This window comes from Aricia agestis, chromosome Z (genome assembly GCF_905147365.1).
Source record: "Aricia agestis chromosome Z, ilAriAges1.1, whole genome shotgun sequence".
NCBI classification, from domain to species: Eukaryota; Metazoa; Arthropoda; class Insecta; order Lepidoptera; family Lycaenidae; genus Aricia; species Aricia agestis.
The window spans coordinates 20,412,471-20,556,649 of NC_056428.1; the positions used below are offsets into that span (position 1 = coordinate 20,412,471).

Sequence of the window (144,179 nt, forward strand, 5' to 3'; positions counted from 1 at the left end):
CAAAAAGTAAAAAATTTAATGTGGTACTTTTAATTTAGTTTAAAAAGCTGTACTTAATTTATGTTAAATATCAATAAATTTCAGTAAATAATCGTAATTTTGAATGTTTTACCAAGTTTCGGTTTCGATTTCGGTTTCGGCCGAAACTGCGAGTAAGGCCGAAAGTTCGGTTTCGGTTTCGGTTTCGGCTGAAAAATCGGTTTCGGTCGGACACTAATTATTTTGTTTTTAGTATTTGTTGTTATGGTGCACTTATTCGGGCAACTAAAATTGTTCAACTCCAGTCAACTCTCGTCAACTTTGACGTCACAACTACATCAAGCAATTTGCGGCAACAAGCAGCAATATTGGGCAATACAATATTGAGTGATGTGCCCATCGAATATTTGAGCGATATGAAATAAATTGCTCCATATTGCTCCACTAATTGCTCCAGATCGCTCAATTCGTGACGCTGAGCAATTATTGCCGTAATTATTGCCCGTGTAAGCGGTTCTGTATAGCGGCAACAGATATACACAATCTGTGAATTTTATTGTGTTTGATTTTTAAATTAATTATTTATTGCCATAAACTAAGCGCACAAACACAACTCGAAATGATATTGGGCACGATTTACACGAAAGAGCTGTTTTTAACGCTCGATTTACCTAGCATTATCCATATAGATGAACTTAAAAAAATAACTAGCTATTACTTATATTATACGCAATAATAATATTTCGTGTTATTTTATTACTTAGTGTTAGTTTGTCATAAAAAAAATATTATACAAAAGTGCGCAAATAATTCGAAGAGAGTGAATTTTGCAAGACTGCAACCTTAATGTCAAAAGCCAGGTCTTGAAGTGAAGTGAAAGGGGATAGATGTTTAATTTTTTGTTAATTTTGTTGTTGTGCGACTCGCGTAGGAGTTACATAAACTTTTTCTAAATGTACATATTTGTGTTAACTACCGCCATCTAGTGAAATTACATGTACTTAAGTATAAAATATTAACTTCAAAAATAATAAATTAAGATTTTTCTTATACTTACTCATTGTAAATTATACAGTAAAATGTTTTGTGTTTCTACTAACTGGCAGTCGTAAACTACAATAATATAAAAAACTAGCTGACCCGGCAAACGTTATTTTGCCTTAATATATTTAGTTGTATAAATTATTTCTAGTAAGTACTTATTGACAATATAAAAAGTTGATAAAAACTATTCTCAGGCCTAACGTATAACGTATAACGCTGCGATGACGCAGCGGCCAGCGCCTGTGTGGCCGGCTCACGGAGCTATACAAAGGGCCAGCTATGCGTCCAACGACAGCGCTGCGTCAACGCAACGCACCGTGTATACAGGCTCTTACGTCAAACCCAGCCGACAGATCACAATTATTAACACTGACATGATCCGACCAAATGACGTTGGTCTGTCAACTGCCTAGGAATCAATTTTTTCGATGGTAAGTACATACAAAATTTAATTAAAATCGGTTGAGCCGTTTTGGAGGAGTCCACGCGCAAACACTGTGAGTTGTGACACGCGGATTTTAGATATTACTTATCTGATATTATTATCCAGGCATCGTAACAGCGCCATCAAGCTTGCCAGTGGCGCACAATGGTAACTAAAATAAATAGATGCCATGCAAAGGACGGTTTTCAGGTTCGGTTCGCGACAATGAGGGTTTTTTGATATTCTATTTGCCACCAGGTGCCGCTATGGAAGCCTTAGAGTAGATCGTGTCAATGCTGCTGTCATGTGTCACGATAATATGCTTCATGGGCATACCGAGGGGGGGCAGAGGGGGCTCCCCCCCACCCCCCCACCCCCCTGGATCATGTTGACGTCCGTAGGCACTAAGTATATTATCTAGTACTTTTATCTATAAAAATTAAAATTAGAAAACGAATTTTTGCCATTTGTTTGCAATACACTGGCTACATAGCGTCACCTGGTGGTAAATTGAACATCAAAAACCCTCGTTGAAAGCTGTTTATCACGACAAGAACCCTACAAAGAGCTTCGCCAGGTAGCAGCTGAAAAGATTTTGAAATTTAACCCTGCAGGACTATCAAAAATAGCTTGTCAAAAAAGAGTAGACACTGTAGTTACTTACAGATTTTGAAATCACACAAAAAATATAATACTAGCTATTTGACCGAGCTTTGCTCGGTATTCGATAAGATACGAATGAAATGACATTTTCTATAAATGATTTCTAGCTAGATCGATTTATCGCATCCGAATCTCCCTATATTAGTCTAAGCGATAAGTTGAGAATGGCGAAATATAGAGATAAGGGTCATAAAAATACGTGCGATAGCTCATTAGATTCGGGAAGACGTCTAGAAAAATGTATCGGAAGCGTGTATTAGCACACAAAAAATTACAAAGTTATAAGCAAATTAGGTTGCCAAAAAAAAATGTATTACGTTTTTTGTTAAAAACTCCGAAACTATTAACAATTAAGAAGTTTAAAAAAAGATTCTTAAAGAGGAGGAAATTTCCATAAAGAAACTCCCAACTTCTGGAATTCTATCTCTATTATTTATAATTCTAATTTAACGCTGAAAGCCTCCGCGCGGCATTTTTAGGTAGCGCGCGCGGCTTCAAAACCGAGCACGTCACACTGATTATTTTTTAAAAGGTATTAAATATTAATTTAAAAATTTCAAAAACTTATGGTGTATTCCAAACACTTCAAAGAATTTGCTCCCGTTGGAAATTTAACCTCAAGTTAATTTTTCTACAAATTAGACAAATGTTAACTAACGAAATTTTTTCGAACTTCCGCCCTCATTGTACTTTAAATAAAATCTTAAATAATTTTCGTAAAAGTTTTTCACTTCGTGGAGCCCTTGATATAAACATACTTAACAAGATCACGCCATAAAAGTTAAAAAAAATTAATACTTTGTTTATAATAATTTTTAACTTGAACAAAAAACTAGAAATGCAATTAATATTGTCAAAAAAAAATTGTTTCATTTATTATCACGTAATTGTTTTCATATCAATGAAGGACATGTATTTATTAAAAAAAAAAAAATCCGCCATTTGCTAATAAAAAATTTATAAACCAATGGACTATTTCGATGCTTTTAAAAAATAATCAGTGTGACGTGCTCGGTTTTGTAGCCGCGCGCGCTACCTAAAAATGGCGCGCGGAGGCTTACTTTCAGCGTTAAATAATAAATTAGAATTATGAATAATAGAGATAGAATTCCGGGAGTTGGGAGTTTTCTTATGGAAATTTCCTCCTCTTTAAGAATCTTTTTTTTAAACTTCTTAAATGTTAATAGTTTCGGAGTTTTTAACAACAAACGTAATACATTTTTTTTGGCAACCTAACTTGCTTATAACTTTTGCAATTTTTTGTGTGCTAATACCCGCTTCTGATACATTTTTCTAGACGTCTTCCCGAATCTAATGAGCTATCGCACGTATTTTTATGACCCTTATCTCTATATTTCGCCATTCTCAACTTATCGCTTAGACTAATATTCTAAATTTCATGAAAATCGTGCAAAGAGCAAGTTGTAGCAAATTACAACCACTAGATGGCGTTTTTGAGTCAAATTGACATTTAAAATCTTTACAGACCTACTGTATTTTATCATTTATTTTGGGTTAAACCAAAGTGCAAAACTGACTAAATGCATATATATTGTAAAATGAATCATCAGAGACAGTTCTCTTATACATTTACATTTTAAAGATTATTTTCAGATACAGAGAGTTTGGCTTTCGATGTTATCTCAAGGGGAGCAAGACCGACTGTGATCAAAACTTCAATCGACGTAAGAGAATTTATTCCTGCAGCAATGCTAAATAAAAAAAAACTGTTTCACTCATAACATTTATTGAAATTCTACAATACATTTAATATATTTTAGACAATATTATAATATTAAAAGTCATAAACAGGACACTCAGCGTAATAAATAGATAAAGCAGTCACTTCAGCGTAAACAATTTTAATTTTGCTGGAAAAATGCAGATATAAAACAGTTTTTTCAACAGTGATTGTCACTATGATTCAAACCACAAAGCAAGTCACTTCCATACAAACATTTTTTATGCAGTTTTGTGACTTTCTTCGTCGTTTAGACCATAATGGAAGAGTTTTAATAGCAGGCGCGGTCCGAAGGGGGGGGGACCGGGGACATGACCCCCCCCCCCCCCCCAAATCTAAGGTCAAATAAAAAAATCTCAACCCAGAACCGTCCGAGGGCGCAGATAAAAAAAAATATTAGTGTAGTGATTATTGAGTGACCCCTCCCCCAAAATTTCAGGCTGCGACCGCGCCTGTTTAATAGCATACCTAACAGAATTTTATATCGACGACGAAGCTGCTTTTAATAAGAATTTATCTATACATTTACAATTTGTCTTACATTTAAGAATAATGCGCTGATAAAAGAACAGTGGTTTAAATATTATTGTTTAATGTTAGCTTGTACGTTATGAAGCTTGTCTTTCACACAGTTTATAACAATCGTATATTTCTAAACATTTTATTTATATTTATCTGCATTGACTGTTTTACCCAAGCTATTAGTTCTAACGTTTTCGCTAGATGGCTCTAAATGACAAAAGTAACACTCATGAGAAATACATACTCAAACTATTTCTACAGGATATATTATATCTGACATAATATATAACATATAGTTCACAACACCATATAAATGCGTTTGACTAAAACTACACAGGGTATGTATCTATAGTACTTACTAAATAACGTTCAAGATTCTAAGCATTTGTGCTTACGTCTTATACTAAGAAGAAATGAATTCGGGTAGTTCAAAAATTATCATTTTTTTATATAGAGCACTTTCACAGTTACAATATAAGGGAACACGAGATATCATTAAATTAAAAATATTATGTTCTTTCTCATTCTCATCGTAAAGACACTAGTCACCATTTTTAATTACTAGATATGTGTGATGTTTCAATCCCATAGAAAATATAGTCTAAGTCCTCTGAGTAAACAACATGACTATACTATAGTCTGTCAAGAAAGTCATGACAGGCGGGAAAATTTTTAAATGGAATAAAAAATAAGAGACTTTATTAATAATTCGTGATAAAAATGTGCAAGGCAGGAAATATTTAAAATGTAAAATACAAAGTGTGTGAAAATACAAAGAAAAGAATACACCTTTTAAGCGTGATTACGTTTAGAACATTTTCCCGCCTGTCATGACTTTCTTGATAGACTATAGGCATGTTGTTTACTCAGAGGACTTAGACTATATTTTCTATGGGATTGAAACATCACACATAGTAATTAAAAATTGTGACTAGTATTTATTAGTGTCTTTACAATGAGAAAGAACTTATTATAGGTCTAACTATGATAATACTAAAAAAGTGAAAAATCGGAAACAGGTTAAAAAATTGAAATGTGTGACATATATTATGGCTCCATAATATTACGACACATTATTGCAGAGCAACATAAGGGTTTAAAAGAATCTTACTAGCTAAAAATAAATTAAAAACCGGAACAGTTATATTATTATAACACAAACTTTATATTTTATGCTAATTACAATAAGATTAAGATAATATTCAGTTATTAACTTAATTCTTTTTGTAGTTTAAAAAGCTGCCAATATAAATTAACTAGAGATTCGTCAACAATTAAATAAGATAAAAGTTACAATAAATAACAAAATTATCAATATAAAATAAGAACAAAAAATACTTATAAAGTAATATAGAACAAATAGAACATAAAGCGATTATTGTAGACTACTAGTGATTAACTTCAAAGTAAATCACCAGTAGTCTACAAGTAGTAAGTATGAGAATTAAATTCTTTAATTGGAATTTTTATCAAAAGCCTTATTCAGGGAGATACTTTTATTTTTGTAAAGTGTATTTTTTTATTAAATGAAATAAAATAGTGTTAGGTATTTTTCGTTACGGAATTTCTTAATTCGGTAAAAGTTATGCAAATTGTAATAGCTTAACTAAAGCTACCGAAAACGATGTGACTGTATTTATATTAGAAGGGCACTAAGACAACTTGCATTTGATAATTTTGAGAGCTAAGTTAAAAATCAAAAAGTACATAATAATATAAATACATTTTTTAATTAACGTCGCGGTCGAAATTATTAAGGACAAGTGGTCTAAGTGCCCTGTTTTTTCTGACTTAACAATACCACAGTATAGCAATATTAGTCCCTACAGTAACGAAACGCCTTTGACGTCGCACGATGCCGCCACCGATAACAGGTACCGAGCAGATATGCCAGGGTTGCTACGAAACGGGAAATAAAATAAAAACAAAATATAGTGCTTGTAATGCAAATGTTATCATTTAATCTGTTTAATCAGCGTCTTATATTTACATATTTATTTATTTTAAAAACTTTATGCACATATAGGTACAAAGCAGAGATGTTGCGAATATCCGCATCCGCATCCGCAAATGCGGAGCATCCGCATATATTTGGACATCCGCATCTGCATCCGCATCCGCATTAAATCGAATCGTGGAGTGGACGCAAAATAAAAAGACTTATCCCCGCTTGGTGTGTAAGGAAGATCACATTATTTTTTTTAAAGGCTTTATGTACCATTCTGTCGACACCGTTTATATATATGTGCATTCATGCCTAATTTCGACTTCGTAGGCTATTCTCTGAGCGAAACCGCGGAGAAACAGACAGACGGACAGATAGACCGAAAATATAAGGGTTCCTCGTTGATTACGGAACCCTAAAAACGGTCACAGAATCCGACGCGTTTATTGCGGTGCATTAATTATTGTCTTGTGTACATTAACCACTACATGTTTGTTTGTGCTTCTTACTTAATTAAAAGCGACATTATTACTATTAAATAATTTAAGTATAATGCTTTATGCTCCTATTTCTAAATTCGTGTACTTACTAACAAAAAAGTGGTAGAGGTTAATACAATAATTAATGTAATTTTCATTTACAAATTATTATCTCTTGAATACAAAAGTATTATTATAGTACAGGTTCCCTAGAACAATTTTTTTTATTACTATCAAGGTAATTTTTTGTAAGCAGTTTCATTTAGATAAAAGGAACAACAATTTCCTCTGCGAAAGTGGTAGCTAAAAAAGATAAATATGATTTAATATTTCGTTTGATGGTCTTAAAATATGGATTGTTCTATTCAAAATGCGTTCCAAAATGAAGCTACTCACAAAAAATTAGCTTGATATTAATTAAAAAATTTGTTCTAGCTCTAACCTGTACTATTATTTTTAACACATTAATTAAAAATTAAAATAATACTTTTTCATTTTATAAACTATATTTATGTAGGATCCTAAACATCTGCATCTAAAAATCCGCATCCGCATTCGCATCCGCGGATGTGCAAAAATCGGGATCCGCAACATCCCTGGTACAAAGGTGGACTTAATGCCGTATGGCATTATCTACCAGTCAACCTTTGGGCGATACAAGGACAAAGTTGTATAGGTGTCAGTCGGGTTGAAAGAGGAAAAGACAGAAAAAAATAATAAATGTATATTATACTTATAAAATATATATTGTTTAATATTATACTATACTTATAATATACATATTATCACACATAAAATTATATATAAATAAAACCAATATCCATACGTTATATATTATAATATAATATCTATATTATAATAATATATAGTTGATCAATGATGTTGCTAAAAATATTATAAATATTAATTTATCCCATAAATTATGAAAACTAAGAGTCTGCCAATTGTTTCAAGTAAAACTCACGTACCCTGCGCTTAAAAGTATCTCTGGTTTTTGACATCCTGATTTCCGGAGGAAGAGCGTTCCAGAGGAGAATAGCCTGGATATTAAAAGAAGAGTGGACGGAACTTGACTTGTAAGAAGGGCAACTTAAAAGCTGATTTGAAATGGATCGGAGGTATCGATAAAAATTTCGTGCCTGCTGCAACGATATTGAAAGTGAGTGGCGAGATATTCGGGAGTATGGGGATGATGCAGCAGAGAATATAGCACACATAGCGCTCGCACGGAGCGGCGCTGACGTACTGGTAACCAGTGTAGCTTGGAGCGATACGAAGAAACATGGTCGTATTTTCGAAGGTTGAATATGAATCGGAGGCAATTATTAAACAATCGGTCGAGTTTATCGAGTTTGTCGGCATTAAGATCTAAACAGCACACGTCACCATAGTTAATTATAGGAAAGATAAGGGACTGCACCAGCAAGGTCTTGACCGGAGTGGAAAGGAAATTTTTGAGCCGGTAGATGAATCGTACATATTATGTCGTACTGCCAGATATTTACGTGAAACTTTATTTTTAGATGATTTTAGTTCTCTATTTAAAAAATTAATTAACCTATCAAGCCCCATAAGCTCACCGGTGAGCGAGACACAATAGAATAACAATAGATTTCCAAGGATCCACGAATCACGATCGAAGGATTAAAATAATGTAGACGCATTCGAAATTTCGAATATAGGTATAAAATATCCAATAATTAATCATACGTCAGGTGTAACAGAAGCACTTCAAAACTCTTATTACGTGGGCGGTAAGGGCGCGGTATGTTACACTTGATATGTGTACCTGAGTAGGTAGGTACTAATTAGTATGTAGCAGGGTATTTGACAGACTTTTAATTTATTATATATTGTTTCTCTCCTTGTTACACTTCTTACAACGTAAACAATAAAACAGTGATGCAAATACATGCCGCCAAGACCAACACAATATTAGTGTAAACTGTGAGCCGATATAAATTTATGAAAATTTAAATCCTTTTTGTTTTTTGAATCAGATTTACATCCGTACACTGAACATTTATTATAATATCCCATTGTTTATAAGATAAGTTATCGTTTTACAACACAAAATTCGTAGACAACGCGCCAACGTCACCCCTGTGGGTGCAGGTACATAAACTCCGCGAGTTTGTGTACGCGGGCCCGCGCCGCCCGCTTCCCCGCGGGTACCCCTCCGTTGCTCTGCGCAAGTACATTCGTTTCACTACTGTAGGGATATTATGTCATATTGCTATACTGTGACATTACATTCAACAATTTCGGAAGCTAAATTACAAATCAAAAAATGTGACATAAATCATTGCAAACTTAAAAGGGCGACTAACGTCAAACATCGTTCTTCTCTCTTCACACTCACGCCCGTCTTTCATATGCCAGGTGAAAAGGGAGGACGCGGATTCATCGCCAAATCAATTTTTTCTCAATAACTCGATAAATATACAACATTTTAAAATCTGCTAGGTCGATCAATGATAGAATTTTATACAATGTGTTAAAATATTAACTTAGTTCAATGCACGGTTTGTATGGCAATAAATGAAAAATTCGTGAAAATTAGATGCATCTTTGTGATTTTTTCTATAGAGAAAATTTTAAGATATCGTGTTTTTGCTCAGATTGAATTCTCGGAAATAGAATGTAGTATCTTATTTTAGAAAATGAAACAATTCGGGGCTTATTTTCAAGTATAAAAATGAATTATAAAATCGACACTTTAGGGTTAGTCGCCCCCTTAAGCATGGACGTAGCCACACTGGGGCAAGCGCCCCAGCTTGCCCCAGTGTGGCAAGCTGGGCCGCTTGCCCCACCCTGGGTTCGACCTACAAGGTGCTTAATTTATTAAAAAAAATCCTAGTCCTATACTAAGAACAATCATAATATCCGTGAAAGTTACACAATATAAATAGTTAGCGGCGATTCGTATTGTTTGCTTGTTTTGTTTAATTTTAATTAGTAGTTAATCTAGTTAACTTAATATTTATTTGAATACTGCTGGTTGTTTTTTTGTATATTTAAAAAATTACCGGGCGGGGGTTGACTGCTGCCCCACCCGGAGCCCAAGGCCGGCTACGCCCATGGTCAAAACTCGAATCCAATACATTTCTGATTTCCATCTTTTATATCGAAATGGAATAAAAATTCTTAGTTATAATTAATTATTATACTAAATACATTACTATTATAAATACTATATTATAGTGTCTATAAGTAAGTTATGACTAACCAGACTATTTTGTATTCGAGTAGTGGGTTTGATATACTTTTGATATACTATTATAAGTTACATATAATAGTATATTTAAAGACGACTTATTGGCAGTTTTAAATTAACTCCATAAGCTTAAGACGGAACATTAGTTGATATTTAAAAAAAAATAACTTAGATACTTCTCTTACATAAAATAACAAAACATAATATTATTTTTTTAATTCTGTAAACAGACAGCTAAAATTTATTATACAACATGTTACCATAGATATTACTAAGAACAATTTTGCCTTTTGGCAATGTTTGATTGAAAACAACAGTCGAATTGTAAATCTATTAAGACAAGAAACTTTTGGAACGAAGTTCCTTATCGCGCGTTGCGAAAGGGGGCTAGACGGAAAAAATTAAGACCAAAAGTTGTAACGACACTTTTTGCTACAGTTGTAAGCCGTGAGCGTGTTTCTCTGTCTCTCTATCTCTCCCTCTTATAGAAGCATCTTCGTTCCATCCGGGTTTCCCTTGACACCCCTCAAGTTTTTTTAACCGACTTTTTATAAGGAGGCGGTTTAAATAACCTCCAAAATGTATATGAAAACTTAGCTTAATTGAGTCCATTCCTAAAAGTTTGTGAAGTTAACTTTAAAACGCCGTTTATAGGACGGTAGGGTAAGCCACGGTTAAAGGTCGCGCACAACATTTAGACCGCTGCGCTCGGCAAAGATGGAAGCAGGATGGAAGCAGCATTTGATATTAAATAATCTTTTAAAGCAATATGGGACTCGCTTTTGGTAGATCAGTGATTTGACGTGTCGTTATTGGTAGATATTGAATTAATCCATCAATCCATTTGGCAGATAGCGGACCTACGTAACTTGGTTGAGTTATGTCAAATGCTAGTCTGTCGAATGAGCTTGACACATAGCCCGACCAAGTTACGTTGATCCGCAATCATTATCTACTGTATATGCGCCAATTGCGCTGAGAAATCTTAAAGATTTGCGCGACCTATACATTACGTTCAGAGCATAATAACTCTTATCGCCTTGCTGACAAAATCTATTATACTCTGAACCTTAGAATCACTATTTTACCCCACCGTTCCCTATTATAATTAATTATAACTACATTATAATAACGTTATATTACCGTAATAGTACACGTCTTAATATAGACACTACTTAAACTAATACATATAAAGGTAGTATATATTATTGGGATCACATTAACATAATATGTACTATATTATAGTATCTATCACCCCTTACTAATAAAAATACACAAAATCTACAAAATACTATATTGCCGTCTTAGTCTATCTTGACATTTCCAACATATAAGACAGGGATAGCAATAGTGAATGCAATATGTCCTTTTATCAGTATTGGGTTTACCTTAAATATAATAATAATATAAGTTTCACAACATACTTAATATAATATGCGGTACAATTTTAAATAGGCATACAACGCTATATATTAATAATCTCTACTATTTTAAACAATACAAAGATCTTATAACACTGTGATTTTATTATTGACAACACACAGGTACATTATTATGCGTTTGCAAAACTACGACTAGGGAAAAGGAATAAGAGAACCTCCCTTATCGGAAGTCGGTTAAAAAGCACAAAAAATGTAACTACAACTAAAAGAATAGAACAGAATATTTTAAATATTCATTCATTGGAATACCTAAATACTTATTTCAAACAAAAAAAATATATATACTTTGAGACTGAATCGAAACGATAAGGAAACTATATTGTTATAAGATTATTTAGCTGAATCGAGCTTTTTAAATACGAAAATCAGTCTTCAAGGGAATGGATAGTATGAGGTATGTTTTGTGCGTTAAAATAACTAAACTAAATAATTTAGCAACACAATAATAAAATATTAGAGACATAAAGAGGGAATAAGTCTTGGAATGGATCACTGGATTTGAGATTCAATATAAACACGATATTAATACAAATTTATATCTAAAGTTGACTTTCCGATCCTCGCAGGAAGCGACCGCGACTGACTTTAAAATAAAATGCCACTTTATGACCTAGACTAGGTAACATTAGGGTTCCGACTTCCGTACCCAAAGGGTAAAAACGGGACCCTATTACTGAGACTTCGATGTCTGTCCGTCTGTATGTCTGTCTGTCTCCAGGCTGTATCTCAAGACCCGCTATAGCTAAACTTTTGAAATTTTCACAGATTGTGTATTTCTATTGCCGCTATGACAACAAATACTAAATGTTACAACAAAAACAACAAATAATATTTAAGGGGGGCTCCAATACAACAAACGTATTTTTTTTGGCTTTTTTTGCTCGTTATCAATGATGGCAACTGCTAGGCACTTGAAATTTTCACAGCATCCTTAATTATATTTGTACTTTAATAATTCCCTTCGTACGCGAGTCCAACTCGCACTTGGCCAATTTTTTTTGTCTACACCACTACATAGGATGCTGGTCGCTAAACCAATGTTAGTAGAAAATGAAACCTATAGCCTAGTTCATAAAGTGGCATTTTATTTGAAATTTTTGTCGGGGATCGGAGCACCTAAACATTCAAAGAAAACTCGATTTAGCAAAATATGCTAGCGCCTAGGAAAATTATCATTGAATTATGAAGATTTCCAAAAGGAGGATAACAATCGTATTGTTATTGAAATTTGTTGAAGAAAAGGTTTATGAAATGAATTTGATGTTTTATGCAACCTCCATGATGTTTGAACGTTTGTTTTCGTCCACGATTGACTGGCGTTATAGTTTGTGCTTACTTATAGCTGCGCTAATGTGGCCATCATGGCTCTCTATCGTCATAATATGAAGTCATTAATTGCTTATTATTAAAATTTTGCAATAGCATATAAGCATAGCATACCTATATTATTGTATCATAATTTTATAATATTTTGAACACATAGAACCTTGCTAGATTTAATTATTTAGGTACAAATAGGTAAGTGACTTTTATACATTATATCTCTATAATATTATGACCAGCTTGTTCACGTCTATCGAATTTAATTTTTAAGGTTCCGTTATAACTTTAAGTAAGTCCCGTAAAAGACTATGTACAGAACCCTTATTCTATGATAATTGTCAAAAAACATTAACAACGTATTTTTAGTGTACTAAATATTCTTATATAATATAATGGGAGCATTAACCATTAATCAAATTAAGCAATTGCCAAGGGCATCACGTCTGAGGGGGCACCAGAAGGACAAAAAACATCCGTCCTTAGGGCATCACGTCTCACCACTCTCACTTCACCGAAAACCTCACCAAAAAAAATTCCTAAATTTAAGTCATGTTTTTAGGGGGTAAAAGCTTAAACACAGATTCTTGTTGACATACGGATGGGGGGTACACAGGCATTGCTTAGGGCATCGAGTAGTCTTAATCCGTCACTGAATGGGAGTGCCTCCGCTGCCGGCGCCGTTTTCCGAAGTTTGCCAAATGACAGAATAATGATCAAAAACATCAGTCTTGAGCTAAAGGACAATGAAAATTTGATGAAAAAATCGGGTCGCCCCGCAAAAATCGAGACGTCTGGCAACGTTGTATGTTTTTGATCATTATTCTGTCATTTGACAAGCGATCACGGTTGGGTATCATAAGTCCAGCGTACTTGTTTAATGGAGGTCAGTGATTTTAATAGTAGGTAGTGATGATGATGATAAAATATATGATCTGTATAGTAGCATAATACATATAAGTACCTTTGCTTCTTTAAACAACGCTGAAACTCTTTAACATGTATAAGGAGTCCGAAGTTCTGTTCAGTACCTTCGGAAGTATGTAACCACGGGGTATACTGTGGTGAAAAATTTTTCTTTTTGGTAGCTGAAAAAAGGTAGTAAAGCTTAGGTAGATGAAAATGCATCACAAAAAAACTAAAATATCCACAGCCGAACATATAAATCATATAACCTTCACCTTTGGAAGTCGGTTAAGAAATCGAATCAGTATTTGAGATTATAGTTATTAATTTATTTTTAAAATTTGTTTACGGGCACTAGAACTAGATTTCTCCGGTTCCTATTTTGAGTGCCAGCGCCGGCAGCCGTTGTTTTATATCTCGGCTGCCGGCAGTTAGGGGTATATTAGATTATCATATATATTGGATCCGAGATCATTGAGTCAATGATATTGGATAATGTAATATAGACATATGATTCATTTCTTCCTTGATCATAGATTTTTGACATTTGCTGAGAGATTGGCTCCAATACGGTCATAGAAATAGGTGTTGCCAGTTATTTAATATAAAAAAGAGTTTTTAATTTCTTGTTCGTTTCAAATAATGTAATGTAATTATTTTTCTAATTATATACTTGGATAATCTTGCTGAAATAACAAAAAACAAGCCATATTAAAAATGACGATGTCTTTTGACCAATCGAATTCTCTGAGATCTAGTAACCCTGACGTCAATACCTGTCAGCGTTAGCGCTCTCCATTGGCTATTGAAACCACATATTATGACGTAACATGACGTAAAATAGGATCAATGAAATATGATAATGTAATATGCACATATGATCAAATGATCATATATATTGGATCCTATATATACCCCCCTTACTACCGCCGTCCATTACTGATATTTTTGGTAGCCGGCGCCGGCAGCGGAGGCACTCCCTAATATAATACTAATACACACACAAGTTTTAAATATAATAATATGCTCTATGACCTACGTTCCTCGAAAAAACCTTTTAAATATTAGTTATATCACTATTATCTATTCTGTGGTTATATTATAGTGGAGCAATATATAATAATTAATATTATTAATTTTGAATTATATAGAGAAGTAAATTTTTATAAGTAATCAAAATATATTATAATATTATATTATTATTATTACTTTTGCACTGGGAAAATACTTTTTAATTATTTTGGCAGTCTACAGAAGACATTATCACTGTTGGCAATATATTATGAATGTAATCAATCATTTTCATACTTTTTTCATTACTTAGCATTAAGTATATATAATAAAATTAAGTTATGTGATCTTAGATGTTATGAACTCCTACAGAGATTTTGATGCAGCTTTCAGCAATAAATAAGTGATGTATATTAGAATATTAGAAAACATATATATGGCGATAATTAGTAATTACTAAGAGAAAAAATCGGCCAAGTGCGAGTCGGACTCGCGCACGAAGGGTTCCGTACCATTATAGAGCAAAATTAGGTCAACATTTGTGTTTTTGTATGGGAGCCCCTCTTAAATTTTTATTTAATATTAATATTATTATTAAATATTAAAGTATACATAAAACTAAGTATTGTGTGAAAAACTTACCTGTTGCTATTATTGATATAGAGCAGAAAAGGCCAAAAAAAAATCACGTTTGTTGTATGGGAGCCCCCCTTAAATATTAATTTTATTTTGTTTTTAGTATTTGTTGTTATAGCGGCAACAGATATACACAATCTGTGAAAATTTCATCGCCCTAGATATAACCGTTCTTGAGTTACAGCCTGGAGACATACAGACAGACGGACAGACAGACAGACAATGGAGTCTTAGAAATAGGGTCGCGTTTTTACCCTTTGGGTACGGAACCCTAAAAAATGGTCTTGCTAGTTTAGAACACAATCTTAGACTTTAGATACATAATTTACTTTTTACAAAAGTAGTTTATATAAGAGGCTAAATTTTAAATGAAATGCTACTTAAAAGCTACCTAACAAAGATACTTATATTATACACTGTGTATATTATGACAAAACAAGACATAGGGCATGTGGTTGGGATACATAATAGTGAATAATATTATAATTATTTTATTATATACTTACTTAACTATAAAAATGCCATGGACTGGACATTTATAACTGGAATGTACAAAAATCGAAAGGGCAGATTTTCCTACCAATTTTTTTTTAATAATAGCCTCACCAGGAAAAGAAGAAAGCTTTGTAAAAACTATCTGACGATTCATATTATGTGCGTTTAAAGTTATTTTGCCTTTGACAACACTTTTATACCAACAAAATAAAACTGAATTAGTCATTTCTATACAATCTACAAGGCAATATAACTAAACACTGTATTTATTTAAGTTTTCTATATCCCTGGTCAGGATTATACTAATTATAGACAAATATTAAAAAGAATAGCTACATCGCTAGCTAAAATAAGAGAAATTATTGCTTATTACACGACGACAAAAAAGAGACAACATGTAATCTACAGCTAGAAAGAGATAATAATAATTTTATACTATAATATAATTTAAAGAACTACAGAGTACAGATAAATAGCAAAACTCTTCTAACGCTGGAAAAGGGGTCATCCATAAAGTATGTCACACCTAAAGGGGGAGGGAGGGGGTCGACTAAGTGTGCTGTAGACAAGGAGGGTTCTAAGTTTTTTTTAATGAAATAAGGGGGCAAACGAGCAAACGGGTCACCTGATGGAAAGCAACTTCCGTCGCCCATGGACACTCGCAGCATCAGAAGAGCTGTATGTGCGTTGCCGGCCTTTTAAGAGGGAATAGGATAATATAGAGAATAGGGTAGGGATGGGAAGGGAAGGAAAGGGAATAGGGGAGGGTAGGAAAGGGAATAGGGTAGGGGATTGGGCCTCCGGTAAACTCACTCACTCGGCGAAACACAGCGCAAGCGCTGTTTCACGCCGGTTTTCTGTGAGAACGTGGTATTTCTCCGGTCGAGCCGGCCCATTCATGCCAAAGCATGGCTCTCCTACGTATAAAGTTTTGCGAATAGCAAAATTTTGAATATTTATGTGGTTTTTAGATGTAAAATTGCAAAGTGACGTCAGTAAAGAAGGGCTAGGGGCTCGCAAATATGTGTGACAAGGTGGGGAGAGGGGTCTAAACATCGTGAAAATCGTGTATTACGACTTCATGGATAGTCCCAAAGAGATAGTGTAACATAGTAAAATTATTGCTGAAACATGATAAAAGATACACAGAAAATCCAAAACTGCAATGAGTTAGTGCTTTATACACGGGCAAAACTGACAAAGCATAGAAAGGGACAGATATATCCAGTCCAAAATTAAACTTGTGCTAAAATATAATTAAGGTTTCCTCACGAGTAGGCAGCAAGCGCTAAGTCCAGTTGATACTTTGGCCAGTTCAGAAAAACAAATAGAACGACGAGCGAAGTCAATTTTCTCGCAAAACACCTGAAACATTTCATAAAAATAATCATTTTTAATTTTAAATACGTGTGGCACAGTGGCACTCGGGGAATACCGCGGTAAAGCTTATTGCATAGCAACTTTTCACGGCATAGCAACAGTCGCACGCATACAAACACCCTGCCGAAGTCTGGCAACGCTGCACGCGCCGCGTCTGAGCGGGGGGTTTTACCGTATAGTACCATACCGAATTGTATCAAAAGCTGTTCAACTTAGGAAGAAGCAACAGACAGAAAAGAAGAAACTGTTTCATATGGTATAACCATAAAGTTAATATACCCAGCGGAATAGAGAAACAAAGGCCTGAGCAAGAGAGAGATGTCATTATCAGCAACACTGCGTGATAAAAAGAGACGTGTGATACATGACAGCAGCACTCTTTTTTTAACATCCAGTCGGCACGAGCCGCACGTTGACAATTTAATCTCATAGAAATCATGTTCAATCATGCTTGTGTAAGTGTACACATATTTTTACACACAGATGAAACCAATTTCTTAAATTAACTTTATGGGCGTGACAAACCTTAAAGCTCTCAGGTATCTCCTCTATAGCTCGGTGTATGAGAGTCCCATTAACATAAAGGCAGTTGGCCGCCTCATCCTCTGGAACTGTCAGGGTCTGATAGGAGAAGTTGGCTTCGCGCTCCATCCGTTTGAGCACCTCCTGGGCTTCCTTACTCGCGCCAACGCATAGGACATCCTCACCCGCCACCGTTATGTACCGTTTCAGGTGTTTCGCGCCTTTGGATAGCTGGAAAAAGAGCAAAAGTTGTCATAGAAACATTGTACCATCGAGGAAGTTGATTCCTATGCAATTGACAGGCCAACGTTATTTGGTCGAATATGTCAATTCAATGTTAATTGTGATAAGTCAGCTGGGTTTGATGTAACGCAACCAAACACTTAGGTCCCCGATTTGCATAGGATTTAGGAATCAACTTCTCTGATAGTACTTTATCGACATAAAAATTTATATAAGTATCATAAGATTATGTTCATCCAGAGATAAGATATCACACTTGTTCTATATCAAATGTATAATAGTAGCCAAATGCTTATTTAAAAGCTTTTAATATAATAGTTATAGGTAATACTAATATAATAGCTGTATCATAGTGATGTATAATAGTTGAAAGAGGTAACTAACTAAGAAACACTTACGGATTTAGGGTGGGTTGCACCAGAGGCGTGGTTAAAGTTAAAGTTATGGTTATAGTAAAGCTAACTTTAAAGTATAGTTTACACACAGCCAATAATCTGCCGCCAGTCTTGCAGAAGCCAGTATTCGCCTGGGCAATGTTGTTTAGACGAGGCCATCGCATTCACGGATTTTTTTTCGGGTGTCCATAAGTTTGCAATTGGAAAATAATAATTTTGCGGCAAAGTTTGTTGGAAAAGAAATGTTTAAGGAAAATCTCTGCACTGTTATGAGAAGAGTTAATTATTGCAATATTAGAAGAAAGAAAACAAAACTACTTTGGATAAAACAATGGTTAAGTGATAGACCTATAATAACTAGAGCCTTGTTGCTGAAGCACCTAAGATTAGAATATTCTAATCTTAGTAGTTTCAGAGTTTTTTTGAGTTGATCCTACACGAATGGGTCGTGAATGTTATCCCACAAGTATTCGTGCTCTCTATAAAGTTGTATAAATTTTAAAGTATAAGTAGGTATTTTTTGTTTACTTTTGTCGCAGATATACACCGTACAAACGCAATAATAATATGTCCGCAACGCTGGCGCGGGGGTCGAGAGGTATGGGGCGGAGGCCACTGGCTAGAAAAATAGACAGGAGCTCTATTCTCGCCAGTACTGGCAGCAAGTCTTATTGGCAGCTAGTATTGACTATATATAAACTATACTTTACTTTAACCTTAACTTTGACCACAGAATTTGGCAGATGACAGCTGGTACGACAAGGCTATAAATTAACGTGAGCGGGGGCGCTGCTGGTAAAGGAGAACTGTCAAAAATGGCGTGTTTGTATGATGACAGCGTTAGTTCCTTTTTTCGCCACGTGCATTTAACCTTCAAGCGGGCGCGCGCTATTTTGTAACGGCAGTGGTCGCGCGTAACCTAAAAGACGTCGTAGGTGAATTTGGGATACAAAACACTTTATATTCAACATTATTTATTATTTCATAAATTTAATTATTAGTCTTTTTAAAAGTAAACAGTTAACCCGGAAAATTAAATGTATTTTTAGTAAAATTTAATTATAAAATCCAGTGATCCAAAGAAGCTTATCTTGTGTGAACAGCGGCAGAAAATGTGATCGGAATTTGCTTATCCTAGTTCCAATTTTTTCTTCATCTAGCAATAACACTCGGTGTTATCGGTCCAAGATGACTTAGTTTTATAAATAAACATAGAATTTGCCTGAATTATATGAAAACGACATATAAAATTATAAGAGAGGCGCGCGGAGTCTTTTCGACGCCGGCGCCGAGACCAAAACAATTGAGGTCCTTGCTGCAAACGGGGTGCGGAGAGTAAGTGTAAGCTAGTTATTTTGGAGATAGATAAATTATGAAAAGCTACTGAGAGTATGATACAGATTCAACGAGAAATGTCGATGATATCAACGAAAATGTATTGAGGGGAGTCGATTCGACGCCGCGCGACCGCTTGAAGTTTAAATGCCTTGCCGTTGGCAAGCCTTGTCGAGCTCTATGGTTAATGGTTATGGTTAAATATGGCGTCCATTTTTGACTTTAACCAAAGATTTGACATTTTGCATTGTAGTTATAGTTAAAGTTACAGTGATAGTTAAAGTAAGTTGGTGCAACCCACCCCTAGTAAATAAATATCATATTATATTATGTTATTAACTTCTAATGTATGTATTGTACAGTGTACAGCACAGAAATTCATCGTCCGTAAAAGTTTCAATAACTGTCTACAGTCAAAAGTTTGGACGCTGCCGCCCATAGGCCATGGCCTATACTGCCTATACATAAATCCAGAGCAACTATAGACAGCTGTTGAGTTTTGAGTCAATACCGTGGCACGGAACATCAATTTTTGTAAATCAACAGTGAATAGGTATATTCTCGTTGGCTATCATACAACTACAGCGTATAAAGGGACAGTAAAATCTGCTGCTGCTAACTAAGTTTCACCTTGATGGGGGTACATGGGAATTCCGGGAAAGCCTCTGCTACAGCGCTCGCGCCTGCCTCGTTGCTGCTCTCCGATATACCCACGAAGAACTCACGACCTGACAACATTTATATTTGCATTTCAGACGAGTGTATGTATTTAATAATAATGTGTACTTAGCGCAAATTCCGGTAAATTATAATTTGTACAAATTTAAAAGTTAGTATACCTAGCGGAATAGAGAAAAAAAGGCCTGAGCAAGCGAGATGTCACTATCAGTAACACTCCGTGGTAAAAGAGACGTGAGAATTGTGATACTTGGCAAGTGGCAACAGAACCAATCGGTCCAGTCGGCACTTATCGGCACGTTGACAATTTAATCTCTTAGAAAGATGCTTGTGTATGCGTAAACAAATTTTTACATACCTGAGACGTAAATAAATTTCGGTTTCGTTTGACAGCTCGAGATTGTTGCTCTATTCCTCTAGGTGTAATAACTTTTTGTGCCTCCATTCACAGCTTAGGCTTTAGCACTTGCGTTAAGTCAGAAGGTAAGTGAGGATAGAAACAAGCACACACACATTCGCATTATTAAAAGTACACAGTCTTGAAATAAAAATAGCACAGAAAAAACTTATAGTAACGGAGGAATCTAATTAATATAATATTATGTACTTATTTAACAATACTAGAGATCACCCAATGGTCGAAATTCGACCTTAGTTTCAACGACATTAGGACTACTACCTATATTTTGTAAAAAAAATATTAACTTTATCATATATTTTTTCAACTCTTGTCTCTAGGACTAAGCTGATCTCAGACTGGCCGTGTAAGCATTGTCTAATAGTATCTAAAGCTGGGAACAAATTATCGGATGCATCTATAAGTCGCGGCTGATGGATACGACCTAACAATGTGCACGGTTTATACGGGGACGTCCGCGGACGTAGGAAGATTTGTAGGAAAATGAGTCTTCGGATGTATGGCCAGTCATTTCAGAAAATTGTCCGCCGTCCGCGGATGAGTCCCGCGTCCCGTTCATAATGTCCGCGGATGAAAAACATCAGCTGTTCGGATGTCCGAAAGCTATAGGTCGTCAAGGTCGCGGACGCGACCTTGAGCGTACGGACATCCGAAAACTGATCTGGCTGGCTGGATGCAAAAATATCGCATCTCCGAAGACGTTTCGGGCATAGATTAGTGACCGACCGAAATTTCGGTTTCGGCCAGTTTCGGCCAAAAAATCTAGTTTCGGTTTCGGCCTTAGTTTCGGTATCTGCCAAAATATAGCCGAAACTTTCGGCCCTGCCGAAACTCGAGTGTTCGTAAATTTACGTGCGTCGTTGGGTAAACTGTGCATACTTTAACTCGTGCTTGCTCGTCGGTATTAAGGCCCCGGCTTAGTTCGCAACCGTCCATTTAATCGTGTTTTGAGGTTATGTTTTGCAAATTAGTGCCAAATCACTAAGTATTTATTTTATTCTTATTGAACATTCGTAGGCCTAGGATCATTTCCATACATGACACACAGACAGACAACACAATACCTATCCGAGCGCTTACATGACTAAAGTTAAGGGCCTTCCCTACGGAGATTCCGTAATTTACCGTATTTAGAGCCTTATAAACTGATAATTTTATAACGCTCTAAATACGGTCCAAAAACTTTTCAAGATTTTTTAATAAAAAAATGGTTATTATGCCTCACTCAATATAGATAGGTATAGTTTGTCGCGGACTTTTTTGTAGATATTTAAAAGATCTACAATTACTTAGAACATTTTATGGTTCTATCTTTTATAGTTTAGGCAGCGTACGCGAAAAAAGTAACATTTCTGGTTGATTTTTTACACCTTGCGTCCGAAAATCCCAAATATCTTACGGAACCCTATTTTTTTCCAAAATAAAGTTTAGCCTATGTTCAGCAGAATTAATGTAGGATTCCAATGGTAAAAGAATCTTTCAAATCGGTCCAGTAGTTTCGGAGCCTATTCAAGACAAACAAACAATCAAATCTTTCCTCTTTATAATAGTAGTGTAGATTTTACAATAGCGAGAAGCAGATTATTATTAAAATTTATGGCGCTTGCGAATATTGTTCTATTTATACCTAACATAGCGGCTAGCAAATAAAAGTTACTTGGCATACATTTATACATAATAATATGCGACCTCTAAATATTGGACTATGATGGAAAAATACAGACCATTTAGAAACGTATAAATACTTATATTATATCAGTTTACAGTCTCTTCGGCCAGCTTGAAGCTAAGGATAGTTAAGACTTTTCAAAGTTAATGATATAAATAAAAGAAGATATACTTACTTAAGTTTAATTGTCTGTAATTTTATTGTACTATCAGAGAAGTTGATTTCTATGCAAATCGGGGACCTAAGTAGTTTGGTTGCGTTACATCAAACCCAGCTGACAGATCACAATTAACATTGAATTGACATATTCGACCAAATAACGTTCGTCTGTCAATTGCATAGGAATCAACTTCCTCGATGGTACATAGTTAATAGTTATACCCTATCATGGCCAAAACGTGACCGCCTTTACATTGTAGATCAAATTGGATTGGATTGGCATAATAAACTTAAAGATCTATCTATTGTAAAATATTGAAAATACACTTCAGCGGCAAAATTTGTAGGTTATTCAAGAAATTATTCGCTCGCGATTGCCAATAATAATTTTATTACCTTATTATATACTAAACCTATATTATACACCAATCAATCAAGGCCCAATCCCCTACCCTATTTCCTTACTTACCCTCCCCTATTCCCTTCCCTTCCCATCCCCCTACCCTCCCCTATTATCCTATTCCCTCTTAAAAGGCCGACAATGCACCTGCAGCTCTTCTGATGCTGCGAGTGTCCATGGGCGACGGTAGCTATTGCTTTCTATCAGTTGACCAGTTTGCTCGTTTGCCCCCTTATTTCATTAAAAAACCAATCAAAACATTAAAGGCACGAATAGAATAGCTTTTATCGCGCGCTTTGAGCGCGCCGACCAAATCAAACAATTCCGTAACGAAAATAATCTAACACAGCACAGCAGGCACAGCGGTGCAGCAACGTTGCGGCGTTGCCAGACTTAGACACGGTGTTTGGGTACATGCGACTACATAATTGCTTAAGTTGATAAAAATATTGCTTAACCGCAGCAGTTTTCGAGTGTCAAGCGTATTTTATTGTGATAATTCATTCAAGACCAGATTTCTATGCACGAAAATATAGCTAGCATTCAATGGCGTCAAATTTATAAACTATAAAGTATAAACACGCGATCAATATTCGTGCGAGCAAAAAGAGACAATTAATATTTATAGGTTTATAGGTATTAACAACTTTTTTTTCTTGATTTGTATTGGCCAGCGACCCGCGTCATGAATTTTTCCCTACAAAGGTAGAAAGGTTACTCTTTCAGCGCTGCTTTCACAGCGAACAATAGTGGAACCGTACACACCTTAAAGTATTATCACTTAGTTTTGTTACACCCTGTATACGAATGTTCGATGGCGGTGTTTCCCAACCTGTGGTCCGCGGACCCCTGGGGTCTGCGAGTATATGTATGAGAATACGCGGTGTCATCTCTGTACCATACATAAATCGATTTTTTGCTGTTTATTTTACTAAGTTAAAATCTGTGGTTGATTTTTTTGGAGTCAGTGGCGGAAAAAGGTTGGGAAACACTGCTCTATGCGTTCCGCGGTCAGTGTTTACCTGTGAACAGCACATCGGAGCCTACCAGCTTCGCCTCTGGGTCGTCCACTTCGATGACAGTCTGACCCAACTCCTTCAATGTCCGCTTAATCGCCTTTATCTGAAATACAAAGGTTAATAAAACAGGAAATAGTTGATTACTCATAATATGGTACATCAAGGAAATTGATTTAAAGTCGCATCAATGGCAAATAAAATAAGGATTTTATATTCTTTAAGATTTATTGAAGGTTATTTTAAATTGCTCCAAAACAAACATTCTGACATCCTCAAATTAAATTTTTCTACAATATTTAGGAAGACCTATTAAAACTACAGACCTATTCAGTACTTAATTATTCATTTTAAATGCTATCGGTATAACCACAGCAAACATTGCTTGATGATAAACTCAAATTCAATTAAAAATCGTAGAATATAGACCCTTTGCCTACAAATTTTGAACTGACAAAGAAACTGGTTAAAATACTCATAGAACGGGTGCCCTAGAACATTTTATTACTATCAAGCTAATATATAAAATCAACAAAACTTGGTTGACTACTGAACCCTACAACGGAACCCTAACAAGCAGATTTTTTGTATATTGATAGGTTAATAGTTATATAATTTAAGAGTAACATTGTATTTGTCCTACAAAAATAGAACAATCCATATTTTAGGACCATCAAGTAAAAGTATGAAATCCTTTCTATTTCTGTTAGCTACCACTTTCATGATTTTTTGCAGATAAAAATATTGTTCGTCTTATCAAAATGAAGCTACTCACAATAAATTAGCTTGATAGTAATCAAAAAAAATGTTCTAGGGCTCCCATACTATCAATATTCCTGACCTATAAGATCATATCTATAATATAATAAAATTAAATTAAGAAATTTAAAAAAACCCCCGCCAAAACAACTTTAAAAAATAATGAAATAATATTTACTGCCTTTAAGTTCAAATAATTCCTAACTTGTGTAAAGTAATATTTTAGTCCATAATTGTTGTCACGGTGTGTCGGGGGACCGCCAAGTAAACTACAACCTACAACCGCCAAGTCGCTGGTTATGACGCTGTGAATTGATCCTTAAACTTGTTATGTGAAATCAAACATCTACATTAGCGGTCCCCCGACACACCCTGACAACAATTATGGACTAAAATATTACTTTACACAAGTTAGGAATTATTTGAACTTAAAGGCAGTACTTAAATATTATTTCATTACTTTTTAAAGTTGTTTTGGCGGGGGTTTTTTAAATTTATTAATTTAATTTTATTTCATACTTTTTAAACTTGTGTTGGTTATAGTGCAGAATAATTCCTATCAACAGAATCATATTCTCATGATTACCATCTACTTATCAATGTCCTTTTCGATGAGGCCGTTAATATGAGCCCAAACATAAAACCTCCACTTTGGGTTCATACGAAGCTATATAGAATCCAGGTGATGCTGCAGCAGCAGCATGTAAATATTTACTGTTTATACTTTATCTACTTCTTACTGGTTGTCGCAATTAAAATGAGCCCAAACACGAAACCTCTGCTCTAAGTTGGCAAGGAATTGGATATCCTATCGATTACCAGGTGATGCTGCAGCACTAGGTCAACTTTCCATTATTATGTGTATACTTATATTGTATATTCACAAATGTTACGAACTAGAATGAAATATAAAACCCATCACACAACTACAAGTTGCTAAAGGCCTTTCATGAACCAGATAAACCCTGATTGTCGAGCACTGAGGAGGCTGATGATGATGAATTATAGCTAAGAACACTCTCGATCGTGTCAGCTTTCAAACAAAAAAAACTAGATCAAAATCGGTCCACCCGTTTGGATGCTACGATGCCACGGACAGATACACACACAGACAAACAGACAGACAGACACGTGACACGTCAAATTTATAACACCCCTCTTTTGTCGGGGGTTAAAAATGAGTCGCTGAAAGCGTTGCTAAGCGCATAACTCGAGAACGGTTGGACCGATTTCGCTAATTCTTTTTAAAAAATATTCCTTGAAGTACGAGGATGGTTCTTACGGAGAGAAAAATTAAAAAAAAAATTAAAATTTCCTGAAGTCTAAAAACAACACATTTCTATACTCCCATACAAAGATTTGTGATAATACTTAAAAGTCAAATATATAAAAATGGATTTTCAAATATGTTAGTAACGCTAAAACTCGAAAACGGCTGAACGGGTTGGGCTAATTTTAGTCTTAAAATATTCGTACAAGTCCAGGGAAGGTTTTAAAGTGACACGAAGTATGAGTCAGGCATAGCACCAATGGGACCAACCTTGGATAAATTGAGCTTATTAAGCAAATTATAATAACTAGGTTAATTACTGCAAATGAGAAACGGTTACATGATATCTACGAATAATAAGTAACTCCGTCAAAAAACATGCTCCACAATACTTGTCAAAAAAGTACACCTTAGGTACCGTACACATTTCAATACATTTGCAATATTTAGGTGACCTTGAGCGGTACTAGGCTGACGTTACATGACAGATCAAAAGGAACCAAATTTATAACGGTAATAGTGTGGGAGTCACGATTCCTTAGTTTTTATTATTCGTAGCATGATATATACATTCACTAGCTGTTGCCCGCAACTTCGTCCGCGTGGACTTCAGTTTATAGCGCGCGATGTCAACAAAATTGGTGTCAAATGCTTTTATAAAAAAACCCTGGTACCCCTTAAATCAATACAGCTGTCCAGTGTGCACACAATAAGTATTTCATTTTTTTATATTAAACTTTATATTTTATGCCAAATTTTAAAGCTTATTTAGCCCCCCAATTACACAACTTTACCCATAAACTATTTATCATTGATAGGTTTAAGGTTACGTCACTGCACAGATAAAGTACTGAGTTATTTAATACCTACCGTAGAAAAGATCAACAATCGAAAAAAATCGAAACTTAGATGGAAGATGATACCACCTCTTATAGAAAGACTTTTGAGCAAGCGTCAGCGCGATGTAGAAGACGCACGGCGCCATCTATTATGAATTTTTGGAACTAACTTAATTTGAACAAATTTACTCATTTTCACCTCCTTACAACCCTTTTTTTTCAGTAAAAAAAGTAGCCAATGTGCTTTCTCAGGCTTTAGACTATCTGTATACAAAATTTCATTACAATCAGTTCGGTAGTTTTGGCGCTTGGCGTGAAAGCGAGACTGACAGACAGACAGACAGACAGACAGAGATACTTTCGCATTTATAATATTAGTATAGATTATGTGCACACTGCACAGCTGTTTTTGGGTATTTTGATTAATTAAGGGCCGCGCTACACCGGAATGGCAGCGGCGAGGCGAGCACTTTCAGCGCTGCCATTCCGGTGTAGCGCGGCCCTAAGAGGGGTACCAGTTACCAGGGTTTTAAAAAGTTTTTAAATTTAACACAAATTTTGTTGACACCGCGCACAACAAACTAAAGTCCACGCGGACGAAGTTGCGGGCAACAGCTAGTTATGAATAAAAACAAAATATAATAAAGTAGGTATGATTAGTTCTGTTACAATAATGAAGTAAAAAATAAAACGCCATCTGTTTTCATATATTAGAACTAGCTGTTGCCCGCGACTTCGTCCGCGTGGACTTTAGTTTATAGCGCGCGGTGTCAACAAAATTTGTGTCAAATTTAAAAACTTTTTAAAACCCTGGTAAGTGGTACCCCTCTTAGGGCCGCGCAGCGCGCTACACCGGAATGGCAGCGCTGAAAGTGCTCGCCTCGCCGCTGCCATTCCGGTGTAGCGCGGCCCTTAATTAATCAAAATACCCAAAAACAGCTGTGCAGTGTGCACATAATCTGTACTAATATTATGAATGCGAAAGTATCTCTGTCTGTCAGTCTCGCTTTCACGCCAAACGCCAAAACTACCGAACTGATTGTAATGAAATTTTGTATACTGATAGTCTAAAGCCTGAGAAAGGACATAGGCTACTTTTTTACTGGAAAAAAGGGTTGTAAGGGTCGTAAATTTGTTCAAAAAATTCATAATAGATGGCGCCGTGCGTCTTCTACATCGCGCTGACGCTTGCTCAAAAGTCTTTCTATAAGAGGTGGTATCATCTTACATTTAAGTCTCGATTTTTTTCGATTGTTATATCTATTCTACGGTATTAAATAACTCAGTACTTTATCTGTGCAGGCAGTGACGTAACCTTAAGACCAAATTTCACCAACGACTGTTAAAGTTAATGCTCGAATTAGTATCACGTTAGCTGTTTCGTTTTTCATATGAATGAAAGAGAAGACAGGATATTTTAAAAAGCTGTTAACACTAACAGACGTTGGTGAAATTGGGGCTAAACCTATCAATGATAAATAGTTTATGGGTAAAGTTGTGTAATTGGGGGGCTAAATAAGCTTTAAAATTTGGCATAATATATAAAGTTTAACATACAAAAATGAAGTACTTATTGTTTGCACACTGCACAGCTGTATTGATTTAATGGGTACCAGGGTTTTTTTATAAAAGCTTTTGACACCAATTTTGTTGACATCGCGCGCTATAAACTGAAGTCCACGCGGACGAAGTCACGGGCAACAGCTAGTATATAATAAAGTAGGTATGATTAGTTCTGTTATAATAATGAAGTAAAAAATAAAGCGCCATCTGTTTTCATATATTAGAATTAAAATGTTGACTGCATTGATATATTTTCTGGATGGAATATAGGCCAACACAACACACTCGAACTCCTTAGAAATGCAGTAGGAGTTCTATAAGATAAGATAGATTGATTATTATTATAGCAAGTGATAACATTATTAAACATAATATTCTAACGTATTAAAAACTATAAACAAAAACATAACAACTAATAAGTATGATTAGTTCTATGTTACAACGAAGTAAAAAAAAAAAGCGCCATCTGTTGAATCGTATTAGAACTAAAATGTTCATTGCATCGCGTCGATATATTTCTGGATTTTTTATAATATTATACATAAAATATATTTAAGATTTTTGAAATATTATTTTAATACACATCCAAGACCCAGGAACATTGAAAACTTTTTGTTCCGCCTGCGGGACTCGAACCCAGGACCCCCGGGATGAGCGCTGGCCACGCGCAATGCGAAGTAATTTTCATCGATATTTTCATGGAAATAAGATATTTTCCCACATCAAAATGTAGCCTATGTCCTTTCTCAGACTCTAGAATAACTGTGTACAAAATTTCATTGCAATCTATTCAGTAGTTTTGGCGTGAAAGCGAGACAGACAGGCAGACAGACAGACAGACAGACAGACAGACAGAGATACTTTCGCAGTATATTTCGCAGTATTTATAAGTCGCGGGCAACAGCTAGTTATGAATAAAAACAATAATATATAATAAAGTAGGTATGATTAGTTCTGTTATAATAATGAAGTAAAAAATTAAGCGCCATCTGTTTTCATATATTAGAATTAAAATGTAAAAATATTTTCTGGATGGAATATAGGCCAACACAACACACTCGAACTCCTTAGAAATGCAGTAGGAGTTCTATAAGATAAGATAGATTGATTATCATTATAGCAAGTGATAATATTATTAAACATAATATTCTAACGTATTAAAAACTATAAACAAAAACATAATAACTAATAAGTATGATTAGTTCTATGTTACAACGAAGTAAAAAAAAAAAGCGCCATCTGTTGAATCGTATTAGAACTAAAATGTTCATTGCATCGCGTCGATATATTTCTGGATTTTTTATAATATTATACATAAAATATAATTAAGATTTTTGAAATATTATTTTAATACACATCCAAGACCCAGGAACATTGAAAACTTTTTGTTCCGCCTGCGGGACTCGAACCCAGGACCCCCGGGATGAGCGCTGGCCACGCGCAATGCGAAGTAATTTTCATCGATATTTTCATGGAAATAAGATATTTTCCCACATCAAAATGTAGCCTATGTCCTTTCTCAGACTCTAGAATAACTGTGTACAAAATTTCATTGCAATCGGTTCAGTAGTTTTGGCGTGAAAGCGAGACAGACAGACAGACAGACAGACAGACAGACAGAGATACTTTCGCATTTATAATATTAGTATAGATTAAAATGTTCATTGCATTGATATATTTTCTGGATGGAATACAGGCCAACATGGTACACTCGAACTCCTTTATTTAGCGCCTTCTGTTGTCAACTCTTCATTATAAATGTTCTTTATTTTATGTGTGTGTTTGTAACTGTGATGTGCGCAATAAAGTATATTCATTCATTCATTCATAATGCATGCATTTCTAATATATTATATTAGAAATGCAGTATGAGTTCTATAAGATAAGATAGATTGATTATTATTATACCAAGTGATAATATTACTAAACATATTATTCTAACGTATTAAAAACTATAAACAAAAACATAATAACTAATTATAAGTATGATTAGTTCTATGTTACAATTAAGTAAAAAATAAAACGCCATCTGTTGAGTCGTATTAGAACTAAGATGTTCATTGCATCGATATATTTCTGGATTTTTTATAATATTATACATAAAATATATTTAAGATTTTTGAAATATTATTTTAATACACATCCAAGACCCAGGAACATTGAAAACTTTTTGTTCCGCCTGCGGGACTCGAACCCAGGACCCCCGGGATGAGCGCTGGCCACGCGCAATGCGAATTAATTTTCATCGATAATTTCATGGAAATAAGATATTTTCCCACATCAAAATGTAGCCTATGTCCTTTCTCAGACTCTAGAATAACTATGTACAAAATTTCATTGCAATCGGTTCAGTAGTTTTGGCGTGAAAGCGAGACAGACAGACAGACAGACAGACAGACAGAGATACTTTCGCATTTATAATATTAGTATGGATGAGCCACAAGTCACAACTAAAACACATTATATACCTAGTAACTCCCGCACCGATTTCGGTGACGGTGGCCGGTTACATCGTAATTTTATAGTGTCCAAGTGTGTGTGCAGTACACAAGATCTTGTGTACTGCACACACACTTGGATTGCCAAGCCACTATAATAATTATAAAATAAAGATATCTATTGATACATTTACTGAATGTTGACTTAAATTACAAAATAAGTTGAAGGCTTGGCCTGAATGTGATCTGAAAACTTTTTACGACTTTTATTTACTATTGCATAGCTATGCAATATTTTGCTTGGCTTCATTACATTTCATGTTTTGGTGGGATTTCGTTTCTTTTTTTAAGGTTTTTTTTCTTTTCAGGTCACGTTATAATTTTTCTGTACTTAGCTTAGCACCCATTCTCTATCTTCTTTATATTTTTTCTTTAAGGCTTCGTTAGATCGAAATCTGATTTCTATACCATGATAACTAGACACATGTCAGAAGAAGAAGCCTATGCAAGCTTAATCTGACACGCTCGAGCTACTCCCGAAATCCCCTCTTCCCCTCCCCAACTATTATAAGAAAAGTCTAAAATAATTCTCGGTATTCGGTAAGCGCGTTATAAGTTAACACTACGTGCGAATTCTCTTGTTAGGTGCGCCAAATACGACTCTATAGCGTTCTGTAAGTATGCTGTAAGAGTGTAACCAAATTTTGCTAGTTGGGGAGCACTCTCTCGTTTCCTTTACTCTCATAACCTAGTGGAACGGATGACCGACACGACTGGCGAGTGGGAAAAGATCAGGCTCAGGACCGACTTTTTACATGCTCATTCGACGCATGGATCATCTTACTTGTCAGACAATCTGTGATCAGCCTGCATTTTTCTAACCATGCAGGGCCACGCTCTAAGTCACTGGACCACGGGGCGTTGAAAAAAAAAATACGCACAAACCTTTTCAAGATCACTTAGCGAAACTCTCGAATGTACATGTACGATATCCACCAATAACTTAGCTGGGCTGGGTCCACAAGCACAAGCGTGCAAAGAGAGTATCTGGCTTGGCTTGCGTGAGCTTCGTAAATTCATATTAATATTATAAATGCGAAAGTAAGTCTGTCCGTATGTCTGTCTGTTACCCAATTTTGCTGGGTATGGAGATACTTTGAGGCCCGGGAAAAGAGGACACAGGATATTTTTTGTCTCGGAAAAATGTACGGTTCACGCGCGACAATCGAATTATAGCGCCACTCCGTTGCGAGCGTCGTCTAGTTTTGAATAATTTTGTGGTGTTTTTCTTTCCCTTTCCACTTTGAGAGTCTGTTATTTTAAATAGATCGGAACTTGCGCGGATGTATTGATTTCGCTGTCGCTTATATTTGTTGTTATTATTACATCCATACTTCCATACTAATATTATAAACGCGTACCTCTGTCTGTCTGTCCGTCTGTCTTGCTTTCATGCCAAAACTGTACTGAATCAATTGTAACGAAATTTTGTACACTAGTCTAGAGCCTGAGAAAGGACATAAGCGATGTACTTTTAAACTGAAAAAAAAGGGTTATAGGGGGGGGGGGTTGTAATGGGTCAAAAGGGGGGTTAGGAGGGTCAAAGTTTGTATACGATTTTTTTTAATGGGCTACGGGCTACGGCTTTAAAAATTTGTGACAATTAATGATACTACAAAAAACAATTATTTCATCAAGAATCAATCAAGCACTGGTGATCTAGGTAGTGCCTCCGCAAAGGCGAGCCAAGCGAAGGGCATTACCTAGTACCTACCTTTTCTCGAAACGTTTCGTCGTATTTTTGAACCTTCGCAGGTACCTTTGGTTTAGATTATCTCAGATAGTAGTAACTATCAAATGAAAGGGCTCATTGAGACCTCGGAAACGAATGTAATGTCATTCTACATCCAATATGGCGGCTCATCGCAGATAGGGGAATAGTTATTTTTAATGCACTTCTGCAATATCAGTATCAAATGAAAGGGCTCATCGAGAGCAACTCGAAAACGAATTTAATGTCATTCTACATCCAATATGGCGGCTCATCCAAGATAGGGGAATATTATTTTTAAAGCAATATCATGGGTATCATAATATAAAAGGGCTCAAGTAGGGATAGATCACTACTTTCGTAATGTTTATACGAAATTAAGATTAAAAACAGCGAAATATCATCATCATCATTATTATTACCAGTCCCAAAAGTTTCAGATATTCTGACATTGACTGAACTCACGATTAAATTAGCTGGTACCGACTTCAAAATAATGAAGACTGTAGTATGTACAGAAATAGTTGAGATTTGGACGAATTCTGAAAAAGGCAATATTAAAGAGTAAGAGTTATTTAGTACTTTTTAGTTCATATTATTATTGTTTTTACCTTGGAAGTCGGTTTTAATTTTTTGTTAAAAATAATAATTTCACTCTTTAACCGACTTCCAAAAAGGAGGAGGCTGTGTGTTCGGCTGTGGAGATTTTTTATTTTTTTATTTTTATTTTTGTATGTTCAACGATTACTCGTTTGTGAACCGATTTAAAAAAATTGTTTTGTTGTATTAGGTTTCACTCCAATTTGGTACCATGGTCACAAAAATGGTGACCTGATGATGGGATCCATTACTCGAGGGAACTCCTCAAACTTTATAAGGAAACATATGGTGATTTTGATTTTATGAGAAGTATCCTAAGCATATGCTACCAAAACGCAAGATTTGGCACCAAGGTATACTATGGTTCCGAAGATACTAAGAGAACTACAAATTCCTAATAGATACGAGTTTGGTGGTTTCGGCGTTGTTTTAAGAACTGAAAGCATATGCTCCTATGCAAATTACATCCATCTTCATCATCGTCATCATCATCATCATCATTACCACGTCGCGTCAAGGTCACCACTGTCACATAAATTGAAAATAACAAATTCAACCTTAACTCCAAAGACATAAAATATTTCTCCTGTACCATAAAATTAATCAAAGTTATTTTATACATTATTACAATAAGAAATAATAATTCAAGTTTCGTTTTGCACTGTGCTAGACAAAGACAAGCTAACCATAAATTATAATGTACATAGATTACATTACCGTAATAAATAATAATTGTCTTAACCTTTTCATTTATTAAAATTTTTATAACATAAGCAATAATAATATAATACTAGTTCAAGTTTCGTTTTGCACTGTGCAAAGAAAAAAATAGAAACCTAAACGAAATACACCCAAAAAAAAAATGGCCAAGTGCGAGTCGGACTCGCGCACAAAGGGTTCCGTACTGTTATAGAGCGAAAGTAGGTAAATTTTCGATTCTTTCAATTGTTATACACGTTATTAAATAACTCACCTACCAACAAAGATATCAGAAACAACAGCCTACGAATAATCTATACTAATATTATAATTCTGCAGAGTTTGTTAGTTTGTTTGTTTGTTTGTTTGTTTGAACGCTAATCTCAGAAACTACTGGTCCGATTTGAAAAATTCTTTCAGTGTTAGATAGCCCATTTATCGAGGAAGGCTATAGGCTACATTTTATCACGCTAAGACTAATAGAAACGAAGAAATAGAGGAAAATGTGGAAAAAACGGGGGGAAATTATTTGAAAGGGCTTATTTGAACGCGCTAATCTCAGGAACTACTAGTCCGATTTGAAAAATTCTTTCAGTGTTAGATAGCCCATTGATCGAGGAAGGCTATAAGCTATATTTTATCACGCTAAGACTAATAGGAACGAAGAAATAGAGGAAAGTGTGGAAAAAACAGGGGGAAATTATTTGAAAGGGCTTATTTGAACGCGCTAATCTCAGGAACTGCTAGTCCGATTTGAAAAAATCTTTCAGTGTTAGATAGCCTATTTATCGGGAAAGGCTATAGGCTATATTTTATTATTCTACAACTAATAGGAGCGAATAAATAGAGGAACATGTGGAAAAAACGCGGGAAATTATATGAAATTGCTTATTATCTTAAGATGCTTAAGAACTACTGGCGCAATTTTTATGTTATTTGGCAAACATGAAGAATAGACCACGTTAAGGGACATAGGCTATTTTTTTACGGAAAAATGTACGGTCGCGTGAAATTCCTAAATAATGCACGCGACACCGCGCGGAACATCTATATATAATAAAATCGTAGGAAAGTCAATGGTGTACATTGAATATTTTTGTACAATAAATAATACTTGGGACGTGATCTACTTTACTAACGCGGACGAAGTCGCGGGCAACAGCCAGTAAATCATAAAGTTAATACCTACAGGTATATTAACTTTATGTAATAAATACTAAAAAGTTTATGGGTAAAGCTAAAGTTGTGTAATGCAGCTAAGTTGTGTAAAGATAAATAAGCTTTAAAATTTGTTACTTATAAAAAAGTTTAATTAAAAAATATATATATATTATGTGCACACTGCACGGCTGTTTTGGGTATTTTGATTTAAGGGGTACCAGGGTTTTAAAAAGCTTTTGACACCAATTTTGTTGACACCGCGCGCTACAAACTGAAGTCCACGCGGACGAAGTCGCGGGCAAGAGCTAGTGTAGTTTATATACGTTTTAGGATAAGTACGTTTATTTTAATATGGGAACTAATTTTTTGAGCAGTTATTTAAATATTTGAGATGTTATTATAATCAGTTTAAAAAAATATTGAGCATTTATTTAATTTTATGGCGGTTGATTAATTATTACGACTGTAAAACATGGACAGTAATAAAAAAATAATTGAGCAGTCCAATAACTGAATGAGAGATAAAAATGATGGAGTGAGCGGTTTGATAACGACTTAACAGAAGGCCTACTTAACCACGGATACCGTAGCGGGAAAGGGGGTGCCGGGGGGCGCAGCGCCCCGCTAAAACAAAACCAAACACAATCCAGAAAGTCCAAGAGTAGGTTAGGTTAGAACTTAGACCACAACACAAAGGAAGCCGAGCAAGCGGAGCGAGCGTGCTGCGGCAGCAGCCGGCGACCGTCTTACTTTCGCTTTATAACGGTACGGTACCCTCCATGGGCGAGTTCGACTCGCACTTGGCCGATTTTATTATATTTTACCACCTCATTGTTTAAAAAGCTGCTTAGAATGAGATTTCTTACTGACAATTTCCGATTCGTTACTGCCCACTGCTCGTAACCGCTCATTCATTAATTTTTACCGCTCATTGAATTATTTTACTGTTCAATAATGTTTTCAATGATCCATTTCATTATTTTTCACAACTCATATTTGTTTACTTTACTGCTTAGTTTTAACTGCTAAACTAGTTATTACACGTGCCATTTATAATTTTTAACTTACCAAAACTGTAATTTACAACTGACCCTTTAAATAAGTGTCTTATAATATTAATATTTAGGGCGGATTGACCAAACTGGAGTAAAATTTTACTCGAGTATAACTGTCTCCTAATCTAAGAGTAAGCTGGTTTTGCGTTTTTCCAACTTCTAATCCAAGAATGAGGTAATTACACGGAAGTAAATATTTACAGGGCTATTTTGGTGGAGTAAATATTAAACTGAGAATAGTTGCACAACAGGGTTCAACTGTCACGGTCGGTGTCATTGTGAACTATAATTGACATTTTATTTCATACTCTTTGAGTACCTTGGTAAAATGCTAACGATAATACCCTAGAGTAAATTAAAGGAGTAAAATTATTCTCATGATAGTTATACTTGTGTAACTTCAAGTTTGGTCGAATCGGGCCTTAATACAATAAATAAGTACATCTTCTTATCTTCATAAATTATTTAAAATTCTTGTGTCACAATGTTAGTTACCTTACTCCTCCGAAACGGTTTTTACTGATTATACTCATTTTAATCCTTCGATCGTGGATTCTTGGAAATCTATTGTTATTCTATTGTGTCACCGGTGAGCTTGTAATAAGATACGTAGAATAATATACAGGTGTATTAATTATTCTACGTATAGTACGCAATAGTTTACTAGGTAACTAAAAAGAGTGAAATTATTATTTTTAACAAAAAATTAAAACCGACTTCCAAGGTAAAAACAATAATAACATTCTTATAATATGAACTAAAAAGTATTAAATAATTTTTCCTTTTTCCGTATTCGGCTAAAACTCAACTATTTCTGTACTCAGTCTTCATAATTTTGAAGTCAGTGCCAGTTACAAAAGTTTCAAATATTCTGGCAGACTGAAGATTCAGCTATATCTGGTATATTTATAAACTACTAGCTGTCCCGGTGAACTTCGTGTCACTTAAAAACCTTCCCTGGACTTCTACGAATATTTTAAGACTAAAATTAGCCCAATCCGTTCAGCGGTTCTCGAGTTTTGCGTTTAGCAACACATTCAGCGACTCATTTTTATATAAACTATAAAATAGCAGGTGCAAAGTGTGTGACTGAAAGCGTACCAGCCGAACCTTTGCACCTGCTATTTTATAGTTTTTTGATCCTCGTTTTTTTATACATCAATTAAATCGAGTCAAAAAAACGAATCGCCCTAGATATATTAGATATATTCTTTGTCTTTAATTCAGTGCAAAAATTATCTGAAAATTCCAAATAATTTGGACATAGTATGGAAAATTCGTTAAAAGAAGAGGTAAGTTTGGGATTTTTTTCTATCAAGTGAAGTTCATGATATTGTGTAATGGAATATAAATTCCACTGTGTTAGATCCTTAACTGACACATATATTTTTTTCAGAATTTAAATTACTATATTTTTGTGTCTACTGTCACTTTCAAATGTTGAAAATTAACCGTTTTTGGGAATACAGGGCCTTAATACTTTTTAGTTCATATTATAAGGATGTTATTATTGTTTTTACCTTGGAAGTTGGTTTAAATTTTTTGTTAAAAATAATAATTTTAGTTATCTATAAGAAAAGGCTTTATGCGTAAATAACCACTATGAATGTTAACTATTCACATTATGTTACCATAAGCGAAATTGTGGTAAGTGCTTGCACTTATCTAAGCGATGCTGCAATTTCCAAACTTTTATCTTTAAAGGTTCAGGAGTTCCTAGAGACATAGCAAATAAGCAATAGAGCAATAACAAAAGGGGTTTGCCAAAATGAATTCATTCTTTTCTCACTATTTGTCCAACTACAACACTAGCGTGACAGATGGGATTCATACAGCTTTCTCACCCAATCTTACATATAGAGAAGATCTGGGATAGACAGACTTAACATCTACTACTAATAGCTGTTTTCACTCTACCCATGTAGGTATTTAAAAGATAGACGCGATGAGTAAGTTATCTATGGTCAAAATTATAACTACAACAATCACACTCACCAATTGTCCCTCGGAGTCCGACCTAGGCTTAGGCAGAAGCACGATACCATGGCAGACTATAGCTAAGTCTTCTAGAATAACGTTATCGGGGAAGAAGAGGTTTGTAGCCAGTTCTGTTAGCTCCAAATTTAATTCCGATAGCAAGCGCAAGTAGCAGTCGTATTGGCGTCTAGCATCGTTGCTGTCCGCTTTATCGGTAATAAGTAAAGGTGTAACTTTTCCGACTACAGCGTGAGTGTACTCATGCATTTTAAAATCCATTTTTGTGGCTAGACGACGCCCGAGTAAAACAATTATTTTTCATCCACACTATCGTCCTATGAAATTATACACATTTGCAAAATAATATAAGAACATCAAAAGTATTACATATGAAAACACATATGAAAATCGTTTAGTGTTGCTCAAGTGTTATAAATCCAAAATATTTTTAGAAAAGATCGCTGTTGGATTCGTATAAAAATTTGCTTCAAGTTTCAACTGTTCACTGTTGAGTGTTGACATTTTGACAATTTTGACACTTGTGTTGACACCATTCTTCTTCTTCGTCTCAGTGATACTCAAAAGTTAAACTTGAGTCAAACGCTTCTTGGCTATTTAAAAGCACAATAGGCTATAATAGCCAGTGTGAATGGCCAAAATGGGGGTCTGCTTAGAAAAGTCAAAAACAGAAATTTTGACCTTGGTACTTTGTTTAGACTAGTTAGGAGTTGTGCCTATTTGAAGCGGAATCAGCGCCCCCATTGCGGGGGAAGAAAAAAAGCAGTAGTGAGAATACTTGGAAGTTGGAACTAATAGCGTTTTCGGCATCTGAACTGCCCCGGGGCAGGATGGGCCAACAGGATACGGATACATCCGAAGTTTAAATTAAAACATAATTTTACTACATATTGCACTAGTGCAATATCGTGTGACCGTACATAGTTAATGTTCTTAATTTAAACTTCGGCTGTTTTCGTATCCTGTCGACCCACCCTGCCCCGGGGCCCGGGGCAGTTCAGATGCCAAAAACGATTTAATATTATGCGATGACAACAAGAAGTTTAAAAAAACACGATGACAACCAATATCTATTAAGCGGCCATTTGCAATTTACCTCTGATTTAGTTCTCTTTCTCCGCATTAGGGGCGCTGATTCCGCTTTAAATTAGCACAAAAAGCAAGTGAGTATCATAAGTCCAACTCCAGCATACTGTACTTGTACAATGGAGGTCAGTGAGCGTACTTATATCTATACTAATATTATAAAGCGGAAGAGTTTGTTAGTTTGTTTGTTTGTTTGAACGCGCTTATCTCAGGAACTACTGGTCCGATTTAAAAAAATCTTTCAGTGTTTAATAGCCCATTTATCGAGGAAGGCTATATGCTATATTTTATCACGCTAATACTAATAGCAGCGTAGAAATAGAGGAAAGTGTGGAAAAAACGGGGGGAAATTATTTGAAAGGGCTTATTTGAACGCGCTAATCTCAGGAACTACTGGTTTGATTTGAAAAATTATTTCAGTGTTATATAGCCTATTTATCAAGAAAGGCTATAGGCTATATTTTATTGCGCTAAGACTAATAGGAGCGAAGAAATAGAGGAAAGTGTGGGAAAAACGGGAGAAATTATTTGAAATGGCATAATTGAACGCGGTAATCTCAGGAACTACTGGTCCGATTTGAAAAATTCTTTTAGTGTTAGATAGCCCATTTATCAAGAAAGGCTATAGCCTTTCTTGATAAATGGAATATATAATATATAATATCACGCTAAGACTGATAGGAGCGAACAAATGGAGGAAAATGTGGGAAAAACGGGGGAAATTATTTGAAAGGGCTTATCTCACGAACTACTGGAGCAATTTTTCTGTTATTTGGCACTGATAAGAAGTAGACTACTTGAAGGATCATAGGCTATTTTTTGTGGACTAATTTGTCTGTGAAATATCTAATTTACGCGAGTGAAGCTGCGCGGAACGTTATATTTCGCGTGGTCACGACATCACGCGTAAACGGCTGGACCCATTTTGCTGAAATTTTATATAAAGGTACTTTGAGTCCCGAAAAAGAACATAGAATACATTTTGTCCCGGAAAAATGTACAGTTACTGCCCTATATACTTTTATGATTTGCGCGTAAACTATTCAATCTATTCAGATGGAATTTGGTATGGAGATACTTTGAGTCTCGGGAAAGGACAAGGAATACTAATTTTGTCCCGGAAAATGCGCGGTTCCCGCACAATAAACTTTTATGATTATCACCTAAGCTATTCAATCTATTTTGATGAAATTTGGTATGGCAATACTTTCAGTCTCGGGGGAGGACAAGGGATACTTTTTTTCCCGGAAAATATACGGTTCCCGCACAATAAACTTTTATGATTCTCACCTAAACTATATTTTAATTTATTTTGATGAAATTTGGCATGGAAATTGGGGATACTAATTTGAATCTGGGACAAGGAATGTTTTCGTCCCAGAAAAATGTGCGCTTCCCACACAATATACTTTTCTGATTTGCGCATAAACGACTCAATCGATTATATGGTAACAACTATTATAAACTAAAGTCCACGCGAACGAAGTCGCCGGCAACAGCTAGTTATGTATAATGGACGTCAGTGCGTTTAATGCATTGAGATTTGAGGAAAGCCTTATATCGGTGTAAAAAGCGCTTATTCCACCTTACTAAATTTAGACGTCTAAATGATTCAGTAACTAAATTTAGTCGAGGGGAATAGCATTTAGAAAGTTAGGATCCTAATTAGTGTACTAAATCGCAAAAAATGTGGCTTCCGACTGACTAAATCATTAAGCATCATAGTTAGGAAGCTATTAAGAAAGGTAGAATAATGTAAACATTATTCTACCTTTCTTAATAGCTAACTCTAAAGAGTTAGACGCTTCATTCGCACCAATCGCACCTCACTGCGGGAGCTGTGAAGACGTACGAGTGCTACCTTTATCAATGATGTGGCGCTAATGATTTTTCGATTTTTCGTAAACTACTAGAACGCCTTAACGAACCTCGCCTGCTACCCGGTGGTCCTAAATTTCATAGTCAACAGTACGGTTTCACCGCCGGGAAATCGACTGTTGACGCGGCGTTAGAAGTAAGAAAAATAGTTAATTTATCGGAAACTAAATACAAGATCGCCATTTCATTAGATATATCCGGCGTCTTCGACCATGCTTGGTGGCCGATGGTACTATTGAAACTAAAAAATCGAGGGTGTTATCGTAATATTTATTCCATAATACATTCTTACTTTTCTAACGGTCAAACTAAGCTTCGATTAGGACAGTGTACACACGACAAAGATTTAACGTGAGGCTGCCCTCAAAGATCGGTAATTTCGCCTAAGAGGAACATCGGATTCGACGATTTGTTAAGTCTTCCGACTTCCACTTCCACCGCTCTGTATACTGGTTGGTTACGCCAATGACGGGTTTCTTATCGTGCAAGCAAACTCGCGTTCCAAAATGGAGTCTAAAGCCAACAGTAGTCTTAATTAATATCTGACTGGGGTAAGCATAATCGCCTGAAATTCGCCACGCAAAAAAGTTACCAAATTCTTTTAAAAGGTTCCCTTATATCTTCCCCTAGCATTAAACTTGACAATATTAACGTTAAACGCAACGCTTGGTTTTTTATTTGGAAAATAAATTTACATTTCTGGAACATAATATAATCCAAACCGGTGAGAGAGCCAAACGTAATTTTTACTCGTTCACTAGAATATCTCCTCCTTTAATACTCTCAAATTAATTTACACCGCGACGTATCTCGGCAGCGATGATGTTTTATTAAAGATGGAGTATGCTCATACAAAGCGGTCCTCAGAATTTGTTCCTGTACGACATATAAATACCTACCTCTGGTATATATCTATAAATTACAACAATGAATGCGACAGATACGTTACGATTTACGAATGATATAGAAAAGGATTGCTATATACTTTGAGCCACCTTTGAGCATACTTTGAGTCATAGGCCGTGTTCGTCGGCGTATTTTTGGACAAACCTTTTATTGCGCATGTCCAAAAGATGTCATGGCAACGCCATAACAAGTTGCTGGTCAAGTCGTAAACAACGTCTTAATTGTTTATACATGATTAAAATAATAAAAGCTAAACATAAATACATAAGCCTAAATTGTCTAACAGCCGCACAAATAATTTATTTAACACTATGATAGTGTTTGATTATTTTATTTTGGAAAATATGGATATGGATCACTTGGAAAAATTTAAAAATTTAATTGTTTTTTTTTTTAATGAAATAAGAGGGCAAACGAGCAAACGGGTCACCTGATGGAAAGCAACTTCCGTCACCCATGGACACTCGTAGCATCAGAAGAGATGCAGGTGCGTTGCCGGCCTTTTAAGAGGGAATAGGGTAACAGGGGAGGGTAGGGATGGGAAGGGAAGGGAATAAGGGAAGGTAAGGAAGGGAATAGGGTAGGGGATTGGGCCTCCGGTAAACTCACTCACTCGGTGAAACACAGCGCAAGCGCTGTTTCACGCCGGTTTTCTGTGAGAGCGTGGTATTTCTCCGGTCGAGCCGGCCCATTCGTGCCAAAGCATGGCTCTCCCACTGGTTTGTTCATTGCAACGCCACCAACAAATTGCAATTGAGTTAAATGTCAAGTCGTAAACAGTTGTCGTTGCCATGGCATGACATGATTTGGACGCTGCAGCTGTAATTGTCATCCGTATTTTCTATCCTTTTTTAGTTTAATATTTTGCATTGAATAATTTGTCGATTGGAAAATATCCAAATAAAAATTAATTACTAGATGTTTTCATGTTCTTACTTACTTGTGGTACCTACTGTGGTACGTAACTTTTTCATCCTTTTTTACCTATTTTTGCATTTCCTAAAAACGCAGCTTGGCATTTTAAGTCAAAAACACAATGATATTCTAACGTGACACCTCATCGCTCACTCGCTGCCAACATGCAACTATAATTCAAAATAAGGCACTTACCTTGATTTTGGCCGTACAGACTGTACGCTCTAGTGCGATATCTACCTTTTTTTATGATAGAATATCATATCTCGGCAGTATTTGCTACGGGGCCCCCGTGTAGGCCGATAGAGCAAATATTGGCGCGGCTCGTCGAAAGCTGCTACAAAGCCAAGGTCTTGGGCTTATCTTCTTATGTAAAGCTTACAGGACCACAAGCACCGAAGCTTTACCTGTTTTAGCCGGAGTTTTACCCGTTGACCTTAAGAGCGACAATGTACTAGAGTCTGGCTAGCGAAAGATGAGACTGGAAAAGGCGGCAAATTAAAAAAATCAACGTATAACAACCCTATCTATAGGCGCCATTAAAGTTTTGTTCTACGAACTACGAAAAATAAAAACTAAGAAACCTTATTATTCGTAGTTCGTAGATCAAAACTATAATTCCGGCTATAGACAGGGTTGTTGAACACACAAGGTTGAAAAAATTAAAGGTGAAGTCGGTACTATCATCCTGGATGATAGTACCGACTTCACCTTTAATTCGACATGATATGAAAGCAGATTTGTCCAAATTATTATTCAGTCGCATGATTCAGATAGTTGACAATTAATAACTATTGCTAAAGTGTAACTTAGACCATTTTAAATATCTTAAATAACATTATTTATGAACGTATCCTGCAAACCATCGACTTCGGTTTACACTTTTCGATTTTTTTATTTATTTTTTCTTTGAAACATATAAAATAGTATTTTTTTATAAAAACTAGAAGAGTTTTTTAATAGTACAATACAGAAACCTCATTAAAATATGGAATAATTTTCGAGCTAGATTTTTTTAAAGTAAACGTATAGCCCGCTATTTAGGGTCGAATTAAGGGTTAAACGCTCGCGATAAAATAAAAATCACAAGATTGTTTGAACCCTTAGACTTAGAGGATTCGGTACCTACCGTACGTATAGTCTAATCTCTGAATGGCAAACGCGATGGGACAAATCCACTAAAGGGAGACATCGTTATAACTTTTTCCCTAATATTCGTGATTGGCTGTCCAAACACTAGATAGATATTGATCACAGCGAATCTCAATTCCTGACCGGTCATGGAAATTTTAAAAACAAACTTTACAGACACGGACGTAAAAAAAAGTACGGACGTAACCTTCTCTAATCACGAGTGAAGCCTAGTTATGGCCGCCCGTGTAGGACGTGTGCGTGATATGAGGGTTGCCATACAAATCATAAATTTCCCTACTTTAAAATTTTGTAAACTCAGTAAGTTAAATGTATTTTTTATACTTAAACATATTTTTATGTTTTTTTCACTTCAGAAATGTAAGCGGTTGTTAAAGATGTCATAATTAAAATATTATTTTTATGACACTATAGATAGAAAAAAAACACATATTACGTACAGAGAAGTATATTATTTACATAACATTATTAGTAATAATGATTATGTACAAACATTTACAATAATAAAATTATTACTAGCTATTTGACCGAGCTTTGCTCGGTATTCGATAAAACACGAATAAAATGACATTTTAAAAAAATAATTCCTAGCTAGACAGATTTATCGCCCCCGAAACCTATATAAGAAACCTGTATACGAAAAGATATAAGATACTTAAGTCCCGTAACCCGTTTCATCAAACAGTCAAGTAATGTTAAATAAATAATGGCTTGTTAAATCAGTTAACGGCCTGTTAGAGCTATCGAGAGTTCTACCATGCGCTAACGTCAAATCAAATCACCTAACATGGTGTTAAATTTATTCCTGGTCTAGAGGTCCATTCAATATTTTCATTCCTACTAGGTCTCAATGACGCTCGGGTGACTACACCAATAGCACCTTCCCTCCCCTACTACTGAAGGAAATCTAAGACAACAATTTTATCTATGGACGCTTCACACCACGTCAGTCTGACCCCGTGCTAAGTACCTGAAGGAGTTGTGTTACGGGTACCAGACAACGGAAATATATTTAATACTGTTATACTATACATATATTTAAGATTTTTATTATATGATACACATATTTAATACACACCCATGACCCAGGAACTTTGAAAACTTTTTGTTCCGTCGGCAGGATTCGAACCCGCGACCCCCGGCTTGAGCCACCGACAGCCCACCCACTGAGCCACAGAGGTCGTCAAACAACAGTTATATCCACTTTTGTAAATTAAGAAATTAATAGGGGTGTAGACTATTTTTAGGAAATATATTTATTTTACAGATGTACCATCAAGGAAGTTGATTCCTATGCAACTGACAGACGAACGTTATTTGGTCGAATACTTATGTCAATTCAATGTTAATTGTGATCTGTCGGCTGGGTTTGACGTAACGCAACCAAACTACTTAGGCCCCCGATTTGCATAGGAATCAACTTCTCTGATAGTACATAAGTATTTTGTTACACCTAAAATATGTATAAAAAATAAATACACTCTTATTTCAATTAAAAAAATCACTTATTAAATATAAAAAATATTATAAAGTTATTAAGTAAAATATGTCCATTTTCGGTAATTCTATAATACAAACTCTCAAAAAAAAAACAATAATTTGTATTAGATTTCGTTTACTGTCTACACCCCTATTATTGTATTCCTGCCTAATTACTGGTCAATAGTATGCTAAATACTTACATGACACTAATAAAAGACAATAAAATTAATTATTTGATTATTTAAAAATAATTTAAAATTTTCCCCGGTTTGGGGAAAATTTCCCCACTTTGTTATGGACATTACTGACCTGTTGAAGTTGAATTAATATTTACATTATTTTATCAAAATACTTTAAAAATATGTTATCTTACCTATGAAATATTATTCCTTGATGTTTTTTGTGTAAGGTTGTATTGTTCTTGCACCATTTTACAACACAAGATGGCATATTTATTTTTATTTATGAATGACAAAGATGTGTCACCGCGATGCAGTCTAATTGCGTAATGGCGGTACGATCGGCTTATTACAGTGCGAGTGTTTGTGCAAGATGTGTACATATGATCGCCTGGGCTTATTAAGGGTGCTTCACTCATTTCTTAATGGCGATCCGTCCGTATTTTTTTTACGTCCGTGTTTACAGATTTAAAAAATCTATCAAATATTAAAAAAATCAAACGTAATACCAAGATCATTTCCCATACGAGAATATTTACCATATTAGAGTTATTATTCAGCATAAGATAGTAATAATAATAACCAAGGTTCTTGTACAAAGATTCACTACAAAATATTTACTGTATACCAAAAAATATGATTACAATTTAATATGTAAATAATATTGATCTTGGTAGGTATTTACAGTATGGGGGATATTAGATTATCATAGCGTTAGCGCTCTCCATTGGCTATTGAAACTTTCAATAGGCAATGGAGAGCGCTAACGCTGACAGATATTGTCGTCAGGGTAACTAGATCTCAGAGAATTCGATTTGTCAAAAGACATCGTCATTTTTAATATGGCTTGTTTTTTGTTATTTTAGCAAGATTATCGAAGTATATAATTAGAAAATTAATTACATTACATTATTTGAAACATATTAACGAACAAGAAATTAAAAACTCTTTTTTATATTAAATAACTGGCAACACCTATTTCTATGACCGTATTGGATCCAATCTCTCAGCAAATGTCAAAAATCTATGATCAAGGAAGAAATGAATCATAATTCATATGTCTTAGATATTACATTATCCAATATCATTGACTCAATGATCTCGGATCCAATATATATATTAATCTAATATCCCCCTTAGTGACAAATTGGCTTTCAAACATTTTTTTCTCCAACTTTTCAAAAAAAAGAAATTTCTCTGGCTTCATACTAATATGACCGATATATTATGTATATTTATATATATTACCGACCGATATATTTGGTATATTTAGTAAATTGGCCGAGTGTGTTTTTTAGGGTTTCGTACCCAAAGGGTAAAAATGGGACCCTATACTGAGACTTTAATGTCTGTCCGTCTTCTTGACTGTCTGTCTGTCCGTCTGTTTGTCTGTCTGTCCGTCTGTCTGTCCTTCTGTCTGTCCGTCTGTCTGTCTCCGGCTATAACTCAAGAACAATAATAGCTAGAGAGTTGAAATTTTCAGAGATTATGTATTTCTGTTTCCGCTATAATAATAAATAGTAAAACCTAATAAAAAAAGAAATGAAATATTTTAGGGGAGCTCTCATACAAGAAACTTGATTTTTCTCATACAAAAAACAAGCAGAACAACAGCATCGTTTTTGATGACTAAGCAAAAAACCAAAAAACGGGACCTTCTTTGCCCCCCCCTCGAGCTCACCTCGGAGGGGTCAGGACTTTTAGTATGTTTATCTCCTAACTACTCTAAACAAAGTACCAAAGTTAAAATTTCTGCTTTTTACTTTTCCAAGCAGACCCCCATTTTGGGCATTCGTTTACTAGGCTATTAAAATTTCCATGACCGGTCAGGAATTGAGATACGCTGTGATCAATATCTATCCAGTGTTTGGACAGCCGATCACGAATATTAGGGAAAAAGTTATAAAGATGTCTCCCTTTAGTGGATTTGTCCCATCGCGTTTGCCATTCAGAGATTAGACTATACGTACCGAATCCTCTAAGTCTAAGGGTTCAAACAATCTTGTGATTTTAATTTTTATCGATTCATTGATCGTATTTTACGTCATATTATGTGGTTTCAAATTGAAACCACATAAAATAGGATCAATGAAATATGATAATGTAATATGCAGGTATGATCAAATGATCATATATATTGGATCCTATATATGATCATATAAATGATAATGTAATACCCCCCTATGAGAATTTCGATGGCACCCGGATTCTTAAGGGCTTATTCCACCTTACTAAATTTAGACGTCCTAATTAGGACTAGTCCCAAAGAGAAGACTAATTAATTCCACCAATCAAAAGCCAGTAGCCAGTAGCCACACTCCTTCCAATTTATATAGTATGCTAATTAGGATCCTAACTTTCTAAATGCTATTTCACCTGACTTTTAGTTACTGAAGCAATTTAGGCGTGTAAGTTAGGTGAAATTTAATGAATAAAAATACTTTTACTTTTTAAGAACATCTATTACAAAGAGAACATAATATCTACGTTTTATCTTTTATCACTTTTATCCCCTGAAAATCATACCTTAATAAAATACTAACAATACTAGAATATCGCAAATACCTACTACACATTTCACGAACAGTTATATGAATACCATTGGAATACACAATAATCACAAAATGTTTTATAAGCTTTGAGTGTTACATATACATATGAACACTTACATACTTACTACATTATTTAAGAATAGTCTGTCAAAAAGTTAAGAAATTAAAAAGTGGCAACATCCTAGTGTCAGATCCCTTTCAAGTTTCAAATCAATCTAAGAATAATCGGCCAAGTGCGAGTCAGACTCGCGCACGACTGGTTCCGTACCATTAAAGAGCAAATAAAATTGTGTTTTTTGTATGGGAGCCCCCTTAATTTTATATTTTATTTTAATATTTTTACTAAATAATAATATTATAGTACACATAAAACTAATTACTTTGAGAAAAATTCAAGTACCTATTTGTTGTCATTACTGATATAGAGCAAAAAGGACAAAAAATCATGTTTGTTGTCTGGGAGGCAATATTAATTTTATTTTGTTTTTAGTATATTTTGTTGTTAAAGACAGCAGATATACATAATCTGTGAAAATTTCAACTCTCTAGCTATTACCGTTCTTGAGTTACAGCCTGGAGACAGACAGACAGACGGACAAACAACAAAGTCATAGTAATAGGGTCCCAAAGGGATGACACTATGATGTTGCCACTTTTTAATTTCTTCACTTTTTTGACAGACTACATACTTCGTACAACTATCGGGTACCTTTTATGCAATAATTACAATAAGACAGTTTTCAGGGTATGAGATCAAAATAATAATAACATTATACTTAATACTAAAAGTTTAAAATTTAGGCCAATTTCTAATATACTTTATCTAGTTGTGCCTTAGGACACTACATTTCTTAAATGTAGGTTTTCATAGTTAAAAATGCAGTAAAACATATAATTGCAGATAGAGAAATATTATAGTCAAAACTTACAATAAGTAAGAGTATTGTAATAAAATAGGTAATATTTTTAAAAATAGCTAGCTTAAAATATAATTTAATAAAAAATATATCTTCCAAAATCTTAAAGTAAATAAGTACCTATTATAAAATAAAATATTTAGAATTTAGGCGGACTCCACACATGTTTCTGAGATAAATGTAAAAAGTAAAAAATAATAAGTACAAAGTTACAATTACTATGGCAATAAAATTTACAATAATTGTTAAATCCATCACTATTCCGTCGCACAAACAATTTACTATTATTTTCTATTATTTATTTAACAAATGCACATATCAATATAAAAATTACCCAGTAGCCGATTCTCAGACATACTGTTTGAATTGGGGTGCTGAATATGCATAAATAATTTGGTAAAAATTGGTAAACCGTTTTGAGTGAGGTTTATAACTAACATTGTGACACAAAAATTTTATATTCAAGATTATTCTTGAGGCATAAAAGTGCACTGTTATCTAATCCAAATATGTTCCTCAAATGTCTTCAGAGTTTTGTAAAGTTATCAATCCCTGATATTCCATCTCCTTGTACATGATATCTTGGTTTAGAGTATGCAAAATATCTTTAAACCTTTGCTTCAAAGCCAGATTTTCCATTCCTGCTATCTCGGCTTGCGTTCTTTGCCTTCGTTGTTTGAGCTCTTCCAATTGCTGTCGGACTTGTTCTATTCTTAGCGACATATTGTCCTTGGAGGAATCTCGAGATTGCTCATCCTCTTCTGATGAAAGGTTCGTTCTAGTAGCAGATGTAACTGTACAAGTCGGGGCTTGCTTCCTACTAGACTCACCGAACATTTGCGGCTGAAATTTAATGGGGTATTCATCCCTCCTAGACGAGGACTCACCTGTGCTAAGCATGGAGCTACTATGGGGGAGCCTACTATCGTAAGAAGACAGTCTGCTATCTTCCACCTCAACATTTATGTTAGGCTCCTCATTGTCGCTGTCGCTAACTGCTCCACCAAATATGTCAACCACATTTGATTTGACCGGTTTTGTTTTAGAATGAGCTGATCCTCTTTTGCCGGCAACTTTTGATTTTTTATCCTTACGAGATGGTGTCTTAGCATCCTGTTTAAATTGGGGTTCGTCTTCCTCATTGATAATTTCCCATGTAACTTTCATGGCTTCATTATCGGCTCTAAGCAGCCTCTTCACTTCCTTTTCGATTTCTGGTGCTTCAACATATTTTTTCTTTAAGGTCTTTCTAAATCTTCTTTTGCGCACGTTTTTTGTGGGTGGAGTTATGCCATGAGGCCATAGAAACTTTTTGTCGACTTTATAGGGATCTTTCTTTTTATTTTTTACTGGTAATTCTTCTTCAGCAGGTGTTTGGTCAGGCTCTTCTTTGCATACCATCATTTGACAGATATCAGCAGTTTTGTAGAAACTTTTGGAGTCGATTGTTTTGAGAGATTCAATTATGGTCGGCAAATCGACAATTTTGGCGTGCATCAACCAATGATCGAATTTTACTTCCCCTTTTCTCATGTCGTTATCGATTTGTATATTTAATCTGCTTTTCAGGTTTTCACTTGTTCGAAGGGCTTCTCTTAAGACTTTGGCGGGTTCTTCTGGCAGACGCAGAATAAACTGTGACTCCAATTCCGATGGGTATTCAGGCTCTCGTTTGTCGCGGTTCATTATTGAAACTCACTGCACTTTAATTATTACGAAATTTACGAAAACTCTAGAAACTTTCAAGATCTAAATGGAACTTCTACAAAGATGAATCTAGGTAAGTATAAATAGTAAAGCTGCGATTATACTATGAAGAAAATCAATACCTTCTGTACACACATATATTGTACATACCTAATATTATTATATTTATATGCACAGTGCCAGTAAAATCTTGCTACAAATATATTAAATCTGTGTAGAAAATCAATAGGTATGTAATCAAATCAGTACCTACTATAATATCAATAGAACAACCAGTTTGGCTACAAGTTTTATATTAAATTATAGTAAATTACTTCTAGGAAATAGTTTTCTGGAGACAACAACTACAGTCTACACGAAATATTAAAAATTATGTAAAAATGTATAATAATCTAAAAAATAATGTAAACAAATTACAAAATGATACAGTTCGATAAAGGCCACAGATAAAACCTGTGTTATGGCCCCTCTTCAAGATGGGCCAGCGCTGAGCGATCGAATGGTGCATGCGATGGCTATGCAATGGTCGCAACCATAGACTTAATATAACTATCGTAAAGACCACCACAACCGAAAAATGCGTGACCGTTTTCGATCTGTCAATGTGTGCGTGTGCTAGTGATGTATATTTTACTATCGATAGTATAGTCCGTTCGAGTTATTTTACCTGAGTTTCTATAAGAAATAAATAATATGCAACTTTGACAGATTTGTATTTCAAATTAGGTATCATAAATTTTAATTGGCAAAAAAAGGTGACGATTGAAAAGTAGATACACATTTTCTTTTGGAATGATTTTTCAATCGTCGGATATGTTATGACATGAGGTTCTTATAGGGGTAAATAATATACACATAACACATTATAAAGTTACTTATTTATTACTCAGGTAAAATCTATCTGGTAAATCAGTCCTTACATTGAAAGTAAACATTGAAAGTAAACAACACACATAGTATATTATATTTTATTCTTAAATTAAATACATATCATAAAATATCATAATATTTTTTATTACAATTATTTTTAACCGACTTCCAAACAGGAGGTGTCTAGACGTTCGGCTGTGGATATATTTTTTATGTATGTTCAACGATTACTCCGCCGTTTATGAACCGATTTTCAAATTTTTTCTTTTGTTGTGCATTGTATTGTTCCGAGTAGGTATCATGTTCACAAAAGTGGTGGTCTGGTGATGGAAACCATGAGAAATCGAAGTGACTCCTTGATATTCAAATGGGAACATATGGTCCCAGAAAACGTTCAAAATCTTTCGATTAATAAATTTAAAAAAGTAGTCAAAGAACGTTTTGTGCCAAAGCCTATTATAAGGTCAATGATTTCATAAACGATGGCACATCTTGGGAATGCTGAGTTACTGCTTGCAAGGCTACTTCTACATGACTTACAATTATTATGTACCTATCTATGTTTACATTGTATAATTTTTAGTTAGAGCATTATAAATTTTATTTTAAAAGATTATTTTTTTTCTCACTTTTTTGGTAAAAAGTTTCTTACGCCGAGTAAAGTACCTCGTGCGAGTTTCTTACGCCGGTTCTTCTCGTCGGCTTAGTTCCCGAACCGGTGGTAGGCACCATGTATTCTGAAAATATATTTTATTTTAGATTTGTTCAGAAATAAAGCAATTTTGATTTTGATTTTTTAAAACACCAACTGTAGGTAAAGAAAACCTTAAGGACAGCTAAAAAGAGTAAAATTATCATTTTTTTAAACAAAAAATTAAAACCGTCTTTCAAGGTAATGACAATTCTTATTTAGTACTCAGTATTAATTCTGTTCTCAATCTTCATTATTTTAATACCTAATCGCCAGTTCTCTGACAGAATAGGTATAACTACAACTTATATACTTAGGACTGGTACCGACTTCAAAATTATGAAGATTGAGTACAGAATAAGGATTATTTAATACTTTTTAGTTCATTTAGGTATAATCTTAAATGAACTAAAAAGCAATAATTGCTTATAATTGCTTATTTTTAATAATTGCTTCAGTAACAAGTGCAACAGTATGTCAAACTTACTGGCACAAATAAAGTTGGGATAGCTCCTTTAACCAAAATAGTATTTATTCTGCTTTTTCTTTAAAAATTTTCAATGAAATGTTTGCTACATATTGTTGAATTTTTCTTGGGATTCCAACCAACATGCCTAATTAATTTCAGCCATTTTCCTCTTATTAGAGGATCTTGAGGGAATCTGTAAAACAAATGATTATGATATATAAATATAAACCTTCCTCTAGTTTTAGAGTCACTCTATATAATTATAGTAGTTATATTATATTAGCTATAATTATTATAATATACTATTAGTTAAAATAAGATAATATGTCCTTTTTAGTTCGGCCGCACATTATCCGAATTTCTGATCACAAAAATTCGGACGCCCCCACCCCGCTCATACAAATTCTTTTAGTATGATGGGTCTACAACAAAATATATGAACAGGGTGCGTTCCGCCGGGCGTCCGAATTTTTCTGATCAGAAATTTCGGATATTGTGCGACCGGGCTTAATTAAGGTGATAAATATAAAGGTAAATGATTTTTATTTTAGTTTTATGTTATTGTAAAATATTGATAAGCATATCGATAAATTTGATTCAAGCACTAGCGTATATGTAAAAAATTTTGATGAAAAATTATTCTGCAAAATTTGTGTAATATAAGAACAATAGTACCTTTAGTTACGCAAAATATGAAAGTAAAAGGTAGGATTCACAATATTTTATTTGAAATAGAGAAATAAAGACAGAATATAGCAAAAATAAACACATCGTAGCAATTAGAACATGAAGATTAATTACGGGTGAAATCTATATTTTTCAGGATTATTCCTATGATTTACACAGCAATCACTCACAGCACAAGTTATTATTGTTATATATAATAGTATTTGTTGAAAATAACATACGATTTAAATAATAAATTGCAAATACCAAAAGGGCATAAAAACGATTGACGACTTTTGACGACCTGTCAAATAAAAGTTGTTACAATTTTCATTAGACTGCCTCTCTCTTTTCATCTTGTTATAATTCCATAAAGGATTTTCTTCTCTCTCGCACTCTTTGTTGGTCTTTAGCATTATAGGTTTATGGTCGCAACGCCTCTACATGATGGCCGTGTTCAGTTATGATCTAAACGTCATTCAAGATAGATGTGTAAGCATTAGCCATTGCGGCAATGCAAAACGTGCATTTTTAATAATTTATGACTTCACCAGATGACCCGGTGAACTTCGTAATTCGTATCACCTCCCTCCTAATATGAACCTTCTCTTGAATTCTACGAATAATTATTTCGAGACTAAAATTAAAATAATGGTTTATGGTAGTGATGATGATGACAATGATGAATTTAATAATAGCATAATATGCTTTCCGTTCTTAAAACAACGCCGAAACTCCCAAAATTGTATCTTTACAGAGTCAGGAGTTATGTACATAATATATATAATCCCATCAAAAACATCCTGTAAAAAAACCAAGTCTCGCAACTCATTTTTATACCGTAAAAATTTATGATCGTCCGATTTGAAAAATATAACGTCCGATTTGAAAAATGAGCAAAGAAATAGAGGAAAATGTAATAAAAAACGGAGGGAAATTATTTGAAATTGCTTATTATCTTAAGAACTACTGGAGCAATTTTTATGTTATTTGGCAAACATGAAAATAGACCAAGTGAAGGGACAGAGGCTATTTTTGCGGAAAAATGTACGGTTGCGTGAAATTCCTAAATTACACGCAAGCAAAGCCGCGCGGAATATCTATATATAATAAAATCGTAGGAAAGTCAATTCTGTACATTGAATATTTTTGTATAATAAATAATACTTGGGATGTGATCTACTATGCTAACGCGGACGAAGTCGCGGGCTACAGCTAGTACATGTTATATATGGGATTACAAAGTTGTTCACGAAGTTAGAGAAAGAAGAAGAAAACTGGACAGTAATTATGAAATGTGTATTAGGTTTTCCCTTAATTAAGACACTAAACACTAGCTAGATATCTCTCTACCGACGATAAACCGGAGATATTGATGGTACGGGTAAAATGATTCATAAACCGAAAATATAACTTTGTAATCCTATATATTTATATGGGATTACAAAGTTATTTACGAAGTTAGTGTATCTAGAAAACTAGACAGAAATTTTGAAATATTTGAATTTTCCCTTGATTAAGACACTAAACACTAATTATATTCTAAGTTTGAAGGTTCTATGTCTGCTAGAAGTGCCTTAGACTTTTGGTGATCGGTCAGTCAGTCAGTCAGTCAGTGACAAAATTAAGAAACTTTAACAAGTTACAGCTCTTAAACTACTCCTTCAAATTGAATAAAATTTTAAATATACCGTGTTTATACAATGCTTGCTTAGCAACTGAAAATTTAGGCTTGTTGGTTTATCCGCAATGAAGTTATTGGGGGTCAAAAAGAGCCTGAATTGGTTCGAGAAAAGGATGGTACGGCCGTGCCGCTTTTTTGTAAAGTTCAGTAGTTTTGAGTAAAAGAGTAACAAAAGTAACAAACATCCATACAAACTTTCGGCTTTATCATATTATTTAGTTTCATTCATTATGAAACCACGTACTCGTCATTTTGAATTAAATTCGTAAATTGTAATACGAATTACGACGTCCTCACTCGACCGCGGTCAGGCACCGACTGTCGTATCGCCAACGTGTAGAGGCGTACCGCCATCGCTGGGCCATCATCCTTTGATGTGCGGCCGAAAAACCGACACCGCCGCCATTCCACGGCCAGCGCTGGCGCCATCGGCCATCCTACGCCACTACGTCCTCCCCACGCTGGGCCATCGTGATGGCCCACTACGCTGGCCCATCGTGAAGAGCCGCAATTAGCATTCTTATAGAATCAATGATGAAATACTCAAACCTGTTGATAATATGTTACTACCACGCGCGTTGTGACTTGTGAAGCTTCAAATACGTCCCATTGGGCCGTCTATTGTTTAGTCTGCATTGAGCGCAGTCACTAACGTGCCGCTTCTTGTCTTACCTAAATAAATTGAAATGACGTCGTGCGTGTTTCGAAAATGTACCAATTATGACTCGAAAGTAAACAAAACACATGGAATCTCTTACCACATGTCTTGATTGCAATAAATACCTCGATTTTTTACATTTTCAATAATTATTTTTCGAACAATCTGGAAAAAATCGAATTTTCGTCATAGCTCAGGCGAAGAAAGAGACAGCGATACGATTCGACGTTTAAAAATAGAACTATCTCTTTTATGTAAATGGTTTTTCGTATCTTTTGTTTCACTTATCTGTCAAATTTGTCAATGTCAGCAATTTTGAATTTGAAAATTGTTCGGAAGAGATATGCCGGAAAATAGTATGGATGTAACATATTTGTATAAGTAGAATATCATTGTATAGAATGCTAATTGCTAACCTTTGACTTATAGGGTGTATTGGTCTCTACCAAATCAAAATACTGTGGCCGGGTACATAAACTGTCAAAGTGTGGTACTATAGGGATGTCGAAATTGAAAGAAAATATCGATATATCGATACATCGATATTTGAAAAAATATCAATATCGGTTTCGATGTATCGCGAAAAAAATATCGATATATCGATATATCGGTCAAATTTTTCGACCAATTTGCTTTTTTTTTTTAATTTATTTAAAAAAATAAAAAGTGAAGAAATTAAAAAAAAATGTCCTTGGATCGGTATGTTTTTGTTATTTTACCGATGGCTTGACTTCGTATGTGCTAATTTGGTTAATAATTAGACAATAAATAAGATTTGTGATAGAATAAAATATAACATGGCTTGATTTAAATACATAAAACAAAATAAATTAAATATTTAAGGGAGCCCCAAAATAAACGTGATTATTTTGCTATTTTTTGCTTGATATCAATAATGAAAAAACTTAAAATGTTCACAAAATACTCAGTTGTATTTATACTTTAATAATAATAATAATTGATGGTAAAATTAAAATAAACTGTAAACCCTTCGTGCGCGAGTACAACTCGTATTTTTTCGATTTTTTGGTAATTTTTGCCCGATTTCAGTAATGACAACTTAAATAATAATTAATAAACTTAAAATAAATTAAATAGTTTTATTAAAATTAAAAACCATATTTGCCTATTTTGTCTCTATGGACTATAATACATAGAGACAAAATGATTTTTTATATAATATAAAAAAAATCATTTTTGATATCAATATAATATATAATATAACAGGACGCTCACTTATAACATCTTAGTTTATCGATATCCTCGACAAATATCAACCGAGTGTCCCATGTGCCCGGCCGCACATTATCCGAAATTTCTGATCAGAAAAATTCGGACGCCCGCGGCCCGGCGGAACGCACTCTGTTCATACATTTTGTTGTAGACCCATCATACTAAAAGAATTTGTATGAGCGGGGCGGGGCGTCTGAATTTTTGTGATCAGAAATTCGGATAATGTGCGGCCGGACTAAAAAGGACATATTATCTTATTTTAACTAATATAATATAATATAATATAGTATAATATAGCTAATATAATAGCTAATAATTAATATAACTCTAAAACTCTAAAATAGAGTGACTTTAAAACTAGAGGAATCTTTATATTTATGTATCATAATCATTTGTTTTACAGATTCCCTCAAGATCCTCTTATAAGAGGGAAATGGCTGAAATTAATTGGGAGTGTTGGTTGGAATCCCAAGAAAAATTCAACATTATGTAGCAAATATTTCATTGAAAATTTTTAAAGAAAAAGTAGAATAAATACTATTTTGGTTAAAGGAGCAATCCTAACTTTATTTGTACCAGTAAGTTTGACATACTGTTGCACTTGTTACTGAAGCAATTATTAAAAATAAGTAATCATAAGCAATTATTGCTTTTTAGTTTATTTAAGATTATACTTAAATGAACTAAACAGTATTTTGAAGTCGGTACCAGTCCTAAGTATATAGGTTGCAGCTATACCTATTCTGTCAGAACTGGCGATTAGGTTAGCTGGTACCGATTGCAAAATAATGAAGATTGAGAACAGAATTAATACTGAGTACAGAATAAGAATTATTTACATAATACTTTTTAGTTAATTTAAGTATAATATTACAATTGTCATTATCTTGGAAGTCAGTTTTAATTTTTTGTTTAAAAATAATAATTTTACTCTTTTTAGCTGTCCTTAAGGTTTTTTATACTTACAGTTGGTGTTTTAAAAAATCAAAATCAAAATTGCTTTATTTCTGAACAAATCTAAAATAAAATATATTTTCAGAATACATGGTGCCTACCACCGGTTCGGGAACTAAGCCGACGAGAAGAACCGGCGTAAGAAACTCGCACGGGGTACTTTACTCGGCGTAAGAAACTTTTTACCAAAAAAAGTGAGAAAAAAAATAATCTTTTAAAATAAAATTTACAATGCTGTAACTAAAAATTATACAATGTAAACATAGATAGATACATAATAATTGTAAGTCATGTAGAAGTAGCCTTGCAAGCAGTCACTCAGCATTCTACTCCCAAGATGTGCCATCGTTTATGAAATCATTTTTGCTTTGGCACAAAATGTTCTTTGACTACTTTTTTAAATTTATTAATCGAAAGATTTTGAACGTTTTCTGGGACCATATGTTCCCATTTGAATATCAAGGAGTCACCTCGATTTCTCATGGTTTCCATCACCAGACCAACACTTTTGTGAACATGATACCTACTCGGAAAAATACAATGTACAACAAAAGAAAAAAATTGAAAATCGGTTCATAAACGGTGGAGTAATCGTTGACCATACATAAAGATATATCCACAGCCGAACGTCTAGACTCCTCCTGTTTGGAAGTCGGTTAAAAATAATTGTAATAAAAAATAATATGATATTTTATGATATGTATTTAATTTAAGAATAAAATATAATATACTATGTGTGTTGTTTACTTTCAACGTTTACTTTCAATGTAAGGGCTGATTTACCAGATATATTTACCTGAGTAATAAATAAGTAACTTTATAATGTGTTATGTGTATATTATTTACCCCTATAAGAACCTCATGTCATAACATATCCGACGATTGAAAAATCATTCCAAAAGAAAATGTGTATCTACTTTTCAATCGTCACCTCTTTTTGCCAATTAAAATTTATGATACCTAATTTGAAATACAAATCTGTCAAAGTTGCATATTATTTATTTCTTATAGAAACTGAGGTACTGATAGTAAAATATACATCACTAGCACACGCACACATTGACAGATCGAAAATGGTCATGCATTTTCGGGTTGTCAGGTGGTCTATACGACAGTATATATTAAGTCTATGGTTATGTCACTTCCATTGGAAAAAATGAAACGATCAAACTAACACGGCTTATGACATTCTCTTTGTTATATACTCTGTGCATTATTCAAGAGAGACACGTCATGTCACGGTGCCAAGGTTTTAAAAAATAAAGATCAGCTTTTATTTTAGATCGTAGCAGTAATAAATTTAAATTCAGCTTACTAGAATCTACAATATATACTAGTAATCTGTGATCTAGAATTCTAATTAGTAGTGTCCAAATATATACTAGTAATCTGTGGTAGTGTCATTAATACCGAAACTTCGACAGTACAAAGGTAATATCTACCGCCCATTGAATCCTTACTGAATCAGTAATATTTTTAACTTGATATTCTTGTTTCGTTTACGTTACATGAACCAAACAATTTCGTAATTCACTCAACTAACTAAAAACTACGGAACCCTAATACTATAGTGCTAATTCGTATTTTAGGTCAACCATGAAATTTGTGTTGAGTATACTTAGTCTGTGTATAATTCTACAAGGCGCGTATGCACCACCCGTATCTCCAGACAAGAAGGATGAGGTCGTCGATGGAGATGATCTGGTAATTATGGAAAACTACCCTATCGTTGGCAGCTATCCAATTATTGGCACCTTAGGTTTTGGTTTGAAAATACTGTGAATGCTAACCATACTTTCTGTAGTATGAACTATTAAATTTTAAATTTAAAATTAATTAGGTGCCAATTATTGGTTTTACCTTATTTTCCTTTAACTTATGTACTCTCTTTAGATCTATACTTATACTCTGTTTTAATTTAACACCTCCATCGTGGATATCACAGATACAATAGATTTTCAATTATTACGCGGCAGCCAGCTGCCGCTTGGGGCTTGGTGGGTTAAGTTGTTGCCAACATCATCTAGTATCATAATGAAATATAATAAAGTTATTTTTATATAATAGTATCTATTCATGCTGTGTCTATTACAAATTGTTACATCATAATATTATGACTGTGGTTTAAATCTATACAATTTTAACTAGAGATACATGAATATTTTCCTTATTGTTGTGTAACTGAGGATTTGCTTGAATAATTTGCAGCTATAATTGTTGTGTTCATTGACATGTAACATATTTGAATAATTGTTTCATCCTTTGGATGTTTGTGCTTGATGCTAGCTTAATATATCAAAACAAAATCGTGTTATGCTAAGTACTCACATGCGGTTTTGCTCGATAGTTTTAGTCCAAATAGAGTAATGCAAAACTCACAGCTCAAAGGCTTGCATCAAGCCAGCTCGTTGGAATTAAATATATTGATTTAGAATAAAACTATCGAGCAATGCTGAAGGTGTAGATGAAATCCCGAGCCGCGGTTTTTGCTCGACGTTATAAAACCGTAATTGAGTACTTAGCATTACTGATCATTTTAATGCAACTTATGGTACTTATTCATGTTGCACTATTTTTAATTCTTACTTAGGTAACAAGGTAAAAAATAATAAGGGATGTTGTTGAAATTATTAAATACAATGTGACTATTAAGCACTAAGTTTATTACTCTTATTTCCTCATAGCTTTACCTTCGGCAACATGCTATTAGCCAATGTATATTTTGCAATTTGTACAAGATTTTGCCTTTAATGTTTTTGCGATTTTCAAACCATATTTTGCCCATATTAAAATGTGCTTCCCCAATGTCTATTACTATTAGGGTATAGTAGTAGACAACATACCAATAACACGGTCACATTAACTTGACGCATCGCTGAAATGCAATAACATGGCCGCTCCATAATGATGTCATCAAAATATAATATGTCTATTTTAATGTGACCCTGTTATACATGCAAAAATTACACGAAGTTTGGTTCAGTAGTTGTAAGTAAATGATGCTAACAACAAGCAACCTTATCTTCTATTTAACCCTAGATAGCTAACCTTCTGGGAGACCCTTTTTAAGCTAACCATCCGTTGAAACGACAGGTATTAAAAAATCAGTATTTTTATTGAGATTTTACCACTTTCTGGACCTGGATTTTTTGTTACAGACATATGATGAGCTTAGCAATAAAACAACACTTTGCATGTTTACATTTTTTATTTACTTTTGAAACTAAAAAATTTATTCTTAGACCTCTAAAAAATAGGAACATTTTCAATCAAACTTTTCTTAAACAAAATAAAATAATATTCAAAATAAAACACTCAGTTTTTTTGTCATTATATGGCACATAGAAATAAAAAACGTGATAAGAAATAAAATAAACTACTTTTTTTTAGCACATGTGATACAAAAATTTATTTTATGTTCACCTCATATTGCTACCTTATAATTATAACAAAACTAGCTGTTGCCCGCGACTTCGTCCGCGTGGACTTCAGTTTATAGCGCGCGATGTCAACAAAATTGGTGTCAAAAGCTTGTATAAAAAAAACCCTGGTACCCCTTAAATCAAAACAGCTGTGCAGTGTGCACATAATATTTCATTTTTTAAAATAAAACTTTATATTTTATGCCAAATTTTAAATCTTATTTAGCCCCCCAATTACACAACTTTACCCATAAACTATTTATCATTGATAGGTTTAGGCCCAATTTCACCAACGTCTGTTAGTGTTAACAGCTTGTTAAAATGTAATGTCTTCTCTTTCATTCATATGAAAATCGAAAGAGGTAACGTGATACTAATTCCGGCGTTAACTTTAACAGTCGTTGGTGAAATTGGGACTTAAGGTTACGTCACTGTATATAATATAAAGTACTGACTTATTAAATAACGTAAAAAAGAAATAACAATCGAAAAAAATCCATACTGGGATGTATGATGATACCACCTCTTATAGAAAGACTTTTGAGCAAGCGCCAGCGCGATGTAGAAGACGCACGGCGCCATCTATTATGAATTTTTGGAACTAACTTAATTTGAACAAATTTACGCATTTTTACCCCCTTACAACCCTTTTTTCCAGTAAAAAAGTAGCCTATGTCCTTTCTCAGGCTTTAGACTATCTGTATACAAAATTTCATTACAATCGGTTCGGTAGTTTTGGCGTGAAACTTGAAAGCGAGACAGACAGACAGAGATACTTCCGCATTTATAATATTAGTATAGATATTTGGTATTTTTATATAAATTTGGTCATGCGCTTTTCTTGTCGTAGCATTTCCCACGTGTTTTTCTTTTCCGTTTTTCTCTTGGAAAATTTGGAAAATACTCTTCTTCGTTCTCTATTCCCTTCAAAGAAGCTTGGCCCGACGGCAACTGCTCTGCGCACTATATTCGATGGCTGTTTAGAAAAAACGCTTTTAAATATTTATTTTACTAAGCACTTGGTTTAATAAATTATTTATAGCATCTTAAATAAACGGAAACATGGTAAAAATCTAAAAAAAACACAGTTTACGTCAAAAATTCAGTCACAGTTTACGTCAAAAGTTCAAACACGCATTTCAGAAAAACTAACGGTAAAGCTTAAGAGCCCATATGACCCTAACTTGACTACATACTTTAACCTAGATCTCAAAATCTGTAAGCTCTAGAAAACTGATTTTTTGACACAAGTAACTACAGTTCTTAAATATTAAATGCTCAAGACGAAAACACGATTACTCAAAAAATGCTCGATAGTTTCTTTTTTACAAAAAACCTTGTTTTAGACACATTTTTGCTTGGATCTTCGAAGTTTGCTGTCTTTTCTTTAATATTTTTTAATATCTAAAGAGGTATTGATAAAACCTAAATTTGCTCAAAACACTTTTTTCATAATCATTATAGTTCGTCTTTTATTCAAGTAAAACTAACTCGGCGATGATTCCGCGCCGTCCTTTTTCACCTGGCATATGAAAGACGGGCGTGAGTGTGAAGAGAGAAGGACGATGTTTGATTTTTAGAGTCAGGTGAGCTCTTAAGATAGTCGAAACGACGGGCAAAGTCTGCTTAAACCGAAAAGTATGGCACTAACCTGTACGACGAGTGTGCCACTGTAACGACCTCACCGGCAAATGAGTTAAATAGGCGAAACAAAATATTCGGACGCGACAATAAAAAGATATGGCGATATTAGTTTGCGCCGCCCGTCGATTCGACGGAGGTTAGCTATCTAGGGTTAAATATATAGTGCTCTAGTTAAATATAATATAAAATACAAAAGTTTTTCATCCATTATAACTTTATAAGTTATAACTTATAACAGATACCTAATAACAGTTAGTTATTGAACAAAACTTACATCATTTTTATTGCTTTTTTATTTCTACAAAGTGATAACATTTATTGCACAGTGTACAGACACTGTACACACTCTGAAACAAATTTCAATTTCATGTAAAAATACTTAATATTTTCAATTGTATGCTTTGCAAATTACACTTTATTTTATTTGATCTTTGACGTGCGCATATTGTTTTTATCTGTCTTTGAAAAAGGACTTTAGTGTCTGTTTTAATAGATTCATCCAAAGGATAATAATAAAATTTACTTATAATTATTGTTCTCGTTAACAACAAAATTGTGTTTTTTGCCTGCTTTAAAAATGCTCTATTTGTTTCTATTATTTTATTTTAAAAGCTAACTTTATTTCTTGTATTTCTTGTCATATAGTATGAATATCATGACCTTTTAAGTAAGTACCTTGAATTGTGAACAACTTTGATAATGTTGTAGCAGTTTTATGATGCAATGTACCTGCAAAACTCAGACCAAATAAAAAGTCTTTAAATTATTTGGTCTGAGCTGCAATATTACAAAATATATTAAGTATTGTGTCTTACTTAAAATGTTTTCTATTAGCATTGTTGATTTCCTAGTTCTATAAGTCATAAGTATTAAAATAAAATCGTAATATTATAATCAAAAATCTTTATGTGCTAGCAGCTAGAGTATATAATATGGTTTTGAATTGGTCATCATGTTATGCTTTAAAATGCAAGTTTTTAATGAACTAAGTGCTATTGGTTACAATTTTCAATATAAATGTTACTAGAGTACAATTTATCATTTTGCATGAAAATATAATCTGTGGTATTTATCTGATTGAGCTGGCACTTTGAACTCCCCTTATTCAGGGTGAATTTATATTTTTTAGGAGGCTACTTTAATTTTGTTGCTCCATGTACGAACTTTGCCGCCAATCGCCATCCTAGGATGCCATAGGATGCTGCTGCCCATAGGCCATGGCCTATACTGCCTATACACACTGTATATAAATCCAGAGCTGCCCATATTAAAGTTGTTTACTAAAAGTGGAAACATTTCAGATGCAGTACACAGAGTACCACCGATATCTAAAGGAGGTGGTACAGGCTTTGGAGAGTGATCCAGAATTCCGAGACAGACTGGAAAAGGCTGACGAGGACGATGTCAGGGTGAGTTTCATCTTCAAATTACATAGTTTTCATGAAGCTGTAAGAATTTGTATGAAGCTGGTTTCAGACTACGCTATAATATAATAGCATATGGCTCAAAATCACCAAGGTTGCGAATATCAAGATAAGTTTTATGGAAAAAAATGCAAGCTACAATTATGATTCTTGGCTTATATTGTCGCAAAACTTATTATATTAATAATAAGTTTTGCAACACTTATAATTACTACATACTTATAACTTTAATAGGGCAGCGCATGTTATTCAACATTTTTTGTACCAATTTTTAATAGGCGTGTAGCAGATAACTATCATTTCGGGAACGTTTTTCTAAGTTAAATAAAAGGAACAAAAATAACACATAATTTGAGTATTGTCAAAAAGCATTGGTATAAAATATATCTATACTATATAAATTATATAATCAATAATGAAAACAAAAGATACAAAAATCGACTACTAGCAAAATACGTCAAAAATAAAACAAATTACCTTGCATAAAATTCAAGAAATTTCTTTATGTAAAAAACGTTTACAATGGATTCAATGTTAAATGAAATTCCTCTGACTCTGGGCCAGGGGGGAGGCTAGTTACCCAGGTTCTGGGTCGGGGGGAAATCAGATTTTTTATAAGCTAGGTGTTTATAAGAAATAAAAAATTAATAATTTTTAGTTGTAAAAATATTGTATTGCCAACAAATGGCAAAATTCGTTTTCTTAATTTTTTAATTTTTATACTTAGATGATAGTACTATAGATAATATACTTATTGGGGACGTCAACATGTTTTTTTAATGAAATAAGGGGGCAAACGAGCAAACGGGTCACCTGATGGAAAGCAACTTCCGTCGCCTATGGACACTCGCAGCATCAGAAGAGTAGCAAGTGCGTTGCCGGCCTTTTAAGAGGGAATAGGTTAATAGGGAAGGGAAGGGACCCTCAACCTAACCTTCCCTACCTAAGGGAATACCCTTAGGTAGGGAAGGTTAGGTTGAGGGTAGCCTCCTGTCTCCTTAATATCTCCTGCTTTCTTCATGCTTGCAGAACGCTGTCCTTTATATACTTAATACTCATAAAATAAAATGTTTAAAGCCTAAATTCCCTAATGAAGGAGGAAACAGGACTTTCACTAGAGTATACACTATTGAGTATCTAGTCATTGATTCTATTAAGTATAGACTTAAAAAAGTGCATAACAAATCCATCTAAAAACCTTTTTGATTACTTTGAGAGTAATTGCTCTACAAATAATTTCAATTCTTAAAAAGTATTTGTGATAATAAGTCCATAGAATAACTTAACTACAGCAGCGCTTTTAACAGAGCAAATATAGTCCATATCAATTTGCTCTTAACTCAGTGTAATGAACTAATAAAGGTTTTAAAACAAGGAACACTATATATTTTTTCTATTAGAAACTTAGTTCTTATTCAAAACCATGTATAGAATGCCAATGTCTATGATGTCTATAAAAAAGCCATGATTAGTACTCCTAAATCATAAATAGATTTAAGGCGTCTGAAGTGTGCTACTTCGGTGCCTCACAACTCTCACAAGCCACACACACAGGCAAGAGAGCCTGAGTTCAAGGCAGTATTTGAAGTTGGAGAATCGGGCCCCCGGTCGACAATTCGGTTGTACTATCATTGATGCATAGCCAAATTACATACTAATATTTAAATTTTAAAGTTAGTCGTGAATATTTTGTCTAGGTTTGACATAACCCGGTCAAATAAAGTAGTATATGTGTATATTATTATGAATCAATTTCTTTGATAGTACCTATAGTCTCACTTTAAGGTATAGTACCTTATAGTGAGACTATAGGTACTATCAAATAAATTGATACAATATAGATATTAGATACATAGTAATTATTTACTTATTACTAGGCTAGTCTAGCTATTAATATGTTGTTTTTCAGTCAGGCAAAATAGCGGAACAGTTAGACTTTGTGAACCACAATGTGAGGACTAAACTGGACGAAATCAAGCGTAGAGAGATGGAGAGATTGAGGCACTTGGCCACCAAGGTAAGTTAAATGTCACTTGTTGACTGGGACTTCGATAAACGAGTTTCTTTAACCTTGATTGTGTACTTATATTTTGGTTACCTTATGAGGTCTTTAGGCTGGCCAGACGTTTTCCCTATTCGATTTCCTTATATGAAATTACGATTTGGTATACCGTGAGCAACGTTGTTTCGAGTCAACGATGTCTTGTTGATTACAGAACTCTAAAACGGAACCATAACCAGCTGATTTTTTTGTTTATTAACTTTAATAGTTATACAGGGTTACCTCGTAAGTCGACCTAGATCCTTTAAGGGGCTATAGTTAAGATAATTTCTGACTGATTTGACTATGAAACACCCTATCCTAAATCCAATGGTTTTCGAGATAATCTAATTTTAAGTATTTTTCATAAACAGTCTATTTTTTGCCTTTTGTTGTATCTCCTTTTTTTATTCTGAGGCTCTGGTATGTTTGTTTATACGTTTTATTTTAGAAAATGAATTGCTCTATCCATAACAATAAAAAAAAATACAATTTCAGAATAAAATGAGTCGTAAAAGATGGTGAAAAGTGAAAAATCAAACAAAAATAAAACCTAAGATGTGTCTTTCTTTAAGCGATACTTAAAAAAATCTATGGAAGTCTGTTTGCAGATAAGCTTAAAAACATCTCCATTTTGTCAGCTATCCAAAAAGGTATAACATTATAGGGTAACATCAAAACCTCATAAAAAAAACTTTGTTAAAAGGCCCACAGGTAGCAAAAATTCCGGTCTTTTGTTAAGTATCCTTGTTTGAAATAGGATACGTGCGAGCGAGATGAGATACGTTTTGTGTATGTGGGAGTGAGAAAAAAGATAGTTTGAGTTACTTTGGAGTTTGGATGACTAAACAAAAGATTTAGCTTAGTCTGCTCATGCGATTCGTCCGTGGTAGATGCGATTCTTGCTCTGTGCTCTCTCTGTTTTTTGACTCGGCTTGTATTTCTGGACTGATCCCGTTTTATCTTCGTGACTACCTGTGCTTGCTTTGTGGACTTTGTTTTGTGCTTCTGATTTGGAACTGTTGAAAATGGCGGCCTATACGAACGAGGAATATGCTGACATGTTATTGTGTTACGGATATTGCGATGGTGTATCATCAAGAGCTCGTGCCGAATACACACGACGGTTTCCTAACCGCCGCGCCCCAGATGTCAGTGTGTTTGATGGAGTTTACCGACGAATTAGAGAGACTGGTTCAGTTTCAAGACGACGGTCTGACCTGGGTCGTCCACGTGTTAATGATGACGACGAACAAGATAACGATATAGTACAACGATTTAGATCAGATCCAACTACAACAACGAGTGTTGTTGCCCGAGATCTTGGATGCTCGCAGTGGAAAGTGTGGTCCACCGTCCATACAGCTGGCTTATACCCATACCATTACACGCCCGTACAAGTCATCGAAGAAGGCGATCCTGTGAGGAGATTGGATTTCTGCAGATTTATGCTGCATGCCGATTTAGAAGACCCAAATTTTTTTAAACGCATTTTGTGGACTGATGAGTCCAAATTTGACAAAGATGGTATAACAAATTACCACAATGCTCACTATTGGGCCTCTAAGGCAGACGGAAATCCAAAAAAGAAAAGAGCAAAGGGATCCCAGAGACGATTTAGTTTGAATGTGTGGATGGGTATAGTTTGTAACCATTTAATTGGCCCATATTTTCTACCCGAAAATTTAAATGGAGAAACATATGAAAACTTTTTGACTGAAGAATTACCACAACTATTGCAGGACTTACCGGCGGAAATCACCCAAAATATGTGGTTTCAACACGACGGTTGTCCTGCACATTACCGAAGATCAGTCCGACAATTGCTAGATACGACGTATCCCAATAAGTGGATTGGGAGAGGTGGACCTACACCATGGCCAGCCAGAAGTCCCGACTTAACCCCCATGGACTATTACGTATGGGGACACATGAAGACTTTGGTGTATGACGACCCCAATCCCATAACGAGTGTAGAAGTTTTACGCCAAAAGATTATTGATGCAGCCGATAAAATGCGAACTACACTAACAACTGGAGTAGTTAAAAGTGCTTTGAGAAAAAGAATGCGAATTTGTGTCCGAAACAGAGGCGGACACGTAGAAAATGAACTGTAAAAACAAAATTTAATAAATATTTACTGTTTACATTTTTTTGTTTAATTTTTAGAACTAACTAATATTTTTATTTCAATGCCCGGGGAGGCTATCATCTGAGTTTTTTGTAATAAAAACTGCTATTACCCTATAATGTTATACCTTTTTGGATAGCTGACAAAACGGAGATGTTTTTAAGCTCATCTGCAAACAGACTTCCATAGATTTTTTTTAAGTATCGCTTAAAGAAAGACACATCTTAGGTTTTTTTCTTGTTTGATTTTTCACTTTTCTCCATCTTTTACGACTCATTTTATTCTGCAATTGTATTTTTTTTTTATTGTAATGGATAAAGCAATTTATCTTCTAAAATAAAACGTATAAACAAACATACCAGAGCCTCAGATTACAAAAAGGAGATACAACAAAAGGCAAAAAATGGACTTTTTATGAAAAATACTTAAAATTAGTTTATCTCGAAAACCATTGGATTTAGGATAGGGTGTTTCATAGTCAAATCAGTCAGAAATGATCTAAATTATAGCCCCTTAAAGGATCTAGGTCGACTTACGAGGTAACCCTGTATAATTTAAGAGTTTTTTAAAGAAGGCAGGTCGCTGTAGCCCTGACTCCATCGCACTAGAGTGAAAAAAAAAGAGTAACATAAAATATGGATTGTTCTATTTGTAGGACACAAATAGAACAATCCATATTTTAGCACCATCAAATCGAAATATTAAATCCTTTCTATCTCTGTTGGCTACGACTTTCGAGATTTTTCGCAGAGGAAATAGGGATGATGACAAGGTCAAAGATTAGTGAATATTGTTAATAAAATAAAGAAATCACTGTAAAAAATAAGTGTTCCCAAAATTTCAGCTTGATAGCATTTGTATTTTTTTTTGTTAAGCGCCTTCAAAGTTGGATATTCAAGTCGATTTTTTTTAATTAAATTTCTTAATATTTGTATACAATTCGATAACTTATGCAATTAAAAGCAACTTTTGTTATGAAACTACTTTCATAAACGCAATATTTAATATACCTGTCGAACAAAGTTGTCTCCCGATGCGTACAAACTACGAAAGACTGACGTCATACTTTCGTAGCACTTTATATGGTGCGTTTCGGGCAGGTCTTTTTTATGAGATATTTGAATTGTCATATCTTGGTGAAAGTTTCTTTCAACGATGTTTCTATTTTTTAAGTGTCTTTCAATTACCGATAAGAAAAAAAAAAATAGTCATCATGCCTATTGTTGTTCTTCTTATCAAAATGAAGCTTCTCACGAAAAAATAGATTGATAGTAAGTAATCAAAAGAAACATTGTTCTAGGGAATCTGTACTATTAAGAGCCAATGACAGTACAATAATAATTAGTTAACATTTAAAAAAAAAGCGTGGTTTTTCAGTTTTTTTTTAAATATAGTATTATTATTCACAGAAATTTGAACTAACGAACAATTTGGACCTTGACTCCAAGGTGTCCAGTGAGCACCTGGACCACAACAACCCGCACACCTTCGAGATTGAAGATCTCAAGAAGCTGATACAGAAGACCACAGCTGACCTTGAGGCTGCTGATAAGCAACGAAGGGAGCAGTTCAAGGTACAGTAAATATCTTATACTAATAGACTGGCCGCAAACGTACGTCTTTCGTATTCGATTTCTGACTTTGTTTTCCGCATTCGGAATTCCGTGAGACTAGCGCAAATGTTTGTTACTTTCACGCGCGAACGCACGGGTTTGCACTTGAAACCGTGTACGTGCGGGATTCGTTCCGTACAGAGAAAAACGAACATGGCAGTTAATGATTTTCTATTGATTCGGATTCCATGTATTCGGATTTCCAAATACGGAAACGAAATCACAAATCGAATACGGAAAACGTAATGTATGCGGCCGGCCTTAGGAAAGTCGATACATAGACAGATGAGACCTGCGTAATTTGGCCGCGTTATGTCAAACCTAGCCGACAGATTGCGACTAACATTGAATTGACAAAACCAAATTACTATCTGCCTATGAATTTTATTTGTTGGTTTTAATTTTAATTTTAATTTTACATGTGATAAGTATAGGGCGAGGCTATATTGGTCCGATGGATTGCGGACAGAGTGCCGCTTTTTGCAACAGCGATTCTTTTAAAGACTAACTGCCGCACTCAGAGTCGAACATTAATTACTTAAGGGGGCGACTAACCCTAAAGTGTCGATTTTATAATTCATTTTTATACTTGAAAATAAGCCCCGAATTGTTTCATTTTCGAAAAATTAGATACTACATTATATTTCCGAGAATTCGATCTGAGCAAAAACACGATATCTTAAAATTTTCTCGATAGAAAAAAATCACAAAGATGCATCTAATTTTCACGAATTTTTCATTTATTGCCATAACCGTGCATTGAACTAAGTTAATATTTTAACACATTGTATAAAATTCTATAATTGAGAGATCGACCTAGCGGATTTTTAAAATGTTGTGTATTTATCGAGTTATTGAGGAAAAAAATAATTTGGCGATGAATCCGCGTCGTTATTTTTCATCTGGCATATGAAAAACGAGCGTGAGTGTGAAGAGAGAAGGACGATGTTTGATTTTTGGGGTTAGTCGCCCTCTTAAAATAAGTAATTAATTCAAAATTTTGACATAAACCCCATACATTATCTGTCAAACTCTCCATTAAATTGAAGGCTAATCGTAATTAAATGTCTCTGAGTACGGCGGTAGGGGGTCATCCATAAAGTATATGTCACGTCAAAGGGGGTAGGGGGTGAGTGGTCGACGAAGAGGCTTGGTTTCACACCATATTATGTTGTACTATCGCAGAAATTGATTCTTCTTACGTCATTTGGGTGGGCTTATGTCAATTCAATATTAGTCGGCATCTGACTCCTTACGGATAGGTTTGACGTGACGAGACCAAATTAGTATAATATAGGTCCGCCATCTGACTAGGAATCAACTTCTCTGAATATACGTGCCACTCACATAGTTTCCTCATTTTTTTGACATTACATTGAATTGCAAATTTTATGATGTGATCAAGAACCCCCTTGTTCACAATGGAGTTTTATGGTTGGCCCCGTTCGCCGTGTCGCGGTATTGTAAGGAACGATGGGAATGGGATGGGGACATTTTAATCGACGCTTCTATAAAGAAGCGATAAAGAAAAATATTGGCTAAGCCTCCAGAACTAATATTACAACAAATAAAACTGAGATATTTTATGATATTTAACGAGCACGCGGTAGAGCCATGCTTCGGCACGAATGGGCCGGCTCGACCGGAGAAATACCACGGGCTCACAGAAGCTCACAGAAAACCGGCGTGAAACAGCGCTTGCCCTGTGTTTCGCCGAGTGAGTGAGTTTACCGGAGGCCCAATCCCCTACCCTAATCCTTCCCTACCCTTCCCTATTCCCTTCCCTACCCTCCCCTATTCCCTCTTAAAAGGCCGGCAACGCATCTGCAGCTCTTCTGATGTTGCGAGTGTCCATGGGCGACGGAAGTTGCTTTCCATCAGGTGACCCGTTTGCTCGTTTGCCCCCTTATATCATAAAAAAAGCACAGACTTATAATTATTATTGTCTTACTGTATGAAAATATTACGTTCGTCCTCAAATGCAGATATTTTCTTGTACCAGCTAGGAGATTTTTTAAACTAATAGTCCGGTGGATGATACGTTCTATAATTATTAATTTTTAATATATTTTTAGGGTTCCGTACCCAAAGGGTAAAAACGGGACCCTATTACTGAGACTTCGATGTCTGTCCGTCTGTCCGTCTGTCTCCAGGATGTAAGTCGAAAACGGTAATAGCTAGCGAGTTGAGAGTTGAATTCACAGATTATGTATTTCTGTTGCCGCTATAACAAATACTAAAAACAAAATAAATTGAATATTTAAGGGGGGCTCCCATACAACAAACGTGATTTTTCAAACTTTTTTGCTTGGTATCAATGATGACAACAGGTAAGCACTTGAAATGTACACAAAATACTCAGCTGTATTTATAATTTAATAATTAATAATAAAATTAAAATAAAATAAATAATTAAGGCGGGCTTCCATACAAAAAAACACAATTTTTTACTATTTTTGCTCTATAATGGTACGGAAACCTTCGTGCGCGAGTCCAACTCGTACTTAGACGATTTTTTTAATTACAGGAGTATGAAATGCAAAAGGAGTTTGAGAAACACCAGAAACTAGAAGAATTGGATGATAAACAGAAGAAGGAATATTTGGAGAACGTAAAGAAAGAAGAAGAGGCAAAGAAACATCATCAACCGGTAAATAAAACTAACTTATTATTCATACAAATATTATGAATTACAAAGGGTACGTCCTAGTAAAACAACTCAACTGTAAGTCTATAACCAAATATGGAGATATTTTGAGTTTTCGCAAAAGACATAGAATAGTTTTTATTCCAGAACCTTATTTTAAAAGATTAATTTTTTTCTCGCTTTTTTTTGGTAAAAAAGTGGGCCCCGTGCGAGTTTCTTACGCCGGTTCTTCTCGCCGGGTTAGTTCCCCAAGCGGTGGTAGGCAGGCATCATGTAGACTTTCAGAGAACATTTGCAAACGTGTATTCTGAATAAAAAAAATAAGGTTTTGAGTTTGAGAAAGATCTATGGTTCCCGTGGAATAAATAAACACAACAAATTCATGTGGTCGTTATCTAGTTACTGTTGATATCTCGTTAACAATAACTACATGACGTCCACAGCTCTAAAATACTTTTAATACGCCGGAACAGACCGGTACATATTTACAACCGTACAGTTTCCAGACGCAAAAGTATTAAGGCCCGTATAAATAGTCTGTACTTAAGATGCGACACGGTCTCAAGACGCGGTTCGGCTCTATGATTGGTCCAAATTTTGACAGCCAACCAATCACAGAGCCTGAACCGTATCTTGAGACCGAGATGCATCTTGATTACTATTTATACGGGCCCTAAGTATCTCTAATACCAAATTTCATCTAAATAGGTTCAGACGTTTAGGCCTATAAAACTATAACGTTTAGGCGTATATTCCCTCTGAATAGAAAGATACCCTGTCGCATTTATTATGTATTACTTATTGATCCGTCGCTGGGCAATATTATGTAGGTCGTTATTATACCTACTGTTAAAAAATCAGTCGCAGGCACTTAAACAGCAGGCGTACTTAATAATAAGTCGATAACTCTTATCTGGTGACTAATAGAAATGCGATAATATAATAGAGAATGTTTTCATAGCAGTTGTTATCGATTCTACAATAGGCAACAGCTAAGTACGTTGATTACTAATGATTGCTCAATATTAAATACTATATGACGCCAGCAAATCCGTTGCACCAAAACTCGCTTATCGCGCGAGAACCGTACATTTTTTTGGGATAAAAAGTATCCTATGTTCTTTTCCAAGATTCAAAGTATTCCCATACCAATTTCAGCAGAATCGGTCCAGTGGTTTGGGCGTGAAGAGGTAACAGACAGACAGACACACTTTCGCATTTATAATATTGGTGTGTAGCTAGTAAAATGAATCAATGAACGAAACATCTACATGCCTAGCGACCGATCTCTACTAATCTTCGTATCGTGGGCTGTGGCGGTACCCACAATTTGCCTAACAATCCTGCATCGCGCTATCGAAGTTTCGGAGAGCGGCAAGATATTATATACAACGTCTGAAATTACGTCAGTGGGCTGCGGCCTGGACCGAGCATGCTATCTGGCTCAGTCGGAAGATCTTCCTTTCCGGCCGCCACGCTCATCGTTAAAGTATGACTATAAGTGTCTAAACACACTAGGCTGAATTACGCCGGTGTAATTTCCGCCGCAAATGTCAAACGCATACAAAACGCGACGTAATAGTGTGTCACCCCTCGTATTCGGTCCGTATTTTGTATGCAATTTAAACGCGGCGGAATTTACGCCGTCGTAATTCAGCCTAGTGTGTTTAGAGCCTAAGAAAGTCTGCGGCGCACATACAGTCGGCATGGCTGTATGTGCGCCGCAGACTCGATCACACAAAAAGTATGCCGTCTGCGATCTCCCTAAATGAGATTGCGACCGTGGCGCTATTTAAATAAATCGGTCTTTAATTCTTTACTATACAATAACACACAATGGTTGTGTAGACTAGTATAAATCACGTCGTCCCATGCTGACTTAAACTTTACACGTTACAAGTAGATGTATGTTATTGTTTGCGGTGTACCCGGTAAACCGCGCGTTCGGGCGGGCGCATGTAAATCCAGCCTAAGCCGGCCAATAGACGAGCAATTTTATTGCGCAATATCATGTATTGCGTAATATTATTGACGGGTCGTTAAACATCGCGCACCTTCAATCTAATTGTCAAATAAACTGTTCAATAAAATTGAAGCGTGATATTGCACATTACAATTATTGATCGTCTTGGGGCCGGCCACTGACCTCCATTTTACAAGTACGCTGGACTTATGATACCCACCTGCTCTTTGTGCCTATTTGAAGCGGAATCAGCGCCACCAATGCGGGGGAGAGAAATTAATCTGACGTAAATTGCAAATGGCCGCTTAATCGTTATTGGTTGTCATCACTAATATTAGTTCCAAGTACTGTTACTGCTATCAGCGCCAATATGGCGACATTCTAACGTCATTTTTACTTCAGATTTAGTTCTCTTCCCCCGCATTGGGGGCGCTGATTCCGCTTCAAGTAGGCACAAAAAATAGCTGTAATTTCAAAGGGTATCTTATGTACAGCGTACCTACTTGTATAATAAAGGTCAGTGGGGCCGGCTAAGAGAGCGTTGCGTACCGCAGTATATTATTATCGTCACAGTGGTAGTAGAAATAATGAAAGTAAATTTATGTGTATAAATAAAACGATAAATATAAAAAAACCTCCTTTATCAAGCAGCTCCATCATCCAGGGTCGAAGCAGCAGCTCGAAGAAGTCTGGGACAAGCAAGACCACATGGACCAACAGTTTGACCCTAAAGCCTTCTTCATGATGCACGGTGAGTCAGACAGATGAACTCTATAGCTCTGCTTTCCTCCAAAAGCGGCGTCATGCAGCGGCCGCAATAATAATAATAATATAATGATATCTATGGACGCTTCACAAATCACATCACGTCAGTCTGGCCACGTGCTAAGTACCTACCTAAAGGACTTGTGTTACATGTACCACATAACGGAAATATATTTAATACTTTTATACTGTACATATATTTAAGATTTTTATTATATCACTAGATGTCCCGCGCGGCTTCGCCCGCGTAAATTAGGAATTTTACAGAAACCGTACATTTTCCCATAAAAAATATTTTCCCCGTTTTTCCCGCATTTTCCTGAGTTTCTTCGGTCTTATTAGTCTTAGCGTGATAATATATTATATAATACTAGATGTCCCGCGCGGCTTCGCCCGCGTAAATTAGAAATTTTACAGAATCCGTAGGTACATTTTCCCATAAAAAATATTTCCCCCGTTTTTCCCACATTTTCCTGAGTTTCTTCTGTCGTATTAGTCTTAGAGTAATAATATAATATAACCTTCTCGATAAATAATGAGTCTTACTCGATAAATGATCTATCTAACACTGAGATAAGTTTTTAAATCGGACCTGTAGTTTCTGAGATTGACGCGTTCAAGCAAACATACTCTTCAGGTTTATAATATTAGGTAGATATAGATTTTTTTTAATTATCGCTTGACAAACTCGAGTCTCGATTTAAAAGACTATGAAATGGTATAATATGGTAGTGATGATGATGATGATGATGATGAAGAATGTAATTTGCATAGTAGCATATGCTTTCTGTTCTTAAAACAACGCCGAAACTCCCAAACTTGTATCTATAAAGAATCAGGAATTCTCTCAGCACCTTCCGAACCACGGTATACCAGGTATATCTCGGTGCAAAATCTTACTTGTTGGTAGCATATGCTTAGAATACTTCTCACGAAACCGAAGTCACCATATGTTTCCCTATAAGTTTTGAGGAGTTCCCTCGATTACTTATGGATCCTTCATCAGATCACCACTTTTCTGAATATAATACCAAATTGGGATGATACCCTATATACCAAAAGAAAAATTTTGAAAATCGGTTAACAAACGGCGGAGTAATCGTTGAATATAAGAAAACGAACATAACACCTCCCCCATTTTGAAAGTCGGTTAAAATTGTAGCCTATGTGTTATTTATTTAATGTTTTAATCAGCACATGAATTGAATAACAAAATTTTTTTCAAATTAATCGTAGCACCATCTGTCAGGACAAACTAAAATTGAAATAGAATAATATTGAATGCGATGATAGCGCCGTCCGCCGGATCTAATGTAAAACATTCCAAAATCAACAACTCCTTATAAATAAGAAATTAATTGAAAAAACATTTTCCAGTAGACCAAACTGTAAATCTAAACCATTCTCGAATCTCCACGAACACACACAAAAAATTTCATCAAAATTGGTCCAGTCGTTTAGGAGGAGTTCAGTCACATACACACGCACACAAGAAATATATATATTAAGATAGCCTATAGTCTTACTCGATAAATGATCAATCTAACACTGAGATAAGTTTTTAAATCGGACCTGTAGTTCCTGAGATTGACGCGTTCAAGCAATCATACTCTTCAATGTTGTTATATTAGGTAGGTATAGATTTTTTTTATCTATGGACGCTTCACACCACGTCAGTCTGGCCCCGTGGTAAGTACCTGATGGACTTGTGTTACAGGTACCAGACAACGGAAATATATTTAATACTTTTATACTATACATATATTTAAGATTTTTATTATATGATACACATATTTAATACACATCCATGACCCAGGAACTTTGAAAACTTTTTGTTCCGTCGGCGGGATTTGAACCCGCAACCTCCGGCTTGAGCTACCAACGCGCTCACCACTGAGCCACAGAGGTCGTCAAATTATTTTTAGAAATAAAATAGATTTTTTTTAATTATCGCTTGACAAACTCGAGTCTCGATCTAAAAGACTATGAAATGGTATAATATGGTAGTGATGATGATGATGATGAATGTAATTTGCATAGTAGCATATGGTTCCTGTTCTTAAAACAACGCCGAAACTCCCAAACTTGTATCTATAAAGAATCAGGAGTTCTCTCAGCACCTTCCGAACCACGGTATACCAGGTATATCTCGGTGCAAAATCTTACTTGTTGGTAGCATATGCTTAGAATACTTCTCACGAAACCGAAGTCACCACACGTTTCCCTATAAGTTTTGAGGAGTTCCCTCGATTACTTATGGATCCTTCATCAGATCACCACTTTTGTGAATATAAAAATCGGGTAACATACGGCGGAGTAATCGTTGAATATAAGAAAACGAACATAACACCTCTCCCATTTTGAAAGTCGGTTAAAATTGTAGCCTATGTGTTATTCTGATGTATAAGCTTTATTATTGTAAAGTTTCATTAAAATCCGTTCAATAGTTTTTGCGTGAAAGAGTAACAAACATCCATACATCCACACATCCATACATCCAAACAAACTTTCGCCTTTATAATATTAGTAGGATGTAGCCTATAATATATTATCACGCTAAGACCAATAGAAGCGGAGCACCAATGAAGAATGTTCCAAAATCGGGTGATTTTTCCTATTGTGCTGCGTAAACGATAAAAGTTTCGCAAAAATTGGCAGAATTTTCTTTATTTACCCATGAATTAGTTACTCTCTCGGGTCTGTGGCTGTTTGGTTGTTCGTTTTGTTCGGTGTTGCTATGTGTCTGTGCGGATGATTTTCTTGCTCTCTGTATTCGATGCCTATCCCTATCCTGGCTGAGGCGAGCCTCACGCTCTACAGATGATTCTCTTTCTCTCTGTATTCGATTTCTATCACTATTCTGGCTGAGGCGAGCCTCACGCTCTACAGACGATTCTCTTTCTCTCTGTATTCGATTTCTATCACTATTCTGGCTGAGGCGAGCCTTACGCTCTACAGACGATTCTCTTTCTCTCTGTATCCGAATTCTATCATTTTTCCGACTGAGGCGAGCCTCACGCTCTACAGACGATTCTCTTTCTCTCTGTATCCGAATTCTATCATTTTTCCGACTGAGGCGAGCCTCACGCTCTACAGACGATTCTCTTTCTCTCTGTATCCGATTTCTATCACTATTCTGGCTGAGGCGAGTCTCACGTTCCGTTGACGATTCTTCATCTCTTGCTGAACGTGCTCTTTTGGCATTCACTGTACTACGACCTATGTTCGAAAGACGACGTCTTCCAGGCATGATCGTATAGTAATACCCACAAAGCAACAAATAACCCAATCGCAAAGCAAAAACAAAAGTCCGTTTTTCTAACCAAGTCAAATATATTTTTATCGACAATTCAGAAACCAAAGAACCAGAAACAATGAATATCTGAAAGAAAGCGCTGTGGTTGCTCCTCTGCGTTACCGTCTGCACAACCACACAATGACGAAATACACTATCTACTACAATAACATAAGCCCGAAGCTTATGAGAGCCCCCGGCCGGTTCCGCCGTAACCGCTATGTCCCTCGGCCGCCGCCGCGCGACATATTTTTTGATTCCGCGTAAGTTTATACGTTTGAAAACTTCTAAAGTATTGATCGAAATTGTATAGTGTAAAAGACAATTATAATCTACATTTAATGTCTTAGCTTCCAAACATGTTTATTTGGATAAGGGTTAATGTTGTAAATTGTTAAAATCGCTTCGTAAATAAGCCATTATTTTTCGTAAAAAGTAAAGAACAAAAATGACTATTGTGAGTTATCCCTAAGAAATAGACATATACCATCGCGGACTTTTTTGTTTACCTAATTAAGGTGTACAATACTGTAGTACATTATTTTGATCTATCTCGTAGGGTTTAGCCAGCGTTTGCAATATAAACGCAAAAAAATGAATTTATTTACGACATAACATTAGAAACCTCTAAAATTATCAGTGTTTCTCTACCATATTATGCATATGTTATACATATAAACCTTCCTCTTGAAACACTCAATCTATTAAAAAAAACCGCATCAAAATCCGTTGAGTACTTTTAAAGATCTAAGCATACATACACACATACATACAGACAGCGGAAAGCGACTTTGTTTTATACTATTTAGAGATACACATATTTAATACACATCCAGACCCGGGAACATTGAAATTTTTTTGTTCCGTCGGCGAGATTCGAACCCGCGACCCCCGGCTTGAGCTACCAACGCGCTCACCACTGAGGGTCGTCAAATAGATAGCAGTACAGCTATGACGTCACTAGAACGTTGTCTATGTAGGCAATATATTTATATTTGATAATCTATACTAATATTTAATTTGTTAAACAATTTTAGAAACTGCTGGTCCAATTTTCGGGTTAATAAACAAATGCTTAACAGCGATCAACTCTAATCTCTAAATTAAAAAAAAAAAACTCAAAACTTTAAATTCTAACTTCAAAAGTTGACAGCCAGAGCAGTTCGTTAGTTTGCATCGTTGGAACGATGCACGCTAACTTTAAGATCACTTGATAAAAATGAAGGGAGCATAGCTACTAAATATTGCGCTCAGTCATCTTGCTAGTTGTGTGCGGTCCATAAAGTTAATATACCTAGCGGAATAGAGAAACAAAGGCCTGAGCAAGAGAGATGTCACTATCAGTAACACTGCGTGGTGGTAATAAAATAAATTAATAAAAATCAAAAAACCCGACTGCAAAAAATGTTAACTAAAAAGAACGAAACAAGACCTAATTCTGCCGGAGGCATCGAATCCATGTTTTAATTGATACGACTCTTGCTTACGAGTTTCGTGCCAAGATAAATAGAAGGTTACATAGAAAAATGAAGAAGAAGAAAGTGGATTATAAAATGCAGTCGGAGGCATGTCGCACTAAGTTTAATATTAATGCATAAATCATAAAATATTATGCCTATATACATAGGTTTGGTACTGTTTCAATGTATGTTTCTAGTTTTAAGTACCAAATCATTGTTTTTTTTAATACTTTGTCATTGAATTTTCATCTTGTTTCAGTAATGTCAGTTAATTTTTTAATTATATAATACTTAATGCATGCATGAATAAATATTCATGCAGGCGAAATTTGTTTTCTCTTATTTTATTACTAGCGGTTGGCCGCGGCTCCGCTGCAAAAAGTATACTCAGGAAAGACTCGGTCAGCAAAATGATTCCCAGGTCAATTCACAGACTCCAACACCAACATCGACGACGCAGTCATTAATCATTATACGCGGGCTGCACCCTGCACAGATTGTCTTCCTCCCGCACGCGCACTATCGTAATATTTTAATTTCGCCATAATTTCAAAATCAAATGTCCAATTTTATTCATTCAAAGACCAAATATTATCTACATAAACTATACTTAGTAATGAAATAATTTATTTTGGTAAGAATTAAAAGAATGAGTAAAATAAACGCGTTTAAATGTAGTCAAAAAAAAAAATCAAGATTTTTAAATAAAAAAATGGTTATTGTGCCTCACTCGACATAGATACGTATAGTGTGTCGCGGACTTTTTTGTAGATATTTATAAGTTCTACAAATACTTAGAACATTTTAGGGTTCTATCTTTGATAGTTTAGGCAGCGTACGTAAAATAAGTAACTTTTCTGGTTGATATTTTACACCTTGCGTCCGAAGAACCCAAATATCTTACGGAACCCTATTTTTTACGAAAATAAAATTCATCCAATGTTCAGCAAAAATAATGTAGAATTCCAATCGTAAAAGAACTTTTCAAATCGGTCCAGTAGTTTTGGAGCCAAGCAAACAAAAAATCAAATCTTTCCACTTTATAATACTAGTGTACCTAGATTTATCGTTCCATTTAATATTAAAACTGCAAGTTATATACATATTTAGAATCAGTATTCCTTTATTTTGATACCCCACTCGATATGCTTGGTAGAATTTTTATTTTTTTTACCTCACAATATGGCGTCAAAAATCTGCCATTTTGTTTTTTTTTTAATGTCACTTATCTAAGAACACTTGGGTCATTAAGACATATCTAACGATACCTCAAATGTGAAAATCCGTTTAGCGGTACTGGAGATAAAAGGTAATAAAGAATATTACAAACATACAAGATACGCGCTAAACACATAACCCTCCTGGCAGTCGGGTAAAAAGGACGTGTGATACATGACAGCAGCACTCTTTTTTGACGTCCACGTGCCGCACGTTGACAATTTAATATCATAGAAATTATGTTCAATCATGCTTGTGTAAGTGTATACGTACACATATTCTTACACACAGATGAAACCAATTTCGGTTACGTCTAACAGCTCGAGATTGTTGCTCTATTCCGCTAGGTATATTAACTTTATGGGTCGATCTATCCTACTACACAAGCGCTCAGGCCTTTTAATCCTTTAAATTACCGTTTGTTTTACTTAAAACTACTTTTTTTCTAGATGTCGACGGCAACGGCGTATGGGACGCGGACGAAGTTAAAGCGTTATTCATCAAGGAGTTAGACAAGATTTACTCTCCTAACGGTCCCAATAAGGACTTGCACGAAAGGGCCGAAGAGATGGAGCGGATGAGAGAGCACGTTTTCAAAGAGAACGATAAAAACAAAGATGGGTTGATCGACTTCCATGAATTCATGATGGAGACTCAGCGAGCTGAGTTCAACCAGGATGAAGGTAAGCTTCGGACGATAAGGGCCCATTACTTCGCAGCTTAAGCGCTCCCACACAAAACTGCGAATTCACATCGCATCGCGAAATTCTGCAACAAAACTCATTCTAAAAATAATATGTAGTTTAAAAAATTAAAAAAAAAAACACGCTTTAGCCAATCCGCCATCTTGGATGTCCGCCATGTTAGATTTAAGTCACGTGACTATATTTTTCGTATTCCTGACAGCAAACCCTTTCATTTGATACCCATATCATGGGGGGTGCATTTCGAATAGCCTTTTCGCCATTTTGGGAAGGCCGCCATATTAGATTTGTAATGACGTTTCTTAGGTAATCAAGTATAGTTATCAGAACTCAGAGCATGTGCAAAATTTCATCCTAATCGAAGACGAAGAGGAAGCGGGTCAAATTAAAATTCCAAGATTTTCTTACATACATAGTGAAGCTAATATTATAAAAGCGTGTAAATGACATTGCGATGCGCTGCTAGTTTTGTATGGGAGCACTAAGGGGAAGCGGTCAAAATACAATAAATATTTAAGGGGGCCCCCCATACAAAAATGTCTGCTCGATATCAATGAGTCCGACTCGCACTTGGCCGATTTTTTCAATAAATTCAATCATGCAAAGTAATGCTTTGAATAAAATAATTGTAAAACCAATCTTGTAAAATTGCGTTTTTGACATTGAAATGATTCAATATTATAGGAGACTTTCAGGCTCCTTTATTTTTTTTACTTTTTAATAACACCACTTTCTGATAAAATGCCTTAGTGTCACCGCAGACTTACAATTTCAAGTTGACAAACTAAATCGTATAGTACTGATAGCTATGGCGGCTTATGAGAGCACGCACATTGCATCCATCTAAAAGTTGTACAATTTAGTTGGATGCAATGTGCGAGCTCTCTGTAAGTCTGCGGTGACACTAATAGGCTATTCACAACTTTTTTGACAGATTCTCCATACTGATCTGTCAAGTTAATTGGTGGAGAGCTTTATCAGGAAGTGGTGAAGCAGGCCCTAAATATTATAAAATTAACACTAAATAATATCTAATAATAATTCCTTAGGACAAATAATAATTCAACAGAGATAAAAAAAAGACAATATTTTGAGTGTTGTTGAGCTTATAGATATAGTCTGTCAAAAAAGTGAAGAAATTAAAAATGGCAACATCGTAGTGTCATCCCTTTTTTCTTAGATCGATTTGAAAGTGACACTACGATGTTGCCACTTTTAAATTTCTTCTCTTTTTTGACAGACCATAAATGGCTTAACTTTGTATGAAAAAAAAAACAGCTTTTTCTTAATCATTTACTAACTCCGAATATTTTGACAGAATATTATTGAACTAATTACTAGAAGATATAAAAACTCATTTTTATCTTTTACAGGCTGGAAATCAATAGATGAGAATCAAATTTACACCCAGGCTGAGTACGAAGCGTATGAAAGGAGACGACAAGATGAGTTGAGATACTTGCAGCAGCGTGGCTTAGTAAGTTTTGTTTTTAGACTATAATATTAATTAGGAATTAAAAAAAAGTATGAAAGTTTTTTATGTCAGGAAAAAGAATACAAAATATTGTACCGATCAAGAAAGTTGCTTATGTCATGTCATGAAATAGAGTTTTCTGCACTGAGCAGGCTGATAGTGATGAGCTATTGTTAAGAACACTGTCAATCATGTCAGACAGACAGGCACGTAAAACTTATAACACCTTTTCGTCGGGGTTAACCCAAAGCCAGAGTAGACAGAATTATGGAGTATGTCGACTTAGAACTGATGTTGAAATTTTTAAATTTGACGTATTATGACGAAAATCGGCGCTAGGGTTGTTAAATTGTTACCTACGAATTTAAAACAATTCCAATTTTAAAATTTTTATTTTAAATATTTAAAAATAAATTATATCAGCCAGCGCGAGGCACATTCAAGGGAATGTGCCTCGCGCTGGCTGATATAATTTATGGCTGGCTGATACAAATTCGACGGGTTTCACTAGGATTATGAAGGCATAATCCTAGTGAAACCCGTCGAATTTGACAGATATTGAAACTTGTCCGTTTCTTTTCAGTCGAACTACTGGTAGTTATGTCTATTGTGCCAAAGCTTATACAGAAATGTTGCTCATTACTTGCTGCGTTTACTGCGTCGAAATTCATTTATCGCGCAGGAACAGAGCTTTATCATTTATTTTATTGAAAAACTTTTAAGGTACTATCAGAGAAGGAACAGAGCTTTATCATTTATTTTATTGAAAAACTTTTAAGGTACTATCAGAGAAGTAATTATACTACTTGACACTAGATGGCCAAACCTTTGAAAGATAATACAGACGTAAATGCGTATAATTTTGCATAAGTTTATTACAATAATCATACTTGAATACTGAAAACCGCTATACACTTAGTCTTAAACACATTTAAATAGCTACAACCGTGATTATATAGCTTTTATTATGATATTACTTTTAAACCGACATCTGTTGTCATCTATGATAACTATTTGAATCGTAAGTCGTAACAAAATATCCAGGGCATATTACGTCCTATAATATTCAAGACAAAATGACATCTTGTGTAAAATAGTTGAACTACGTAGTAACATCAACATCGACCTAAGCTAGTAGTTTTGCTTTTAGCCGATAGATGAAATATTGAGAAGTGGGCGGAGCTTGCCACCCCCTCACCCCGCAAATTGTCACGCGTCGTTTCATAAGGAAACTTGATTACAACACCTCCTCTTAGTATGAGCTCCGTGGTACATACAGAAGTTATTTGAGAAAATACGATCCGAAATAACATAATTCGATCGTATTTAGAAAAATATTTCCTCGTCTACACTTTGCATACTTACTGTAAATATATATTTTTTCTTTTACAGGTCGACGCTCACGGTCGTCCGATACCAGGGGCTGAGCATCAAATACATTTGGCCCTGCAACAACGACACGCAATGGAACAACAGATATACGCTCAACACCAACAACAGTACCAGTCTCACTATCCTCCAGGCCAGCAACAATTCCAGCAAGTTCCCCAGCAAGGCCAACAATTCCAGCAACCTCCTCAAGGGCAACAATTCCAGCAACCTCCTCAAGGCCAACAATTCCAGCAACCTCCGCAAGGCCAACAATACCAACAACCTCCGCAAGGCCAACAATATCAGCAACCTCTGCAAGGCCAACAATATCAACAACCTCCGCAAGGCCAACAATATCAACAACCTCCGCAAGGCCAACAATATCAACAACCTCCACAAGGCCAACAATATCAGCAACCTCCTCAGCAACAACAGTACCAACAAGTTCCTCAAGGACAAAACCAGCAAGAAGGCCAATTTCAGGTAAACACATTACACAAGTCTCCCAATTTTTTTTATAAAAATGATATAGCCATCCAAGTAAAATAAAAATAAAGTTATATCAAAATAAATTTATTAGATAAGAATTTCACTCTAATAGATCGATATATTTCTCTTTTTTCAGGCGCAGCCACCTCAAGGCCAAAACGTAAATCCAGGACAGACCATACCGGCTCAAGTTCCCATCCAGCAAGCTCAAGGCCAAAATACCCAAGGCCAGGCCCCGAGCTCAAATCAGGGCCAAGTCCCACAACAGGTACAAGGTCAACCTCAGGGACAAGCTCAACCAGAGAACCCATCTCAAGGACAAGCGCCACCTAGTGTAGTGAACCACTAAAATAGGGTTGTATACTACGAAAAAAAACTAAGGAATCGTAACTCCCATACTTCAACCGTTTTGAATTTGGTTCCTTTTGGCAAACTAAAATATGGCAATAGCAACGAAATACCTGACGAAATTAAGACGTTGACATTAATTGTCACTTCTATATTTACACAGAATTGTGTACTTACCGAATACATGCATAAAGTATGCATGTATTTGGGTCACATTTTTTAGACTCGTGGCCAAATTTTTTGACACAGTTATTCTTCCTTAGTTTTTATTATTCGTAGGTTGTATAATACGTCAAAATTTGTGAATAATATGGACGTCTTCATACCTAACTGGTTTAGGTAAAAATAGTTTTATTTATATTTTTTTAAATTATTATCACAGATGCTTATTGTATGATTTGCTGTAGAATTACGCCATCCCCAAACGCGTCTTAAGGTTGAGAAGCTCTTAAAAATCTTAAAATGGCATCGTCAGTGAATCTCTATTCGCTTATATCAAAGTACTAAGTGCATGCTTTACTAATGTAATTGCAGTCTTTCTATACAGGGTGTAACAAAACTAAGTGATAATACTTATGAAGCTCTCGATCTTGAGAGGTATTTGAGAATTCGGTCGTTAAATTACGTGACAACCCTATAGGTTTTGAGGCTATGCGACGTAGATATGTTATAAATTATAATAAATAGATAAACAATGTCTCAATGTTTAATGCTAATCACTACTGTGCCAAATTTTGTCAAAAGTAGTGGCTTCTTTCTACATCGATAAACTGTTAAATAATATACAAATATAGTATAATATGAATTAATATATATTTCATATAAATGTAAATATAACAGTTGATCAGTGTTGTTTAATATATAAATGTGGTATAACCTTCTTATTAATAAATGTATTTACAAACATTCAATGTAAATATTTTTATTAGTACTTGGTTAGCATTATATTATATTTATCACAAAAATATACAGAAATGTTGAATATAACATATTATACACTAAATTGGTGGTTAATCAAACAATAATTTATTAGTAATTCGTTATGGAATGTAATGTTGTTAGTCAAAATTAGGTAGTTTCGAATTGTAACATTAGTATCACATGGTATCACGATAAATTAAACATAGTTATTAGAATATAAAATGTGGCTGCCGATAGGTATAGCGGTAAAATTACTTTAGTAAAATTCGGTGATATACGATACTAGCTGTTGCCCGCGACTCCACCCGCGTGGACTTCAGTTTATAGCGCGCGGTAGTTCCCGTTTCCGTGGGAATGCCGGGATAAAATGTAGCCTACATTACTGCAAAGTTTCTTCCAATTCCATCTTATTAACAAAATTGCTGTAAAACCTTCTGTTTTCAGTAAAATTACTTACGTAATTTTGCAACCCTACTGCCAATAAACGTATTTGTTACAGTACTGACTTTATGTAATTATTTTTTTGCTATATTTTAGCTATCATTTATCAAAACGTATTTATAATATAAAAGTGAAAAGCTAATCTTATCACACCGATGCACACATAGCGCCAACTCGTAAGGCGTAGTTTTATTACATGTGTGCGTGAAACTTTCATCTGGCATTGTTACTAGAAATCTACTGTGTAATTATTATTCTGATCATGTTTGGCTTAACCGTTTTTTCAAATGTGAAATAAATCGTACAAAATAATCCTGACGTGTTGGTAATACTAATGTGTAATATATAATTACTATTTAGTACTCATACAAAATGTCCATGGAAATTTATTCAACGTCTTTTATTAGTTTTTTTTAGTTTAAACCACGCGGGTAAATGATATTTTGTATGAGTTTAGTACTCATTTGCCTTCCTATGGTTTAGGTCAGCTATTTTCAAGGCAATTGTTTTAACGTCCGTCAAAAAAGTATCTTCATTGAAGGTTCTGCCACCAAAAAAGTTTGAGAAACACATGTAGGCACTGTATTTTTCGGTTCAAATCATTTAAATCTAAATGTAAAATAATGTGCAGTATTGGCGGCTATTACATTCCTACCGATTCAAATGTCTAAACTCTATTTCTTTTCTAGTATATATAGTAGTCGCACCGTAAATACTATAAATTCTATTTATAGTATTTACGGTGCGACCAAATAAGTATGTCACTGTTGTATATTTTACTACTTATATAATAATATTTTCTTTAAAAGAGTAATATAATATTATCTCGGTCAAAATCGGTCCAGTAGTTTCAGAGCTTATTTCAATAAAAAAATCCAATGTATCCTCTTTATAATAATGTTTATCTTCCATTATAAATTGTATACAAATAAAATTATAATATTGCTGCCTCATTGAGTACAATATATAATATGACGTCGATGTATAAAGGCGCCTATACAATGCAATCTTTGCAATGTATACGCAGTATACTTACTGAGATTTTACTAATTATAAGAGCGATTGCACATCTGTGTTTGATTTATATGTCTCGTGTTTTTGTTAGTTTATATAAATTATTTCGGAATTAAATTCTTCATTTGGCCAATACATTGGTTTTTTTTTCTTCATAATTTTGTATGTTTGACCTTTAAATAATTATTAAGCTCAATAAATTGTATAGACAGCTAGATTATATTATACAGTTATAATAATAATTCGGCATGGCTTTTTAAATTTACTACTATACATTTTTATACGCTTTTCATTAGCTTCACCTGTATGTTTGTTTGTAACCGACTTCTTTGGGCGCGATTTTGACCCACTTTAAACGGCCAGATTTCGTTCAAACTTTGTAGATTTATCGAGGACCGATGACAATACATTAATTTGATAAAATTAAATAATAAAATTCATAATATTTATAGATGATATAACCAAGCTAAAAATTAAAAAATAAGTAATAGTTAAAAAAACTAAAATCACGCTTTTTATAGAAAACCAAACTAAAAAATTGAAAATAAATTTTAATAAATTTAAATTAAGAAGTGTTAAAAAAATTCAATAAATATAAATTAATAATAGTGTGAATAAAATAAATATTTTATTTAAAAAAAAAAGCGTGGGGTGCTTTTTAAGATGTTATCAAAACGATAATCATTCCACTCATATCTGTCAATAAAATATTTATAACTATTGATAGCATGCACCCCAGGTTTTTTTTTTAAATCAAATATTTTTTTAATTCACATTTTAATTTATATTTATTGATATTTCTAACACTTCTTAATTTAAATTTATTTTCAATTTTTAAGTTTGGTTTTCTATAAAAAGCGTGTTTTTAGTTTTTTTAACTATTATTTATTACATAGAAATGTAGATATAAAATTATGTGAAAATTTCAACCGAAATATTATATCGTAGTGTACTGTACTAATCTCGTATCTCTCTTACTATATTATCAGGGCGAGCGAAGAGGACATATTAATTTTGATTTATACAGTGTGTCCCGACACCGCCATATTTTATTGACAAATTGGCTCTCAAATTTTTTTTCTCCAACTTTTGAAAAAAATATGTTTCTCTGGATCTCATACCAATCAAAATCAAAATCAATATCAAAATTGTTTTATTTCTGAATAAATTTAAAATAAATGTTTTCAGAAAGTCCTACATGATGCCTACCACCGATTCGGGAACTAACCCGGCGAGAAGAACCGGCGTAAGAAACTCGCACGGGGCCCACTTTTTTACCAAAAAAAGTGAGAAAAAAATTAATCTTTTAAAATAAAGTTTACAATTTTGTAACTAAATATTATATACAATATCCACATACATAATTGTAAGTCCTATAATAATGAAGAAGTAGCCTTGCAAGAAGCCATCCTACTCCCAAGGTGTGCCATCGTTTATGAAATCATTGACCTTATAATAGGCTTTGGCACACAAACGTTCTTTAAACTACTTTTTTAAATTTATTAATGGAAAGATTTTGAACGTTTTCTGGGATTTTGTTGTAAAGGCGTATACATTGACCTTTAAAAGATTTACTGACTTTACTAAGTCTGATCACCGGCATATCGTCTATCGGAGACAGTACTGGAACATCTCCAAAATTTGATGTTTTGAGTTAATTATAGGATTTGACGTGAAATTGAATTACCTTTCCGATACACTATTGGAACAAGTCAGATTACTATTCTTTTTCAAATAAATCGATAAATACCAGTAACGAACTCAATAAAACATCGGAACATCTCTAGTTTATTACTTAGATATTTCGAAATGTTCCAGTAAGGACCGAAATTTGACACATGGATTGTCATTAATATTCATATTTGTTCCAGTCGTGCATGCGGGTTCATTGCGCGCGCTTGTAATATTTTCGTGCTGCAATATTATTGTATTTAAAAATGTCTAACCAGTGTTACAGAGCAAAGAAAATAGTTGAAATGATTACCCGGAATCATAAAAAAGCGGGAAGCAGTGGTAAGTCTTGTTACATATTATTTTTTTTTGTCCTACGCTATAAATATTGTTAAATATTAGTTTTAGATGGAATACCATCTAAAACTAATATTTAACAGTACTTACTTAATATACCTACCTATTACGTCATACTATACTATACTATAGTACTTAATATACCTGATATTAATATTGTTTATACTAGTAAGTAAATAGTATGCGGTCTAGATAAGACAGATTTTCTTAGATTTATCTAAATAATATTTTTTTTATTTCAGATAATGGGATCGTAAGGCAATTATCACCTACTAAATCGACTGCATGTCCGCCTAATACTTTTGTGAATGAGCTTATTGCTATGCCTGCTGTTGCATCAAACCCGTCCTTGGCTGCCAGTGCTGAGCCTAATCCACGTACCTACATACTTTTCACATTTTATTTTCATAATGCTCACTAAAACAGAGTTATTTATTCATACTATTTATTTATTTAGGTGACGAGCAGATTCCTGATTCAATAATTGAAACTTACGAGCATAATGCTGCTGCTACATTTGATATAAACCAGGATCTCTCGGAACCATGTCAAGGTAAGGCTATGAAAGATAAATCCCTATTATTTCTTTAACTTAATTATAATTGCTTATTTATATTCAGGTAATGAGTACTTAAGTCTACAACTAACAGCTGAGCTTTACCAAACCGATGAGGCACCTACTGTTTACCGGGACCAGTCTGAAACTAGTCAAGGTACGTATTCTATTCTCGGCTATTATTAATATTTAATTGAAAGTTTGCCTTTGCATGTTAATTTGAATTGAGTGTGTTTTCTAACAGGTGATGAGCATAGCTCAGATCCAGAAAGAATCATAATCTCTAAAGCTGACTGCGTGGCCGATGTACTAATTTCTGATCTTACTGAGCCTGTTGCTGTGCCTACTCTAGATGGAAATCAGGCTTTATCAAGCCTTGGTAGCTATTTTTGTTAACTCTTTTGTTAGAAGTATGGCTTTGCTTAATAAATTATTAACCAATCTAACTACGCTTATTATGTGCTTTAAAGGTGCAGGGGAAGAAATTGAAGACCAAATATTATTACAGGAAGAAAATAACATGAATGTGCCGAATATAGAACCACAAAGTAGTATCACTGATAATACAAGAGAAGTATCTGTTGATAAAAAATGTAAAAAGCGTATAAGGGAACCTGAAAAATGGAAAAAAAATAAGAAGAAATGTTTGAAAAATGCAGGCAGAGCTTATGAAACAGTGTCAGGTAAACTAGTTCCTGGTAAAGCAGTAAAACCTCCCTGTGGCGACAAATGCCGCCTAAGATGTACTGAAAATATAAATGAAGACCAAAGATTAAGCATTTTTACTAGTTTCTGGAAAATGGGTGACTTATCAAGACAACGAGATTATGTTTACCGGTGCATGGAGCCCTTTAAACCAAAATATTCACTTCATAATGAAAATAGTAAAAGATGTCTTAACATAGCTTACTATTTCACAGTAGACTCAAAGAAAATTAGAGTATGCAAACGATTCTACTCAGCAACATTAGATATTGGACACTCATTTTTAACAACAGTCAGCAAAAAAGCTGATTCCACTGGAGTTATTTCGGGTGATCTCCGAGGCAAGCATGCTATAAATGGAAGAAGACTTCCGGAAGCTGTCAAAGATGGAGTTCGCGATCACATAAATTCCTATCCCAAGAAAGAATCCCATTATTGCCGGGCATCGACTAGCAAAACTTATCTTGATGGTGACCTGAACTTATGTATGATGTACAGGCAGTATAAAGATTGGTGTGTCCATAATGACAAGCTTTTGGCTACACAAGGTACATATGAAAATATTTTTCGTACCGAATTTAATATTTCCTTTTATAAACCAAAAAAAGACATGTGTTCTTTGTGTTTATCGTATACGAACGCTAATGGTGAAGATAAATTAAATATAGAAGATGCCTATTTGACGCATTTAAGAGAGAAGGAGCTATGCAGGCTTGACAAAGAAGCAGATATAGAATCTTGCAAAAATGATAGCAGTAAAATTATATGTTGCTATGACATGCAAGCTATACTACAAACACCTTCAGGCAATGATTCACTATTTTTTTATAAGAGAAGGTTGAACGTTTATAACTGTACCGTGTATGAGATTGTCAGCAAAACTGGTCATTGCTACTTATGGAATGAGTCTTTGGGAGGGAAGGGTTGTGATGAAGTTGGGACTTGCATTCTTAGATTTTTGAAGGACTATTGTATTGGGAAACACGTAATTTTTTACACAGACAACTGCTCTGCTCAAAATAAAAACAAATATTTAATGAGTCTTTACCATTACTCTATTAAAGTTCTAGGAGTTTTATCAATCACACATAAATACCTAATTGTCGGTCATACGCAAAATGAAGGCGATAGCGTTCACTCTACGATAGAGCAGGAAAAGAAGAGAATACTTAAAAATGGATCTATTTTTGTTCCTTCTCAGTGGAGCTCACTTATTCAATGTGCAAAAAAGAAAGGTAATCCGTATCAAGTATACGAACTAGATTACAAAGATATTGTTGATTTAAAAGAGCTAGTAAGTCAGTTTGGAAAAAACTTTACCATTAATACAGATGGTGACCGTGTAATCTGGAACGATATAAAAAAGATTTTCATGCAGGCTTCAAGCCCTTATTCTATTTTCTATTGTGACACATACGGGACCAGTACAATGAAATGTATTAATGTACGTCATAAAATGAGAGGGACAGCTGTAAATGTGGAACTACAAATCAAGAAAAAGTATTATGCGCGTCCAAAAATATCAAATCTGAAGAAAAAGGATTTGCTTGCATTGTGCAACTCTGTAATTCCTAGGGTATACTGGGACTTTTATACAAATTTAGAAGCCACAGACAATTTTGTTGAAAATGAAGAGAATTAGATTTTAATTTTGATAACATACTAAACTACTAAGTGGCATTAATTTTGAATTAAACTTTTCCTATAATTTATATGTATTTTATTCAAAATTCTTCGTTATTCCGAAAAGTTAATGAATAATTTATTAACTTCATCTTTTTTTTACAATAGAATCACAGTTCTTTAGTGGTATATTTTATAGATCTGAAAATAATATTATCTTCAATATTAGAACATTCCGAAATGTTCTATTTTCATAACCAATCAGTATAATTTTCCCGATTCATTACTAGAACATTTCATAAAATTGCCAATATCTAAATAACTAGAAACAATATCTGATATAAAGTTAGACACACTAAAACATATATTAATTTAAGATTGTTTAAGTACTCAGATATACACACATTGTCTATAATTAGATCTTAATTAACATTTAAAATAATCCTTTTTTTTCAAATCTCATTATTCTAAATTTGCTTATTTCTAAATGTTCCAGTACTGTCTCCGATAGACGATATCTAGCTTGTGCTTATTTCTAGTATTCCTAGAGTGAATGTCACTTTTAACTTTAAATTTACTTATATTTTTTCTAACATATATTACATTATCCAAAATGTATTGAGAAGCAACAGTTAGAATACCAATTTCTTTAAATTTATCTCTCAGAGATTCTAAAGCAGACATTTTATAAATAGAACGTATGGCTCGCTTCTGCAGCACAAATATTGTATTAATGTCGGCAGCGTTTCCCCATAAAAGGATTCCATATGACATCCTACTATGAAAATAACTAAAATATACTAATCGTGCCGTATCTTCGTCAGAAATTTCCCTAATTTTTCTGACTGCATATGCTGCAGAACTGAGCCTACCTGCAAGATTAACAATGTGAGGACCCCACTGTAATTTACTATCAAGTGTAATACCTAAGAATACAGTGTTGTCTATCAAATTCATCTTCTCATCATTTAATACTACATTGGTTTGGACTTGCCTAACATTGGGCAAAGTAAACTTTATACATTTTGTTTTACTAGAATTTAAAAGTAAGTTATTAACATTAAACCAATGTACTATTTTTGAGAGAGCACTGTTTACCTCGTCGTAGTTCGACTGTTGTCGCTTCACTTTAAAAATAAGTGAAGTGTCATCAGCAAAAAGCACTATCTCATTATTATTATCCTTAACTAGATAAGGTAAGTCATTTATATAGATGAGAAAAAGAAATGGGCCTAATATAGATCCCTGTGGGACACCTAATTCTATTTTGGTTCCTTTGGACCTTTTACTATTAACCTCAACCCTTTGAGTCCTATTTTTAAGGTAAGAAGTCAAAAGGCTGAGAGCAGAGTCTTTAATTCCGTAGTGGCGCAATTTCCTGATCAATGTAGCATGCTCAACACAATCGAAGGCTTTGGAGAGATCGCAAAAAACACCTAAGGCATCCTGCGACTCCTCCCAAGCCTCAAAAATACTGCAAAGGAGTCCTATACCAGCATCCGTTGTGGATCGACCCTTAGTAAATCCGTATTGATTATCATGTAATAAATTATTAGAATTAAAATGTACTAGTAATTGTTTTAAAATAATTTTTTCAAATATTTTACTAAAGGTCGGTAGAATTGATATAGGCCTGAAATTCGTGGGATCCGATTTAGTTCCGGCTTTGAATAAAGGAACAATCTTGCTATGCTTCATTAAGTCAGGAAAAACACCATTTTTTATACAGTCATTGAAAATCATTGCTAAATGAGGAGCTACGATGTCAATTATTGATTTAATAATTTTTGTGGACATGCCCCAGAGATCAGCAGTATTTTTGATACTCAACAATTTAAAGGTATCAATAATATCTCTGGGGTTAATTTCTCTAAACTTAAAATTGACATCACATTCCTTTACATTGTCTCTGAGTAGCTTTTCGGCAGCTTCAGACGAAGAATTTAAATTTTTTGTCGTTGAGACCGGAATGTCAGCAAAAAACTTTTCAAAGACCGTCGCAACTTCTTGATCATTAGTAATCTTTTTATTTTCAAAGTATAGTTCAAAATCAGAGCTACGACAGGTGACATTTCCAGTCTCACCCGCTATTACCTGCCATGTTGTTTTGATTTTATTTTTAGAGTTTTTAATTTTATTTTTTATATATAGGGCTTTAGCAGCTTAACAAACTTTTCTGAAGGTTTTTGAGTAGTTTCTAACATATGCTTTAAATACTTCACTATTGTTAATACACCTTTCATCATATAAGTCATATAATCTTTTCCTACTTATTTTTATTCCTTTTGTTGCCCAATTAATAAATTTAGTTTTTTTTATTACTGTTTCTAACCGTTTTAGAAGTAAATATTGAATTAAATTGAGTTCTTATCACCTTAAATAATTTATTAAAAGCTTCATCAGAGCTATGTGAGCTGTCCAATAAATGGATATTTGAATTTGACCAATACATCACAAGAAAATTTATAACTAATTCTAAACCATAGACTTATTTATATACTAAACTATCTGACTTAGAGCATAGAAGTAAAGGAATTTATTATATTCAATGTGTCCTGACACCGGTGTCCGATCCTTTAATGTCATGATCTATGACATATTTTATCGACAAATTGGCCCTCAAATTTTATCTCTCTCACGGTTGTAAAATGGCAGTCATTTTAGTTTTTCTCGGGCTTTCACACTAATTTGACCAGTACTTCTCATGTAAATGTCCTATGAAGATAAAAAAGGTCTCATTTGATAGCTAAACTTGTGGAATACGCTTACACAGGCAATATATTGTTATCGTGGAATTAAACATAGAAAAACCAAAGTTTAAGAAAAAAAATTGTGTATTTTTTAATTAATCGCTTTTTGTGAAAAATCTAGCACATTAAACTGGTTCTTTTTTATTTTAAAAAGATAGAGGAGGTTTTTATATTTAATAAATTCTTTACTTCAATGCTCTCAGTCAGGTTTAGAAGTTATAACGATTTTCCTATGAAGTATAGGTCAGATTAGTATGAAGCCAGAGCAAAAAATTTTTTGTCAAAAGTTAGAAAAAAATATATTTGAAAGCCAATTTGTCACTAAAATATGCCATAAATAATGAGTTCGATTTTTTTTCTCCAACTTTTGAAAAAAAAATCTACAATTTTAACTGACTTTCGAAATGGAGGAGGCGTTATGTTCGTTTTTTTATCTTCAACGATTACTCCGCCGTTTATTCAAATCAAATCAAATCATTTAATTTGTAGATATTTAAAAGATCTACAATTACTTAGAACATTTTATGGTTCTATCTTTTATAGTTTAGGCAGCGTACGCGAAAAAAGTAACATTTCTGGTTGATTCTTGCGTCCGAAAATCCCAAATATCTTACGGAACCCTATTTTTTTTCAAAATAAAATTTAGCCTATGTTCAGCAGAATTAATGTAGGATTCCAATGGTAAAAGAATCTTTCAAATCGGTCCAGTAGTTTCGGAGCCTATTCAAGACAAACAAACAATCAAATCTTTCCTCTTTATAATAGTAGTGTTTATATGTAATACCTTAAAACTAACATACATATTTTATATATACTTAAAAACTAACACTGTCAAATTTTGCCGGCGACGTGACTCGCTTCGTTCCGGAGTCTCTCCCGGAACCTCCGATAGACTACATCCATCGGCCAGAACTCAGGCGCCTCGAAAGTCGACAGAAGATTCGTCGGTACTCTCACCATACATCCATCGGCCAGAACTCAGGCGCCTCGAAAGTCGACAGAAGATTCGTCGGTACTCTCACCACAAAGAAGCTAAAGTTAACCTTGTGGCGAGACTGCAGACGCTCGACCCTCAGGCGCAGTGTCGTCTTCTTCTGGACGTAGTCCACGACGTCCTCAACCTCCATGGACCAGTGCAGGCGGGATATGTACAGGGGCGTCCCGGGGACCTCGCTCCGCAGACGCAGCTCAGGTACATAATATTATGGTGCGGTGCCGCGATGCTTGCGGGCGGCGGGCTTCTTCCTCCTCTCCAGCAGTATGAAGTCCTTATTAAACGATTTTCAAAATTTTTCTTTTGGTATATAGGGTAACATCCCAATTTGGTATTATATTCACAAAAGTGGTGATCTGATGGAGGATCCATAAGTAATCGATGGAACTCCTCAAAATGTATAGGGAAACATGTGGTGACTTTGGTTTCGTGAGAAGTATTCTAAGCATAATATGCTACCAACAAGTGAGATTTTGCACCGAGGTATACCTGGTATACCGTGGTTCGGAAGGTGCTGAGAGAACTCCTGATTCTTTATAAATACAAGTTTGGGAGTTTTGGTGTTGTTTTAAGAACGGAAAGCATATGCTACTATGCAAATTACATTTATCATCATCATCGTCACTACCATATTATACCATGCAACGTCCCATGATTATGAGCATATTATGAGCCTATTATGACCCTGTTATTGGTACTTTTTATTGTCTTTTAGATCGAGACTCTAGTTTGTCAAGCGATAATTTAAAAAAATCTATGCTTAATATTATAAACCTGAAGAGTATGTTTGCTTGAACGCGCTAATATCAGGAACTACAGGTCCGATTTAAAAACTTATTTCAATGTTAGATAGTTCATTTATCGAGTATATTATCACGCTAAAACTAATACGACCGAAGAAACTCAGGAAAATGTGGGAAAAACCGGGAAAATATTAGAAAGGGTTTATCTCACGAACTACTGGATCAATTTGTATGTCAATATTTGGCACAGATATAAACTACCACGTGAAGGGAGTAGGTATAGCTATTTTTTATGCGAAAATGTACGGTTTCTGTAAAATTCCTAATTTATGCGGGCGAAGCCGCGCGGGACATATAGTTGCCTATGAACCAACTTCTCTGAAAGTACTTTTTATGCTTAGTACTCACATACAGTTTTGCTCGATCGAGCAATAACGTCGAGCAAAACCCGCGGCTCGGGCTTTCGTCCACATTCAGCATTGCTCGATAGTTTTACTCTAAATCAGTGGTGCCAAACCGGTAGCTCGCGGGCACCTGGTAGCCCGCGGCCTTAATTTCATCGAGCCGGATCGCTGCGAGCCTTCGAGCTGTGAGTTTTGCGATCCACACAGTAGTTATTACTCGATTTGGAGTAAAACTAGCGAGCAAAACCGTAATATGTGAGTACTATTAGCATTATAATATGTGCGATGACCATTAAGAAAGATATTGTCAGTGTAAAGGTCAAAGGCCATGAAAACAAGTCAAGAAATGATCATCTGGTTAAAATTAAATAACTTATATTGTTTGTTTGAAATACATAGTAACTAACAGATAAGTACGATACGGTCAAAACTTATATGAACTTTTATATATTAGATGACCACTAGTATCATACAGTAATTAGTACTTTATATTTAATTTTATGACATATAAGTACGAATACTTTGCTTGGTACGATCTCGGTTACGAATATATTATTATAGTAGGTATCTAGCTGTAGTAATAGCTCCCAACACCATTTTCGGTGACGGTGGCCGGTTTCATTGAAACCAGGCCAGCTACGCAGGAGTAATTTTATAGTGCCCTAGTGTGTTTAACATGTTTCCAACGCGGGAATCGAAAACCCACGACCTCCGAGTCAAGAGCCGCGCTCTATACCACTAGACCACGGAGGCTAGCTGTAGTACTGTGTTTTTCAACATGTGGGTCGCGACTCTCGAGCCCCTAGGGCCTAGGGGATCGCCAGAGGTTGAAAAACACTGCAACTGATCAGTTCCTTTCTAAGCCAATCGCTTTCTTGGCCACGTCGTAGTGTTTTAAATGTCAAATAAATATACTGTACCTATCATAAACAAAAGCAAAGGGTGGGGGGTCGTGAAATATTTTTTCATATAGGTAAGTACTATTAATAATTATACCATAAACATCATAAAAATTAAAAAAGGTTGAAAAACACTGGACTATAAGTACCATATTTTCTACTGGATGCTACATTGAGTATGGAAGTATATCTACATTATATAAGCTTTTCACTATATAATAGCTATTTATACATACAATATACATACATACATATACGTACATACATACATGTAACACAGGTAACACATACCTATAAATAAAATTGGAGTGTCTGTATGTAATGTTGAAAGAACCGTTTTTTCCTACATGCATAATATAATGTTTATAGGGTACAGACACAAAAACAACATTTTTTACAATTTTTGTCTGTATGTCTGTTTAAAAACTTGTGCTGTTGTCTTGTCTGTTGTTTGTTCCGGCTGATCTCTAAAATGGCTGGAGCGATTTTGACGGGACTTTTTTAGGCACATAGCTGATGTAGTAAGGAATACTTTGGCTACTTTTTAACCGACTTCCGAAAAGGAGGAGGATATATTTCACTTTTTTATACGGATAACTCCGGTTCGCGGATAACTCCGGCATTTGTGGACCGATTTCCAAAATCCTTTTGTTGTTGAATGATATGTAGCCCAAATTTGGTAACATGATCACAAAAGTGGTGATCTGATGATGCAGTCCATGAGTAATCGATGGGACTCCTTGAAATTTATATGGAAACACATAGTAATTTTACGTTTTTCTGAAGAATTTTAAGCTTAAACTACCAAAAAATAAGAATTTACGCCGTAGTATACCCTGGTTTTGATGGTGCTGTACAGAACTCTTGAATAGTTATACCTCTAGATACGGCATTTATGTTCGGCAATTGGCGGCGTTGTTCAACAACTAAAAGCTTAAAAGTCAATGTGTCAATTTAAATACTAATCATCATGATCATCATCACTATAATTAGGCCATGTATTATCAAAACTCTTGCCTTTGATTACCTATATTATTATTCCACCGTTTTTTTACCGATTTTCAAAACTGTTTTGTAGCTGTATACTGTATAGTGTTAAATACACTGAGGTACAATAACCCGAATTTAGTACAATGCTTACGAAAGTGGTGATATGATAATGAGATATAGAGGGATCTCATGGATTTTTTTGGGACACACAATATAGACACGTCAACTATTTCTGTATTCAGTCTTCATAATTTTTTAGTCGGTAGCAGATAACTTCAGCGTAATTTCTATGTGCAATTAACCGCATTACACTTAACCAATTTTTTTAATCTAAAAATTAATGTAAGCATAGCAAGTTCACCTTCTAGGATTCTAGGATAGGTAGGCAATAGACATAATATTTTATGGCGTGCTTTTTTGTAGATCTAGAAAAGGAGAATAATATTTCCGCCATATATTCTTTTGTTATGTCTCATATCTATAGGGCTTAGGCAGCGTTTTTGTGGAATTTTTGGATTTTTTTTTGGAGTTTCGACACCTGTTTACTCAAATGCACACAGAAACTATACTAAACAAATTAAATATGCCTATAACACCTCTCGAAAAAAAAAAGCGCATGAAAATCCGTGAAGTGGTTTTTGAGCATACCCCGATCAGACATACAGACAGATCTTATGAAAATATGAGGTATTCATTAATAAAATTGAAATACGTATTTTGTGGTCACATTGACGGCAAAAGGCCAAATTAAGGCATTTGTTATATGGGAGCATCCTGTCTCCTTCAAAATAATCAAATACTTTATTTTGTTTTTAACTAGTATTTGTTGCTATAATAGCGGCAATAGAAAAATGTTACTTGTGCCATCTATATTCTAGCTAGCACGGTTCTTGAGATACAGCCTGGAGACGGACAGACAGAAAGGCCTCATAGTCTTTGTAATAAGTTCCCATTTTTGCTATTTGGCCTTTGGGTAAGGAACCTAAAAAAGGGGATTTTTTCTCTTTTTTACTATCTTTGTTATCACATTTTGCTGACGCGGACGAAGTCGCGGGCAACAGCTAGTTGCACATAATATTATTATGGTAGCGGGGGCCGGGGAGTCGTCGTAACGAACACAAATTGCAGTGTTCAAGTGGTCTGACTTTTTGGGTCAAATAATATTACTGTGACGTCATCATTATAATACTAGCTTTTTCCCGCGGCTTCTCTCGCGTTAAGACGTATTAATTATTATATTGATTATTATTAAATATTTTATTATTTTATAAAGACTCGATCGGTTTAAAATTGACAAAGTTTCATCCCATATTTTTTCATATCTGCATGCCAAGTGATGAAGTTATTTTAAATACGAAATAATTAATTTAAAATCACCGGAAAACTGGTTGTTTACAATCCATCACTTCGTCATATTACAATCTCGCGGTGTTTACAATCTTACGGTGACATATACATCACTATATTGTCAGTCAGTTACCTTCGAGTATATCAGGACGAGCGAAGCGAGCCCTAGTATATCCCACAACCTGCATATTTTGTGGTACACTTTACGGAAAAACGTAACCATCACGTCTATTGATTTGAGCTTTAACATAGTAATTTTTATTAATATGTAGGTGTCACACCAGTCAGTCAAGGTGTAACGACTTGAGCCCTCACAAAGCTCGGCTTTTAGCTAGTTAGTACATAATAACTGATATCACAGGCGCTCAGTAGAACTTCAAACCAAAGTACACCTATCTATATTATTATGTCAAACAAGAACAAGACGAATATTTTGTTGCGTAACATATGGACTATCCTTGTTGAAAAACAATAAAATTGTCATTTATCAAGGCAGCTCTTTAGGATCTGGAATTTCCAGAATAACAAGAAGTAAGTATTTTGTTCTAAGAATATTATTGTATTTACTTTTCCTGCGTTATTGTTGAGGGAATTTACTCTGAATTGATAAGATTAATGTGTCAAGTTAACGCTTAACAATCTGCCCCCTGATTTGTTTTGTTTAATTTGCTGTTTGTTGTAAATATTCTCGGACTAGATGGTACCCGCGACTTCGTTGCGTTTAAATTCTGCAGTTCTCAAACTAATTTAATTTAATTATTTATTTAAATCAGGCATCTTAGCTCACATTATAAATACCTTATAGACTAACATATACATATTTTATACTAAAACTAACACTAAACACTTTATACTATTTAAGGATATATTCAGACCGTAACGCGACGCGTCTATGCATTTGTTAATTTGTATGGATTTGACAGATTTCAATTGCGTCAGACGTCTTGCGAATCTATCAAATCCATACTAATTTAGAAAATATGCATCTATGCGTCGCGTTGCGGTCTGAATCAACCCTAACACTAGTAGGTGGGGCGCGAGTCGCGACTCGCGACGTGTAATGAAGTCGTCCTTTTAGGGTCAATTCATAAATTTGTATGGATTTGACAGATTTCAATTGCGTAAGGGTTAATTCAGCCCGCTACGCGACGAGGCGAGACGAGGCGCGGTGCGGCATAAATTTGTATGGATTTGACAGATTTCAATTGCGTGAGACATCTTGCGAATCTGTCAAATCCATATACATTTAGAAATGAATCTACGCGTCGCGTTGCGGTCTGAATCAACCCTTAAACAAGGCCTCTACCCCAGGGCTCCGCGGACCGTAAGTACTTTGAGAACGACTGGTCTATAATAATTAGCAACTAGCAAGGGAACCGCACATTTTGCCCGTACAAAAACTCTCCAGACCTACATACCCACCTACACATCATACAAAGAGCATGTGGACCATTATATTATATGCTTATTCATTGTATAGATGTAGTTATACATAAAATATGTATTCGTATACGTAAAGGAGAATTAAGAGTATATTGTTTATCCCATATTTGAATCCACCAATCATTCAATTAGTATTATTTATATGATCCACATAATATAATTAATACTAATTGAATGATCGTTCCATTCACTCGTAATTGACAGTGAGTCAGTGACCGTACTGTGGTATTGTTTCCATTTTTAATCTGGCATGTATTTCCTGCGATTGGTAGAAAAAGGAAAGTGAGTTCTACAAAAAGCCGGCCTTAAAGTCATCATCAGTCGTAACGTAACGATTACATTAAGTGTTTCAATCCAGTGATCCAATCCAGCGCTGGATTACTTGGAATAATGTAAAAGATAACTGGAATGCATTGGAGTGCAATTTTCAAAAGAGTATGTACCTACACAAAATATCCGTTCCGAAACCGAACTATTTTTTATACTTACAATAATATAGTGTAATATATATAAAAAATGTACCTTCGTTTGCTCTCCGGTTTTAGTTTACTTTTATTCGTAACTTTCTTCTGTCGGAAGTTCTAAAAAGATTTCCTATAAGAAGCACGTTATCGAACTTCCAACTTTAATAAGGAAAAATTGAAATGAAATTACTTTTGTTCAAAAACTTTGCGCCATTGAGGAGGTAAAATGTTTTTCCTGCGAAACTTAGCGAATTGACACTATGATGAATTATTTATTGTTAAGTCCAAAAATTCTGAAAACAGATTTAGCTAAGTACCTGCTTTGGGTACAATGTACAAGTTCCGGCAAAATGTACGTTGCTTGTTAAACGTTTCAGTTACCTACGTCACCATTTATAAAAAGTAAAAACATAAACCACTGAAGTAGAACCCCTAGCGAGTGGGTCAAAATATGATGCTAAATGTTCTTGTATTAAAAATTTATGTTATTTTTATCAATTTTACGCGTAATTCTTGGTATGGAACGCTGAGTGACTGAGTCCCACCACTCCCACAAATAGAAATTTAGAACAATGTGCTACACAGCCCGACACCATGCTCGTATTGTTATATTTTGTTACTCAGTCAAAAAATAAGTAAGTACACACCTTCTTATGTAGTCTATACTAATATTATAAATGCGAAAGTATCTCTGTCTGTCTGTCTGTCTCGCTTTCACGCCAAAACTACCGAACCGATTGTAATGAAATTTTGTATACAGATATTCTAAAGCCTGAGAAAGGACATAGGCTACTTTTTTTACTGGGAAAAAGGGTTGTAAGGGGGTGAAAATACGAAAATTTGTTCAAATTAAGTTAGTTCCAAAAATTCATACTAGATGGCGCCGTGCGTCTCTTACATCGCGCTAACGCTTGCCCAACATCTTTCTATAAGAGGTGGTATCATCATACACTTAGTTTTTATTTTTCGATTTTTTTCCATTGTTATTTCTATTTTACGATATTTAATAAGTCAGTACTTTATATTATATAGAGTGACGTAACCTTAAACCTATCAATGATAAATTATGGGTAAAGTTGTGTAATTGGGGGGCTAAATAAGCTTTAAAATTTGGCATAAAATATAAAGTTTAATTTTAAAAAATGAAATATTATGTGCACACTGCACAGCTGTTTTGATTTAAGGGGTTTTTTTTTATAAAAGCTTTTGACACCAATTTTGTTGACATCGCGCGCTATTAACTGAAGTCCACGCGGACGAAGTCGCGGGCAACAGCTAGTTAATAATAAGGGGGCAAACGAGCAAACGGAGCAATTGATGGAAATTACTTTCGCCCATGGGCACTCTCAACATTAGAAGAGCTGTAAGTGCGTTGCCGGCCTCTGCCTCGTCAAGTTAACTGACCATAAAGATTTAAGGCTAATCAGGGCAAGTTCGGACACAGGTAAGTCTGGATAATTCAATTTTTTATTAAATTATTCAGTGCTTTGTGCCTGGCACTACGGGCATATACGCCATAATGCATTGCAATAATTGCAAACTGTAGTACCGTACCGTAATTTCTGACATAGTCTCATTTAGCAATAACTTGAATTATCCGGACTTACCCTGTATCCGAACTTACGCTGTGTCCGGACTTACCCTGTGTCCGAACTTACCCTGTAAATCTGTTACAAATTACGTTATTTTCCTTCCTATTGTTTGTAGACTTACTCAGACTGATAAGTTTACGTTACTATTTGAATCATACCTTTGTTTTATGATTCAGAGCAACTGATATAGAATAACAATGAAACCATTGTTCCCAAGTCTAAGAAGCTAATTATATTATGTATGTTTGTTTGTATGTTAGAATACGTCATGTTAAAACTTATAAGAGTCGTTAAAATACCTCGCTCTACAGCAGGGGTTCCCAAACTTATTTTGTCTACTGCCCACTTCGATAACAAATTATGTTTTAGCGCCCCCATTGTTTCAATTTAAAATGCATCCAGATGAAATAAATAACCTCCTACCCCCTTAAACCTCTACACAACGCCCCCAATTTTTTTCTAGATCCCACACCGCCCCCCTTTAACGCCCACGCCCACTTTGGGAAAGGCTGCTCTACAGTCTATAACTCTACACTAATCTTTTTAAGGGACTAAAAAACCACCCTTCCAAAGAATACCTACTTAGTTCCATTCGATAGTTTCCAAACACTTATCCAGTAACTACTTAGCTTATAGCACATAATTATTATATTATCGTTATTCGTTATGCAAAGGAATTTACTTAATGTGATGTCAACAATCTTTAACGGTTTTGGCATTCCTGCGCTTACGGCCAGTTTTCCGCGCGTTTACGGCTATTCGTTTACCATGCCCATATAATATTATACTAACATCTAACGTTAGGAATTAGGATTCAAACATCAGCGAGCGGACAGCGAGCCGTAAATTTTTGACAAGTATTGTAGAGCTAGTGTAGAGCATATTTTTTGACGGAGTTACGTCTTTTCCTTAGTTTTTATTATTCGTAGCCTGGCGGTGATATCTCATTCCGAGTTGATAGGTGGACCTCGGAATGAGATCGAGAAATGAACGATAAATCGTGAAGACTGAAGAGTAAGTGTGGATGTATGTTAAACATACATCCACACATTCATTACTATATTAATACTCTAGAATTGATTGCTGGTCCTTGTTATTTCAGGTTCTCATTGCCTCCAATATAAATAAATCAAAGTAATATTATCTAAGGTATAAAAAGTAGATTTATGGTCTACACTCAGTGATTATTCGTAGTCTCCAAATAGATTTCTGAGACCGGTTGTAATAGATAAAAAAATACTAAAAATTCACAAAAATACTTATAGCGATTTCGGCATCTAGAGCTGCCCCGGGGCAGGGCGTGCCGAATGGTTACGAAAATAGCTGAAGTTTAAATTACTTTGTATTACTAGTATAACTATTAAGTTAAGTCTAAGGGCTTCGTGGACCACCGGTTTTGTTAGCCTATTTCCGTATCTATTCGGCCTGCCCTACCCGCCCTGCCTCGGGGCAGATCTATGCCGAAAACGCTATTAGTGATGGAAAAAATCAACTCGGATCGTACAAGGACATAGTTACTTATTTGTATGACTTGTCCTAGACCAAATAATGACTCTTAAATTGAGGAAAATGGTCTAAAAATTTTAGAGCATGCGATACGATTTCAGGAAAAAGTTCTATAAAGACAGTTGGAACAGATAAAATAGATTATTAATCAATTCGGTTACCAATATTATAATTTATGAATTAGGCTACCAATAATTCGACTCGTATGTATGTAATATTTTCGTATACGTTGTCATCTAGGCCCGTGGTCCCCCCCAACCTTTTATTCATAGGTGCCACAGACGAGTCTTGGTCTTTCGGGCCGCATCAAAAAATTTTTAGGGTTAAAAAATAACGTTCTTCAAAATTAACGATATCAAAGTGAAAAAAATGACACGTCTTTCTCGACGACTTTACGTATTTTTGCCGGTGAGCGTGAATTTCAAAATGGTTTAACATCACATGGGCCACAGATAAAGTCCCGGCGGGTCGCGGGCCGCGGGTTGGGGATAGCTAGTCTAGGCCATTCATAAACAAATGTGCCCAAAAGTGTATATATGTATGTATGTTTTTATGTTTGTGTTCGTATATCTCCAGATCTACAAGTCAGATTTAAGTTTTTTTTGTTGTACTAGATATTGTTCAATTATGGGAAAATTGCAGGTTAGTTTTTGAGATACGCAATTTCGAAGTTGGTTTTATTTTTTAAGGGTTCCGTACCCAAAAGGTAAAAACAGGACCCTATTACTGAGACTTCGATGTCTGTCCGTCTGTCTGTCTGTCTTCAAACTGTAACTCAAGAACCGCTATAGCTAGAGAACTATTGAAATTTTCACAGATTATATAATATTTGTGGTGCCGCTATAACAACAAATACTAAAAACAAAATAAATTTAATATTTATGGGGAGCTCCCATACAACAAACGTATTTTTTTTTTCTTTTTGGCTCGTAATCCATAACGGCAACATATTATAGACAGTTGAAATTTTTACAAAATCCTCAATTATATGGGTACCTTAATATTAAATAATACAATTAAAATAAAATAAATAATTAAGCGGGGCTCCCATACAAAAAACACATTTTTTTCCCTATTTGCACTCTAAACGGTACGGAACCCTTCGTGCGCGAGTCCGACTCGCACTTGACCGATTTTTTAAATATTATTAATTATATTCATTCAACAAAGTAGTCTAGCAGCTTAAACCTAGCCTAAAAGGTCTTATGATGAATAGATTTAAATCTTCTTGTAGGAAATATGTTTTTCTACAAACTACGTCATAACTCATGCCGCATACGATATCGCTACAAGTCAACTTCGCTACGACTTTATGTCGGATGCTGTAAAAGTGTATCAGTGACCGTCAGTGACGTAATGTTTCTGAGAAATCTGTTGATCTTGTTGTCACAAACATAACACAGCTGCTAGCTGAAATTATTAATTTTGTTTGTAAACATTGTGGGTTAAACTCTGATAAGGTACTTAAGTCATTAATTGGGTATATTTTTAATTAACTACTTTAATATTATGTCGAACATGCACTTGCTGTACGCTGGCACAGTATGGTGGCTATTCTAACGTCTTAAGCACTGGCCAGTATACCGAGTTATATTTTAAAACACACCCCATTTTTTTTTATAATGGCTGGTCCATAATTGCTAAAATGAATCCAATTATATTCTACATTTTTTACATTTTTATGATCATTTTCCTATATTTCTAAAGGGTGTTTTTGTGTTAAAATCTGAGTTAACCCGGCGAGGATGTGGTGAAAATAGTTACGTGGAGGTTGTGGAGGGTATATTTGACCCTGTATTTCTACTACCATTTTAATGCCTAAATTCACCTTATTTAACGCAACTTCGATAATGATTGGATAGATTATATATTATTTATTGGATATTGATTAAAAACAATGGTATAAATACGAAATATTTTTATTTTTTTTAACTATTGCGAAAGACTAAAAAACAATCAACTTTAACAAGGCCTTTCGTTCTTACCTTAAAAAAATTAAAATTTATCAAAACTTCTTTTACTAATCAAGATAATTTGGTATATTAATATGAGATCAATCACTTTCAATAATTAAATTATCAGTTGTTATATACTACACGCTATTATTTTCTGCTGTTGTAGCACAATCTTTGCAGAACGAAACAGTGTGTTCTGGGCATATATACTTATGGCAATCTTCGCAAACGTTGCTAGTCTTACGATGTCGAGCATAAGGACAAACCTGGCACCTTTTTCGCACTCCTGGAACTCTGATAGGCGGTTCTTCATCAGGTTCTCCACTGAATTCTCGGATTCTCTTACGTAGCTGTCTCGGCAGTTGTGGTATTTCTTTTCGTGCTCTCAAGTGTTCAGTAACAAGCATACGGCCCAATGTTTTAATAAAATTGCGACGTTTCTGGATTGCTTGTGTATTAGACCCATGTATAATATTTGCGTTGATTCCAGCCATATTCAACATTGCATAAAATACGGTCAGAGGCCATTTTCTTGAGTTGCGGCTAACATCGTAGGTCGCTGACAACTCGTCTGCAACGTCTACTCCACCTTTAGTGGAATTATAAAACGTGTTGATTTCAGGTTTTCTTTTCTCGCCAGTCGATTCGTCAATTGCAGCATCATGGTGGAGACTTGACATGAGTATAACAACTTTGTTTTTCTTTGGTATATGAGTTACCAGGGTCACGTCCTTTTGAAATCCAAACTTCGATGAATAGATAAGTGCATTACGACTGCGAGTATTGATAAACTCCTTTGGTATTTGTCTCTTGTTCTTGCGCACTGTACCCACAGAAGTCAGCTTGTGCTCATTGAGCAGATGAGAAACAAGTTCGAAACTGGTGAACCAATTGTCGAAAGTCACGTTGCGTCCAGTTTTGGAAATAGGCTGTACTAAACGATTCACCACATCAAAGGGTTTGTTGCTTACTGCAAACGGTCCTACTGGTTGCTTACCGGCGTAAATCTCTAGGTTTAAAATATAAAATTTTTTTGCATCAACCATGGCTAATATTTTTACACCATATTTTGCAGGCTTTGACGGTATGTACTGTCGGAATTTGCATCTGCCTCTAAATGCAAGCAACATTTCGTCTATGGTTACGTATTCTCCCGGGATATATGATTGTTTACAATTTTCGACAAACATTTCAAATACTTGCCGTATTGGTGCTATGTTATCCAATAGTTTTCTTTCGTCGCGTGTATCTTTATTGTCGAAACGGAGACAGCTTTGAATGTAATGAAATCGTTGCCGTGACATAGTCAACCGAAATATTTCAACTCCGGTGCCGTCTGAAGCCCAAAGGTCAACGGTATTTTGCCTTCCAGACCGGTAAAAGCCGGCGATGTACAATAAACCAATAAAAGCCTTAAATTCAGGCATGTCTATTTCTTTCTTGAAATGAGGGATGGATTCACAACCAGTATTCCTTTCTCGTATTTGCAAGTTAGTATGAGTCAGGATAATAGAGAGCATACTTTCGGGAAAAAACAAACTCCAGCATTCCAGTTCCGATTGCGCTAGCTTTGCTACTTGACTTACTCCAGATGTTTGTCTGATGATGTTCTCAGACCGGGTTCGAACTTGTTGTACAGGGGGTTCTTTAGACCATTTTGTTCCATCTTTGCCAACAAAAAACAAATTTGTTACCTGACTATCCGACTGTTCTTCCTCTGGTAAGCGTTGATTCGGAAATTGCAAGTCAGATAGCGGTACATCATCCTCGCTATCGTAATCGCTACTTAAATCCTGTTCAGTGCCACTATCTTGACTGCGAGCACTCACATGATCTTCTAATTCGCTGCCGTCGGACAATAAGTCATCTTCACTATCTGGTTCTAACAAAATTTGACGTATGAGCTCAGCCTGGTTATTCATTGTGCCTAAAACCACCTGAAAATACAATATATTTAATAAAAAATACTTTTGATACGATGCACAAAAGTGTTACATCGCGGTTGTGGTAGGGTCATATTTACCCTTTTTGTCTTCGCGCACGTCTGTCTCCCGTCGCAGGCGCCGGCCGACTGAGCGACGGTGTGCGGCGTGCGGGCGGGTCCTTTACCTACAGCTACTGAGACGTCCAAACTACTACCGTCGCGGAAAAAAAAACCGCACTCGACTAAAAACTGTTGGGGTCAAATTGACCCCTCCACATCCTCGCCGGGTTAAGAGCTCACCTGACTCTAAAAATCAAACATCGTCCTTCTCTCTTCACACTCACGCCCGTCTTTCATATGCCAGGTGAAAAAGGACGGCGCGGAGTCATCGCCGAGTTAGTTTTACTTGAATAAAAGACGAACTATAATGATTATGAAAAAAGTGTTTTGAGCAAATTTAGGTTTTATCAATACCCTTTTAAATATTAAAAAATATTAAAGAAAAGACAGCAAACTTCGAAGATCCAAGCAAAAATGTGTCTAAAACAAGGTTTTTTGTAAAAAAGAAACTATCGAGCATTTTTTGAGTAATCGTGTTTTCGTCTTGAGCATTTAATCTTTATGAACTGAAGTTACTTGTCTCAAAAAATCAGTTTTCTAGACCTTACAGATTTTGAGATCTAGGTTTAAGTATGTAGTCAAGTTAGGGTCATATGGGCTCTTAATTTACTACACATATTATAATCAATCACAACTCACAAGACAAGCTGATCTAACCGTTTCATTCTGTCCTCAAACGAGGCCAATCGCATATTGTCTAGGTCACCTAGTAATATGCATCGACAGTTGCGCAAATATAGTGGTAAGCCACACGCTATTTAGTCTAATCGCGTTAGGATCAGTTATGCTAATCAAAATAGTTTGCTACATTTGTTTAATGCTATAGTTACTTACCGACTGGATAGATTTTAGAATGTGAATAATACTTGAGGGTATGTGTCGCTTGTGTTGAATTCTAAAAGAGTAACTTTTTTTTACTTTTTAACCCCCGACAAAAAAGAGGGGTGTTATAAGTTTGACGTGTCTGTCTGTCTGTCTGTTTGTCTGTGTGTGTATCTGTCCGTGGCATCGTAGCATTAAAACGGCTGGACCGATTTTGATCTAGTTTTTTTTCTCCCGCCAAAACAACTTTAAAAAGTAATGAAATAATATTTACTGCCTTTAAGTTCAAATAATTCCTAACTTGTGTAAAGTAATATTTAAGTCCATAATTGCTGTCAAGGTGTGTCGGAGGACCGCTAATGTAGATGTGCGATCTGAATCGGGATAGGTAATCAGCGACTTGGCGGTTGTAGGTTGTAGTTTACTTGGCGGTCCCCCGACACACCGTGACAACAATTATGGACTAAAATATTACTTTACACAAGTTAGGAATTATTTGAACTTAAAGGCAGTAAATATTATTTCATTACTTTTTAAAGTTGTTTTGGCGGGGTTTTTTTTAAATTTCTTATGTATGGTAAATTCATGACGCTTAGACGCTACCCATACAAATCACAAAAAAAATTATTTGCTATTATAGCAAGTTTAATATACATATTATACAGTGTGTAACAAAAATAAGTGATAATACTTTAGGGTGTGTACGTGTACCTTGTAGAGAGTTCACTGTGAAAGTAGCAGCGCTGAAAGACCAAAATTTTTTTTCACTTTTGTATGGGGAATCTCATGACGCTCGGGCCCTTATCCATACAAAAGTGAAAAAAAGTCGTCTTTTAGAGCTGCTACTTTCACAGTGAACTCTCTACAAGGAACACGTACACACCCTAAAATATTATCACTTATTTTTGTTACATACTGACTCACTGTATAATATACAGTGTGTAACAAAAATAAGTGATAATATTTAAGTGATTCGTCTTGTGGTAAGGTATTATCATTCAGTTTTGTTACACCTTGTATAGTAACAAGCTCTACCTACCTAAAGCGATGACCGTACTAAAGTGGTCAAGGACTCGAACTACTTATAATAAAAATAAATTGGCAACAGTCCTCCTGTCCAATCAGCATCTTTTTTTACCCGACGCTAAAAGGAGAGTTATTGGTCACTTCAAGATCAAAGTATACAATTCAGTATAATATTAAAGGAGTTTATCATTCAATATACTATTTAATATAGGTACATGTATAACAAAGCAAATAATTGATGATACCTTTAACACATTAATTCCCAGCGGCAGGCGTAAAGTAACAGATATTTAGTGAAATGAATAATGATAATACTAAATTGAACAGTTTTTATACTTAATTCAAGTGAATAAGTAAATGCAATTTTTCTTGTAAATTATACAGTAATTCATTGTCTTATTTTGCTCCTTGAATTTATAAAAAAAGTAATACTGGAACAGCAATTCGTTTCTGGTTTTACAAATAACAAATAAAATTCAAATATTTTATTTCAAGTCCGTATAGATTTATTTGTTTTGGTCGATGTTTTTAAGCAGCTCACCTTACTATAGAGATTAATCTGACAGATGTCAAAGTTTTTCACATTGACGATAAGTCAAATAGCTAGTAAATATAAAACTGCATACAAACAAAATGTTCCACATACTCTCAATTATCTCGTCTACTAACAATACAGTGAAACCAGCTTGATGTTCTCAAGGGAAGGATTTTGTATCAGGATTTAATTCGAACAATTTCCAATTTTGAGGGATTCTAGAAGTACATCAAAGTTGTAATTTACAGATTCCCGATGGTTATCAAAGCTACAGTTTCTTTTAACTGTTGCTTTGATGGTAAAACGCAACCTGATAAAAAATTTAAAATACTCTAAGTATTTTTATTATGGCGTGAATGCCTCTCAACCGTATAAAAGCCACAAACTTTTATTTTTATGATCAAAGTGTAAAGTGTCCCTATAGTGAAAAATTCTAATGACTCGTTAGTTTTTTAGGGTTCCGTAGTTTATTATTTTACCCTATGTAAAAATCTTGCTCAAAGATTCCGTTACATACTCGTACATACAGGCCCAAGCTATTAAATTATTAAGCGTGTTAAAAAACTTGAGAGGTGTCAAGGGACACCCGGATGGAACGAAGTTATAAAAAAAAGCCTAGTTAATCTAGTTGACGCCCAGGAATACTTACAATGACACTTTTGTGGAATTGTAATAAAATTTATTTAAACGTCCGTCCTGTAGATGTTGCTGCTAATTCTCAAAAAAGCCATCTAGTTGGCGCCCAGGAATACTATCAACGCCCTCTGCCCCTACTATGCAGGTACTAATAAAAAAGTGTCGTTACAACTTTTTCCGTCTGGCCCCCTTTCGCACCGCGAGATAAGGAACTTCGTTCCAAAACCAACTTATTAAAAATTGACGAAAATATACTTTATTCTAATTTCAAAATTTGTGGTATACTTAAGTAGGTACCAGAAAAAAAGAGATTCAGCAAAATAGTCGCTTTACATAATTTCATAAGCATTGTGTTGTGCATAAGCGGTGATGTCATACGGACGTCAAAGATTATAATATTATGCAACGCAGAGAGTTTAAACTGATAACGGAAACAGCTAAACTAGCTAAAAGCCGAGCTTTGTGAGGGCTCGCTTCGTTTTTCTGCGTGGTAATCTTCGGAATCGGAATCGGCCCCAACGATTTTCATTAAATTTAGTATGTTAGGGGGTTTCGGGGGCGATATAAATCGATCTAGCTAGGAATCATTTTTAGAAAATGTCATTTTATTCGTGTTTTATTGAATACCGAGAAACTCGGTCAAACAGCTAGTAATCTTTAAGAGGGCGACTAATCCAAAAAATCAAACATCGTCCTTCTCTCTTTACACTCACGCCCGTCTTTCATTTATTATGCCAGGTGAAAAAGGACGACGTGGAATCATCGTAACTTAGTTTTTAGGGTTCCGTACCCAAAGTTTAGGGTAAAAACCGGACCCTATTACTAAGACTTCGATGTCTGTCCGTCTGTCTGTCCAATAAAAATAAAAATTACCCACAAAAGTTCTCAATTTGTGGGATATACTAATATTATGTAGGTAATATCCTTTTGGGTTTAGGGATGGTGACACTGGCCGATTTAATTAAAAACAAAGTTGTTAAGGTTTGTGCGTGTGTGTGTGCACTATTTCTTTTTATGTTGCTCTCATAACCCAGTGGGAAGCCGAGGTTCTCCTGTATATAAATATTATGAACGTAGGAGTAAAGTGTGGGGGCACCGCAAGCCCCCACGTTTTCAGGCGTCGAATAAATCTTGCGCAGGGCGCTGGTAGTACTAAAACCTGTTTGTGCATTTCAAGGTAATTCCCTGTTTGTGTAAGGCAAACCATCAAAGCAACAGTTAATAGAAACTGTAGCTTTGATGTCCATCGGGAATCTGTAAATTCCAACTTTGATATACTTCTAGAATCCCTTTAAATGGGAAATTGTTCGAATGAAATCCTGATACAAAATCTTTGCCTTGAGAACATCAAGCTGGTTTCACTGTATCATTAGTAAGATGAGATAATTGAGAGTATGTGGAACATTTTGTTTGGAATATGGATTAATACAAATTGTAATGTGTACGACTTCTGTGGTTTTTTGTGTTGTGCAATATCCCAGTACAATCTGATATTGTTGCAAGAAACTCAAGTTGTTCAGTAAAAGATTATAATAATCCGCTGTGGCTTAATATCAACAGCAACGTCGGGATTATTGTCGGTTGAGTAGGATAAAGTGCTTTTTCATTTTCCTCCATTTTTCTTCCTTCCGTGTTTACTTTATGTATAATTTTCTTTGCCCTCATAATGTCTTTTTATCGCAAATGTGCGTTGATTTTTAAAATACTTTCCGGGGGTAGATTTAGTTTGTTTTGTTATGACTATAAAATTATGATTTATTACCTATTTTAATAAATACTCATGATCATCTTGTACACGCTTTTTATATAGGTACAGTCGCATTAAATATGGCTAAGAACACCCTCGACCATCATGGCAGGTTTTAAACAAAAAAAAAAAAAGAGATCAAAATCGACCCACCATAATTTAGATGCTAGCTACGATTGGTGGTAGATATAATGTACAAATAACCGGCACATAATCTCCATGTTTTCGTCGGGGATTAAAATAATCTAATTTTAAATAAAAAATTGAAATATCAACAAAAAATTAATTTAAAACCATACGACATTAATCGTGTAACTTAATTTCAGGTATAACATTTAACAAGTTAGCAACATAACCTGTTAAAATAAATTTTCGTCAATATCGTTTTCTCGAAGCTTTGACCGTTTATCATAAGCTGTATTTATATTTCAAATAAATAATGTATTTTGTGTGATCGATAAAAATTTACAAGCTTCGTGTCAGATACGATTGAATTAAAATCGGAACGATGCACGAGAAATATTTGTCTTCCCTCCGTACTCAGTGACATTTACTTATGATTAACCTTCAATTTAATGAAGAGTTTAACGTGGGAGAGCCATGCTTCGGCACGAATGGGCCGGCTCGACCGGAGAGATACCACGTCCTCACAGAAAACCGGCGTGAAACAGCGCTTACCCCCTTTCCTTTCCCTACCCTCCCCTATTTCCTTCCGTACCCTCCCTTATTCCCTTCCGTACCCACCCCTATTCCCTTCCGTACCCTCCCCTATTCCCTTCCCTACCCTCCCCTATTACCCCTTAGAAGGCCGGCAACGCACCTGCAGCTCTTCTGATGCTGCGAGTGTCCATGGGCGACGGAAGTTGCTTACCATCAGGTGACCCGTTTGCTCGTTTGCCCCCTTATTTCATAAAAAAAATATATATATATATATATATATATATATATATATATATATATATATATATATATATATATATATATATATATTTAGGGCTTAAGTCAAAATTTTGAATTGTAATTAATGTTCCACTCTGAGTGTGTGCTAAAGCTTCTTTACTTGCTTGAGTTAATGGTTGAGTTCATTTGATCATTACTTACATCCCTTCTTCTGTGTATTTATAAAATAGAAGACATAATATTATAATTCCGTTAAACTTTACTGCATAGTATAAAAAAAGTCGATGTATCTGTCCCTAATATTATGTCCCTTTAATCTTTAAACTACCTACGCATCGGATTTTGATGCGGTTTTCTTTAATAGATAGAGTGATTGAAGAGGAGGGTTTATAAAATATATAATTACATAAATTAAATAGTGGAGAAATACTGTTATTTTTGAGGTTTCTAATGTGATGTGGTCGATAACCACATTCTTTTCCGCTTAGGTACATTTAACATTGCAAACGCAGGCTTGAACCCTTCGAAATTTATCAAAATAATGTACAAGTATTGTATACAATGAAAAGGTCTGCAGAAAACTTAGCGATGGTATAATAACATACAGTTAGTCTATCTCATATGGATATCTCACAATAACATTTTTTGTCATTTACTTTTTACTACAAATAATGGCTAATTTTCGAAGCGATTATAACCAATACAGCATTATTCCATATTCAATTAAGTACATGTGCTTTTGCGGCGGTACCGGCCAATGCGGGCCACGGGTAGATAGTAATGAATATTATAATTTAAAACAAAACTACTAAATCGATTTTAATCAGTTTTTCAGTGAGTGACACAGGCATATATTGTAAACCCGTGAAATAAATCGTAACCAGCAGTAGTTTAACTAAGTAGAAAATAGGTAAAAGACACAATAACTTCGTTAATTTTTACTGATGCTGTACTTACTGCTGACATAGTAAGTACTACCTCAGTGTGTAGCTGCAATTTTTACATTGGGTTAAATTAGTTTCGTAATGTTTACGTAGCTTCGGCTAGGACGGTATCTTATTTACTAGATTAAATATGCCTAATTTTTACTATAAAGTGAATAAAAAAAAATCTCAACAACGAATTTACCTGATAGTAATCTTTATTATCATCACGGTAGATTTTATCGTCACGTCTAGAATTCATCGTGGTCGTGTCGGGCGCTGTTGAGAATTCTTAATCTTTGACCTTCCGTGTGCTGGTCAGGCGATCTTATAGTGCGTTTCGGAGTTAGTTCACATTCGCCACATACACTCCGTGGTGAGCAGTCGTCATGAAGGGTCTTCTCGCGTTAGCTGCTCTGCTGGCGGTGGCTGCGGCCAACCAGCCCCAAGGCAAAGTCCTCTGCTACTATGACAACAAGAGCTATGTCAGAGATTGTGAGTATACGCTGAGCGCATTTTTTTTGAAATGCTATTTTTGATGGTATTATTTACGACTTTTTTGTAAAATGCGTATTTTTTTGAAACGCTATTTACGATGTTCTTATTGATGTATTTTTATTTTTTTTAGTATTTAATGTTTTTGCGCCATATATTTTTTTGCTAGTTTGCATTTTCTCTCATTATCTTTTTTATGGTTTTATTCAATATTTTGTCAGTAGTATAATTCTTTACAAGAAATTACCCTCATACTTACCCTCATATTATTGAATTTAGACTTTGATAAATGTTCGAATGTTTTTATTACATTTCAAAATCTGCAATGGCTTTATTCTTATAAAAAGACTTAAGTATTTTATTTTTATAATAATACTTATCTTTAATCGTTTATTTGAAATGAAGATTCTAATTCTTAAAGCACAAATTGGTACTTATATCAGTATAGTATAAAACAGTGGGTTGCAATCAAACTACATCCTTATTATATTTTATACTTCGCGTCGACATGAAAGAGAACTTAACTACTTACCTAACAAGCCAAGCCAATTACATAAACAAGAAACACAATATGTCATAAATACTAAGCTTACTTGTATTATAGATGTTTTTCTTAATTACTAGAAAGCTAAAACTAGGAAGATTAACTATTATAATTATGTACCTACTTAACTATTTAAAACCGTCAAAACCAACTCAAGATCACTAATTTGACAGGATTATTATTAATTAGTTAAAAGAACAGTACCTAATGGCTACGTTAAACGTTTACTTGGCCTTTACGATCTATGGCCTTAGTTTGCCAAATAACAATTTATCTTTTTTTTTACATGAGTCATTGGCATTTAGGATGCGTAAAAAATATAATTTTATTACCACTTAAATATGAACTTGATTTATTAGGGTTCCGCACCCGAAGGGTAAAAACGGCACCCTATTACTAAGACTTCAATGTCTGTCCGTCTGTCTGTTTGTCTGTCTGTATATCTGCAGGCTGTAACTCAAGAACTGCTATAGCTAGAATTCTGCTAACCGATTCTGTATTGTACATTTGTGAGTTATTCACTGAGTTAGTAACGAAACGGAGGAGTGAGCAACGGAAAGTCTCACTTTTGTATGCAAGTGAATACAAAAAGTGGCATTTTCCGTTACTCACTCCTCCGTTTCGTTATTAACTCAGTTATTAACTCACAAATGAACGATACAGAATCGGCCAGCCGAAGTTTTAACATTTTATGTATATCTGTAGCCGCTTTAACAACAAATACTAAAAACAAAATAAATTAAATATTTAAGGGGGGATCCCATGCAACAAACGTGATTTTTTTGCTATTTTTTGCTCGATATATATCGATATATCGAACTGCAACACATAGGCACTTGTAATATTCACGAAATACTCAGTTGTATTTGTACTTTAATAATCAATAATAAAATTTAAATAAATTTAATAATTAAAGGGGGCTCCCATACAAAAAAGCACTATTTTCAGCCTATTTTTGCTCTATTTAATTTTGGTACGGAACCCTTCGTGCGCGAGTCTAACTCGAACTTGGCCGATTTTTTAATATGCCATAGTATGCTTGCAATAAAGTATGTGCATGTCCAATATTGAATATTTTTGTATCTACTCGTATTTGTTTGTTTTATATTATCACGTTCGTTAGGAGTGAAATACATAATACCTATACAATATATTTATGTGAATATTATTTTGATAACCTAATATGAAAACATCTACTCAATGTTATCTGAGTCTGAGACGCTGTGCAATTGTCATAAGAAATAATTAGTAGATAACTTTGATTTATGTTTCCAATATGATTGCTCCGTCTCTAGGACAGGGGTTTCCAAACTTATTTTATGTAGTGCCCTCTTTGAGAAAAAAATGTAGTGCCCCCATTGTTTCATTTTAAAATGCATCCGGATGAAATCAATCACCCCCTAAGCCTCTACACAACGCCTCCTTTTTTTCTGGCACTTTCAGCGCCCACTTTGGGAAAGACTACTCTAGGACCTCATATTATAGGTTTCTTTAGTTATGCCCAGTTTTAGAGATTGATAACCGGAGTTTATATTTACAATAGCCTTGTTGTTGGTCAATTAAAATAGCTAAGAAATAAACTTCTCTCAAAAGGCTTTAAAAATTAAAAGTCGGTACGTCGTTATTATTATATAACTTAGTAGTTGTTGATTATTAGTAATTACTAACCACTTAATTTTTAATTGATTATTATAATTTATGGATCTAGAAATCTAACATCGATCTAGATTCTAAATTTTTCTATTATGACTTTTATAATTTAAAATTAGGTACTACGAGTGGGCTACAAATAAGTGGACCGATTTTGCAAAAAATTGCCTCAAACATAAATCAAACCACAAGAAAATACAAAGCTCTTTCATCTTGCTTAAATGTACGGTATGTGTGGTAGTTTTGCACGAAATCACAGGCAATAATATTGCTGACAATGGCGTCATCACATTGTTGACCGAGACAGGGTCAAGGAGCGACCTTAAGATAATATTTGTATGTGATTTCTTACTGTTTCTTAGAATTTAGTATTGTATTAGTGTTATCTAACAATTTGCCTATTCAGTATTCGCAGGTTTTGAATACCAGAACTCGTTTAAACAAACACAATACTCAAATTAGAAGATTAAATACAGACTTCAGTAATATAAGTTTATCTGGGGTAAAATGACCTATTACATACTTAATTATAATTATAAGTATCTAGTAAGTACAACTCAATATTGTATCACTATTCACTTTCTGCCGTACTCAGAAACGAATATTAGTAACTTAGTAGATGCTTTTGACATAATCCCTGTACACTCTTAATTCAAATGAAGTTTAAGAAGAGTCCACACCGCCGTTTTTCCATACAAACGCTGTCCCCTGTTTCCTCCCTGGATAATGCCGGTAGAGTTATGATTTTTTTCCTGAATATCTATGGCCACTACTAGCATGTCCCTAAGTTTTTTTTTCATAATTTTATTATTAAAAAAGATAAGAACATCCAAAAACCCAAAAAATGGCAAGATTTTCCTCTGTGTTCAAACACCCAGAAAACAAAACTGGTTAAAATATACAAAAAAAAATAAAACATAGGAACACAGCTCAAGCCTTGCTTTAATTCTTAATGAAAAAAGTACTTAAATCGGTTAAGTTTTGGAGTAGGAATCAGCGGACAACGAATCGAAGATTTTCTGTTCTTTTATTAGAACTTTTGTCGTATTGTCTCTATCGCGCTCTGCGGTGGGAGGCTTGAGATTGGTGAGACAGCAATACATTTTCAAATACCTATTTTCAATTTCTCTCGCCCCTGGTGTATCCTCTTAATCATCATTAAAATATTAAGTATATCTCTGAGTGCGCCAGTTACAACTTACACCTTATATTATGTATAGGTCTACCAGGATCTGGTGGCAAATTTTGACGGCAGATTTTCAAAAAATATCCTTGATCATTGGATAAATTTTTAAGCCGCTAAAGGAAAAAAAGGATCAAAATGTTTTATTCCTATTACCCCGGTACTGCTAGAGTCGATTTATTTTCTTACTTTTTGCCATCAGATTCTGCTAGACAGCTATGACTAAGGCTGGTTTTACAGTCACGCGTTTCGCAGCGCCGTTGGAGCGCGCGCGTTCGAAGCTGTAACAAACGTATGGACGAACGGCGCTGCTCAAGCGCGCGGACTTTAAAACGCAACTACTACCCCCATACATATCCGAGCGCGCGCGCTCCGACGGCGCTGCCGAAACGCGTGACTGTAAAACCAGCCTTATTTAATTAATCCCAACATTGTTTTGAAGTTGTATTGTAGCATGAGTCATGAGTCATGACCATTTATAAAAATCGAAGCCAGCTACAAACTTGACTAATGTCGACTATAACAACACTGATAAGGCTGCAATGACATGCATTAGTGTATTGTTTTAATGATTATGTGTTAAGTCTATTGAACGTCGAAAAGTAAAGTTAGGTAGGTACCTTTGAGTTTCCTCGACTATTCATATAATATTAGGTGGCTCAAAGGAACTGTTTTCATTCTGTAACACTGATAGGATTGATTTTGATTTTGTGAGTGTCATAGATGTCTCTCAAGTCTCAAGTTGTGTCACTTTACAAAATGGCGGCGTTAGGTTAGGTTATGTTTGTGGTTACGCAAAAAAACAGCCTTGTAGAGGATAATATAATTGAGTATATTTTAGATATACTCAATCATATCCTTCTTGGGTTTTTCTGTAATTTGATGCATTTTCCATATAATTACTTACTCTGATATATTTTCAGAGTAGGTCTTTGAATCAATTCAGTCGTTGAATTGTATCTAGTTTTTATACCATTGAGGAAGTCGAGTTAACATTATCACATTTAAATTACCCGCAGTCATTCTAAACGATTGCCTCAATTTATATGATTACGTTAAAAACAGGTGAAAACGACATCTGTTTAGGTACCTACTACAAAACTTATAAATCTTTTAGCTGTTTTATCATGAAGAAATAATAGACAGGTTAACAGTCAGACTTTCACATTTACTATATTAGTATGATTACATAAATGTAATAATATAACTGAATAAAACTGAATTCAAAAAGGTACAATAAAAAAGTCGAAGTTTAAATTAAAATATCTGTGGAATTTGTGAAAATGCCAATAAATATCAGTGACACCGACCCCTCAGAGACCGAAGGGTTGAAAATATTTAACGCGTTCCATTTTGAAAATGAACGATGTGTTCTCAAATAAATGAACCGTTTACTTGTTAAACCGTTCTGTTGGATTTTTATTAAGCACTAGCTGTTGCCCGCGACTTCGTCCGCGTTAGTATAGATCACGTCCCAAGTATTAATACAAAAATTTCAATGTACAGCATTGACTTTCCTACGATTTTATTATAAATATATAGATGTTCCGCGCGGCTTCGCTTGCGTAATTTAGGAATTTAACGCGATCGTATTTTTCCGCAAATATATATATATATATATATATATATATATATATATATATATATATATATATATATATATATATATATATATATATATATATATATATATATATATATATATATATATATATATTCTTCATGTTTGCCAAATAACATAAAAATTGCTTCAGTAGTTCTTAAGAATCTTAAGATAATAAGCAATTTCATATAATTTCCCCCGTTTTTCCCACATTTTCCTCTATTTCTTCGCTCCTATTAGTCGTAGAATAATAAAATATAGCCTATGGCCTTCCTCGATAAATAGGCTATCTAACACTGAAAGAATTTTTCAAATCGGACCAGTAGTTCCTGATATTAGCGCGTTCAAACAAAAAACAAACAAACAAACTCTGCAGAATTATAATATTAGTATAGATTCCAATTTGTTAATGGGAGGGTTTTTTTTTCATTTTTAGAACATTCATTTTTAAACGTCTATTGAGTATCTGCTATACTTTTACAAATAATAAGTCTTTTTTATGATTCCGTACCCAAAAACGGGACCCTGTTATTATTAGCTCGTTGTCTGTCCGTCAGTCTGCCTGTCTGTATCTATTGAGATACAGACAGACAGTGAACATTTTCAGAAGTCTAGCTATACCTAGCGGTTCTTGAGAATCGCTAGGTATAGCTAGACTTCTGAAAATTTTCACAGATAGTGTAAGTATTTCTGTTCTCGCTATAACAACAAATAATAATAAAATAAATATTTAAAAAGGGCTCCCATACAACAAACGTGATTGTTTGTTAGGTAGTATCGGTTAAAGTATAGTTATCATCTAGTTAAAAATACTTCATATATCTAGCTATACATAAAATCCACCTTTTTTCATAAATTTCCCAGTCCTAAAGCCGCAAATGCAAAGAAACGACACTTTTTCATTCACTAACGATTAATATTATTTGGCGTCTTTTATCCAAGGTTTACCCTATACAGCAGTCTCATTCTCGTTTTGTTGCACAATGTAAGTATTGCATCTTTGCCTCTGTTACAACATCAGTGCCAAAATATTGAGGTTATTAAAACAAAAATGTCATAGCAAAAAGTGGGTCAACCTGACTGTCTGTTTGTAATACTTCTTCATGTATAAATTGTTGAGTCAAATTTGATGAATCAAATCAAATCAGAATATTTTTTATTCAGAGTATTGTTTTTTGTAAAACGTCGATACTAAGGTGCCTACCACCGGTTCGGGAACTAACCCGGCGAGAAGAACCGGCGTAAGAAACTCCCACGAGGCCATCTTTTACTAAAAAGATGGAAAATTACAATAAACATAATTATATAATAGTGCACCAAGGCTTTAAATGAATATGTCAATGGAAGCTGCTGGTAAAGGAGAACTGTCAAAATGACGTTTTTTGTATGAAAACAGCGTTAGTTCTTTTTCTCGCCACGTTCATTTAAAGCCGTGTCGAACTGTAACAATATTATGACTTAGAGCTATTTACAACAGGAATTATATAAAAAATATTCTAGTAGCTTGTAAGAACCACCCTATTCCTAAGGTGTGTTGTCGTCGATGAAATCAAAAACGATGAAATGAACGTTGGACTATCGACGTACTTTGAGAAAAATTTTTATGCGGGAAAAAAAGGTACGGTTGCTGCGCAACAAACTAATTTCAGAAAAATTGCGACTAGAATATGGTAGTGCGCATATTGAAAAAATATACAGTAACAAATATTTCATTTCTTTTGATTTCTTTTGTCGATGACTACAGCAAATAAACTAATAATATTTTATAATGCTTTAAGCTACGAATTTAAGTACTAAATTCGAAACATAGAGTACACAGTTCAAGATTTTTACGATGACAATATCATGATTCATAAATATTATCACTCATCACTCATCAGTCATAAAATAATGTATCATAGTATCATAGCATTTAAAAAACCTCTTCCTTGTAAAATAAAATATTTTTGCATTTTTGAGATTCATACTCTACTAATAATTGACGAGGCGAAAAACCCAGCTGAGGCCTAATTAATTAAAGATTTACTTCCAAATAAAATAACCCGAATGCATGGACTACTTTTTAAAATAAATATTTTTACACTCCTTTGTGAAATATGTTGGGAAACCTTTTTAATTATTTTTAACGCTCGCAGGAATTGCTTTGTACATTTCAAATTTTCTTCCTCGACTAACTAATTATTTGTATCCATATTGATTAATAATAATAATATTGTTAATGTTAGTACAATTTCGATGAAATTCCGTATGCACAAAGCACATGTACTTATTGAAGAGACACAAAGTAGTTTTTTAATGGAAAACGTAAACGGGTAATTAATTAAACTAAGTGATACTAATTAAGGGTGTGTATGGGTCCCTTTTTTTAATTTTTTTTAACTTTTGTAGGGGAAATTCATAGAAAATTGTTCTTTCAGCGCTGCTATTTTCACAGTAAACTATAATAAGGGACACATAATTACACACCCTAAAGTATTATTATTTATCACTTTGTTTTGTTACACCTTGTATGAAAACAAGATCGTCTCGTTTAAAATGTATAGGTTGGTACCTATACTAGTTTGTAGGTATGTACCGGTGTAAAGTACCGAAGGACATACAGACAAAAACTAAATTGCCTAAACCAAAGTTCAATTAGTGTTATCTGCTCCTGGTTTTCACCCATTAACAATAATAATTGAGTCATATCGCGTCACGTTGTTGTATTTATGTAATTTGTTAAGGTCTGACCTCACCGATAAGAGCGCTTAATGGTCAGTATGACTTGACCCTAATATCGACTAACTTGATAACTACATCGTTATTCTACGTTCTTGGAAATTTCTGTGTAGTACACGTCGAATGTTCTAGCAATGCTAGAAAAAACCGACCAAGTGCGAGTTGGACTCGCCCATGAAGGGTTCCGCAGCAGCAATAAGGTTTATTTCTATGAAATTAAGAGGTTTTTGATTTATTTTTATATTTCAGATGATTTAATGAAAGTTAAAATTTAATATAATTTTTTATAATTTTTCCATTTTTGTATCAAAATCTTAATGCGGTTCACAGACTACATCTACTTCCCAAGTTTCTATAGTATAGCTCTTATAGTTTCGGAGAAAAGTGGCTGTGACATACGGACGGACAGACAGACAGACATGACGAATCTATAAGGGTTCCGTTTTTGCCATTTGGCTACGGAATCCTAAAAATCGACCATTTCGAATAAAAGTTTCATTTGGGTAATGGCTACTTGTTATTAGTTGCAGTCAGCAGTGACTCATCAGTCAGAACTCAGAATGTAAAATGGTCACTAATAATTATTATGTAAAGCCGGCATACCCCCCCCCTATCTACCCCCATCTACACCTTGTTTATGCTAAAATATAAATGCGACAGTGTGTCTGTCTGTAAACTAAAATTTTGTTTGACTAATCGCCTTGATCCAAAAAATTGTACTCTCTTGCCCCACCACAATACTTAACTACATATTCTAGCAATATGAAAGATGGCATTTTGATAGATTTTTTATGAGTAGTATTGTCAAAATGTCCGGCACTGAAAGACGAGATTCCTCCACACCGCGAAGAATATAAGCTATGAAATTGAGCTTTACTCTTTCTTGAATGTCAGGTAGACCTTCAGAACTGGATTCCTCCTAAAGTAACCGCGACCGAAACTCCATAGTCGCTGGTCGTTCTTACCTCTGTAAAGGTCACAAACAGGTAAACTTTCAGCTTTACGAAACGAAGGAAGGTCTGGCCCTCGGTTTTTCTAATGGTAAATAGTAATGGTAAATTTATAGTCGTGTGATATGTACACACCATATTTCTGATTTTTATTAGCTATGTTTTTGGTGATGTGAAAGCGACTTAAATGACAAAAACTTCTTGGCAAAGCGACTTACAATGCTTCCATAATCCATATAGCAAAACCCTAACTAATACGGTAATGCTACTAATGTATAAAGTGTGCCCAATTTGGTCACGTAGAGGTTGAGTAAAAGCTTACATAGCAATTTTTCATAGCCAATGACGATGTAAAAAACGCGCTCACAGCCTTTACTCAGCAATTTTGTGCTACCTGGGATGAAACTTATTTAAAGGTTAATATTATGTACCCTTTAAATATTGTAACAAATAAAAGTTTCACTTGCCCCATTACAATAACAGACGGAATACTCATGTTTTCCTGATAAGGTTATTTTCGCCGTAGTTATAAATATGATCTCAAATCTCAGCCCTATGGGGCTTAAAGGTTTTTTGGCTTATAATAATGCAACAATATGCTTATAATATTTTCCCTTATAATATTGCAACAAAGTGTCTCGTACTTGCCCCATTGTAATAACGATGGAATACTCATGTTTCCCGGACAGAGTTGTTTTCGCTGGCGTCACCTGCTAAGTGGTTACAATTAACACCCACGTCGATGTCTCGTTTACAGAACGGATATTTACATTTATGTAGATCTGCACCCTGCTCGCTGCTCGTCTTATAAATACGGAATGTTCTACAACATAATGAATCTGTTTACTAGATATATATGGTAGAATTATATGGTAGAACCTGATAAAATTTCTAGCTTATCGACGAATCTAAAATTGGAAAAGAAGTGAATGTTTTAATAATTCTTAAGTCATTAAGAAAATGTAATGATGTAATGATACCGCGTTCTCAATAAAATGACGTTTCAAAGATTCCTTATTTAAACCATAAAGTTAAAAAGTATACTTACCTAGCGGAATAGAGAAACAAAGGCCTGAGCAAGAGAGGTGTCACTATCAGTAACACTGAATGGTAAAAAGAGACGTGTGATACATCATACATGACAGCAGCACTCTTTTTTTGACGTCCAGTCGGCACGTGCCGGACGTTGACAATGAGGAGCAAATTTGCCTTTTTATCCCGATAGGCGTCGCATCGTCGACTGTCCGTAATTTGACATTAGAGCTGTCAAATCCAATACATTTTTTGTAAACAAGAGTATTATTTATCAATTTTCGTAAAAATGCCTCAATGTTGTGCTTTGAGTTTTAAAAACTGGAGAGTTCATATATTTCCCAAAGACCCAAAGTGAAGAAAAAGTGGGAAAATGCCTTGTGAATAAAGAATTTCAAGGAAAGAATATGGCACGCTTAAGTTCACTTCATTTCACAGAAGATGATTATTTTGAAGGAAGTAAATACACAGGTAAGTTGTGAAATTATGATGTCTAGCCTAAGCCAAACTTATTATTTCCTAGACATGCCTCTTACAAACAAACCAATAACAAATTATAACATATATTTTCAGATGCTGAGCCATAAGAAACATTTTTAAGAAATACATACAGAGCTTCTGTTGTCTTACTGTTTATTAGCATAATTATGCAAGATCTATATGTGATTGACAAATAATGGGAATAGGCTATCTTATGATTATGTTTGCTATTAGAAAAGTTACTGTAAGGATTCCGCAGCTGGTTGTACCACAGTTACAGCAAGTACTAAAATGTGTTTGAATACTGAGAGGATTATAGGATTAACCAATAGCAGGTCAAATATATAATTTCATGTGTTGTAACTTTAGAGAATGTTTTATGAAAAATAAATAAAAGCTGATATCAATGATTGTTTGGTTTTATTACATTTAAATAATTTTTATACAATTATTTTTCAAAAACTGCTGGTCCAAGATAGTGGATATAAGCCATGAATGACCATGACACAGACATATTGTTTGCACTTAGCAAATGCACCATTTCCTGCAGCGCATTCACAATAGCATTCCTCTACACGTCTACACCTCCTTCTTGAGAGACTTTAATGTCTACTAAATACATCACTTTTGCAAGCTTTGCATATTCTTCTGACGAAATGTATAGTGTCCCATGAGTAAGGGGCGGTCAGAAGATGTCTAGATTTCTATAAAAGTTAGCCGTTGGTTCCGTGTTCAATCTGTAAAAAGATGGAATAATATCTTTAAAATATTTCACGTTTATCTGTGATAGTAAACAAATGTTAATAATGTATATACACATACCTTTACAGATATTCTATTATTTTCTGCTTGCTGATGCTTGGAACAGGTTAATCGGCGTTCATTTCATGTCTCTGAATGTATTAGGGTGTGGATAGATAAGAGAATTGTCCTTTTGATCGCCCAAACCATCGTCAAAGTTTTGGTTCCGATCATACGCCTCCATTCTTGAAATAAAAAACTCCTTATGAGGTAACATATTTAAACAAATTGTGAAATAAGAAATATAACCTAAAAATATTACTATGTTTACCTTTCGCTCAGATCGGCTTTTTGCTCACCACTGACGCAGTTCTCTTACGAAACTCACTTTTCAGCTCACTCACAGTAAACAAAGAATATATTTTAAGATCGCAGAAAATCGCAACCACTCATTTGACACTTGTAGTAAACAAAGGCCAGTCGCTGGTGGCTCCATCTGCATCGAGCTTTTAGTTTGGCTCCTCATTTAATCTCATAGAATTCATGTTCAATCATGCTTGTGTAAGTGTATACGTACACATATTTTACACAGATGAAAACCAATTTTGGTTACGTTTGACACCTCGAGATTGTTGCTCTATTCCGCTAATTATTATATTAACTTTATGATTTAAACTACTGTTTTTCAAAGAGCCTTCATAGATTTATGTTGCCATTATTGACACACTTATTTAGTAACTGAGGGTACCAGTAAAATTTCCAATTATTGTAGCTTAAAACTTCAGGTATAACTGTAATTCAGTCGAGGGTTGTATCTATCCAGCTCAAGCCCGCATGCTGCCAACGGACCTGGATCCAGCGCTGTCCTTCTGCACTCACTTGGTGTATGGATATGCTGGCATTCAACCTGACACCTACAAGATGGTCTCCCTCAATGAAAACCTAGACATAGACCGCGCTCACGCCAACTACAGAGCCATCACCAACTTCAAGACTAAATACCCTGGACTCAAGGTTCTGCTTTCCGTTGGAGGAGATGCCGATACTGAGGAGATTCAGAAGTACAACTTGCTAGTGAGTTGAGTTCGCGATTGCTTTTAGATCACAAGTTTTCAAAGCATAGCAGATCAAGCTATATGCCATAGTAGTGGCTTGACTTACTAATCTAAATGGCTTTAGCTTTTTAATGACTGAAAGCCACAATCTGTACTACTAATTCTGTTGCTAAAACTTTCGAAATTTCGTAGTGAGTTAATTACTTAAATGTTTTTGAGTATCTACACGTCGAGTACGAGTCTTTAACGTTTTATTATTCCAGTTGGAGTCCCCACAAGCGCGTACCGCGTTCGTCAACTCTGGAGTCCTTCTGGCCGAGCAACACGGTTTTGACGGTATCGACCTCGCCTGGCAGTTCGCCAAGATCAAGCCAAAGAAGATCCGCTCCACTTGGGGTAAATTACACACGTCATTACCTGCACTTGTACAATCTGGATAAAATTTCAGGCCTCATTAAAAGTAGCCTTGTTTTATTGGCTTCATTTGGTGTTACTTTTTTGAGCACATTTGATGAAAGTATTGAGTAGTGCGCTGATTAATCATCTTTGAACATCGACATGATTTTACACCTTCCAAAACTTTCCAGCATAATATTATTACTGAAAATAACATTAAACAACAATACTTAAGTTGCTACTTATAATCTACTTTTTATTCGTTTTTTTTCTTAAATTTTTCACATTTCTCCAGGATCCATCTGGCACGGCTTCAAGAAGACCTTCGGCACTACCCCTGTGGACGAGAAGGAGGCTGAGCACCGTGAAGGTTTCACCGCTCTGGTCCGGGAGATGAAGCAAGCTCTGAGCCTCAAGCCCAACATGCAACTGGCCATCACTGTCCTCCCCAACGTCAACTCAACCAGTAAGTTTGCTATTTTAAGCTGGATGGGCTGGAAATGAAATAATTTAGTGAAGAACCTCATTCTTCAATCTCTGGGGCGACTGCCTGTTTGGCTCTTAGGAGCTTAATTTCCATCTGTATAATGTACATGTATTAAATTCTGGATCACCATTCTCATTGTCATAATAATCGATTTTCCAACATTTTATATCTAAGTCATTTTATCCTAGAACTATTTGACATAAAGTTTCCAGAAGTTCTAACTGCATCTTCTTCAACAGTCTACTACGACATCCCCGCTATCATCAACCTGGTTGACATCGTAAACCTTGGCGTCTACGACTACAACACTCCTGAACGTAACCCCAAGGAAGCCGACTACGCCGCTCCCACATACAAGCCCCAGAACAGGAACGAGCTCTTGAACGTCGACGCTGTTGTAAACCACTGGTGAGTTAGATTTGATTAGCTTGGGCTCGGTTGTTTTAGTCCGGATTGAATTAAAACCTTTGTTGTTATGTCTTCGCTCTTGGTATATTATTATAACCCAGATTGAAGCAAATGGGTCTTTTAAATTTTCAAGATACCAAAAAAATTACCATATTTCTTCTTAGCCTGATAAATTATTCTTTACCAATTCTTTATTGTCAATTTCTCTCTCTGTCTCTTTCATTATGGCTTCCAACTTTTTACTTAAAACGTGCCACTTTCTAGGATCCATGGTGGTGCTCCAAGCCAAAAGCTCGTTGTTGGCATCGCCACCTTCGCTCGCACTTGGAAGCTGGACTCAGACAGCGAAATTTCTGGAGTTCCTCCCATCCACGCTGATGGCCCTGGAGAAGCTGGTAAGATCTGGCTTATCCTTACTAATATTATAAATGCGAAAATATCTGTCTGCTACCTCTGTACGCTTAAATTGCTGATCAAATTTTACTGGGCATGCAGATATTTTGAGAGTCGGAAAAGGACATAAAATGTGCGGTTCCCGCGCTATAAACAAATTACGGCGCCATGAAATTGCGGGCTTTCACCAATATCTCATATATATGTATAAGGATAGGGAAAATCAATAACCTCATTTATCTACAGCTTATGCTGGATAAGTCGCAAAAAAATCTAAATAAAAACTGGGATTGACAGTAACACAGTTTGAATAAGGGCCAACACTCACGTACCACAACCACACCACGAGGTCGGGCGTATATTTCGTATTGTAAATGAACTTCTCACACGTACCACATTTTGGAGTCGTTGTCGACCGCGTGTGTGATACCGACCACATCGCAACCACAAGCGAACTAGTGGCCGACCACATCGCAACCACAAGCGAACTAGTGGCCGACCATATCGGCCGACCACGTCAATGCAACGACAGTGCGCGCACGCCGCGCCGCTCTCGCAAGGATAGCAATAATAAAGTTTCCTCTTCGAATTTCAAGAGTTTAGTCAACATGTGTTTCCGCTATAAAAGCCGGAGCCGTGGTGTGGTTGTGGTACGTATTGTGGGTTGGCCCTAAAGCCTAGAAACGCTGAGATGGTTTTTCATACTCAGATTTTTACTGAAATGGTTATTGGTTCCATCATGGTTCATTTATGTTTTTGCAAAGTGCTTATTTTTCAAAAGAATAAATGAAATATATTTTTAACTGCTTCCATTCGTGCCATTCTTATGATTGACAGTTGGCACTAAGAATTTGATATCTTCCAGGACCTTACACCAAAACTGAGGGTATCCTGAGCTACCCAGAAGTCTGCGCTAAGCTGATCAACCCCAATCACCAGAAGGGAATGCGCCCTCACTTGAGGAAGGTGACAGACCCTAGCAAACGCTTCGGTAAGTGACTTCCCATGTATACCCATCAGCTTTAAAGATGACGCTACAAGCTTTTAACTTTTCAGACCAGGGATTAAAGAAGGACGGTGACTTCTTCGGTTGGTATAACTCTCTTACTTCTACGCTTCTATCGCAATTCGCAGTAGGTGGTGGTTTTGTGGAGATAGGCTTTTTAATGAGGGTTGTTGAAATTATATTTGCCACGTGCCGCTATGTAGCCGGGTCTGTCGTGTCAATATCATAATCAGCTATATCGTGACACATGACAGCTATATCGTGACAAATGACAGCAATTTGACACGGTAGAGGGTGGCGGTTGGCAGCGGACGACATGAAGAAACCACAGACGACGTGACGTTGCGATACTACTGGTTTTTATGTATTTCTATGAAATACCCTGCGCAGCTAGAGACACAAAGCTAGCAACACATTCATAGAAACACATAGAAATCAGTAGTGTCGCAACGACACGTCGCGTCGTCTGCTGTGACTTCATGAAGCCGGCTTCCGACTTGTACCTTGGCGGCACCTGGTGGCAAATAAAATTTCAACAACCCTCATTGACTTATAGCTGGTTTACATTATTCCAATCCAGTTATCTACATCAGCGCTGGATTACTACTTGAATAATATAAACAGGCACTGGAATGCAATTCAATTATTCCGGTGTCCGTTTACATTATTCCAGCCGCAATCCAGCGCTGCATTGATAACTGGATTGGAATAAGTAAACTGGTCTTGATACCCGGTTTGTAAGGTTTTCTGCCTGAAGTTTCTGTGAAAAAAACTTTAGTAACTAAGCATTACAAAGGAGGAAGGAAAAGTATTTTTAATGTTCTAAATTATTATATCGTCGTTACAAAATTTACACTATCTATATATTTTATTTTCAAAAATAGAATTCTAAAGACCACCAGAAATAAAAAATCCTGAATGACTTTATTACATTTTCTTTCATTGCGCTTCAGAGCTTGAATTGACCGGAAGTTGTTTTATGTGTGGTGACTGCTGCATTTATAATATACAGTGTGTTAGTGTAAACACCGTTATCCTTGAAACCATCAAATGAGCCCGTCAAAATGAACAACTTTTTCTATGAGAACAATCATGCTGGGAACTCAAAAAAAATGCCGTCTTCATACCCGTACAAATTGCCCGGATCGGCAATTTGTATGGAGACGGATTTTTAATTGTTCTCATTGAAAAAGTTGTTCATATTGACGGGCTCATTTGATGGTTTCAAGGATAACGATGTTTACACTAACACACTGATTGTATATTGTGCAATTAAAATTGTTTTTAATAATGCAGTAAATATTGGTGTTTCTATGATATTTAATATTATTTAATTATAAAAGAAAACATAATATAGTTATTTATTGCGTGTATTTAAAAAATATGTTATGTATTTTTTACTTATCTTTTTAACATTTTGAGTCATTAACTCATTACATTTTTTCACCCAAAATATTATTATTGATTGTTTTTTACTGTACGCTTCTAGCACGCGCTGTTTATAAGTGCACGGTTACCTTGGGATGTATAACTAAATGTGAGTGTTTCCAGGCACCTACGCTTACCGTCTCCCTGAAAATGACGAGCCTGGGCTATGGGTGAGCTATGAGGACCCTGACACAGCTGGACAGAAAGCTCTGTATGCCAAGTAAGTAAACAAGTACCCTTAGGCTGTGAAAGAGCATTTTTTATTTGTATAATATGCAAGCTTATAAATAAATTAAAAAATCATAACTTCATAAGTCATAAATTGTTCCATACAAAGGTGAAAAAGTACTCTTTCGGCGCTGATACTTTCACAGCGAGCAATATAATAATTATGAAGTTAGTGTAAACCATAAAGTTAATATACCTAGGTATATTAACTTTATGGTGTAAACACCGTTATCCTTGAAACCATCAAATGAGCCTGTCAAAATGAACAACTTTTTCTATAAGAACAATGCTGGGAACTCAAAAAATCCGTCTTCATACCCATATAAATTTCCGACCCGGGCATACGTCTGGGTATTTTTTTTTGAGTTAATTGTTCTCATAGAAAAAGTTGTTCATTTTGACGGGCTCATTTGATAGTTTTAAGGATAACGGTGCTAACACTAACACACTGTATATTATATAGGGGCCACACACACCTTAAAGTATTAAATATTATAAATGCGAAAGTGTATCTGTCTGTTACTTCTCCACGCTGAAACGGCTGAACTGATTACGATGTTTGATATGCAGAATGCAGATACTTTGAGAGTCGGGATAGAACATAGAATAGTTTTGGTTAAGGAAAAATGCACGGTTCCCTCGCGATAAACTACCTAATTTCGGTGCAAAGGAGTTGTGGGGATTATGTACCTAGTAATATTTTTAGTATTATGTTCTGAGGCCTGGTGAGTGGTGACAGACGGACAGACTGTAAGCCGTAAAGTCTTATAGTAATAGGGTCCCGTCCTTACCCTTTGGGAACGGGAAACTAAAAATTAAAAACCCCGAATTTAATGGCACCTCTCGAGGTATTATGCCTCGATGGCGCTATCGCTTGCAATCATGTGATGCGTGTACTCGTTTTCCAATCCAGTACATAAAAAAACATCAAATTTGGAGAGTGGAAAAAACAGTGGTATTTTAAATATGAGCGTTCATAAAAAATTGCTTAGTTTACACGTTTTTTGGATTCCGTAAGGCTTTGCTGTTAACTGTATCCAAGTTGTATCTTAAAAACCGCGATGTCACACCTTAAATTTTAACACATTACGTATTTTTACTGCCGTTAACTACAGCAAAATTAGTAAAAAGAAATTAAAATTAATAGGTATTTATGGGAATTGGGAAGCTCCCATACAACAAACAATTTTTTTTTCTTTTTTACCCGACTGCCGGGAGGGTTATTTTCTCTGTATAAATTATGGCAACAGGTAGGCACTTTTGTATTTTAATAAATTATTAATTAATAATAAAAATAAAATAAGTACTTAAATATTGGGGGGTCCCATACAAAAAACATATTTTTATTTTTTTGCCTATTTCTGCTGTATAACGGTACGGAATTGTTTGTGCGCGAGTCCGATTCGCACTTGGCTGATTTTGTCCAATATGTTCTATATTTTTACTGACCATTCAGCATTGAATGGCAAATAAAATATTTATTTGAAGTTAAAACAATTTTAATACCTTTATGAAGTTTGAAACGCGATTTCAATAGTTTATACTAGTTTATAGTTTATGCCGCTAGCGCTGTTAAAACTTACAAATGCCTTTTAGTGCCATTTAATCGATTCTAAAGTCCTAGGATCTGCTTTAGGTACTCCAACGGTAAAACGTATTTGAAATTTCAATACCGTTTCAGTGAAAGGAACAAGAAGATTATTCTTTTGGATTGTCCAAAACTCCAAAAATCTGACGGTCGTGTTATTTTATTATTATGATAATTGATAATATACTTTTGTGGTACTAGACTCTATATTACCTCCGTGGTTGTGTTTCGCAGAATTTCTGCCGGGCAGAATTCTGCTGCATTCAGTTTCATACAAAAGTCCTATTTGATTTGTGAGTCGTGATTTGTATGAAAAAAATTCTGCGGCTCACGACTCACAAATTACGATCGTTTGGCTTCGCCCTTAATGTATTTGATTTGACTGCATTTGACGAGATTCGGAGTTTGATCAAAGATGTAGTGTGTGGAAATAGTTTAAAAAATATATATTTAATTAGTCGTAGAGCACATGAGCTCCGTGTTTAGCACCTTGAGATCCAGATCTTGAATGAATTGGTAGGGTAAATTCAACGAGCATTGCAACGGCGCCGTGGCTTAGTTGGTTAAAGCGCCTGTCTAGTAAACAGGAGATCACGAGTTCGAATCTCGTCGGGGCCTATGGTTGCGTTTTTTAAATTTTAGACTGTAATTTTTATATTGAATTTAATATAATTTATTTTAATTAAATGCTTCTGATAACACAATTAAATTATTTTTTTAGAAATTGAGAACCAATTATGTAATAAAATTAAAACGAAATAGCCATATTTTTAGCACTTGAATAAACAAAATATAATAACGAAGTGAATGGATTTTTCAAACTTATAATAGTTAGAATATTGTTACGGTACATGGTATACGGACACGTGGTGCGCAAGTACATACTCGAACCTTCTAGAAAGGTCTAATGTTTGTTTACGTGTTTACCCTTTATTTGTTAGCGTGTTTGAATTTAGACCTTATGACTGAGTCCATAAGGTCTAAATTAAATTCAACTTACTGCACTTATCGCAAGGACGGCAGTTTTATTGTGGTACATGCCCGAGCCTCCTAGAAATTTCCCACGGTTGTTTACTTGTTTACGTGAATCGGGAAATTTCTGGAATTCGTCTCGCCATATAAAAAGAGCCGCAGGCAGGTCCGGCAAGTCAGTTCAATCTGAGCGATATTCGAGGCGACATCGAGTGATCAATAGTGAGTGAACCAGTGAAACCTGCGACTTGGCTACGACCTAGGACAGTGATAGTGCTTAGTGATTGGACCTAGTGATTAGTGTTTGGACTTAGTGCTAAGTGTTGTGACCTAGTGTTTAGTGCAGTGTTAATAAAGTCTTCAAGAGAGTCACCAGGTCTTTCTCTCCAAATCCTCGAACCCTAGCACGTAACAACTGGTGTCAGAAGTGCGATTTGGAGATGCCATTGACTCCGAGAGAGGACTTCAAGGGGAGTGTCAGGACAAGGGCACAGCGAGCTGCTGCCATTGACTCCGAGAGAGGAGTTGCGGAGGCCACACCCACTGGGGACCAGGCTCCGCCTACTGACCACGCCCCCCAGGCTCCACCTACTTCGGGTGAAGCCACGCCCACTGGCTCCGCCCACCGGGACCCGCCCACTGACCACGCCCCTCAGGCCCCGCCCACTTCGGCCGCGGCCCCGCCCACTGACTCCGCCCACCAGGCCACGCCCACTCAGGCCACGCCCACTGGCTCCGCCCACTGGGCCCCGCCTGCTCAGGCTCCGTCGACCACCTCCATCCATCCTGCCACGCCCGTTGTTTCTGCAACCCCTCAAATGATGGAGGCACAAGACCGCAGGTTCGGCGCTTTGCAAGAGTCACAAGAGCAACAAAAGGACCTCCAAGAGAAAGCGCTTCTGGCTATAAAGGATGTCAGTGACACGGTGACTACGCTTTGTAAAGATGTCGACGTAATGAAAGAACGAGTTACTGGGTTAGAGACGGTTGTGGAAAATTTGAAAACCGGATTCGCAGAACTACAGAAGAGAGTAGTGCGCCTAGAAACTACGGGAGTTGCGGTGTCTAGTGGAGTCACTGGTGTGGCGCAAGGACCAAGAGTAAAGGTGCCACCGTACGACGGCACTACTTCTTGGAACGCTTATCGTCGGCAATTTCAGACTGTTGCTACCGCAAACGGATGGACGGAGGAGCAATGCTTGACCGCTCTCACTGTTGCACTCAGAGGGCAAGCTGTGTCGGTTCTGGAGGCACTGCCACATACGGGAAATGGTTTCCAAGACCTGATGGAGGCACTGGAATCCAGATACGGGGAGCGACACCTGGAGCACGTGTTCCGTGCCCAACTGCGTGACAGAGTCCAACGTTCAGGAGAAGGACTTCAACAATGGGCGTTGGAAATTGAAAAACTCGTCAGGAAGGCATATCCAGGAGCCGACACCAAGATGGTCGACACAAATATTGTTCAAGGATTTGTCGACGGAATCAAAGACTTGGAGGTCAGGGCTGCAGTAAGACTTGGTCACCATACCTCGCTAAAGGAAGCATTAGCGCATGCTTTGGATGTCGAGGCTGTGCGCCATGACGTAAGGCAGACCCATAAGATCCACAAGGTCTCTGAAGAAGTCAAGGAAGTTAAGGCTTCTACGAGGAAAAGATTTGAAGCCATGTGCTATAAGTGTGGTGAGAGGGGCCATCTTCAGCTAAACTGTCCGCAGAAGAAGACCCAAACGGCAAGGATAAAAAGGATCGAGGAACAAATGGAGGAGTCGAAGAAGCAAGCGGTTTCGTCCCCTACCCGGAATCACGGGGAACGAATAGAATCCAGAACTAAGGGGCGAGTACTGGATTACGCGGAGAAAGCCCCGGTAACTGTTACCTCCCAGACACGGAGCGGAACAAAGAGAACAAGTAATTTGGGGCACATGGAGAATGAAGCTATGAGAAAGGCTCAAGAAAGAGATGACGACCTTCGGCACATCATCACATGGAAGAAACGGGGTGACGTAAAACCAATCTGGAGTGAGCATGCACCCACTGGCGCTGTCACTAAGGCGTACTGGGAGCAATGGGACAGTCTGATACTTCAGGACGGACTACTCTACCGGAAATGGCAGAAGGCTAACGGCAGAGAGTTCTATTTTCAGATAATTGTCCCAAGGGCAAGAGTACCAGATGTTCTCCGCGAGATACATGAGGGCGTATCAGGGAGTCATCTAGGCGTCAAGAGGATGCTAAGGAAAGTGCGAGAACGATTCTTCTGGTTGCATTGGAGAGATGATGTGCAGGATTGGTGCCACAGATGTATTACTTGCGCTGCTGTAAAGGGACCACAGACCAGGAGTAGTCGTAGGAACAGCGTGGCGCGTTACCATGGCAGTAACAATGATGCTCGGGACGAGCATCTCTAAGAGGGGAGTAGTGTTACGGTACATGGTATACGGACACGTGGTGCGCAAGTACATACTCGAACCTTCTAGAAAGGTCTAATGTTTGTTTACGTGTTTACCCTTTATTTGTTAGCGTGTTTGAATTTAGACCTTATGACTGAGTCCATAAGGTCTAAATTAAATTCAACTTACTGCACTTATCGCAAGGACGGCAGTTTTATTGTGGTACATGCCCGAGCCTCCTAGAAATTTCCCACGGTTGTTTACTTGTTTACGTGAATCGGGAAATTTCTGGAATTCGTCGCGCCATATAAAAAGAGCCGCAGGCAGGTCCGGCAAGTCAGTTCAATCTGAGCGATATTCGAGGCGACATCGAGTGATCAATAGTGAGTGAACCAGTGAAACCTGCGACTTGGCTACGACCTAGGACAGTGATAGTGCTTAGTGATTGGACCTAGTGATTAGTGTTTGGACTTAGTGCTAAGTGTTGTGACCTAGTGTTTAGTGCAGTGTTAATAAAGTCTTCAAGAGAGTCACCAGGTCTTTCTCTCCAAATCCTCGAACCCTAGCACGTAACAATATATTACTGCAATGTTTTCACACTGGAGGCAGCACCAGCAGTAATAGTAACCTTTTTGTTAGGCTATAATAGGTTTCATAATTATATGTATAGCTCTAATAGTATTTTACGCCTGCAGCCTCTTTAACAGTTTCATCTCCTTTCAGATCCAAGAACCTGGGTGGTGTGTCCATCGTGGACCTGTCCATGGATGACTTCCGTGGTCTCTGCACCGGGGATAAATACCCCATCCTGCGCGCCGCCAAATACCGCCTTTAAGTTCTAAAACATTTGTAATAAATCATGTTATTTTCTATTAATGTCTTTTATTTTTGGTGTCCTTTACCTATTGGAGGCATATTGGGATGACCACTGCCCCGTGTGCCATTTATTTTAATTTTGGAGTCTTATTTGAAACCTAGGATATAAGGGGACTGGTTCCGCGGCAGGAAGAAGGTTGTGTGTGTGGGGGGGGGGGGGGGGGCTTTCGGCGCACTGTCCACTAAGCCTGAGGGAGTCCAACAGTCCTGTTATTAAGAAGGTACACTAGCAATGTTTTTCCATACAAACGTATTCCCCAATTTACTCCCTGGACAATGCGTCTAGACAAATGATTTTTTATACAATACTAGCTGTCCCGGTGAACTTCGTGTCACTTGAAAACCTTCCCTGGACTTCTACGAATATTTTAAGACTAAAATCAGTCCAATCCGTCCTGCCGTTTTCGAGTTTTAGCGCGACTAACACATTTGAAAATCCATTTTTATATATATAGATTGTGATCTGTTAAAGCTATGCCTCTACGATCGATTTTTTCTAAATGCCCCGTACCCCGCCAATCCATCGACCATAAAACGAAAGATCTTTAAGATAAAATAAAAACTTAGAAGCATAGACTCACTCTTCATGAAGATATTTAAAAATATATAACTAGATTATAGGCTCTATTTTGAAGAGGGAATCAGAGGACTACCGCGTTACCTCGATTTACTGTATTTACGTCTCTCTTAGTTATCACCATAAAGTTAATATACCTAGCGGAATAGGCCATAACAAAGGCCTGAGCAAGAGAGATGTCACTATCAGTAATACTGCGTGGTAAAAAGAGACGTGTGATACATGACAGCAGCCCTTATTTTTTTGACGTCCAGTCGGCACGTGCCGCACGTTGACAATTTAATCTCATAGAATTCATGTTCAATCATGCTTGTGTAAGTGTATACGTACACATATTTTCACACAGATGAAAACCAATTTCGGTTTCGTTTGATAGCTCGAGATTGTTGCTCTATTCCGCTAGGTATATTAACTTTATGGTTATCACGCGGTTCGCGGCCTTCGCGGGCTTTCGCGCCGCGAGTGTAGAGCCCGCATTAGAATAGTCAAAGGATGTAGATTGTGTGTAGATTGTAGATTAACATGATAAGTAAGTTTTGTAAAAGTTTGGTTGGATTTTGAACCTCGCGAGCCCTCGCTACCAAAGAGAAAAATAAACATAAACCGGATGCTCGCTACTACTTAAAAGATGAATAATTTATAAACCTTCTTTTAAAATAACAAGCGTAGACCATAAAACGAAACCGAAATTGGTTTTCATCTGTGCCAAAAATATGTGTACGTATGCACTTACACAAGCATGATAGAATATGAATTCTATGAGATTAAATTGTCAACGTACGGCACGTGCCGATTGGACGTCAAAAAAAGAGTGCTGCTGTCATGTATCACACGTCTCTTTTTACCACGCAGTGTTACTGATAGTGACATCTCTCTTGCTCAGGCCTTTGTTTCTCTATTCCGCTAGGTATATTAACTTTATGGCGTAGACTTAAATATCTGACCATACATAACTCTTTGCAACTCACTTGACTTTTTCAAACTGTCATTTAATTATCAAATAATTTTAATAAGATTGTGAAGCTTCCAATAAAGTTACTATTTTTGTTGCTAAAAGATTACGAAAATATGATTTTCCTCAACCAGATTACAAGAGCCCGATCGATATTATGTGTACCCCAAAAAATGTTAAGCCACACTGACACTTGTCCAAAGAATCCATGCAAACGATTCAACGAACCAAACATAGTCCAGAAACCAAAGAGAGCAGTGCGTTCCGGGAAAGTAAGACTTGGCTTTATACCCGAAGAATGGTTTACCACTTTCCATCCAGCCACGGGGGTTTCTGGACCGTACATCTTTGGTCTCATGGCTACCAACTATCTCGTCAGCAAAGAAATATATATCTTAGAACACGAGTATTACACAGGTATCTCTATCTTCATAATGCTGTACTATGCTTCCACGCGATTCGGTACGCAAGTGGGTAAGTTACTTGATAAGCAAGTAGACGAATATGAGGCCTTCTTTGATCAGGTGAGAAAGAATGAAATAGAGAGTGCTGAGAATAGAATGAAGGATGGAAAAGAAGCACAGATGATGGCAGAAGGGCAGAAGCTATTGATCGAAGCCAAGAAGTCAACTGTGACTTTGCAGCTGGAAGCAGCGTATAGGGAACGAATGATGATGGTATACAGAAGCGTGAAGAATCGCCTGGACTATCTAGTACTGGTAGATCAGGCGAAGACCAGGATCCATCACAAGTGGATGGTGCAATGGATATTGGAGAATGTAAAACAGTCCATTAAACCAGAGCTCGACAAGGTTTTGGTTGATCAAGCTATACAGGATCTAGTGGTTTTGGCGGATGAAATTAAAAAGGAATAACAGATTTTATAGCTTTCGTTTTCTCAATTAAATATTATGTAACACCACGTAATTTTATGGAATAAATAAAAAATATCTTAACAATTATTGGGATAATATTATATTCTTCTTATGTTGAAAAAAACAAAAGGTAGTACAGAAACATTTGTATAGCGAGAAAATATATAGGATTATTTTTCCGACCCAAATATCGACCAATAGAATTGCACCATTCGACGTCACGTGGTACAACCTACATGGTATTATACTGATAATTTTTTGAAAATTTTCTCTGGTAGTTGCTATATATAAAAGACAAACACGTCAAACTGACAGGTTGAATTCAATTGTGTCTCATGGTGCAATTATATTGGCCGACAGTTGGGACGGAAAAATAATCCCCCGAATACCACACGAGCTTCAAAATTATCTGGCATTTCCCTCAAGGTTCCCTGCAAACAAATAAAGTCGTCAAGTTTTTCAGGAAAAATCACTCGCGCTTCGCGTCCTTCAATCCTTCATTTGTTTGCAACGAACCTATCGGGAGATAACCGATAATTTTGAAGCTCTTGTGGTATTATAAGTGATAATTTTTATCTGGAGAAATGTACGGTTTGTCCAAGATATAAATGAAATTACGAAGTTACTAGAAATCGTCATAAATGACACTTCTTTTTCCTTTCTATTGCATCTTTTAATTATAGCTACTAGCTAATAATATTATAAAATATGCTAAAGTGTGTCTGTCTGTCTTCCTTCAAGTCCAAACCGCTGAATCGATTTTGCTGAGTAAGGAGATACTTCGAGTCCCTGTAAAGGCGATGGGATACTTTTTATCCCAGAAAATATCCGGTTCCCCACAAACTAATTTTGGCGCAATCAATTTGCGAGTGTCATCTGGTAATAATTATACACTACGTAAATCGTGATCTACGGATTAAATTCGTAACGTGAACGTGAATACTTTCCAAAACATTGAGATGGCTCCCAAGAGCGTTACTTCGGATATTAGGTAGACGATATTCTCTCAAATTGCGTCTGTAATGGAAATAAGGTGTATGATATTCATCATTATCAGCCTATCGCGATTTACTAGGAACGATCCTAAGATAATAAATGTGTCTGTCTGTTACATCTTCATGCTTAAACGGCTAAACTTTGTCAGATGGTGATACTATGAAAGACGGGAAAGGATAATATAGTGTCTAAAACTCTAAACACACTAGGCCGAAAATACGCGGCCGCTACGCATACAATATAACGCGACGTAATTTCGGCATGGTGTGATGAATTACGTTCGGGTACGTCGCGTTAAGCTGATTTTCCTGTCACGCTGACTACGCGCGCACCGTCGCGTCGGCGCTGATGGCCAGAGGGCCGAGATGTATGAAATTATAAGAAGCGTTTTAGATTTTTTTTATGAAATAAGGGGGCAAACGAGCAAACGGGTCACCTGATGGAAAGCAACTTCCGTCGCCCATGGACACTCGCAGCATCAGAAGAGCTGCAAGTGGGTTGCCGGCCTTTTAAGAGGGAATAGGGTAATAGGGGAGAGTAGGGAAGGGAATAGGGTAGGGTAGGGAATAGGGTAGGGGATTGGGCCTCCGGTAAACTCACTCACTCGGCGAAACACAGCGCAAGCGCTGTTTCACGTCGGTTTTCTGTGAGAACGTGGTTTTTCTCCGGTCGAGCCGGCCCATTCACGCCGAAGCATGGCTCTCCCACGTATAACGCGTAGCGGTCTGCGCTGATATTTCATACATTTCGGTATCAGGAAAATCAGCCTTATTTTGTATGCCTTATTGCGTAGGCCGTAGGTCGTAGCGCATTGCTGATCGACGTAATTATGCCGAACTTCGGCCACGTTTTTTCGGCCTAGTGTGTTTAGACACAGAGTTTTGTTAGCGGAAAAATGGTCAGTTTCCGTGAAACAAACTATTTTCTGCACACAGGACAACGGAGTTG

The 144,179-nt window shown here is 35.4% G+C and overlaps 7 protein-coding genes, 1 long non-coding RNA gene and 1 other non-coding gene across 16 annotated transcripts; 6 read left to right on the forward strand and 3 right to left on the reverse strand.

Moving 5' to 3' along the window:
• The first annotated feature begins 331 nt into the window (after nucleotides 1-331).
• Nucleotides 332-21,859, forward strand: LOC121739509. Its single transcript, XR_006037454.1, has 3 exons — nucleotides 332-492; nucleotides 10,506-10,512; nucleotides 21,848-21,859. It is a non-coding gene; the product is annotated as an uncharacterized LOC121739509 (long non-coding RNA).
• On the reverse strand, nucleotides 16,757-38,640 carry LOC121739508 (N(G),N(G)-dimethylarginine dimethylaminohydrolase 1). Its single transcript, XM_042132010.1, has 5 exons — nucleotides 38,190-38,640; nucleotides 24,046-24,145; nucleotides 20,330-20,427; nucleotides 17,730-17,957; nucleotides 16,757-17,189 (listed from the first exon to the last, which is right to left on the reverse strand). The coding sequence occupies exons 1-5, from the start codon at nucleotides 38,448-38,450 to the stop codon at nucleotides 17,082-17,084; spliced, it is 795 nt and encodes a 264-aa protein (XP_041987944.1). The 5' UTR covers nucleotides 38,451-38,640; the 3' UTR covers nucleotides 16,757-17,081.
• Nucleotides 38,641-49,575: 10,935 nt separating this feature from the next.
• Nucleotides 49,576-51,282, reverse strand: LOC121739505 (transcription initiation factor TFIID subunit 7-like). Its single transcript, XM_042132003.1, has one exon. The coding sequence runs from the start codon at nucleotides 50,940-50,942 to the stop codon at nucleotides 49,773-49,775; it is 1,170 nt and encodes a 389-aa protein (XP_041987937.1). The 5' UTR covers nucleotides 50,943-51,282; the 3' UTR covers nucleotides 49,576-49,772.
• An 8,306-nt stretch (nucleotides 51,283-59,588) lies between these two features.
• Nucleotides 59,589-86,260, forward strand: LOC121739500 (nucleobindin-2-like). Its single transcript, XM_042131993.1, has 11 exons — nucleotides 59,589-59,619; nucleotides 59,778-59,892; nucleotides 64,556-64,663; nucleotides 66,588-66,695; nucleotides 70,260-70,424; nucleotides 72,991-73,113; nucleotides 75,722-75,824; nucleotides 82,261-82,494; nucleotides 83,889-83,992; nucleotides 85,382-85,843; nucleotides 85,986-86,260. The coding sequence occupies exons 2-11, from the start codon at nucleotides 59,785-59,787 to the stop codon at nucleotides 86,196-86,198; spliced, it is 1,728 nt and encodes a 575-aa protein (XP_041987927.1). The 5' UTR covers nucleotides 59,589-59,619; nucleotides 59,778-59,784; the 3' UTR covers nucleotides 86,199-86,260.
• A 4,246-nt stretch (nucleotides 86,261-90,506) lies between these two features.
• LOC121739498 lies at nucleotides 90,507-93,558 on the forward strand. Of its 5 annotated transcripts, XM_042131984.1 has the most exons (6): nucleotides 90,507-90,586; nucleotides 90,844-90,978; nucleotides 91,059-91,154; nucleotides 91,222-91,314; nucleotides 91,402-91,536; nucleotides 91,628-93,558. In XM_042131984.1, the coding sequence occupies exons 1-6, from the start codon at nucleotides 90,511-90,513 to the stop codon at nucleotides 93,502-93,504; spliced, it is 2,412 nt and encodes an 803-aa protein (XP_041987918.1). In that variant the 5' UTR covers nucleotides 90,507-90,510; the 3' UTR covers nucleotides 93,505-93,558. The 5 variants fall into 5 exon arrangements, with proteins under 5 accessions (XP_041987918.1, XP_041987920.1, XP_041987919.1 ...); XM_042131986.1 differs by lacking the exon at nucleotides 91,402-91,536; XM_042131985.1 differs by lacking the exon at nucleotides 90,844-90,978.
• Nucleotides 93,559-108,709: 15,151 nt separating this feature from the next.
• Nucleotides 108,710-110,494, reverse strand: LOC121738378 (piggyBac transposable element-derived protein 4-like). Its single transcript, XM_042130378.1, has one exon. The coding sequence runs from the start codon at nucleotides 110,492-110,494 to the stop codon at nucleotides 108,710-108,712; it is 1,785 nt and encodes a 594-aa protein (XP_041986312.1).
• A 7,048-nt stretch (nucleotides 110,495-117,542) lies between these two features.
• LOC121739504 (chitinase-like protein EN03) lies at nucleotides 117,543-139,827 on the forward strand. 4 transcript variants are annotated; one of them, XM_042131999.1, is made up of 10 exons: nucleotides 117,543-117,700; nucleotides 129,425-129,675; nucleotides 129,920-130,052; nucleotides 130,348-130,518; nucleotides 130,779-130,947; nucleotides 131,212-131,342; nucleotides 132,206-132,331; nucleotides 132,397-132,429; nucleotides 133,898-133,994; nucleotides 139,679-139,827. In XM_042131999.1, exons 1-10 carry the CDS (start codon nucleotides 117,595-117,597, stop codon nucleotides 139,788-139,790), a joined length of 1,329 nt encoding a protein of 442 aa, XP_041987933.1. In that variant the 5' UTR covers nucleotides 117,543-117,594; the 3' UTR covers nucleotides 139,791-139,827. The 4 variants fall into 4 exon arrangements, with proteins under 4 accessions (XP_041987933.1, XP_041987935.1, XP_041987932.1 ...); XM_042131998.1 differs by having other exon boundaries at nucleotides 117,551-117,700; nucleotides 129,404-129,675; XM_042132001.1 differs by lacking the exon at nucleotides 132,397-132,429.
• On the forward strand, nucleotides 136,135-136,208 carry Trnat-agu. The gene has a single exon. It is a non-coding gene; the product is annotated as a tRNA-Thr (tRNA).
• A 1,619-nt stretch (nucleotides 139,828-141,446) lies between the features above and the next one.
• LOC121738379 (ATP synthase subunit b, mitochondrial-like) lies at nucleotides 141,447-142,235 on the forward strand. Its single transcript, XM_042130379.1, has one exon. It carries the CDS (start codon nucleotides 141,477-141,479, stop codon nucleotides 142,233-142,235), a length of 759 nt encoding a protein of 252 aa, XP_041986313.1. The 5' UTR covers nucleotides 141,447-141,476.
• Nucleotides 142,236-144,179: the final 1,944 nt, after the last annotated feature.

What these genes read in the sequence shown, in the direction of transcription:
- LOC121739504 (XM_042131998.1), top strand. Translation starts at nt 117,595, where the DNA reads ATGAAGGGTCTTCTCGCGTTAGCTGCTCTGCTGGCGGTGGCTGCGGCC. An exon ending in TTCAGAAGTACAACTTGCTA is followed by an intron (nt 129,676 to 129,919) that starts GTGAGTTGAGTT and finishes TTATTATTCCAG; the next exon opens with TTGGAGTCCCCACAAGCGCG. An exon ending in CAGAAAGCTCTGTATGCCAA is followed by an intron (nt 133,995 to 139,678) that starts GTAAGTAAACAA and finishes ATCTCCTTTCAG; the next exon opens with ATCCAAGAACCTGGGTGGTG.
- LOC121739498 (XM_042131984.1), top strand. Translation starts at nt 90,511, where the DNA reads ATGTCTAACCAGTGTTACAGAGCAAAGAAAATAGTTGAAATGATTACC. An exon ending in CAGTGCTGAGCCTAATCCAC is followed by an intron (nt 90,979 to 91,058) that starts GTACCTACATAC and finishes TTATTTATTTAG; the next exon opens with GTGACGAGCAGATTCCTGAT. An exon ending in CCAGTCTGAAACTAGTCAAG is followed by an intron (nt 91,315 to 91,401) that starts GTACGTATTCTA and finishes GTTTTCTAACAG; the next exon opens with GTGATGAGCATAGCTCAGAT.
- LOC121738378 (XM_042130378.1), bottom strand. Translation starts at nt 110,494, where the DNA reads ATGAATAACCAGGCTGAGCTCATACGTCAAATTTTGTTAGAACCAGAT.
- LOC121738379 (XM_042130379.1), top strand. Translation starts at nt 141,477, where the DNA reads ATGATTTTCCTCAACCAGATTACAAGAGCCCGATCGATATTATGTGTA.
- LOC121739508 (XM_042132010.1), bottom strand. Translation starts at nt 38,450, where the DNA reads ATGGATTTTAAAATGCATGAGTACACTCACGCTGTAGTCGGAAAAGTT. An exon ending in TCCCATGTACCCCCATCAAG is followed by an intron (nt 17,958 to 20,329) that starts GTGAAACTTAGT and finishes CTCTTTTTCCAG; the next exon opens with CTATCCAAAGGCGCGAAACA. An exon ending in AGATACCTGAGAGCTTTAAG is followed by an intron (nt 17,190 to 17,729) that starts GTTTGTCACGCC and finishes GAAATGTTTCAG; the next exon opens with GTGTTTTGCGAGAAAATTGA.
- LOC121739505 (XM_042132003.1), bottom strand. Translation starts at nt 50,942, where the DNA reads ATGAACCGCGACAAACGAGAGCCTGAATACCCATCGGAATTGGAGTCA.
- LOC121739500 (XM_042131993.1), top strand. Translation starts at nt 59,785, where the DNA reads ATGAAATTTGTGTTGAGTATACTTAGTCTGTGTATAATTCTACAAGGC. An exon ending in TCGTCGATGGAGATGATCTG is followed by an intron (nt 59,893 to 64,555) that starts GTAATTATGGAA and finishes GAAACATTTCAG; the next exon opens with ATGCAGTACACAGAGTACCA. An exon ending in AGCCTTCTTCATGATGCACG is followed by an intron (nt 75,825 to 82,260) that starts GTGAGTCAGACA and finishes CTTTTTTTCTAG; the next exon opens with ATGTCGACGGCAACGGCGTA.